General features: G+C 35.4%; 1 protein-coding gene across 7 annotated transcripts; it reads left to right on the top strand.

Moving 5' to 3' along the window:
- Positions 1–32,204: 32,204 nt before the first annotated feature.
- Positions 32,205–138,670, top strand: ABCC9 (ATP binding cassette subfamily C member 9). Of its 7 annotated transcripts, XM_033118185.1 has the most exons (42): positions 32,666–32,951; positions 33,293–33,407; positions 35,912–35,972; positions 36,385–36,546; positions 39,908–40,049; positions 44,729–44,850; positions 52,349–52,515; positions 53,540–53,782; positions 55,453–55,647; positions 57,606–57,758; positions 58,254–58,409; positions 60,304–60,438; positions 62,395–62,557; positions 64,988–65,028; positions 65,965–66,107; positions 73,118–73,226; positions 77,895–78,002; positions 83,958–84,030; positions 84,952–85,057; positions 87,632–87,670; positions 89,087–89,188; positions 90,890–90,974; positions 92,468–92,548; positions 93,483–93,620; positions 93,766–93,891; positions 97,000–97,096; positions 99,407–99,636; positions 100,335–100,483; positions 100,708–100,777; positions 102,819–102,976; positions 106,568–106,660; positions 111,136–111,238; positions 121,544–121,645; positions 122,267–122,387; positions 123,609–123,739; positions 124,476–124,554; positions 126,565–126,673; positions 128,055–128,158; positions 130,454–130,587; positions 131,699–131,761; positions 132,462–132,637; positions 136,271–136,399. In XM_033118185.1, the coding sequence occupies exons 4-41, from the start codon at positions 36,405–36,407 to the stop codon at positions 132,597–132,599; spliced, it is 4,650 nt and encodes a 1,549-aa protein (XP_032974076.1). In that variant the 5' UTR covers positions 32,666–32,951; positions 33,293–33,407; positions 35,912–35,972; positions 36,385–36,404; the 3' UTR covers positions 132,600–132,637; positions 136,271–136,399. The 7 variants fall into 7 exon arrangements, with proteins under 7 accessions (XP_032974074.1, XP_032974076.1, XP_032974079.1 ...); XM_033118183.1 differs by lacking the exons at positions 32,666–32,951; positions 132,462–132,637 and adding an exon at positions 32,205–32,275 and having other exon boundaries at positions 136,271–136,408; XM_033118188.1 differs by lacking the exon at positions 87,632–87,670.
- The last annotated feature ends 5,509 nt before the right edge of the window (positions 138,671–144,179 follow it).

Here is a 144,179-nt window from a genome sequence, read left to right as displayed (position 1 = left end):
AACAACTTTTCTTAATAGCTCTAGTACAGAATAAACTGAGGTGTCAAAAACTACTGGATGATAACTAGAGAGAACACTTGTCTTTCTATTATAGCCATTCAATGGATAAAATTGTGGGTATCTTACATCCCAACTGAAATAAATTTTTACTGATCCCAATCATCAAGCAAAGTACTAAAAGAGGGCAAGTACCGTAGAACTAACTTTGTCAATATATTAGAATAAGTTCTTGATTACTTTCCACAAACAAGAATTATCCACAGGCCCATTAAAATTCATATAAGATTTATGGCTCCTTTTAAACACTATCCGGTGGTATTGTACCCAAAATAAACATGCTTCACAAAAGGCAAAGGAAGAATTGGTTTAGCAAAAGAACTTTATGTAATTGCCCATAGATGTTGACTAACAGTCTAGAAAATTCTTTGTGGAATCAAATTTTTAAAATTACCAGGTCAGAACTGGAAAGAATCTCAAACATATTTAGTTTCTCTTTAGTCTACTCTTATTTGATGCGTAATTTCTCCTAATTACATTTCCTCATTTATCTGTTCAACAGGTATTTATTGGGAGCCTACTAATCTCTGCTAGGCACTGGGTATAGAGTGCTGAACAAAACACATAGTCTCTGACTTCATGGAGTTTCAACTTTACTGGGAGAGGCAGAACTAAGTTATCATTCAAATACCTACATAATACCAATTTGATAAGTTTCAATTGCTCTAGGTGCATGGAATTTATTATTTTTATAGATAGCCATTCTGTTTGTATAGTACTGACTTTGAGAAAAATTTTTTGAACGTATTTCTACATCAAATATTGGGGGGCCATCACTTTCACATGCTTCTAGGAACCATTCTAGCATCATGTTTGCACCATCTCCTCAGGTCTTTGCCAGAGTTTTAAATCCTGTATCTCAGGAGAGTGCCTCTCTTACTCAAATTTATGTCCTACTTGTATTGATCTAACACCCTCAGAATCCAGCTCCACATGAATTCTCCCAGTTTCTGCTGGTACGTGTTGACTAGATCTCACAGCTCCTTTGGGGTAAAGTCCCTTTTCTCCCTTATCAGGTCCAACATGTTCCAGCTGGGTTGCTATTATCCTAGTGGCCAGGAGGGGGAGTGGGGACAGATCCTGATTGTGGCTCATATTGGTTTGCAAGGAGGACCTCTGTGTAACCTTCAAGTAAGGAGGCAGTTCAGACGCTTAATGGACAGGAGTGGGCCCCTTCTGAGGCTCACAAGGCAAGGGAATATGGAGAGTCAAGAATTTCAGATGACCCTATCTAGCATATGTGTCAGGATCTCATTCTTTCCCATACAAGGCCTGATCTCGGCATAGCAGGCATAGCGGAAACTTGGAGTTCCACTAATCTTGTTAAGTGCTGGACTTGGGCCTCAGCTTTCATTGACACTAGCTGTACAAAATTAAGATCTTTTGTATACTACAGAGGAAGCCCTCTGGCTTACCTTGAATTTTAATTGCCAATTAATCGTTCTCAGCCTTTAATTTTTTTCACAAAGAGTCAACAGAGTTTAGCACTCAATTCTCCTGTCCTTATTACTTACCCTATATTTCTCAAATGCCAGAACCATCACACCTGCTAGCTTACTTACCATCACCAAAAATATGACTTCAGATTACCACCAATGAAAGTTTTAGCAGTAGCATGGATACAGTACGCAGGGACTATGTATGTTTCAACAACTACCAATGCTGGAGTCCTCATTACCAGCTGAGTGGCAGGTAATCCAATTTCAGAATCCTATCTTAGTGTTTGCTTTCTTGGACTCTACTTCTGGTACCAATGTTGCATGATTAGTTCCCTAGGAAGCTGACTCTTAGAGATTTGAGAGCAGGGAGTTTATTATGGAGTACTCTTAGGATCGATATTTATAGAATGGAAGAGAAAGAAAGGAGACCGGATTGCCTAAAGAGGCAATCAGACTGCGCCATAGTCTCAACAAAAGCCTCAACTGACCTTACGGGGAGCTCTGGAACTGGAGTGGTTCTTTAGAGTTGTCTCAAGGGCAAGGGGCTAGACTTTTGCACCCCTGAGTCAACCAGTCAGTGAATATGCACTACCCTGGGAAGGAACCATGACCTTGAGCAAGGTGAGACTCTTCAAAAGCATGCACCAAAGACATAGCTGGGGCTGTCTGCTGGGAACACCTCTAGCATTTAGGGGAATAAATCCTTCATTCATGAAGGATATGTGGGTGGTGCATCATATTCATTACTGAGAGCATAAGGGAACTTCTGGATGTGGCCCCTTTCTACCAGGAACATGAGCAAAGGCATGTGGAATGACTGGGCTCTCTCCAGTATTCTCTCTACTTAAACATACGCATATTCCACACCATTCTCCTGTGTACTAATTGCTTTATGATGCAAAAGTGCGTCTGTATCCATTGGATAGTCTCTTTTCAGAGTAACAGAGAGGACCTGTCTTAGCTCCATTTTTGATCTACCTGAGCTTCACACCATCTTAAGAACATTTAAAAACATTTCAGTACTGAGAAAAGAAGTAAGAATCTTTGAATTTGACTGCATTCTCTTTTCTCCTGTATCTTGGCTTCTTTCCTAGTTGATGGAATTCCTTATGCTATGTTGTCTGAAAACTCTTCACTGTGAGTTATAGATGTATAGTATATATGGCTCCATGGTCCAAGTCTACCAGACTTATAAATGGCACTTTGGAATTTAGAAATTCATTTTCACTTTAGCAAGCCTGACTCTCAAATCAAGACTCTCTACAGAGTAAAAAATAAAAAATCTAATTTAGCAATCAAATCTGAATTGGGACTTTATGATTCTCCTGATGCCCTGAAACCCATTGTTTTAAAGGATGGGAAGACACACAGAAAAAAAATCACAATGTAAATGAAATGAACATAATTATATTGAAAGTTTTGCAAATATTATAGTTGTTATAACAGTGGTGTTCCAAACTTTACACATATATTTAAATAATATATTTAAATTTAAAAAATTATTTTCATCTTACCCTTATTTTTGTATCCATTGCCATCCTCTATTCAAGTGGTAGAAAAAAACTTTCTATATGCACTGCCCTCAAGAGGTGGGAAGATACAGTGTATGACAAATAAGGCAATTAAAATGCTTTGTGGGATTTGTAAATCTATAGCAGAAACAAATAATCTTGAAAACAAAGCTTTTATTTGAAATAGTAAGGCTCTATTGACCAAAAAAAACAAACAAACAGAAAATGACTTATCTGAGCCTCTATAACTTGAAGCAGATTCAAAGAATATAGGATATGACACCAAAGTGTAAATTATACTACCCCCAAGAAGAAAATAAGAGCTTAATGAGATGAAAGAAGGAAATGGAGGTGATATGTTATTGAGAGCTTAGAACAGTTGGTTTCTAAGGAAAAATCCTTCCATACCTGCTTTTTGAAAAGCAGGGAATTGAAATTTCAGATATGTTTCAAAGTACTAGAGAACACATCATAACCAATTTTTGGACTCCTGATCGTGGCCTAGGAGACGACAAGTTTCATAGAGAAGTTCCATGTATAACACTGCCCCATAAGGTGGAGGGGTGACGAGGCTCATGAGCCTGAGGATGACCTTACAGAATCACAATCAGCTCAAGGGATAGACATTATTAATTCTATTCAATACTCAGTTCTCCTTTCCCCTCTGATATGTGCAAGAAACATTTCCCTGTCCTCTTTCAATCAGCTGGGACCCTTTTCCTAATTTGGCCAACAAAAGGAGATTAGAAGTGATGTGTCAATTTGAAGTCTAAGGCAGTAAAAAGAAAACACCGAAGTGATTCTCCAATGTCTTTCTTCCCCTACCATAGTGACAGAGGAGGCCAAATGGTCTGGGTGATGTAGCTACAAGAAGGTTGGTGGAACCTTCCTCAGCATGGCTGCTGAGTGACTGTGTGGAGCAGGGCTCCCCAGAAATACTATAGGAAAGGCCAGAGGCCCTCTTTTGATTGTAGAATAATACATAAGTAATTATTATGGAAGGAATACTTACGTAATTAATATTAATACATATGTAATATGTAATATAGTCTCTGGAAATTTAAGTTTGCTCTAAGGTGCCTTTGTATGCTGTGTCATTATAACCTTCTGAGGCAGAGATTATTGATTGCCTAACTAATAAGTATTGTTTCTCTTTCTGCCTTGACCTTATTCAGCACCATCAATGATGTAGAAGTGAAAATTTGTGACTTCTAGGTAATTTTTGTGAATGACCACAGGAGTGTACCCTTTGGTTTTTCTGCCACATCTTTTTTCCCTGCTGCCTAAAATGCAGAGGTATTGTATTTGTGAACAGAGTGGATGGGAGAGCGTGGTGCATCTCTGGAGTCTCCATGACTTCATGAAGCCCCTGAAATCCCAGGCTGCAGCCTCCAATCTTCATCTGAGCATAAGCTTGTGCTTTGCAGCTTCCATAGTAGGTGACTATTGTAAACAGCTGAACCCAATCCTAACTAACACACTTTCTTACTCTTGATTATATTTCAAGCAATTTGAAGAATCAGAAGCCACAGGAAACTAGCCCCAGAGGGCTAGGCAGAAGCAATATTCTGAAGCAGGACCTCAAAGATAGTGGAGAAGATTCTTTCTCCTGCTCATTGAAACAGACAGATTCTCTAAGATGTACATCATTATATTTTGCTATTCTATTCTTACAAATAGGAAAATTACCTCTTCTAAATCAGTTTCTTCCATCTTGAAAATGTATAAGATCTCCTTATACTAGCACTACATTGAGAACATTTTGTATTTAAAAATATGAAATGGATTATTAGTAAACCAAAATTCTCCAGGATTAATTAATATGATAGTTAAACTTGCAGTCAAGAAACCACATTTGATGAAGTATAAACTGTCTGTGTAATATTCAGGCACGGAGACATATGCCATTCCTAAATGTCTGCACTTTAGCAATTAAAAAAAAGCATTGTGTTGTTTAAATAAGGAATAATGTTATCTAATTCTTCTAGATACAAGGCTAGAACCCTCATTACTAGCCTGAAAGGTAGAAACCGTCATTATACTCGCATCTTGCCTTATCTTTTTGTGACTGACCTGATAATAAAATTTGTAACTCTAAACCAACTGCCATGCTTCTGCCAAAGGAGTCTTTGGAAATATTGAAGGGGAAGCTAAGAGTCATCTGTATCTATTGCTTCCATAATTTAGAGAAGCATCTAGACTGTATTTAAACACTATTTAAGCATTCAGAGAATTATCAGAATAGAAATGATCAGAGGTATTTTGTTCCCTCAAGGGTGTAAGAATCTAAAATGCTTTTTTCCATTTTTTTCTTCCCCAACCCCAAAACACACACATTAATGTGACGGGTTAAAACATTTTAACACATAGATGTTCTTACCTTTTCTTTTACTTTTACCCACTTAAGGGGTACTAACTCTGCCTGGCACGTTTCATCTCCTTCTTTACCTTCTGAGGACAGTTCTAATTTTCCCAGATGGGTTTTTCTGAGTTTTGCCTAAGACATCAGGAAGCAAGTGATAGGAGTAGGACAAATATTAGGAAAGAATGTAGAATGAAAAAAACAAAAATGGAAAAGAGAGGTGCCATGCACAAACTTGCTTTGTGAAATAGCAGTAAAGACATCGGGTGCTTTTCAGATTACTGTTTTGTAGTTTGGATTGTGTCATTTGAGCTACCACTCTGAGACTTTAACAAGGTCATAGACGTAAGCCCTCATAACTCTTAAGAGAAGCCCTTTCTAAACCGGACCCATATTTCTCAAGTGTTGAAAACCTGTGTTCTTTTTCATAAACATAAGCATTTGTTGACCACTTTACTTCCAGGAATTCAGACATGGCCTCCCAGGGCATAGGTGAATGTCACTGGGTTATCTCTGTCCTCCCACCAGCCAAGGTGATTTTGTCAAGGTTTACTTTCCGCAGACTGAATTATAAAAGCAATAGAATGCCTTTTCAAGTATATAGGTCTCTTTTAATAGATTGAGTATTATGTGACCTCCTATGCCAAAAAGTTGGGTATATCCTTCACTATCAATACTGTTACTTCAAATGGAAAGTCTTTACTCCAAATCTGAGGTGAGAGTTGTAGAGATTCTAGCCAACAACCTGCCAGTCAAAGAGCAAAGTATGACCAATTTGAGGATGGGGGTATGTAGATTTAGGGGAGTTGGGGAGGAGAGGTGAAAAGTAAAGACTTGAAGCAAATGGCTGACTGTTGAGATGAAAGTGCAGAACAGTCATTGGGTAGGTCTCAGTGGGTAAAGTAAGCTGTGTTAAAAGCTATCAGCAACGCTACAGGGTCATGGGATTTAAGCAGTTCAGTAGCTCTAGCCTGTGACATGCAGACAAATTCCTCAAAAGTCTGTGGGGCACAATATCCGACGGTCAGAGTCGCTGCTAAGTTGGAAACTGCTAAGGTGCTTCTTTCCAAGTGTATTGAATCATGTTTTTCTTTCTTTGAAAATGTAAAAATATTTTAAAGGAATTATTCCATTTTTTTTTATACTAGTTGAATAATGCTTTATGATGTTTCTAAAAATTCCGGTGCCACTATAAATAAAAGGCATTTTATTTACATTTTAAATTCAAAAATTTAAGATAGAGACAGAGTCTTTATATATATGTGTGTGTGCACTTATATACACACACATATATTTTACATTCTATGTATTCTCTTGGCAGTGGGTCAAAGGACATTTGTTAGGAGTCCATGCTATACTTGCTACTGGATATGTGGTGATGAATAGGACCCTATTTCTAACTGGCAAAAGTACCTTTAATGTGTAAATGCTATAAGAAGGCTGATAGGAAAAGAATTGATTCACTTGCAATATGGTGTTGGAGAAGAGCTCTAAGGATACTCTGGACCTCCAGACAGATGGACAGTAGGTCCTAGAGCAAACTAAGCCTGAAACATCACTGGAGGCAAAAATGACAAACCTGTAGCTGTTTGACCTTGGGCACATCAAAAGAAGGCACGGTTCATTGGAAAAGACAATAATACTGGGAAAAATAAAAGGGAGTAGGAAAAGAGGAAGACCAAATATGAGATGGATTGATTTCATAGTAGAAGCCATAGGCTGAATGTACAGGAGCTGAGCAGGGCTGTTGAGGACAGGACATTGAGGACTTCACTCATTCATAGGGTCACCAGGAGTCAGAGCAAACTCAATGGCATTAACACACACACAAGTCTTTCTGTAGTTATTTTTTCTATTTGTTCAGTTAGCAAAAATGATTCGATTGTCTCACAAATATTCAGTCTCCCAATTGAACCCTGCGGGGAGTGTGGTGGGCAACACTGAAGAACAACAGCTTTGAAAATTTGAGCTTCGCAATCATTACAGGAATATTAAAAATTTACAAAAATTTCAGAAACAGCCGAGAAGTGGTAGGATGTCTAACAGTCTGTGATGGTGAGCAACTTCCGCAACCAGACAGGAAAGCACCTTCTAAGTGAGCCTTCTAAGTGAGGTTAGATGGTAGAAGTTGGTGATGCTGCTTTGAATAGCTGAAATCTTTTTAAGAGAATTTTTTCCAAGACTAGGGCTTTTCAAGTCTATACATTAAACAATATCCTGGAAACTAGGACACTCTCAAGGACTTTGCTGCCAAGCTTTTCTAATTAGCAGGGATAAGTCAAGAGTAAGTAGGTCGAACACGTTTTGGCCAAGAGCAAAGCAATTATGGCGCGGTCTTAATAAGTAGGCCCTTGAAAACAAAACAAAAAAACTTTTAGAATGAATGACAGTTATGTAATGCAGAGAACATACTATGTTATATCCTGGTAAGAACATTTTTTAATAAGGAAATTCAGAATCAAAGACAAAAAATTTATGGGAAAAATATTGCAATACTGAAGATAGAAAAATAAAACATATACTAAGAGCCTGACCTTGTGCTTTACATACCATATGTTGTTGTTTTTGGCTTTACTATGATCCTAATGAGGTAGCGAGGGCCACTCATATTTTTCAAATTAGAAAACAGACTCAATATGAGCGAAGTTTATATACTAATACTTAATTATTCGATCGTCTCACTGTATTGGGGAATGCCATTGACTTTTTATCTGGAGATTTCGCAAGGCAGGAAGCCTACTGACAAGGAGGTTCACTGAAGCAAGAGGCCAGCAGGGCATGAGAATATTACAGTGTGCTTATGAAGAGCTGTGAGGGTCACCATATCCCTGTTCTTAGAGGGCATAGAAGCTAGTGCTCAAGATTCCGTGTGGAGAGGCCAAAGTTGAGCAGAGGGATCGAGCCACTTAGATTGTTGTTCAACAGCATGTATCCCCAGAAGGGTGTGTTCCACTGGTGAGGGTCTGTGGGAGATGCACATTGGCCACCTACATGAAGACCACCACATCAGTGGAGACAGACTGAATCTGATTGCAGACAGGGACCCCCTCCCACTTCTCGGAAAGCACCTGACGGTGACTTTGTCTTTGGCTAGAAGCTCCAATTCCAGGGCCCAGAACAAAAGATGACATCAGTGGTGGGAGCCTGTGAGGAGAAACAGGATTGGAGGCAAAGGTTGAAAATCAGTGATGTGGAGAAGAACATCATAAAATGATGACTTAAAGCGGGACAGTGCATGTTTTCATCAAAAGATTAGGGGACAAAACTCAGTGGGAGAAATTGAATTCATCAGGAATGCCTGAATCAGCATGGAGTAGTGGTTCACCGGCTACGAGCCAAACAACCACATTTGAATCCTGGCTACTCCGTTCACTCGCTACAAGACCTAGAGCAATTGTCCCTGCACCAGGGTTGTTTTGAGAAAATTAAATGGGTTACAGCAGTATCCTGAACATAAGAAACACTCAATACATATTAGATATAATGATGATGATGATGATGATGATGAAAAATTTACCACCCAGACACAAGTGGGCTCATAAACTGGACACCAGTTAGGGGAAAATACATTTCAAGTTTGTACATAACTAATTTCCAATAGTAGATATACACCTATTATATTTATGTAAAGCATGATATAAAGTTGATTATTAATAAAATGCCCTTTTACACAAGATATGGCTTATAAAATTATAAAATATTATGTTAATTAAAATTGAGTGTATAAAAATAATTATAAAGAGGTGTTTTTATTCAAACAAAATGGAACATTTGAAATTTTTAAATCAAATTGCAAAATATGGACTTAAAGTTACCATCTTGTGTTGAAACAAATGGTCGTCATACACACTGCCTTTTATGTAAGATGAAATGTTAACACTTTTGTGTGACACACAGACTTTAGATCTAGTGCCTGCCTGCTTGTCAAACCTCTTATTCTTGTCACAATATCCATCCTCTAGTCTTTACATGACGTCTTTCTTCTGCTCGTAGACATACTCCGCCCCCCACCCCAAAAAACACCCCTTTCCTGTAGGCAACTTCTATTTTCCTCAAATATAATTGTAACCCTTTCCTCCTCTGAGACACCTTCCATGAATTCATTCTTTCAACAGTTATTTTTTATTCATTTTCAGCATTCATTTTAACTAATCCCTTCAACAAGTATTTCCTGAACACATGATAGTTTTAGACATCATTTCCTGCCCTTGGAGTACAGGGATGAACAAGAGACACAAAGTCCCTCCTCTCAAAGAAGAGGTACACTAGTGGGAAGAGACAGAAAAAATAGGAAAACGAAAAAATGAATAACATTAACATTTTGATCAGTGATCAGGAAAGACCTCCTAATGACAACAGATGTCAGCTGCTAGGACATATACTACATAGTAGCAGAGACTTGTCTGTTTTGTTCATTGTGGTACCCTGGTGCCTCTGACAGTGCCAGAAACATAGCGGATCCTCATGAAACATTTTTTTTTTTTTTTGAAGCAAACAGAATGCAGTGGGTACTTTTGGAATGCAGGATAGAGTATTCCAGGCAGAGGAAAAAGCAAGTGCAAAGGCCTTACAGGAGGAAGTCGAGCTTGGCATGTTTGAGCAACACAAAGAAAGCCAGGGAGCCAGAGGAAGAACAGTAGGAAGTGGGGTCGTGGAGGGAGACAGGACTTCGTAGATCCTGGTCTGTGTGTAGTACATTAAGAAGCCATTGAAGGCAGATGTAAACGTGCACATACTTTCATCATAAATTATCAAAATGTTTTATAATTTTTTGATCTACCCTATTAATTTTTTTTCAGTTTGTCATTGTTTTCTGCTCCTATATGTATTATTTCTTTTATTCTACTTTCTTTGGGCTTGCTCTTTTTATTCACTTTTTGATTTTGATGCTTAGTGTATTCAATTTTTCTTAACTTTAAATTGTTTTACTAATATATGAACACAACGCTACAAAATTCATCTAAATATTACTTTATCCCTTAAGTTTTGTTATGAAATGTTTTCATCCCACGTAGCTGTTTTTATTTCAATTTGTATTTCTTCTTTGACAATTTAATTGAGAAGTGTGTTTTAAAATTCCCAAATACATGGGCTGTGTGTTATCTTGTTTTTAATTTTGTTATGGTAAGAAAATATAGGTCTGTAGGATATAAATTCTGTGATATTTTTTGAGACTTGCTTTGTAGCCTAATACGAGGTCTAATTTTGTAAAGGTTTCCAATGTGCTTCAAAATAATGGTTTTTAAAAATGATTAGATATAAGCCTCTATACCTCTATATTATATCAAGTATGTTAACCGTGTTATTCAAATCACCTATATCTGTAGTAATTTTCCATCTGTTTGTCTATCATTTACTGAAAGAACAGTTCTAAATTTTATGACCGTGATTGTAGACTTGTCACCTTCTCCCTGTAATTATGTCAGCTTTTGTTTTTCACATTATCTTAATTCATATACAGAGGGTGCCAAAAAATGTATACACCTTTTAAGAAAGTAAAGAACTATTAAAATTGTAATACTCAGTATAGATTGATAGCAAAAGAGGAATACAAGTCACGTTTGATTTCTGCAATTATAAGAGGTGCTCAGAGTGGTTACCATCAGCATCCAGACACTTCTGATTACGGCGAACTATTGCTTGAGCATAGATGACATCTGTTAAAATGTGTATACATTTTTTCGGCACCCCCGGTATATGTACAAATTTGCATGTACAAATTAGAAACTAATATATCTTCCTGACAAATTGTTCCTTTTCTAACAATCCTTTTAAAGTATAACAATGCTTTCTCCTATCTAAACATCTATTTTGTCTGACACTGATATGGCCGTATTAGCTGGCACCATATCCATCTGGTTTTCTACTTCCTGTAGTTCACTTTGTATCCTTTCTTCTCCCTTCCTTTTGGATAAATCATCTTTTGTTTTTTCAAAATTTCCCTTTATTCTCCATTTATTACTGTGTGGCAAGTATTCACTTTCTATTATTTGAGTAGATAACTTCACAGTGTTCACAGGTGCCATACAACGTGTAGAAATAACCAGTATTTTTATTCTCCTCTCAAACAATATCAAATTGGTAGAATGCATTAACTCTAATCTTCTCTGTATTCTACTTGCATGTCATTGTTTCTAAGATTCATCTTGATTTTAAGACTTCATCTCTCCAGCATTTTCGTTGTGGAGATGGTAAGTTTTAGAGTCTATGCCAATTCAATTGAGTCCATATATGTTTACCCTTTTTCTATTTTTTGTTTTACAGTTTCTTGCATTTCAGACCTTTCTCCTGAGGTCAATATTTTTCTTTAGTGAAAATCTATTAATTATGTTATAAAATCTCACAGTCATGTCTTAAAATGTCTATATTTTCTCTTTTCTCTTTCTTTATTTTCTCCCACTATCTGAAAATAGAGAGTGCCTCTGAAACCTTTTACACACCGAAATGGCATTATGCAAAGGAGCAATTATCTCAGGACACATCACACTAAATTCACTTTTCAACTTTTTTTTGTAAAAGGAAAACTCATCTTTGGATTTCTTTCCGTTAGTGGAAATAAGTACTAATTAGGTCTTTTGTAAACGTGAAGTTGCGTCAAGCTTTGTAAACGTGAAAAGCAAAGGATACTTGTATTTTAGTTTAATTTAGTTTACATTGACAGTCACTTTCCCCTTTGAAGACATTATGTCTGGCCTCTATGCTTGCTAGAGAGTACATGCTCCTGGTAGTCTAATTATTATTTCTTTGTAGCTAATCTTTCCTATCTGCTTAGTTTTAATATGTTCTCCCTGCTTTTGTGTTGCGCGATGTCTCTTTCAGGTGCATTTACATTTTGTTTATCTTATATAAGAATTGTGCTGTTTCCTCTCTTTCATGACTTCTGTAAACTACGCAGACATTATTGCTTCAGATATTGTCTCTCTGCAGTTCTCTATTCTCTTCTCAGGATCTGCTATGAGACCTATGGAGAAACTTCTCTCTGTATCTCTTACAGTTGCTGTCATACTTTGTTTTTTTGTCCTCTCCGTCTGTATCCTGGATAATTTACATATTCTTCAAGTTGTTTTTCTATGACACAAAGTCCTTAGTAGCATGAATACTTCTGTTATTGTGTCTGTAGACTTTGTTTCACATGGATTTTTTTTCCCCTTTTATGTTTTGTAATTTTTTTCTAGAAAGTTTGTCTTTGTTTATCTTTCTGAGAGAATCCCATGGGAGTATGTTGAGTCATGTTCCTTAGAATGAGACACTTACGAGGGGGATTTAGTGGCATTGCTTATTAAGGAAGTGTTCCAGGGACACTGGAAAGAGAGTGGGGGGCGGGAACAGGACAGAAAAGAGGAATCCGAACATGGGTATGATCTCAGGCAAAGTCCCACGGAAAATGATCTCAGGTTGATCCTGCAGGGGACTCTGGAGTTTAAGTTATGCTGCACAATATTGTAACTGAGGTTAGGGAGCTATGAAAAGTTGATAACACACAAGGGGGATGTGTCTTAGAGGGCAGTTTTCCAAAAAAGGAGGCCCAGTAGGTGCTAGATAGGAAAGCACACCAAGGAGGGAACCCTTCTCCCACCTTCACTCCCACCTGTACCCTAAGAAACAGTAAAAATGGATCTAGGGATCTGGGTGAAGCACAGCCACTGACATTATCCATTGCAATGTCTCTGCAGAGTGATTTCGCAGTTAGCTCTGCCAGGCACTTAAGAGTATAACTGGCTGAGGACCAATATTTACGTTTGCCTCTCAGTTTGGGGACTCTCTGATACCATGTGGGTCATCCAAAGTATAAGCCAAGGCAAGTTTGCATGTCAGCTCCCTGGGGTGCTGAGCCATTTTTTTCCCTTCTTAATTTCTCTTTACATGAAGGGAACAACTCCTCCAGGGAAGGCCTTTAAGCCAGGTTTCAGTTCCAAACCCTCACCTCCTGTCCTATACAAGGATTAAAATCCAGTCTAGGTATTAGCTGATCAAGTTATCTATCCCCATGCCTCCCATAGCACCTCTTGTGACCGCACACATGTTTGTGCACAAGTCTGGCTAAAGACTTTGGGTTGTGTCTGCAAAAGGGCTCTTCTTACTCCTGTTTTGGCTTTCTGCTTACTTACTCTTTCAATTTTCAATCTGCAGTCTCTTCTCTCTTTTAGATGAGTTTTGTGTGGGAAGAACTTCAAATTTGAACTGAAAGCAAGATTCTTGCCCTTCCATCCTTGGTTTGGACCCCAGTAGTCACCAGTGGACCCCAAATGGTTCCTAGTTACTAAGAACTCTGTGAGATCAAAGAGTTCCAGAAACTAAAGTGTGTAAAAGTTGATATCCTCAAGAGGGATAAACAGGAAGAAAATGTCACACTCTAACCAGAAGAGGAGGTGAGGATATTTGTGTGCTCTGTGGCCTACAGATATATTTCATTTCCGTAGCATGGAAAGAGCTGGTAGGAAATTCTCTCTTTTATACTCTTTTTAAAGACAATAATATGAGGTTTCTGAGATAGCTGGTGAAACAACTGAAATGCAGTTTTCCTTCTATCCCCCAAAGCTGAAAAATCCCCATATGAGTTCTGATTTTTTTCCTTTCATACTTTCCTCAAAGTACTGTCACAATACTGCCCCTGTTAAAATTGTCTTATAAGGTAACAGCCCAAATAAAGCTGTGCTAGACGCATTTATGCTTTCAGCAAAGAACACTTTTAACAAATGATTCAAATGCAAACTGTAGGACTGATACTGAACTCTTCAAGCTAGTGTTCCAAAGTATGAAGCATTATTTTGACTTTCGCAAATGCAAGTATCTGTATTGAAAACATTCTAGGTTGGTATTAGTGTAACACATAAGAAAATCAAATAGAAAATTCAAGGCTATTTATGAGGATGCTTGTATGCTGATTCTGCCCATTTTGGCCAAACAGACATGTCAAAATCACGGTCATGTGGGGCCTGCCATTCTGTCAAGAAGAGTTCTTTAACTCTTTATAAAGACAGACAAGGATTTGTTGAGAATAGCTCTATTCACACTGTAGGTGATAGTTGTATTTAGTTTCTTACAGAGATTATGCTATACACATCATCAACTATTCAGTTCCTTTCTGATGTTAGTTTCCCATTCCCTAGGAACTAGAGAAACACTCTTAAGCAAATGTAGCAAATATTTCAGCTTGTGTCCTAGGATAGAAGAATGTTTGCCTAAGTCTGGAGGCCTGGAGTGGGCAGCACAAGGGTCTGTTTTCCGACCAAGAAAGAATTCCTCCTAAGGTAAGAGAAGGTAGAAGTACAAAAGTGTGGTCAAGTCCAATATGTTTTTGTTAGAAGGGGGTGTATTTGCATTTGTCACTTAGATTATCAATCAGCTCCGCCATCATCAGCCTGAGATCAAAGGAACTGCAATGAAAAAGTATAAGCAAAATCTCAGAAAGCTGTTGTTCTACAACCTCCCAGAGAACCTGAGTCCTCCTGGAAGTGGTGGCATTATTGTCACAGGGACAGAAGGTTAGCAATGTTCACAACAGCTGCATTGTCTGTGTGGGTAATGATAAAGTGCTGGTTTCCTTGCCTTCGCTTCTCTGTGTATAGGACATCAAAACCCCTGACTAGAGATGAGAATCCTCAGTTTTGGGCTACTTGGCATTATCAGTCGTACTGCCTGTTGAGCAGTGTCTGGGCAGTTACATTGTCAATGTGTAACAATGACATAGTAACTGCCACTCTTAACTTAGGTGGAATTAGGTGCATCATCTCAGTGATCTGGACCAGGAGATAAGAAAAATGTGGTAGTCAACAGAATGTTATTAGAATTAGTGTGAGACACTGGCTACTCTTAAATTTATTTGGGAAGATCTGGGGGTTTTATCTTTTGAGGAATAAGCAGAAGTAAGGCAATAACTTGTCCATCATAAACACATGCTTCAAACAACTGAGCAGATGATTGTATACATGGACATAATCAGACGGCCAATGTAGAAATCAAATAGACTATGTAATTGGAAGCAGGAGATGGAGAAGCTGTATTCTCTCTGCCAAAACAAGACCAGGAACAGATTGTGGCACTGATCACAAACTGTTAATATCAAACATTAGAGTAAAGCTGAAGAACACTAAAGAATCATAGTGCCAAAATATAACATAGTAACATTCCTGATGTTTTAATGTCCACATAAAAAACAGACTTGCACTGTTAAACTTAATGGACCAAAAACCAGAAGAACTGTGGACTAAAATTAGAAATACTATTAGGGAAGAATACAAAAAGACAATTTGTATTGGGAAGTAAAAAGGAAAGAAAAATTGAGATAAATAACAGAAGAAACACTGAAAATTGTTAAAGACAGGTGAGAAGCAAAAGTAAAATATGATAAAAACAGAGTTAGAATCCTGAACGTAGTTTGTCAATGACTATCACATAGAAATAAAGCAAACTATTACAATAATCCACATGAGGAGATAGAAGAGAACAACAAAAAAGGACAAACGAGAGCTCCCCCAGAAGAATCAAGAAATAAAAGGGAAGTTCAAACCTAGACTAGGAAGGCTGAACAACCAATAAGGAAGCACATTATCTGACCAGGAGAAAATAAAGGGATGGTGGAAACAATACACTAAATATCTATACAGAAGAAACAAAAGGATGATAGATATCTTTGAAGAAGATTCCTGTAAGGAAGAACCTGTAATTCTAGAAAGTGAAGTGAAAACTGCCCTAAAAGTATTGGGAAAAAAATAAATCACTACAGTATAGATGGGGTACTAATAGAATTTCAAGCCATAGGGACTGAAGCTGTCAAAATCTAACAAGAATAGGTCAACAAATATGGAAAACAAAACAATGGTCTACAGACTGGAAAGCTTCAATATACATTAAATCTTCAAGAAAGAAGATTCCAAGGAGTGCAGTACATATAGGACCATTGCCCTAATATTCCTTTTAAGTATAGTGACACTCAAGGTGATACAACAAAGGCTTCTATCGTATATAGAGCAAGAAATGCCGGATGTTCAAGCTGCATTCAGAAAAGGAAGAGGCACTCGCGATCTAATTGCAAACATTCATTGGATACTGGATGGTCCAAAGAATTTCAGAAGACGGGTAGTCTATGTTTTATTGACTACAGTAAGGTCTTTGATTGCACTGATCATGAAAAGCTGTGAATTCCTCTGAAAGAAACGGTTGTGCCTCAGCACTTGATCGTCCTCATGCATAACCTGTATTGTGGACAGGAAGCCACTGTCAGGACAGAATATGGAGAGGCAGAATGATTTCCTATAGGCAAATATGTCACTCAATGTGCATTTTATCTCCTTATTGGTTTATCATGCAGAATCATACCTATCATACATATCATACCAAAAAAACCCCCCACAAAACTGGGCTAGATATAGAGGAAGGAAAAGTGAAAAGTTATTGATGGAAGAAATATCAATAATGTAAGTTATGCAGATGACACCATCTTGTTGGCAGAAAGTAGCAATAATTTGAAACAACTTCCGATGAAAGTGAAAGAAGAAAATGCCAAAGCAGGACTGCACTTGAACATCAAGAAGACAAAAATTATGACTACACCAGAAATATCCAAGTACAACATAGACAACGAAAACATCGAAATTGTTAAAGATTTTACTTACCTTGGTTCAGTCATTAATTCAAATGGAGAAGGCTGTGTCTCAGAAGGGCAGCAATGGAAAAATTAGGAAAGATGAAGAACAAAGATCTACCATTAGAGACCAAGGCTAAGATTATTCACATCGTCGTATTCCCAATTATTATGTACAGATGTGAAAGTTGGACAGTAAAGAAAGCTGATAGGGAAAAAAAATGATTTATTTGAAATATGGTGTTAGGAGAGAGCTCTGTGGATACCATGCACCACCAGAAAAACAAACAAGTGGGTTCTAGAGCAATTTAAGTCTGAAACATCACTGGAGGCAAAAATGACAAAACTGAAGCTGTCCTACTTTGGATACATCATGAGAAGGCAGGGTTCATTGGGAAAGACAATAATTCTGGGAGAAACAGAAGGCAGCAGGAAAAGAGGAAGACCAAATAAATAACTGAATTGAGTCCATAAAAGAAGCCATAGCCATGAGTGCACAGAGCAAGCAGGGCTGTTGTGGACACGGCATTGGGGACATCTTTCATTCAGGATGAAGTTGGAACCAGGAGTCAGAGATAACTCAACGGCATAATTACAGATAGCTTTTTTTTTTTTTCTTAATGGCTCTTTTTGTAATCTTGTTCTGAAATCTAAATTACTGTTACTCATGAAATGTAGTAACAGAAGAGATGTACAGTAACAGTACAGACAGAAGAGATGTTCTCTGTTCTGCCTTCTCTTCCTGAGTTGTTTGAACTCTGTTGCTCTTCTGTGTATCTGTGGCAGACGACGAAGTATGCTGCTCAAATCCCCCTTCAAAAGGGTCTGCTACCCGGCCAGGAGGACTGCAGTCTCTAGCAGTTGGCTTCCTTAGGACTTGCCTCAGTGTTGGAACAGAGATCAAGTTTTCAGCGTGCCCCCCAGCCAATGACTGGGCAAAGTGGTGCTACAGGTGGTACAAGGGCTTAGCTTTGAATCATCTTTGCTGGGGAGATCCTCACTGAGCCAGCAGAGTTTTTGTCAGGTCTCCGTTATAGTCTGACAGCTCTCCCTGCCCAATTCTACTTCCTTCTCTTTCCTTTTTAAGATATTATACTTGCCAATAAACCGTTTTCACTCCTAATTCATCTCAGTATCTGCTTTCTAGAGAGTCCACACTGTCCACATTCCATAATCTGTGCAACACGATATCCTTCTGCCCTAAGACCATTCTTCTTCATTATATATTATCAGACAGTTAAGTTGGTATGGTTAAAAGAAACCCGGTTTTAGATTCAGACTTATTTGGGGTTTGAATCTCAACTTTGCCTTATACTTAGCAAGTATGAACTTAATCAATTTGTTAATTTCTATGAGCTCTAATTTTCTCATTCTTCCAGTCTGGGTTTGAGCTAGAAACAGATCCCCCATTGGATGGAAACATGGATGCATGCAATTGCTGTGCTGGACAGAGGGCCCACCTCCTCCTTACTGTAGACTACATGGATTTAGTTATATTTACTCTGTATTTTCTTGTGTGAGAAGAATTTACCACTAAAATACGTAAAATGAATGAAACATTATTTTTTCTTCTTATTATTAAAATGAAATTACCTTCATTGTAAAATTTAGTTGCACACTTTTCCCTTTCCCCTTGGAAGTACCATGTTTAATCATATCTTCTGCCTCTCTTGAAGTAAATCTTTACTTTCTTGAAGTTTTGTATGCTTTCCTATACTTTGATTAAGTTTTACAGTTGTTATTGTTTTGGTTTTCCAAAGAGGACAGGTATTAGCTCTTGGTCTTTATAACTAACAAGTCAGTTTTCAGAAGTGAGTTAAGTCTATTGTGTTACTTACTGTATTTCAAAAGAGAGGTTTCATTTTATTTAACTTCCTCTTTGTCTTTTAAAATAGCTACTTGAAATATTTTCCCTGGTGTTTTTCCACAGAAACATAAAATTAGGAGAGGGACAGAAAGAAAAAGAGAATTATGGAAAATGTTTTAAGTGAAGTTCGTGTTTTGTTTTTTTTTTTAATGCTTTTTACTTTCTTTGCCAAGTTTAAACCCATGAAGTCTTAACTAGATGCTTAGTACAGGAAGGCCCCAAACAAATTAAGCCTGTTATATTTATATATATAATATTATATTTTGAGAAGTGATCCTTTCAATGAAATAAGCATTTATAATAAATAAACACCAAATAAGTACTAATCTCTTACAATTTTATTGTTTGCCAAAGATTTTCACTTTATCTTATTGTACTCTTGTGTAAAAATACCCAAGAGGCTGAAGCGTTCCTTTTATGCTCTTCAGAGTTTTCTTCATATAACACCAAGAAGACTGAAATAATGTGTGATGGACGGTTAAAGTGAAAGTCTTCCTTGTGACTGTAAGACGACAGAGCCTAGAGATTTCAGATACACACGGGACAGTTCTCCCCCACTTTCTGGGGAGGTGAGAGACTTGAGAGCAGTCACAAAACAGTTGAGTGAGCACAACTATAATAAATAAGAAATAAGCTTTTGGGGTCTCTGACAGAATAGCTAGCATTACCTTAGTTAAGACAATAAATTAACAAAATGTACAAAAGAAAAGTCATAATGCTGAAGGTTGTAGTGATTTAATAGTTCACATGTATTGCTTTTGCAAAGCAATATATATATATATATATATCCATATATATATATAAAACATATATTAGTAGATAGTATGAGAAATAAAGATGTTTTTACCACTTAAATCAGTAAGTCTATACTTAGTTATATATTAAAAATAATTCAATACAAGAAAGTAGGTGAGTACAAAAGATGTCTATACAGGCTTACATATTAAAAAACACGTGGAAACAACATAAATGTTTACCTGCTGACTGATTTCCTATTAATATTAGATTAAAATTTAAAATCTTTATTGTGGCCTCATAAGGTCTTACCTGTTCTGCCTCATCTTACCTCACTCTTCTTTGTACTTATCGTACTGTAGCCAGGGGCTTTCTATTGGTGCCTGAAAGACATGCAACCCTTTCTGCTGCAGGGCCTTTGTACATGTTCTTTTGACTTGGAACGTGATTATCTCCCCTAACCTCTCTTACCTTTCACCTGGCTTATTCCTCATCCTCCAAGTTGCAGCTTAAATGTCATTTCCATAGGAAAACTTCCCGACAATGTCTGGTCTGGCAGTAATATACTCTAATCACACACTGTATTTTCCTGTTGTAGTATGTATCACAATTTAATTTTAAAAAGTGTTTCTTGTTAGTTATTTAATGTGTTTCTTCTTACTAGACTTAAAGTTCTAAAAAGGCAGGAGGCGTGTCTACCTTGTTTAATGTGTTTTTCTCCTACCACATGTGAGACACATAGTAGACAGTCAATAAATATTTGTTGGAAGAGTAAGTTAATCCAAGTCTTAATATTCTTTGTTTCAAGAAACAAATGCTGTCTGAGGCTGGTGGAACCAAAAACATCGACGTATTGATTTTCAGGACTTCATTTTCACTAAGATCTAATGAACTGTACTTTCTTTGGCTTAAGACAGATATATTTTTTCCCAAATGTATCCCAGGAAAAGGAAGTATACTTGCTAAATGGTTCACATTTGCAAAAGAATAAAAAATTGTTATTACGTGACTGACCCAATGTAAGCTTTAGAGCTTATCTAAGTTTATTAAATGACCTCAGGATCTGTTTCCCAGATTAGCCTCTGTGATCTGCTATTCCAGGAACATCATGTTCTTTTTTTTTTTTTTTTTTAATTTTGACTCTAACCTTATGTCCTTTTATAGTATTTCCTAAGGAAGTTCATCTGTATTCCCATCCACAGTAGGAGCTTTTGAATATTCAGTGTTAAATGCATGTGTATGAGTCTGAATTTCCAGATTTATTAAATGCATAGCAATGGGAATATAGCTCTTATTTATGCTTTTTATTTTGTATAAATATTTTGAGTATCCTTCATTCCTAGAATCCATCTATGGAGAAACTGATCTTTGGTTTCTATTGCTTGGCTTCTATTAACCATAGTATAATTTGGAAGAAAGTTTATTGCTTTAACAATATACCTGACTCTCAAAATTGTATTGGGCTCACACCTACAAACATCCTTATAGTATTTCAAAGAACACAGCTCATTTCTCTTAACCTTTGTGTTTACTTGAATCTCTGTTCTCATTTTAAAAAAAACTTAAGGGCAGGAGAACATTAAGTTCTTCATAAAGCTTTCTATGGGTTAGTGGGAGCAAAGGCATGATTTAAGCGATGATAGAAGACTACTTGTTTGATTAGAGTCCAACTAGCCATTTTTCTTTTGTCCTCTAGGTAATCTATGCTTTGAACTTGAAGGGAGAAGAGAAGGAGTAGCAACTCCTAAAACTGCTGCCTTCTAAGCACTCTTGATTTGGGAAGGAGTGTGCTGGCTGGAACTTGATTTGGGGAGGACTATGCTAGCTAGAACTGGAGCTTATGTTACGTTGGGGAAACACTGCAAAAGCCACATCGAAAGGATTGTTAAAACTGCAATTATAGAAAAAAAGGGCCATAGCACTCAATTTAATATGTACTATGTGGCAGCTAGATCTACAGTTGGGTGATGCAGAAAATGAGGTCTTCAGGAAGAGGACGGGAGAGGATTCAGAGAGGGAAAAGCATAAAAAAGATCATTTGGGAACTAGGTGAGCAAAGGCAAGGATATTAAAATGGTTAGAGCAGGGGGTGTATTGGAATTGTAAGTAGTAGTTTGGCTAAAATATAAGGGTTGGTGAGAATGAGGCAAGCTTTGTGAGGACCTTAAATGACATAGTAAATCATGAAAGTTGTATGAATGTGGAAATGCTATGATTGGAGACGCATCTTAGGAAGATTAACATAATATGTATATGTAAAATGGTTTAGACAGAAAGAGACCAACTGAGAGGTTGATACAATAACTAATGATACTCTAAGAAAGAAGGCAGAGAGAAAAGAAAGAGGTACACGGAAGTCATTGCTAAGTATAACATAAATGATTTAATCACTGTATGAGGTTAGAGAAGGGAGAGTAAAAGGAAGTGAGCAATGAGTTCAAGATCACTTCAAAGTTTTAAATCTCAGTTACAAGTGGCATTAAATAGAGAATTAGGAGGTGGAACTAGTTTAGGAGTGGGGAAAGAATATACTATAGATAGTTTAAATTTTTATTATGACTACAGTGTACTCTAAAAAAAATATATATATATATATATGTCGGGAGTGCCAAAAAAAAATACACAGGTAGACACTTTGGTCAGCATTGCTCAAGCAGTAGTTTGCCATAATCAGAAGTGTCTGGACACTGATGCTAACCACTTTGAGCACCTCTTGTGATTGCAGAAGTCAAATGTGACTTGTATTCATCTTCTGTTATCAGTGTATATTGAGTATTACAATTTTAATACAGTTTTCCTTTCTTAAAATGTGTATACATTGTATATGTATATATAATGTGTATATATATATATACATTATATATATATCTATATCTATATCTATATATATCTATATATATATAGTTTCAGAGAAAGAGTTTAGATTTTACCAAAGTCCTAAAGATATGGAGAATATTTTCCTTATCAATATCAATATTCTGGGATTTCCCTACTGCCCTCCAAAATTATGTCTAAGCTTATTGTAATAACAAAGCAAATATATTTCAATTGCTTGTTCACTTATCTCCATGCTGTAGAGTTCTCTACTATTCCTCGAGGGCAGCAGGGAAAATCCTGGTTATTTTCCCAGTACCACCGGGTTGATGGTGGGAGTAGAGAGAAATGCAGTTATTATCTTTTCATTAGTTTCTTCAGCAACATAAAAGGAATTGTTAAATACCTAGTGGATAGAACAGTAGTAATATTGAATAAGATGCTTAGTCTGGTGCCTGGCATATAGTAATTACTCAATTTACTTGTTATTATTGTTACTTGTCATGAGTAGAGAAGTGAATTCTTGTGTTTTCCAGTCAGGCTCATAAAGATACGACAACTTTCTATTTATTCTTCCTTTCTGGTTCCTTCTCCAGACAAATTATCTGTATAATTGTATTGTTTCCCAATACTTTCAGTTGTTACCTAAAGGATGAGCAAGACTGCTTCAGCTCTTCGCTTCATAGAGTCTGGACAAAGAAAAGCTGAAACAATCTGCAGAAACAAGAAAGGCACTAACCATCTGGAGAGTTGAGATTTGACTATTTAAGCAGTCATTTCACTAGTCCATGGCTAACTTACTAAGAAAATAAAGATTAAAGTTAAATTATAATTACTTTAGCCCAAGAGCTGTATTTGGCACCATGACTCAGCACCATTATTTGTATTGAAAAGTATTTCTGAAAGTTATCCCAGTAAACAATCAGTTGTGAGGCCATTATACCACCATGTTTCTCAAGCGGGGATATATGTGCATTCGACACTTGCTTGACACAACAGAAATCATGAAGCATATTTCCAGTGCATTGATTTTACTTGAAGATCTGGGAAGGTATCCTTTTTCCCGTTGACATTAACTTGGATTTAGTCATTCAACAAGTATTTATTGCATTTAGACAGAATGTCAGATGCGGGGAAATACTGATTTAGAAAATGGATATGGCTTGTTAGTCAAGGTAATGGTGGTGGGGTTATATGGTAAAGTGCAATATTTATATGCATTTTTAAGTTGAAACATAAGACAACAAATTTTGATCTAGGTGGACTCCGTTGGATTAGACTGCCAGGCTCAGTCTAATAATGGAGCTGAAAAATTCCTATTGCCTAGTGATGTGGAGCAGTCATAGCCCAAAGCATTGCTGTTTTGTGCAGGTCTCAGTCTATGTAGTAATGCTACCTTCTAGAAATGCCTGGGGGGACTCACCTGGGTCTGGCGAACTTCCCACCGACATCCCCTCTTTCTAAACCAATGTTACAACTGGACCGACCACTGTGGTTCTTTTTATGGTTACAAGTTTCTCTTCAGCAATAACCACCAGGAAACGTTGAAGTTTATTACTTACAGGGCCCTGGAGCATACAGGGCACCAAGAATATACAGCAAGTTGGCGGGGGAGGAGGGAGCAAAGCCAAGGTTCTGCTTTTACTGGGGTCAAAGGTGGGGACCTATGGTTTCAAGAGCTTACTCTGTATTGATGAATTTAAAACACAACAGCAGGAATTAAAAGTGCCCAAAGAGAAGAAACAAGTAGCCCAAATGGCCAGCTATAGAAATCAACCAAGATCTAAAACACAGGAGTCTCAGTGGGGAAGATGGCCTGGCTCTTTATCTAGTCCTGTGGCTGGCAATGAGTTTATTAGATACAGCCTCTGGTTTTCAGGGGCTGCCTCTTTGAAGTGGATTCCTCTGAATTAAAGCTTAAGTCAGACACTTGCATTACAAAAAGAAAAGCCAACTGTCAGGGCTTACGCTCCAATTACTCATGTGTTTGTGGTGATGCTCGTGTAAACAAGCCTACTGCATTGCCAGTCCAATAAAAGTACAGCACATACAGTTACAGTAGTAGGCTCTACCACCTGGCTTGTGGAAGTGCACTCTATGATGTTCGCACAACGACAAAATCACCAAAGGATACATTTCTCAGAACACATCTCCTTCGTTAAGTTGTACTTGACTCTACCTAGATGAATCCAGAAAAGTGTTACAATTAGACATACTTAAATATGCTCTGTAAGATTTGGGCAAATCTGACATACTACAACATTAATGAAAAATTACTCTAGAATTCTATCTACTAATTTCTTAAACATTTAAACATATTAAAGATAAGGCCAGTTTTAATTAAAAAAATAACTAAGAATAGAATTCAATAGAAAGCAGTTATCTGACCTTTACCTCATGTTAATTAATATAATATAGGATGTCTGGATGTCTGTTTAAAGGGTTATATAAGAAATACTTATATTATTTCAAGTATTAATAAGTTTCTTTTTACATACATAAAGCAGTTTACTTTTTTGAGTCATGTGATTAGCACCTTTGAAATGTTTACAATATGAATCTAACGAGCTATTGTCAGAAATATTCCAAATGTAAATAATTTAATCAAATTTTTAAATACCCAAATTAGCAGGATCTAGTCATTTATTTTTACCATATATTAATATGAGAAATAAAAAATAGTTTTACTATTTTCAGTTTGAATAAATAAATATGTATAGTTTCCTGAAATATTTTATTTAACTAATAACAAAAGAGTGAATCACTAATTGTGAAGATGTTTAGCTTTGCCAACTATCATGTCTTTACTAAATTTGAAAAATGTTGGAGCCAGCCCAGTCCCCTTTATTTTACAGATAGACTTGAGATGCCTGTCCCATTCACTATCTGCATTATTGCTAATACTCGATATCATTTACATAATATTTTCTGGGTTTATTTTCTGTTTTACCAAATTAGTGTTGAATTTGTACCAAGAATTAAACAGCATATTTGCATTTACCTGACCAAATTCAAACAAACCAGTGTTCATGAAGTCAATAGCATTGAGATTCACTACCCAACCAATGAAAAGACTGTCATGGAAATGCTTTAGGTGAAAATCCTAGTGGATTGCTTCTTGGGGCCTCTCTTATGGTTCATAGACATGCATCTGAACTTTGGGCTCACTATGGCACCCGTCAAATTAGGAAGCCTCCAATTAGGTGGGCCTTAGTCTTCAAGGCTAGTATGCCATTAGGCCTAGGGAAGGCTACTTTGAGCCATGCAAGACAGTTCCTTGTTGTACCACAGGGACACACTTCTGCATGCTATTCCTTTCTGCCTTACTTAACCTATAGTAACACCATAGCAAAATCAAGAGTAAAAAATCACAATCACTGGAAAACTCAGCTTTTGTTCCACCATATCCATCGATTGTCTATTGTTTGCTACATAGTGCAATAAATATTGGAAGCTACAGAGTTAACGAAAACATAGTCCTAGGTTTCATAAAGCTCAAAACCTCATGAAAAGCAAGACACATAAATAAATATAATACAAGTATATTTTTAAAAATATATAACCAGCAATCATGGAGGATAAAGAATATGATCAACAAGCCATGTTCAATAGCAGGATGAGGAAGAGCATTTCAGGCAACTGAAAAAGCAAAAGCGTGGGCGAAGACCTCAAAGACATTAAAAAAGAATGGTTTATTTATGGGTAGAGGGTCTACAGTGTGATTAGAGCATAAAGGGTTTGGATGATATAAAAAAATATGACAAGGAAAGTTAGAGTGCAAACTGAAATATTGGGCTTTTATTGAGTAGGTCATTCTTGCTCGAAATTTAAAAGTGTTAAGAATTACCTAGGGTATTTGTAAAAATCTACTGATTTCTCGTTGGAGGGACCCTTCTGATTCAGTAGGTCTGGGCAGAGTTGGGCCCAGGAGTCTGCATTTGTAACAAAAACATAGGCAGATTCTGGTGCAGGTCATTGGTAGACCACACTTTGAGAGACTGGAGAGGAGTGACATGATCAGATCTGTATTTACAAGGATATGTCTAGAAATTGTGGCACAGAGGTGGAGGAGGATAGTTCATTCCCAGAAATACCAGTTTGGAGGTAGGTATCAAAATAGTCTTAGCAAGAGACAATTAGTGTGTGAAGAAAGGCAATAGCAGTAGGATGGGGAAGAAGAGAGAAGTGATAAGCAGCTTATGAGGTAAACCTGACAGTCCTTCTTGATCTATCGAATGTGTGTACTGGAGAGCTGATGCAGAGGTGTCAAAATTGTATGAGTATAGGGGCATGGCGGCATGGACAGACAGGAAATCAGAGGAAGGAGTGTGGGGTGGTGGGAACAGTAAGTTCAATGATAGACATAGTGAGTTTAAGGTATTTTAAGACCTTTTCTTCCCATCACAGGTAGTAGAATCCCTCTCTGGTTACCTTAAGCAAAATGAGGAATTAACAGGGATCCTGGGACAACTTAAGGAATCCGAGAAGTATGCTGTTGGTTTAAATTAAGGGACCCTCAAACCATCCAGACTCTTTTCTGTCTGTAGTCTCTTCTCTGCAGATCTTCTTCTCTTCTTTCTCTGTTTCAATCAATCAGATTCAGTTACCTAGGGAGAGACTGAGGTCACACAGCAGATAGTGACAAAACTTTCAGGAGAATCTATACTTTTTACCTGGCTAGGATCATGGCTAGAGCCATGAGGATGAATAAGATCTCTTCTAAAAGGTATAGAAGGTGGTAAAGGAAGAGAGCCTAGAGTGGAAACCAAATTTAGGGAGTAAGCAGTAAAAGAGGAGTCACTCACTGTAGGGGACTGAGGAAAGGTAAACTATTAGAAAGGAAAAGTTTGATGTGTTAAAACAAAGGAAACAAACTTTCAAAAAGGAAGACTTAATCAAGAGTGTCAAAGAAACAGAGAGAAGCTAGGCAGGAATAAGACTAAAAAAGGCTGCAGCATTTGGCAATTAAGGAAGTGCCTGGTGCAGTTATACTTCTGAAAGGATCTTCTGTGCCCTGTGCCACTGTGGCTGTGATAGTTTAGGTCCTCACCATCTGTCACCTGGAATACTATGAAAGTTTTCTCTGTTGCATCCCTGTTTCCACCCTCATCCCCACCAATCTATCTTCAACGTTGCCTACAGAGAGGTCTTTTTAACATAGGGATCTGATCATAGAACCTCATGTAGTTGCTTAGAAAGGTCCACATTGTTTAGCTTGAAATATAGCCTCATCCCAAGCCAGCCTCTAGCAATCTTTCCAGCTCAGTGTATCTTTATTATGCCACATTAAGCTGCTTCGAGTTCCCCAACCATAAGAGGTCTTATCAGCTTCTGTGCTTCTGCACATGCTGTTCGTACTGTTTGGGAGACTTTCTGAGCCTCCTTCTTCCCAACTTTAGCTGGTGATGAAAATATTCTACATCTTGGCTGTGGTGTTAGTCACACGGCTGTATATATTTGTCAAAATTCATAGAACTGTAAACTTTACATGTTAAAATTTGCAGTATGTAAATTTTACCTAAATAAATCCTACTTTTAACAAAGATATCTGGATAATCTCCAAATATTTGACACTAAAAGATTTATTTATAAACAATGAGTCAAAGAAGAAATTTGAAAGAAAATTAGACAATACAAAGTCAATGACACCAAAATTATTTTTTAAGCTAAATAAAATTGAATCTCTACCCATACTGATCAATAAAACACAGAGACAGTGCAAACTACCAATATCAATAATGAAAGAGGGGATATTAATAAAAATCCTATAGACATCAAAAGGATACTAAGGAAATATTATAAACAACTGTGTGACAACACACTTAAATATTAGGTTAAATTCCTTAAAAAGCACAGGTTATCTAAACTAACACGAGAAGAAATAGCAAACAAAATTTGTGTATCCCTATATCTAGCAAAGAAATTAAGTTCTTAAATAACAGCCATTTACAAAGAAAATTCCAAGTACACATGGTTCCAACTTTGAATTCTATCAAAAATTTGTGGGAAAATAATAATCTTACCATTTTCCCCACCAGAAAACAGAGGGGAAGGAATACTTCCAAATTTATTTTATGAGGCCAACAAAATCCTGATATCAAAACTGAATAAAGACATTGCCAAAACAAGCAAACAAACAACTTCCCCAATCCCTCCTCAAGCCTCAACTTCTATCTCATATACAAAGTTAAATCCAAAGTACATCCTAGACCCAAATACAAAAGCTGTGCCAATATTTCATATTTCTATCAGATGTAGAAAAAAATGGTTTTAGGTTTGTGCTATGGTCTGTTTGTGTTTGTGTGCCCCCCGAAATCCATAGGTTGAAATCCTAACCCCCAAAGGTACTGGTATTAGTCGGTGAGGCTTTTGGGAGGTGATTAGGTCATGGGAGTGGAGTCCTTATGAATGGGATTAGTGCCCTTATAAAAGACTGAAGAGAGATCCCTAGCCCATTCTGCCCTGTGAGGACACAAAAAGAAAGCTGTGACCCAGAAGAAGGCCCTTGCCTGACCATACTGGCAACCTGATCTCGAACTTTGAGCCTGTACAACTGTGAGAAATAAATTTCTATTGTCTATAAGATATCTAATCTGGTATTTTGTTACAGCAGCCAGAATAGACAAAGACAGGCAGACAAAGATTTCTTAGAGAAAGAAGTCAAAGCGTTAACTATTAAACAAAGAAACAAAAATTGATAATTAGACTTGATCAAAATGAAAACATTTTTTAAAAAAACACCCTTAAAAAATGAAAAAGCAAGCCATGAACTGGCTGAAAATATTCTCACTACATATAGCAGTCAAATGACATATCTGAAATATGTTTTTAAAAGTTACAACTCAATAATGAGATAAGCAACTCAAAACAAAATGGGCAAATATTTGAACAGGTACTTCACAAAAGAAGTACATTAGTTTTCCTTTGTGGCATAATATAGTAAAACAATACTAGGATTATTGAGAAAACTTAGTAAATGGCTGAATATAAAATAAATATATAACCTGCTAAAAAATATAAACAACTAGTGCATTCTTAATAGCAGTACAACATATGAAAACAAAAATATGAAATTCATATGATCAATCATTATACAAAATGTACAGACTTATAAAGATTTAACATTGAACTAAAAAGAAGACAAATAAATGAGAAGCCATGTTTCTGGATGGAAAGACAGTACACTAAAAATATAATATTTCTTTATAAATTACTTACTAGATTTAATAAAATTCCAAAAAATTTCCCAAAAGGGAATAGCTGAGAAAAGTTTGTAAAAAGCAAAAAGACGACTGACACTCCCAGAGTTAAAATATACTTTAAAGCTATAATAACTAAATACATTTGATCATAGTAATAACAACAAAAAATAAAAACAGATCAATTAAACAGAATAGGTAGCCCAGACACAAATCTTAGTATAAAATCGTTATATGTATATAAAAAAGGTGGTATTACACATCAGGGCAGAAGAAAAGGATTGTTCAATAAATGACGTTGGTGTAAGAAATAAAATATTAACTTAAGTTCTCATCCCATGGCATATACCAAAATCAGTTCCAGAATCAAATTTTAAAACCCTTTTAAACAAATATAAATGAAGGTTAATGTTTATTAACTGAAGCATTAGAATACAATGCAATTGTAAAAAGCACTACATTTGCCTTAGCAAGAAGCATCATCACCAAGGCAAAGACCCAAGAGGTCTGACTCATCACTGACCTCTGTGGCCAGCAGGAGATCTAGCACAGGATGTGTGCTTTAATAAATCTTTACACATTTGTAAAATGTCTGTAAACAATTGTTTATTTTTATTTTTTTGTAAAGGCAGAACCACAATCATTTTTTAAAATGGCAAACAAGAAAAATATTTGTCATGCATATGACACATGATTAATATCCTTCTCTTATTAAGATTTCAGGCTTCTTTTATAACAAGGGAAAGGGGAACTGGGAGGGGCAAGAGGTGACTGACTGTGGACCCCAGACACCCAGGTTCCAGCAGGGTCCTAGGAAGACTATGCTTGGTTTGTTGACCCTGGTTGATGTGAGTCCAGTCAGGAGGTTCCTGAAAATCTTCGATAAACAATACATACTTCCTTTGCCTCCTTGGGAGAGGCCCTTTCTGGTAAGGGGCTGTTTTTGTAAAACTCAAGCCAAAAGTAGAATTCCTCTAATTTTTAGCATGTCTGTATGCAAGAAGCCATGGGAACAAAGCAGGCTTGCCCAAGATGGAATCAGAGAGACCAAGCATTTCACTTTGTTACAGAAGTTCATATATAGTTTGGGGAAAGTTAATACAAACTTTTTAGGAAAGTAATTTTGCATTCTGTATTTACAGTCTTAAAAATATGTACTACTTTTGACTCTGTAATTACTTTTCAGAGAATGTATCTTAAAGAAATTATCTGCTACAAAAAACTTCATAAGAAGAGTTCATCATAGGATTAAGTATGGTTGTGAAAAACGTGGCAATTCTATGCCTAACAATGGGAAAATGAATTTAAAATTATGGTGTAGCCACACAATGGAATACTATGCAGCCATTTACATGATTTCTATAAGGATTTTAAAATACCATTGGGAAATAATTGTTTAAAAAAATTACTGAGGAGACACATTGTTTTGTGATTGCCAACAATATAAAATATGCATAGAAAAAAATAAACATAGCGTACTATTAGTTTTTACTGAAGGGGCAGGCATTCTCTCAGTCCTTTAAAAGGATTGTCTCATTTAGCCTCACATCAAAACTATGAAGCATTTTTTTTTTAAAATTTGTCCCATTGAATAGTTGAGGAAACACACAGAGGGATTAAACTACTCATCCCAAAAGTCTCTGAGCTAACAAGTGGGATAGCAGGATTTGACAGCAGGGTAGCTCCCGCATCCATGTTTTTAATTACTGCACTATATGGCTTGTTTTTGTTAAACTATAACAAAATATTTCCAGTAGTTTTATAGGTTTGGGAGCTCATTGGTCTCCCTTATACTTTCCCATTAACTTCCAAAGTTTGTACAATAAGCATGACTCTTTATCATTCTAAATGATCTTAATGGTAACATATTTTTGAAAATCCCAAAGTCAACTTGATTTTGTGTAGTCACACTCAGAGCCTATATTTGGGGCTTATTTGCACCCTCCACCCCACCATTTCCAGTTCTCTCTCCCGAGATTCCCTGAAGAGCCTCTAGTCCCCTTTCCAGCGTGTTCACGGGATCTCCCTTGGTTCCACCCTTAGTATCTCTGAATCCCATTTTTGAAGCATGCTCTTTTATCGCTGCGCCTGCCAAACAGCTCTAGGGTGCAGTTGCTAAGTTTTTAAAGGCCTCTGGGCGTCGTCGCGACCCTCTGGGTGTCGCCCCACGAGGCCCTGCAGACCCCTAGCGGCCACGGGTTCAAGCTTCAGTCGCTGGCCGAGGCCCCGCACCCATCCGGTTAGCAACAACCCAGAGTGAGGCGCCCATGGAGAAATCCCCCAGAGCGTGCAGGGCGGGAATTGGCCTCTGCCTACAGTGGGAGAGGCCGGGAGGCCGCCGGGGTTTAGGGTTCAGGTCCCCGAACCAGTCCTGGTTCCGGCAGTCCTGGAGCGGTGCCCTTTGGGGGTCGCGCGTGTAGCCACAGATGCACAAGCCCGCCTGCCGGACCATCCTTTATCAGATTAGGACACTTGCTGAAAACAGTGATTCAAGCTGACTGAGCATTGGCCCTTGAGACAAATCGAGTGTTAATTAAAGTTGTCTGAGACAATTTACAGCTTGCGCCCTGGGGGGAGTTATTGTGGGGTGAGTGTATTTTAAACACGTTATCTTCTTGAGAATACATGATCTCTTTGGTCGGGAGCAAGAGTGGAGGGAACTGTTTGTGCAGCCGTAGGAGCCAAGGTCCCACTTTGAGGAGCTGGGGTAAGGGTCGGGCTGCGGTAGCGCGGCCACGCGTCCCCAGGAGTAACCAAGTTCTCAGGCCGCTGGGGCACTTACTTATTCGGCTTGAGTCTGCCTTGCTCCTGCGAGACATTCATAGGCACGGTTACAGCCCGGCAGCCGGTTCCTCTGCCTGGAATGAGTCCTTCATTTCCCGGGTCCGTTCAGGGGAAAGGTGGTGAAATCCCCAAATCTGCTTCCTTATGTGGTTAATACAAGGTCTCAAGCAGAGCCCGGGGGGAAAAAAATTACAAGTGCAAGTGAGTGCTTTGCGTGTTTTAACGTTTAAAATCCCGACTCCGGTGAATCATTGAATCATGTATAGCAAGTATCTGTGTCTAACGAAGTTTCGGGGACGCATATTACTGGTGTTTATAAAACCTTTGCACCGCGCTCCCCAAGTTTGCCGCTCCGGTGCGGAAAGCTGGGCCGAGCGGGGGTGGGGAGGGTCTCCAGTCCCAGACGCTGCGCTCGGGGCTTCTGCCCAGTTTCCTGCCTCGGAGTCGCCGCGTCCGCCCCAGCCCAGAGCACCAGAGCAGTTTGTGCAATTTAGAAACTCGATAGGAGGCAGCAGCTGATGATCTCCCACTACCCCTAAAAATAATCCACTCCGGCGCCCTGCGTCCTTCGGCTAGGGGAGGAAATCTCTGCCTTCGGAGTAAGTCTTTTACATCAATGTCATATAAAATTTTTAAGAATAACTGTAAGCTGTCTATTTGGATCTAACGTTTCGGCACCCAAAAGGCGCCCGCTCACTCTCGCAGCGTTTTGCCTTCACGGTGGCTATTTCTAGGATTAAGGGACCGGGCCCCAGCCGGAGATGAGAGGGCGTGGGGATCAGATTTCCAGCTTTCCTTACAAAATTCTGCCGGCTTCTACTTAAACCAACTGTAGATAGTGCAAGGAGTTATTACCTTTTTTTTTTTTTTTTTAGATGTTTCCTGTATGGTTCGTAAAGTAGCTTTCTATATGCTTAATTTTTGTTACTCTGCTTTTTAGGAGTTCTGCTTCTCGGTTTGAAACGTACACTTAACACATTGTAGGAAGCCGGTGTTTTGAAGGTAGCACAAGTGCACCAGTAGGAATTGGAAGCAGCTTCAAGCGATTGCCCAAGGTATTTATTTGTTGCTTGGTTTGTTCAGTTTGGATTTAAAAACAAAACAAAAAAAAATCCCATTGGAGTGTCGGTCTAAGGAATCTTATCTGCTGAGTAGTTCCAACATTTGGTATGCGATAGAACTTCATTGGGAGCATTCAGATTAGGCACTGGATTAGAAGTCAGTGGTCATTTTTGCTAGTGATTTTCCTACTTGGATCTGTCATTTATAGATAGATAGGTAGATAGACAGATAGACAGGTAAATAGATAACCAGACAGACATCTTTCAGTTCATATTTTATGAACCATCGGCTAAATAACTTAACAAAGTTATTATATTTGTTTTCATAAGTGATCTGATCCTGAAAATGCCCTAGATAATGATAAAGTCCTAAGTAAATTCTTTAAAATGTCATGTTTCTTTATCATAACATAATTTGGTTAATCTCTGAATAACTGAAAAATGAGTTACTGTGTACATAAGAATGAAAGCTTTAATGTTACTTTTAGTATGTTTTCTTTAGGTGTTTCCAGCATGTTAAGTTCTCAGGGATTGCTACTGCATTAGAACTGACACTTTCTGCTGGATGAACAGGACAGAAGTACTAGTTTTCACTTACTTTACCTTATATTCACCAACTAAATCCAAGTTTTATAACTCCTGAGTGGAGTTCTTCATACAATGCATTTCAAAGAATAAGAATACTGAGAGTAGTAACCTTGCCATGAAATCCTAAGTTTGGTCACCAAAGTGTATTTTCTTTCTGTTTTCTGCTCTACAGACCATCCCTATGATAAAAAATTTGCTTTTGATGTTTGTCTTTAAAGTTTATTCAGTCAAGTTCTCCAATACTATTGGCTGTCATTAAGCACTTGAACATCTTTCCTTGGGTTTATGCTGGTGGGGAGAAAAATGTCATGTCTTCCTATCTGGTCCCTCTTCCTTTTCTCTCCTCCTTGATACTGGGGCCTCTGTCAGTGCTTAGCTGAGCTAGCCAGATCCAGAAGGGGCGGGGGCTGAAGGATGTCACGTGACAGAGTTTAGCTAGCAACAGCACAGCTTAACCTGGGGTCTGGGAGGGAAACAGTGAATGACAATTGGAGATTTAAGAATTAGTTAAAAATGCTGATTGAATAAAAATGCCTTAGGTAAACACAATAATTTTCAGCATATCCACAGTAAATTTACTTCTTTCTTTTATCCATGTTGGGTTATACTATGGGCTGGCTGTTAGAATGTGCCACCTACACACTGGATGTTGGAGAAGAAGGCTAAGGGTCAAGAGGAAGGGGATGAAAGACCAGGGAAAGGAAAAAGCAAAAGGAGAGATGTGGTGAGAGATAGGGAACAAGTTGGGTACCAGGGGGAAATGTGAGGTTAGAAATTATGGTAGAAGGAAGAAATCTTTCTAAAGTTTTTGCTTTACCAATTTGAAGTGTGCACCTTAGTGTGATTAGGTCATTGTATATGCTTCTGTTTTAGATCATATCCTTTACATTATACCAAGAACTACTGGGATAAGTGTAGTCTAACTGATGCAGTGTAAGACCACAGGGACTGTTTCTGTCATGTGCACTATTGGATTCCTCGTGTCTAGTACATGATCAGCATCAAGAAGTATTTTTACAGTAAATTAATTAATGGCCTAGCATCCCAGACATCAGGTACATGGCTGAAAATGTTCTTTGACTTTTTCAGGTTGTTGTGCTTCTCTGATATTTTCTTTCCACAGTCACGCACGTTTATCCAAATGATACTTATTTGGTAGGCTTCAGGATCGATTCAATACTAGGCAGGCAATGCTTAGAGCTAATGAAGTGTATGTTTTGCAAGTTCAGATTATATTTTTAGCATCTGACTCAATGATAATGATTAAATATCAAGGTTTGTAAGTGTGGCCAATTGGAATATTATAATTTTACACAAAATGATAATATTTTGTCCAAAATTACAAAACCAGCTAAAATAAATAAACCATTTACACATGTCTTTCAATTTAGAGTGGGCTTAAAGTTTATTTTTATCATCTCTACTAAGTAAAGGAAGTAGCCTTACAAATTCTATTACTAGCTACTGTTTTTTAGTTTCTGTTTTTTCTATCTTTACCAGAAATACATCTAACATATAATTATGAACTGATAACTTCCTTTTTACTGTTATTACAAAAAATATCAAGTCCTTTTTAATTCTTTTATCCAGCTTAGAATCTTAATAGTTGGTAAGGATTTTCCAACTATATAACCTCATCTTGAGTTTTTATTAAAAAATGACTTTTTAAAGATGAAAAACAGTCTCAACCAGAGAACATCAATGATTTATTTTAAAAAAGAGTTACCAGAAATAATATCTGAGAGGAACGTTGTATAAGCTTGTATAGACTATAAACACATAGGCTTTCTAATTAATTGTTCTATTTCTGTAATGCTTTATAAAACTTTTGCTTGAAAATTTGTTTTTTCCAATAATAGTTCACCTACTTTGGCCAATCTTTACTGTGTAACATTCTGTTTTCTTTCTAGGAAAAAATATTGTTCGTGATCATTGCTAAATCAATTATCAATGAAAGGGAAGAGAGAAAAGGTACTACTTTAGTTATTCAAATCTTTGCCAACTTTTAATAATCTAACTGAGAGTGTAGGGTGACATAAATATGGAAAAGAAACAAAGTCCAGTGAGGTTAAAATGTTAAGCTCCTTCTTATTTTAATAGGCATAGATTTTTTTATTTTTATTTTTTTAAATAGAAGACTGTGTGATACAGTGGGACAGACAGTTTATAGTCAGACAGACGTGGATGTGGATGCTGGCCACTCTACTGGTAGACAAGTTCCTGAATCAATCTAAATCTCAGTATCCTCCTCTGTGAATTGTGAACAACACCACCAACATTGCATGGTTGTTCTGAGGAATTAAAGTAACACCTTTTTAAGGCTATAATTTGATGAAAGAGAATTTAGTTCTAAAAGGCTGTTCCACTTGTCTCTTCATTTTAGAATAAACCATATAAGAAGAAATGAGCCTTTCATTCTGTGGTAACAACATTTCTTCATATGATATCTGCAATGGTGTATTACAAAATCCCTGCTTTGTGGATGCCCTCAACCTGGTTCCTCATGTCTTCCTGTTGTTTATCACTTTTCCAATATTGTTTATTGGTAAGTAATCTACTGCCCTATATTATATTGCCTAATGTTTGTGAAGCAGTCTTCTTTTTATATTGGTTATATTAGTTCCGGTGTACAATATAGGAATTTGACATTTTTATACCTTACAATCTGATCACTCTACTAATTCTAGTAATCATCTGTTACCGTGCAAACTTTCACAATATTATTGACTGTATTCTCCTTCCCCTTTTCACACATTCCCCCACTCTTTCCTTTTTGGTAACCATGCCTTTGGTCTCTATTTCTATGAGTCTTAAAACAGGCTTCTTAATGGCTGAAATTTGGTATAATGTTGACTAATTTTTCCAACATGAAAATTAATGTATAACTCTGTGAGAAAAGAACAAGCAAGTATTTTGTGTTTTCCAATTATTTATATTTTTGGCATATGGTATTCTGTAGGTAAAAATAGAAGTCACGTGATGTCTTAGATATGGACTTCCAGTATCAGCAGCAATTTTTTAAAAGAGGGAAAAGAAAATTACATGAGACAGATCTAAAGCGTTTGTTGAGCACTTGCTTTGTGCTACGTAAAGAGAATGGAAAATGGGTAAAACACAGTACTTGCCTGGACTATTCACTGGAATAGTCTAGCGAAACAGATGTGCCAAAGTTAAGAGAAATGACTGCAGTAGTCCCCCCTTATCCATGGTTTCATTTACCCGGTCAACTGCAGTCAGAAAATACTAAATGGAAAATTCCAGAAATAAACAATCCGTAAGTTTTAAATCACATGTTGTTCTAAGTAGCTTGATGAAATCTCATGCTGTCCTGCTTTGTCCCACTGGGGACGTGAATCATGTCTTTGTCCAGTGTTTCCACAATGTATATGCTACGCACCCATAGTTACTTAGGAGCCACCTTGGTTATCAGATTGACTGTCGTGGTATCACAGTGCTTGTGTTAAAGTCACCTTTATTTTACTTAGTATTGGACTCAAAGTGCAAGAGTAGTGGTGCTGGCAATTCAGACACGCTAAAGAGAAGTCATAAAGTGCTTCCTGTAAGTGGAACAGTGAATACAGTATGATGAGATATTTTGAGAGAGAGAAAGAGAGAAAAACCACATTCACATAACTTTTATTATAGTGTATTGTTAAAAATTGTTCTATTTTATTGTTAGTTATTGTTGTTAAACTCTTACTTTACCTAATTTATGTATTAAACTTTATCGCAGGTATGTATGTATGTATAGGAAGAAAATATAGTATATTTAGGGTTTGGTAATATCTGCAGTTTCAGGCATCCACTGGGGGTCTTGGAACGTATCCCCCGAGGATAAGGGAAGTCTACTGTATATTACATTGTAAGCCTAACTACAGATATAGGAAGAAGTTATCCTGGGAACTGACCTGCTAGAACTGTGGGGAAGATTGCATAGAGAATGATATGTGGGGGACTTTAAAGATACAGAGAATGCACCTTAAAGTATGAGTGATGGGGTGTGTTTCAGGTAGAAAGAATACATGTGCAAAATATTTGGAAAAGAGTTAAAAACACATTTTTCCCTATTATTTTACAGTTTACATATATACATATATAAAGAAGACAGAGACTGTTATAATAAACATTTATTGAACCTACCCCACTGATCTTATGGAATCTAACAATAAGAATATGAGCGAATTCCTCTGTACCATTTCATGATCCTGTTACTCTTCCTACATTCTACATTCCTATCCCTTCACAGTAACCACTATTTTAAATTTGGTGTTTAACATGATTAATAGTACGATTTTGTTCAGAAAAATAAATGAAAAAGTTATGTGATTTTCTCAAGGAGGCTAGCATAATTTAATGATCTGCTTTAAAGGAAGGTTTAAAGTTAATTTGTATGCTTTTATTTATTCATTTAACAAATATTAATTGAGTGGCTGGCATTCTAACAGTGATCACATAATTTCTGTTACATGTCATATCATATCATGCAGAGGCCAACATACTCCTGGCACATAGTTATTCATGTTAAACAAATGTAGACATTAAATATATTGGGATTACAGTGGCCATTTATGGAAACACTGGTCATATATGTGGTATTATTTGTAGGACATTAAGAATGCCCTTTGACCTAAAGTGGAACATCCATTTTTTAAATTGCAATTCAACAATTAGTAATTCATTTCTGACATCCAATTAACTTCTTGAGAGCAATGACCATGACATTCTGTCCTGTTTGCATCTCTAGCATCAAACACAAAGGTTGGGAAAAGGGTATTTGAGTCAAGTAGAATTGCAGTGAACATTGTCAAAGGGAAATGGAGAAAACTTCAGACTATTCATCTCTAGCATTGGCTTCTTGAGTTAATGAGAGTTCATAAATAAATCTCAAAGAAGTATCAGGTATAAGGAAAATTATAATGTTGCAAAAAAGACGCAGGGCTTGCCTGTAAAAGGTTATAGCATAAATTCTAGCACAATATGTTAAATATAACTAATGTTCCAAGAATGAAATTCCTTTGGGGACAACTAAGACATGAGTAATTTTCTTTTCAAAGAATGGTTCAGGGATCCCTTTTGTCCACACAGAAATTCCTTGCTACAATATTTCAGACACAAACCTACCTTCATTCTTGAAGCATGTGGGACTTCTCTATATTAAAAAAATGAGAAAAAAAGGGTGACAAAATGAAACAAAGTGGAGTCCTTTCCTAGTACACCGTGTATGAGTTGGCACTACTCTGACTGTCTTTTGAGGCAAAACCATCAAAATTTTACTAAAAGATAATCTTGAATTTTTTGCTTCAGTGATGAGCTAAAGGTGAACCTATAATGTTGTTGAACCTGCTTAAAAGGTCATCAATGAACAAAATTTTAGATTTCTCTGAGAAATCCTATCACTACCACTGTTGAATAGTACTGGCCCCTTCATAAGTTATCATTTTTGTTATATGATATGCACGTGATTAAGAGTTGACTCAACTAATGAGTCCTTTATTTCATCACCAAATATGCCTTTTTTTGTTACCTCCCCCACAGATCCCATGTTTTGAAAGATTTTAGACACCAAATTGCTTTTATTAATATCATCATTAATGTTTTCTTTTTGAATGAATCAGACATGTGTCAGGTAGAGCTCTGATTAGCATGAAATAATCATGTTGTCACTCAGAGTTGGTGTTATTCCTGAATAATGCAATACATGTTAATGAGTTAACCTAGGCAGTCTTGTAAAAATAAGTTGAAATTGTTATTTTTTTAACAATAAGAATAGACTAGGATTTCTACTGCTATCTTAGAAAGCACTAAGGTTTCATGAACCACCCCCCCAAAGTATTTCAGTGTAAATTATTTCCATGATTATAATTGATCCCTTTGTTCATCTCTTTACTTTTTTCTCTTTTTTTCAGGGTGGGGAAGTCAAAGCTCAAAAGTACAAATTCATCACAACACATGGCTTCACTTTCCTGGACATAACCTGAGATGGATTCTTACATTTGCTCTCCTATTTGTGCATGTTTGTGAAATAGCAGAAGGCATAGTTTTAGATTCGTAAGTGACTCAACTTGGTTAATTTGATGACACTATACATACTAGTGATTGTATTGACATGAGTAAGCTAAGAGCACACCAAATCAGGCTTAACATTCCGGTCACAACTTATTAGGAACAATAGCTGCCACCCATTTTATATGACGATCGTGTGTGTTGCCCATATTTTTGTGTTGCTACATAATTTCGCTGGTAACAGAAGTTTGGATATCTGTGACTTGTGCTCATTGATGTATTGTCTATTTCTTTGACCCTTCATCTGTGTAGCCCTGGCAGAAAGTTTTGTCCTTTAAAACTTTGATATTTACCCTATCTTTAAAATAGGTATGAATAGCAAGATTGTCCATATGGACACATAGCTCCAATAACTGCATATGTATATATAAATATATAACCAGTTCTCAGATGTTTTATTTATTCTGTAAAGAAACAAAAATAGATGAGGCGGGCATTAAAGAAGCCTGAGAACCAGTAAGAATATAGCTACAAATTGAGGCAGAGCACAAAATTATTTTAAAATCAGGGTTTGTTATAAAACCCTGACTTTTGACAGAATTTTGTCATTTTTATAAAATAAGTTTGCATTAGGCAGATAGAATATAATGAATTCTTTTCATAAACTTAAAAATAATGTAGGCAAAATATTTTCATCACATAGTAACAGAAAATAAACTCAAGTAATAGGAAAATTTTGATTATGAAATTATGCTAAATGGTACACCAGTCTTTGAAGAGTTGATATGAAAAGGCCTGTAAAGTTTTTAAAAAGCAAACTCCAAAAATTCTTTTCCTCTTATCTAATAAGAGCTTCCCTTGATATCTGTTTATGTTTTGCTCTTGCAATTAACAAGAAATGAAACTTCTAAGCTTTTATCATGGAACCAACTATTTTGTAATGTTTTATGGGAGTTCTTTGCATATACGAGTATGTGCACATCTTAGTTTCTGATAAAAAGAAAAATCAGAGACTCTAAGGTATGCCATGCCTCAAAGCATTTAGAAGCTTAATTGGCTATTATCTGATTGATACTTATTTAAAACTCTTTGGCATGTTTGTGTTATATTGTATTAGCATAGCTAATTGTAGTCATCATTTTTCGTTCCCTTAGTATATAGGTGGACTCCTTATGTTTCTGTGTGTATGTACAAAGTGGAAGATTGATCAGTCCAATACTTCCTAAAAATTTGTCATCATGTAGGCAAGGATGACTCTGCCTTTTTAGCCTCATGGTTGATGTGTAGTTTCAGTCAGAGACTTAGAATAGAGGCTGAACTAATAGTGATGAGGGCATGTGCTAATGGCAGAATCTTGCTTTGTTGTGATTGTCATACAAGAGACCCATGCTAAAAACAAGCTGAAGTACACCCATGATCTTGCATTACCCCCTCCCATTCTTTAGCTATAGACCTCTTCCCATTACCTTTTTTATCTACGCCTCTCAAAAGTCATCTTCCAGTTACTTCTGAACCCAAAGATTTAGTCTGATTTCTCAGTGCCTTGTCCTATTCTGGAAACTGCTTCTACAAGAATCTCAATGAATATTAATGACAACTTAGTGGATAACTTTTCCTTCTTAGCACAGTTATAACATTTGATGCTGCTGATCATTCATTCCTTCTTTCCTTTTTTTCTAACAAAAAATTTATGAACTACTTTTTACTTAAAATACCACTAGTGCTCATTATAATTAGCAAAACAATGCAAAGACCTTCCTAAATGAGTAATTGATTTTCTTTTATTGTAATACAAATACTAAAGTGATTAATTTTTCTTTTAAAACATCCTTATCTGTTTTGCACAGGTATTTGTAATGTGTTCTCTTTTTTATTTCTACCCAAATAATTAGTGATTCTGGTTTAGATACTCTAGTAGGAATCATTTTCAGTTAGCTCTTTAGTCTAATTTGATAGGTATGTTATTAGGGCATGTAATTTGTCGAATGAATACCTTTTGGAATTTATTAACATTTTCATTACAATAAAATATTTGATTGTTTTACAAGAATTTAATGAGTGCGAGAAAATACTATATATTCTTTGTAGGAGAAAAAAATTATTGAGTTTTCTGATTGGATTACTAAAGTTCTGTGTATTGATTATTTTTATATTACTTAATCTATCAAATTCTAAAACTGTGTATTAAAGTCTTCACTGTTATTATGTTTTCATTTAGGTTTTTGTTTTTTATCATTTTCTCTTTTCTGAAATTATTCTTTTGTCCTTCGTGATGTATGCTTTTTTGATTTTCTTCCTAACTTTCTGACTAAAGATTTTCTGTTATCATGGGATCTATATGCTTCTACCAGAGCATTGAGATCTGTGAATCACACTCTAAAAATAATAGAATGTAAGGGCAAGACTAGGGTTGGAGCAACCACTCAAAACATATACACCTTTGTCAGTGCTGCACTAACAATCTGATAGCAATCCTAATAAAACTACTGGCATGGTTAAAAAACACCTTAAAACCCCAATTAAAAAAATGCCCAGTAAATATAAAACCTTATGGTAGCTGCTGCTATCTTTATTCATCTTTTATTATTGCTTCTCTTAATGATGTATTTTTCATTCTTTTTCTAACTTCTTGAATTGACTACTTAAGTTATTTATTATAGTTATTTCTTATTGAATATGCTTAAGAACTTTCTTGCTGGTGTGGCTGTAAAATGTGGTGACAATATTTTACAGGCTTTCATAGGTAGTATGCTCATTTTAAAATTTGCTAAATATTAAGTAAGTGATTTTTTAAATCTTTCTTCAGTTCAATAATTAAGGAGTAGCAGAATCATTTTCTAGTTTCTGTACTTATGAAATATTTATTTCCTACTTTTTCTCTGATGATTTTGAACTACTTTTGGGAGATAGTGGGTGGTTTTTAAGCCAGCTTTTATGCTATCATAGTACTTTCATATTTTCATTACCATGTCTATGTTAATTATTCCAAATTTATCACTGATAATGTTAAAATCACTACATACACTAGCCTATTAGACACCTTTCTTTGCATGTTTATTAGACACTTTCACAATCCACACATTCCTACCTAATCATATTAGCTTCCTCTCCCCAATCTGCTCATCCTCTTAAAATCTTATTTGTCCATACCACCATCCACCCAGGCACTGTGGGAATCATTCTCTACATCTCCATCACTCTCATTCCTTAACACTACTGAAGTCCTGTCCATTTTGACAATATTTTTCAAATATATCATTTCCTCCATGTTTCTGCCGCCAAAGTTTAACTCAGGCTTTCATCATCTCTCACCTGCCTATACCAGCACTTTGCTAACTGCTTTCTTTCCTTCTATGTATCTCCCCTCACCTCAAACCCACACACTACCTGTCAACTCCATCATCCACATTACTACCGATTGGTCTATCTAAAACCCAAATCTGACCGTGCCACTTACCAGTTAAAGCATTTCAATTTCCTGCAAGATTAGATTCCAGCTCCTTATCATGGCATACAAAGCCTCTCATGGTACATCCTATCTCAGATTTCTATTTAAGGAACATTAAACTACTTGGAATTTTGAACATGTTACACAGTTTCATGCTTCTAAACATTTGCACATTCTGTTCCCTCTTTTTAAAGTGCTCTTCCACCACTTTCCTGACTAGTGGATTCCTTTCTATATTTCAGTTCCCCTTGTCAACCATACATCTTCTGAAATGACTTTCCCAATGTTCCTCTTTTCCTCACTCTCAAACTAGTTACATTCTTCTCTATACCACTTGTGTTCTAATATATTTAAGTAATTTGAGAAAATATGAAAGTTTAAATGTGTGACATTTATTAATGCAAATGGAGTTGAGGGTTGTCTACCATGCAAATCTGTTCTGTCATATTTCTGATACACCTGAAGTTTTCTATTGCTCTGAGAATGAAGCCTGATCTCCTCGTAATCATACTGAATTGTTTGCACTACCCTTGAACATATCTAGACCCTCTGCCTGGATCAGCCCCCTTTCTTCTTCCTCTGGGTAGCAGCTTCTCTTTCACCTGAGATGTCTCAGTTTAGAAGTCCATTCCTTCACAAAGCTTTCTGTCTCCGACACTAGCCCTGTATTTGCCCACAATCCCTTCACCTGTGTTATAATTTACTATTTATTATTCCTACCCTCAGTAAACTCTAGATTTTGTGACCACAGAAACTGTATCTTGTCTTGTTCACTGTTGCATCCCAGAATCTAATACAGTGCCTAGACCAGCAAACATGTACGTGTTCAATGAATTAATGAAAAAGGAGAAATCACTGAAAAGTTTAGGAAAGCTGTAAAAAAACCCCCATATTTCTCACATACGTTAGAGTTCATATTCAGTTGATTGTTTTTACTTGCTGTAGGTGTTAAATTATTTCAGCAGATCTGCCCTTCAGTATAGTAGTAGTTATATGTTCGCTTTTGTTGTAAGAATTTTAAGGTCTTGTTTAGCTTTGTTTACCTAGCCCTCCATGTAGGAGAGATGCTTTCAGCAGGATTATGTCTCCCAACAGTCTTCCTTTATATGTTCTCTTAGCAACTACTACTGCACTCTGTATTTTAAACATACTACTGCATTTTGTATTTTAAATATCTTACTGCTAAGAGAGAGGTTTAATGAAAAAATTGGAAACAAAATGAAAGACTACCTGGAATCATCAGCTGTAGACACTGATACTGTACCGCTCTCCATAGACGGCGGGATTCACGACATCTCCACCTCTTCATGCCGGCCGTGATGGGATTTGTGGCCACTACAACGTCAATAGTATATTATCATAATATCGAAACATCAAATTTTCCTAAATTACTCTTAGGTAAGTATGACCAAGTGTTTTTCTTTTTCCCCCAAAGAGCTATTTGTTTTCCTTTTCCTCATAGTAAATGCTATCAGAGTGGGTTGGGATTGAGAAGCACCGGGAAACAATGATTAATTCTCTAGTAGTCCCCCAGTAAATATGGAGATGAAGATAACCTGAGTTGCTCCCGGTTGTGAAGAGGACATCTGTTCTCCACTGAATGCCCCTCAGGATGTGTTGGTGTGTGGCGGGAAGAAAGTGCAGGGAATGTGCTGGTCTTCTGGCTTACAGAAGCTGCACTCTAAGAATCAGAGCTCTTGTGAGGAGATTTCTCAGTGTACAGCCCCACGACGAAGTCACCTTGTCTAGTTCCATGTATTTCTGCCTTTGGCTTGGAGTCCCGAGGCATTTTCTGAAGGTTCATGTCTGTCATTTGTACTGTGGGAGTGTCGCACCTTTCCTAGAATTGCTCCTGAGGCATGGTGGTGGTGGGGTGACTCCATGCAGCGGTGTATCTTTCATGGAATCCTGAAAACCATGTTGTCCTGAGCAGCAGTGCCCCAAAGCACTGCCATTCACATATGCATCAGGCCTAGCGTCATCTTTTTAGCCTCTCTTGCCTCCTGTAGAAATTGGAGGCTATCTAAAATGTTCCTAATTTAATTTTTGCCTTAGGCTGAAATAATATAACTCATCCCAATTACTTATATTTAATACTCTGACCCATCCTAACATTCCTTGGTGTACACTTTCATATAGAGAGCTGAGAGGAAGGTATAGAACATGGATCGTGGATGGGGCTTCAGGGGCCTGTGAATCTCCTAAAATTGAAGACAGAGTTGTGTGTGTTTGTGTGAATGGATGCTTATAATTTTTTAATGTTCATAGATTTCATTTGATTGATACATGGTGAAAATGACATCGACAAACTGATACAGAAATGAAGAAAAGTAATAATTAAACCACACATACATGATTTGCTTATCCAGATGACTTTAAAATTTAAAATGGATAAGAGGAAATTAATGATTATTTAATTTTATGTTGTACTGCATTATTTGATTGGGCAAAGGTAATCTAATAAAACAAGTAGACAGGGTTAAATGTTAATTTAAAAGTCTTGTCAAAATCTGAGTTATCTTAATAGAAAGCTGTTCAGTACAAAATGCCAGGCAGATATTATCATAGAAATCTTTTTATGAAGGAGCCAAAAAAAGCGCAAAATTTCCAACAGGCAACAACTATGACAGTATACATAGCACTGGGAATTCGATGTACTAGACAAGTTTATGAAAAACTGATGATGCTATAAAAGTATAAGATGTAATTAGAAAGGAAAGGTGCATTTTAATGTTATTTTGAAGGAAATGTGATTAGAATCTGGCTGTAATTTTTATGTAGATCAAGGCAGAGGGCACAATTCAATCATATTTCTGGAAGGACTTCTAGAGATTAAAGACAGTCTAACTTTCTCCTTGTTTTAGGAGAAAAATATTTGGATCTAGCAAAATCACACTCATTTTAATATCACAAAACTAGTAATTTTGTCTAAACATTATATTAGGAACATCACTGAACATACAGACAGTTGAAAGAATTACGTGAATACTCATGTATCTGCCGACTAGGTTCTTCAATTTACATTTTATTCTATTTATTTTTATCAATATCTACATCTTTTCATCCCTCTGTTCATCCATCAATCCATCTTATTTTTGATGCATTTTAAAGTAAGTTGCAGACATTAATATGCATCACCCCCTGATTATTTCAGCATGCATATCATTAACTAGAGTTAAATTCTTGTTTATGGTTCTTTTTGTGAGATAAAATTTACATGATGAAGTACAGAAATCTTATTTTGCTAAACGTATACACCTGTAGAGATCATTGTCGTCATCCATGGAAGTTTTCTTGTGCCCGTTACCCGTTAGTTAATCCTTATTTTCACATCCACAGAGACAAAAATATGAGGATATGAGGGAAACATATTTTGAGGGAAGGTAAATATTTATCTGACTTTTTCCCCCACCATGGATTGAATTTGCCTGATCTAGAACTTCATATAAATTCAATCATAAAAAATAAAAGAGTATAAACTCTTTTGTGTAAAACTTCTTTCTCTTAGCATGATTTTTTGAGGCTCATTTATAATGTAATATCAATCAGTATTTTGTTCTTGCAATTCTTGAGTATTCCCTTTTATAAATATACCACAGTTTTCTTGTTGATATACACCTGAACTCTTTCCAGGCTTTAGCAGCTTTATTATGCAAAAAAGCTGCTATAAACATTTATGTGCAAGTCTTTTTGTGGATATATGTTTTTATTTCTCTTGGGTAAATTCCTGGGAGTGGAATTGCTTGGTCATGGGGTAGGTAGGTAAATGTTTATATTTGTAAGAAACAACAGGATCTTTTCCCAAAAGGGTTTTTTACAGTCACACTAATGATGTGTGGGAATTCTAGTTGTGCATGTGCTCACCATAATTTGATGATCTTGATTTTCTAATTTAGCCATGCTGGTGGTTATGTACCGTGTACTGATAACACATTGTGGTTTTAATTTGTGTTTTCTTGATGACTAGTGATGTTGAGCATTTTTTGATGAGTTTATTGGCTATGTGTTATCTTTGTGAAGTGGCTATCCATCTTTTGCCCACTTTTTATTGAGTTCCATTTTTATTATTGAGTTGTAGGAGTTCTTTTACAGTCATCAGATACATGTTGTGAGAATATTTGCCTCCCAGTCTGCGGTATGCGTACTCATTTACTTAGCAGCGTATTTTCATGAGCAGCAGATTTTAATTTTGATGTAGTATAATTCATAATTTTTTCATGTGTAGTTATTGATTTTTGTGTCTTAAGAAATGTTTGCCTTCCCTCAAAATATGTTTCCCTCATATCCTCATATTTTCTTTTAGAAGCTTTATAGTATAAGTTTTTATTTGTAGAACTATGATCCATTTTAAATTAATTGTGTATATGGTATAAGGTTGGTGTCAAATGGATATCCCTGTGTTTGAGCACCATTTATGGAAAAGACTTTCCATTTCTTATTGGATTACTTAAGGACCTCTGTAAAAAATTAAATCAAACGACTGTTTAGGTCTAATCTATTTCTTGGCTGAATATTTTTAATTCCTTTAAACTATTTGTGGATTTTTTTGTACCATTACCTTTCTGTCTTGACTACTACAGTGTTTCCCCGAAAATAAGACCTAGCCAGACAATCAGCTCTAATGTATCTTTTGGAGCAAAAATTAATATAAGACCTAGTTTTATTTTACTAAAATATAAGACTGGGTATAATATAATACAGTGTAATATAATACAATATAATATAATATAATACCAGGTTTTATATTAATTTTTGCTCCAAAAGACGCATTAGAGCTGATTGTCCGGCTAGGTCTTATTTTCAGGGATACAGGGTATAGCTTTGAAAGTCTTGAAGTCATGTATTATAATCATACAACTTTACTGCTTTGGATATGAGAGTTCTTTTGCATTGCCATATACAGTTTAGAATCGGGTTGTCAGTTTCTACCAAAAAACCAACCAACCAACCAAACAAACAAACAAACAAAAAAGAATCCTGGTGGGATTATGATAGTGATTACACTGAATGTATGGAACAATTTAGGGGAGAATTGATATCTTAAAAATATTGAGTTTCACAATCCATTCTTCATTTATTTAGGTTTTCTTTCATTTTCTTTAGCAATGTTTTATAGTTTCAATGTAGAAGTCTTCCATGTCTTATTAAATTCATTACCAGCTTTTTTGTTTTACCACTGCTATTATAAATATAATTGTATTTTAAATTTCATTTTCCAGTTTTTTTCTGCCATTGTATAAAATACAGCTGATTTTGTATAATGACCCTATATCTTGCCACATTGGAAATTTATTTATTATTTCTAATTATTGCTTTGTCAGTTTTTGGTATTTTCTATGTAAACAAACACATCCTCTGAAAATAGAGATAGTTATACTTTTTCTTTTCAGACTTCATGCTTTCTTTTACTTTTTCTTGATATATTGAACTACGGTAAGGTAAGGACTCCAGTCAAATGTAGTATAGACATGGTGGGAGTCTTGACTAGTTTCTGATTTTAGGGGAAAAATAGTCTTTCATAATTAATTATAAAGTTAATTATAAGCTCCTCATATAAGACCTTTATCAGGTGAGTAAGTTTTATTCTATTCAAAGCTTTTCAGAGTTTTTAAAATCATTAATAAATATTGAATTATTAAAGATTTGTTCTGCATTTTTTGGAACAGTTATATTTCTGTTAATACATTTGTTTCTGTTGCTGTACATTGATTGATTTTTCAAATGCTAAAGTAACCATGCATTCTGGACTAAGCCACACGTGATCATGATATATTATCTATGCTATACATTATAAGAGTTTATTTGTTATGGTTTTTTATATCTATGCTTTAAGGGCTATTGGTCTGTTTTTCTCTCTCAATAGTTTTATCAGGTTTTGGATATACAGATGAACTAGAAAATATTCTCTATTTCTCTATTTTCTGAAAGACTTGATATGAGATTAATTTTATTTCTTCCATTAATGTCTGATAAAATTCACCATTGAAGTCATCTGGGTCTATAGTTTTAACTAAGGGAGGATTTTAAATTATAAATTTATTTCTTTATTAGATGTAGATTATTCAGAGTGCCTATTTTTTCTTAGGTCAGTTTTAGTAAATTACAGTTTTCAAGAAATTTTCCATTTCATCTAAGTTTTTTATTTATTGTCATAAAGTTGTTCAAGATACTGCCTGATTACACTTTTTAAGTACACAGGATAAGTAAGGATAACTCTTTTTAAATTTCTAATATTGGTAATTTGTATTCTTATTTTCTTAATCAGGCTAGCTACAGACTTATCAATTTTCTTGATCTTTTCCAAAAATATCAACCTTATTGGGTTTGTTCATTTTCTCAATTATTTGTTTTCTATTTTATTGATTTCTACTCTTATCCTATTGTTTTTATTTATTTTATTCATTGTTCTTCTTTCTCTAGCTTTTAAACTTAGATCATTGATTTTGGACTTGTCTTTTTTTCTAAAATAAATATCTAAAGCCTTACATTTTCATTTAAGTATTGTTTTATGGAATCCTTAAATTTTTACTATTGTAATATTTTCATTATAATTTAGTTGAAACATTTTCTAATTTCCCTAGTGGTTTCTTCTTTAACATGTGGTTAATTAGAAATGTATTGTTTAATTTCCAAGTATTTGGAGAGTTCTAGATATCTCATAGTATGGAAAGACCCAGAGGTTACCTCTGTGATCTGTGTTCCTGGTGTTCACCTCCTATATAATCCTCACCCATTAAGTGGGAGTGGGACCTATGACTTACTGCTAGCCAATAAGGTATGGCAAAGATAAGGATACCAAATCTGTTGAGACTGCAGCCCTAGTCCACACCTGGATTGCACCCTGAATCCATGGAAACCTATGATCCGTGGAAACTATGAGATAATAAATGTGTATTAAAAAGTTGCTATACCTTTCACAATTTGCTAAACAGCAATAGAAAATCAATACACTTATTGTTGATTTTTTTTCTATTTCCATACTTATTAAAATTTATTTTATTTTTAATTTTTTAAATTAAAGTTTATTGGGGTGACAATTTTTAGTAAAGTTACATAGGTTTCAGATGTACAATTCTGCAATACATCATCTGTATATCATATTGTGTGTTCACCACCCAGTGTTCTTGATTTTTAATTTAATTTCACCATTGTCAGAGAACATGCTCTATATGTTTTGTTATTTTAAATTTATTACTCATTGTTTCCTGAGGATATAGTCAGTACCAGTACCGTGTGCATTTAACAAAAATGTATATTCTGAAGATTTTGGGGTATATTTTTATAATATTAAATACCAACTTTATAAGTATCAATAGTTCAAGGTGGTTGATAGTGTTCAGATCTTCTAAGTCTTCGTTAGGCATATCTGTATTTTTATTGTTGTGTCTTTCTGAAAAATTGACACATTTGTCATTATTTAAAGTTTTAAAAGTTTCTAATAATGGTCTTTGTCTTGAAGTGCATTTTATCTGATATCGGTATAGCCACCTCAGGTTTCTAATGTTTACTGTGTTCATTATGTATCTTTTTCCATCCACTTATTTTCAATCTGCTGTTCCTTTATTTTTAAGGTGAATCTCCTTGGGTAGCATGTTGTAATTTGGTCTACTTTTATTTTTTTAAAAAAATCCATTCTGACAATCTCTATATTTTAAGCTAAAAAAGATAAACATTATGAGTTTATATGCCAATTCAGTTCTTTTTCACTAAGGAAATTGTGATCATCCTTAAACTTTCTTGCTTTGCTAAGTGTGTCCAAAAGGTATTTTCACATGTGTGTTTTGGCTTTTTTCTTCCGTATCCCATATTCATTTGTACTGACCTTTATTTAAAGTTCGAAGTATGCTGAATTCTTGACAACAGATGTTGAGGAAAGTCTCTGCTTCCATCTCATATTTGCTACAATATTCTGGCTGTGGTTGTGAGATGGTGTAGATCCCTCTCTTTTTGACCTGACGGCTTGCCGCCTGGGTTTGCCCTATAGGATCGTTGTTCTCTGTGCTCTGTGGATGTGTGTGGTATTTTAAAGGAGATAGGCCATTCACTACTTGAATGCTGATCCATAAAGCAAAACCTTATCACATAACTACATGGATGCCATGATAATTCAAGGGTAACACTGTTAGACATATCCCTGGAAGTTCCAACATACTTAATAGATAGGTTACACAGATACCAACTTGTGAATTTTTCAAGGAATATAATCAGGGCTTTTTAAAAAACAAGACCAGAAAAGAAAGCCAGTTTTAAAGTCTACAGAATTACAGATAAGTTCCAAAGAGTATTGGCTATCCTTACTTACATGTCTCCTTATATTTGCACACCTATTACATAAAATGAGAGTGAGAAAGCACTAACATTTTAAAGTCATTACTGGAGGGAAAACTTCATAAATTATATAAATGTCTAGCTACTGTGCTGTACACTAATATAAAACTAGTATAAAATAATATCGAATGTCAACTATAATTGGAAAAAATAGTCACAGGGATATAAAGTACAGCGTAGGAAATATAGTTAATATCGTAATAACTATGTACTGTGTCAGAGGGGTAATAGACTTATTGGGTGATCTCTTTGTGAGGCATATAGAAGTCTAATCATGTAATATGTATATACATGTTGTTTTGTACACCTAAAACTAATATAATGTGTCAACAGTAATTTAAAAATAAATTTTTAAAAACTAAAACTATTAATAAATCAGTACCATACTTTCAATTCAAAGCTCCAAAAGTACACTCAAGTATATATGTTATTTTCAAATTATCTGAAAATAGAATATTTAAAATTCTCTTTGTTATTAAAAAACATATTTATATTGAAATTTCAGTGAAGTTTTAAAAAATATCAGGGAAAGATTGCATCTTTTTCTTTTCACTTTTTCTTTTTCCAGCCCTATTCCTATATTGGGTAATGGCCTTTATTACGAAAACCATAAAATTGGTCAAGTACTGGCAGTCTGGTTGGGGAGTATCAGACCTGCGTTTCTGCATTACAGGCATAATGGTCATCTTGAATGGACTCCTGATGGCTGTGGAGATCAACGTCATCAGGGTCAGAGTAGGTATCTGATGTATTTTGTTTAGTTACTAGAATTCAAGACCCCAATATTAAAGATGGCAGTCAGCTAGAAATCAGTAGTATAAGAGGATGAACAAATGTATGTCATCTATGTGTATAACTATAAAGTTGAATTAATCACTAAGTTTCAGATCATTAATGTTCCAGAAATCTCAATATGACCCTGGAATCTATTTATTCATTCACAAATATTGATTGAGTGCCTGTTATGTGCCAAACATTATGCTTAGTTCATATTGTAGGTAAAGTTTTATTCATCAGGACGTTCCATTATTCGTGATTGATCCAAAGCAAATTTTGGTTAATCAAACTAATGTATTCTCAGAAATTTCTAACTGAAAAGAAGATAATCTAATCTAGGTTGTTGATTTCATTGATGAAAAAACTTCTGTAGGGTTAACTCTTGTTATATCCAAAGTAACATGGTTAAGACTCTTATCTGGTCTGTGATTACAAATCTATTGTGCTTTCTACCACATAATGATGTCAGTTATATTGTGTGACATATTAGTGACTGATTTTTCAATATTCATTTTCTATCAGAGCACTTTGAATTTGCTCTGAATGGCAAGATACTTGCTGCAGTAAATAGGAAAGAACAGTCAGTTGACATCAACCAGACCACTAAGTAACAGAGTGAGTCAACAGTGCTGTCGATAACATATTTTAAAAATCTAAAGAATATAAAAATCTTCATTTAGTTGACTCTATTAAAAGGTATCATGAAAAATTGATTTTTAGTAATAACTATCTTTTAAAGGGATAATCGATTTTTTAGAGTTGGCCCCAAGTGGATTAAATGTAAAATTCTGGAATTCAACTAGTTAATCTACTCACAACAAAAGGGAAATATTTTAAAGAATATTTCAAAAAGTGATGGAAAGTGGTATGAAAATATAAATTTATCCTCCTGAAATGAAAATATTGAAAAGAAAAATTTATTTTTCATATGTAGAAAAAGAATTGGGTTAATTGTTATTCTGTGGAATTCTTCTTGTCACAGAGATATGTGTTCTTCATGAATCCTCAGAAAGTAAAACCTCCTGAAGACCTCCAGGATCTGGGTGTGAGATTTCTTCAACCATTTGTGAATTTACTGTCAAAAGCAACCTACTGGTGGATGAATACCCTTATCATATCTGCTCATAAAAAGCCTATTGACCTGAAAGCAATCGGAAAATTACCAATAGCGATGAGGGCAGTAACAAATTACGTTTGCCTGAAAGATGCATATGAAGAACAAAAGGTAATTTAGTATCTGTAGTCGATAATTGTAGAGAATGGGCATATTAAACATAAAGGCACTAAGCTTAAATAATATCTGTAGTTAAGGAAAAGCATATTTTCTTCACCTGTCTTTCCCAGTAGTTTTGAGTCATGTTAATTGGGCTAATCTGAGAATAAACCAGAAATATGTGTTAGTTGCCCAGTTAATGCATGAGGAGGGATAGAGAGAGCACTGTCTTTCCTTTGAGGCCAAGTGGAAAGTAAAAGTTAACTTACTACACAAAATAATGATCATGTATGTCTAATCCTTGTTACTATACAAGATTAATAATTCATGGAATTTTTGTTGTCTTTTTTCAAGTATCTTGTCAATAGTTTTGTTGTTTAAAGAGAAAGTAGATCATATTCATTAATAAGTTACTTTTAAAGAACTAAAATTCTGGGTTCTAAATTCCAAACTTGGAAAAGTAAATTATATAAAGGGAAATCATCTACAAGTACTATTGTAATTAAAAATATGAGTATTCACAACAACATTGGAAGAGAGTAGGGTATGGTGAATCAGTTGTAGAGTTTTTGGCTGTTCTAAATTAAGATCAACAAAACGTTTATGGTAAATGATGAAAATGACCCCTGTTTTGTGTCAAAAATGTGTGTTATGAAATTAATATTACAGGAAATGGTTACTACAAATGAACCTGAGTCATCTCTCTGGTTTCACCTCTGGGAAAAGTATTGCATAATATTTTTTAAAACTTTTGTGCTCAATTAAAGGTTAACAATATAACCTAAGCATAACTTAAGTTTTTCAAGTGCTCTTTATAACACAGGTCAACTTGAATTTGGTGTGTTAATGTCTGTTATTAATAAACTTTAAAAAATTATCAAATTATTCATCTAACAGAAAGTTGAATCTGAAACACAATTGAACTCTATTGTATTAGGTTAGCTTCTTTGCCACAGTGAGAAAACTTTATTCACCTTCTCTCCAAGGTGTAATTATGATGATTGTTCAGGCCTTAAAATATTTTCAGCAAATGACTATAGATGTGTGAAGCCATTAGTTGGCTTAAGTATACATGCCATTCTTCATTTTGCATTTTTTAAGGAACAACTTGGAAGCACAAGTCTAACATAACTTTAAAAAGTATCTACCATTCACAGAGATAGAAAATACTTGGAGGAGAAACAGTTAGAAGTTGGAACGATGATCTTTTTTTGTTTAGCTTGTAATAATTTGGTAGGTGAATCTCTTGTGATCTAGTAATTCCAGAAATCCTGACTATTCTGTCAGTAACTGTGATCTTTGTACTTTACTATCTTCACTTCCATACAATGTTATTTGGTATATGCATAACAGATTTACATTTTCCAAATCAAAGGGAATTAAAATTAATTTGGCCTTAAACATTTTGGGTCATCCTTTGACAACTAAAAATAATACAAAGTCTTTGAAAAACTGGCCTGGTTACTCTTTATTCTATTTCATTAAAATGCGTTCAGTAGCTACTGTTTGCATAGGATGTAAGGATACAGAATCATACATTCCGTACTGAAAGGGACTCATGAAAGTTATTTATAAACTTTTAAAATATCATCAGAAATAGCAGGAAGTATTTCCATAGTGGCTAAGATTAATTGCTGCTCTAGACATTTTATTTTTGTTCATCTGGGTTTTTTTTCTTTCAGAAAAAAGCAGCAGATCATCCAAATCGGACTCCATCTATATGGCTAGCAATGTACAGAGCTTTTGGGCGACCGATTCTGCTTAGCAGCACATTCCGTTATCTTGCTGACTTACTGGGTTTTGCTGGACCTCTCTGTATTTCTGGAATAGTTCAGCGTGTCAATGAAACCCAGAATGGGACAAATAACGCAACAGTAGTAAGTTCGTGGTACTTATGAAAGGAGACATGTTACTGCCAGGTTTCATTGTAATTGTTACTTTTTATTATGAGGAGTTCAAACAGTCTTATTTATAAAGAATTGAATGCTTTGTAAAAAAAAAAAAAAAAGAAAACAATAATTTTCCTTATAGAGAAAATCATGTGTTTGTGTGTTTGTTGAATGGATCTGGCCAACGAAATTTTTCCTCAGATTCAGCGCCTATAACAATTTAGTAAGCATTTACAGTGTGCCAGAAACTATGCTTGGAAATTTCACACTGATTATTTTGTTTGATCTTTATAGCAATCTTTAAAGAATTTTCACGCGTGAGTATATGAGGAGTGGTGGCTGCGTCATTTTTTTAGAGGCCTAGGATCAATAACGTTAGCAGTGTGATTTGTAATAGGTTCATTTCCTTTTTCTTATGTAATAAAAGCCATCCTGATTCATAATGGTAAGGGCAAGTCATATTATGATATTTTTATTAGCTATTATTATTTTGGAGGCTATATAATATGTTTCCTGTTACAAATTTTTAATTTTCTACTTTTTTGTTCTTAAAATCTGCATCATGAACTTCCTAGTCTCTTTCTAAGATAGTAGGAGTTGATTTCCCTAGTTTCACAGTAGGAGTTGATAGTAAAAACTCTAGTCTAGATGCATCAGTTTTCCTTTTCTAGTCTCTCAGTCAGACTTACTATAATTTTTTCTTAACCTATTAAAATTTTATGGATCTTCAAAGCCTGCATTAAATGCTGCCTTCTTAGGGAAGCCCTTTCTGATTGTCCTAGTTGAAATTTGACTCTCCTTGATACATCCCTAACACATTGTTTACTTCATGTTGGCACTTATTATAAACACTATTTATAATGAAGCATATTGTTTGTGGATATGCTTATCTCTGTAGGTTGTAAACTCTTTAAACAGAATGACAGTGAATAGTTCATATTTGTCCCCACAGTGCTTAGTTGAGTTCTTTGCATATATTAGTACTTAGTTGTTATTGAAGTAGAGCAGATGTTTTCACCATTGAATATGCACTTTTGTGATGTTTTGCCCTAGTGGCCTAATTACATATAGATATTTAAATTTCATGTAGAATTCTTCTACCATCCCACTCCATTACACATATTAACCATGTGGTTTTTTGAGAAGGAACAGAATTTACACAGTTTATGTATCCCCATGAAAGAGGAAGGGCCTAGAAGTAGAATTTAATGAATCTAAACCATAAAATATGAGTGCCTAAATTGACATGATGTATTTATTTGAGTATTACTTTTCCCTCACTTCTAACAAGCAAGTTACCATATCCTATTGTTATAAATAAAAAGCGATTACTTTTGTATATCCTTATGATGACTGAGTCATATTCCTACTAAAGCATTGTTTTCATAAGTTGTGTTTTGTCACTGGAAGTGTCATGTGGGTGAAATCAATAGTCAAGTTATATATTTTATTTCATTAATATAAATTAAGATATATGAGAATCAGAAAAAGTCAACTGTGTAGAGTTATTTTAAATTAATAATGCTACAGAAATTGTATTTCTGTCCCACTGGTCTTGCTGACCAACTATCAGTTTCCACTTCTAAATTACAGTCTAAATTAACTTCTATCTTCATTTACTACTTTCTGTTTAACCAAGGTAGACTATATCTTTGCAGAAAATATACTCAAGTTTTTTTCTAAATTAAAATATACCTTTTATTTTTCTACATCTCCAGCTATCTTGATCAATTTGGGATTTTATGCATTGAACTGATGTGTATTTGTTTTTGTGGACATGGTGAGGAAAAGCCAAAATTGCCTTTGTGTGGCTCATTCCACTGCTGTATTATAAAGACATTGAATTTTTAGATTTAAAAATCATGTATCATGTAATAAATGCAAATTGTACAACAGGTAATTGAAAAGACTAGTTTTAATTTATGTCTTTTTACTTTTGGGACAAGATTTCAGGAACCCTCTCATCAAAGGAATTTCTTGAAAATGCTTATGTTCTAGCAGTTCTTCTTTTCTTGGCCCTTATTCTGCAAAGGACATTTTTGCAGGCTTCTTACTATGTAACAATAGAGACTGGCATTAACCTCCGTGGAGCTCTGCTGGTACGTACAAGCTTTGAATGACCTTTGTTTCTTTAAAATGCCATATGCCATGCAGAGATAATAGGAAGGGTAGTGAGTGGCTTCAGCTTTTTTTCATTTCATTTTATCTTTGATGTGACAACATCAACACTTCTAGGCCCTACTTAATAAAAGAAACACAGAGCTGATTAACAAAACCCATTGAATTCAAAATAACTTTTACAATAATATATTGAGAGATATTTTGAAATCTTGCTTTTACTTATTTCTACTTGTTCAAGAGCTTATGTTTAAGTTTAAATATACTCGTATGTTTTAATTATATCACTAACAAAAGTAAGTTTGTATTTAATTGAGGACTAAAAGTAACTACGCTAAAATGAAAATAATGGTTGACTGAAGATGGCATTATAGGATTTTTCCCCCTTTTGAAAAATATTATTTTCCAATGAAAATAAATATAGTATTGACTATTAAATTTAGAAATTCAAGTACATTTTTTATTTTATTTTGCAGGCCATGATCTACAATAAAATCCTTAGGCTCTCTACGTCGAATTTATCCATGGGTGAGATGACCCTGGGACAGATCAATAACTTGGTTGCCATTGAAACCAATCAACTCATGTGGTTCTTGTTCCTGTGTCCCAATCTATGGGCTATGCCTGTTCAGGTAGATCAATATAAGTAAGATTCTCATTTGCAGAGGAAATACAATGAGTATAAGATATTTATCTCAGTAAAGGGTAATCTTTTTGAATGTTCTAATGTTATTATTCCTTTCTTATAGAAAAGGAAGCTGAGACTAAGATATGCTATGACATAGGTGAAGAAAGCGGGGGTTGGAATTATATCGTTTGGGTTCAAATATCTGCTTTACCCCTTGTTTGCACAAATGTTTAATGTCTCAAAACATCAGTTTCCTTAACTGTAAAATGGGAACGATAATAACATCTGCCTCATAGAGTTGTTGGAATTGTCAAAACTAAATTAGTTAATACGCATAAAGCATTTAGCACAGTGCCTAGCATTTCATGGGCACTCAGGAATTGTTATTTGTTATTATTGCCAGAATTCTTGCAAGTCACAGAGCCAAGGCTTGACCGCTTTCATTTTGTTGAACTCTCTTATAGCATTTCTAAACTAGAGCAATTACTTTAATCCATCCCATAATTTCAATAGCTGGTATGTTATAAAATATCAAATTTATAAAGTGGTAGGAACACTGACAAGCTGGAGGACTATTTAGCTATTTCTTATGGAAAAGAGCATTTCAGTAAAGACATGTTTTTTTTTTTTCCCCCCTCCTCTTTGGGTGAAAATGGCAACAGAAATGTATTCAGGTTTTTCTTCTATGTGATGCTGAATATTCTTAATAATTTCACATTTTGCATCCTGTAGACAGCTTAAACTGTAGATATTACTTGATGCAGGATGTCATCTATGCCCCTGTGTACCATATTTATTAAAGTGCATAAAATAACAAAGATATGGTAGTTTTTTAATTTATTGTTTGCCTTTTTATTTTTTAATGGAAATCCAAATCCAATCAAAGTGTATATCATTCACAGTATTTGACACGAAGCAAGATTTAAAATATGCTTTTTCTCATCTTATCAAAATGTGCTTACACATAGCTCAATTAGGTAGCTTCTTACATGGTATAATTTAGTGTAGCAAAAATCCCAGGCTGTATCTGAATAACTGCATCATGGGTAACCTTAAGGAAATTTTCGTTTTGATTGGAATTTCCAAGGAACCTAATTGGTTAGGCAGTAAACATGTGTCATTGACTCTAGAAGGCCACAATAAACTATTATCATTGGCATATAGGCATAGGTTAAATGCTTTCACTGCATGGATACAGTTCATTAGTTGACATTTTGAGCTGTGACAAACTGAACTACTGGGGAAATTTTTCTCAGAAAAAAATAAAGGAAGAAGAAGAAAGTGACAAAGTAGAGAGGACAGGCCTAAGTGGGTCAGCATTGAGTTTGGGGAAGTAAATTTAAGAAGGGCAGTGAGCTAAGATGGGGCATCAACTTTAGCTTCTTCAGTTAGGCCTAGGCCTCTTTCATTAAGTGACTTCTGGGGTCATTGAGGAAATGAGTAGCTCAGATCATTCTTTTAGTCCACAACCATCCTATATTCACTTACATTATGATGCTGCCCCCTACTTTTGTTCCTCTCAGCCTTGAAAAGCTACTGCAACTTCAAGTGAATATGGACAATATTGTGGGTGACAACACTTTCAAGAAAAATTTCACACCCTTTAAAAAATTTGAAGACAGTTTTAGAAGGTCAAAAACATCATGGGACCACTGTACAACCTCATGCATAAAGTGGTTTGACGCGAGTTGTACAGATCCTCATACTAAAAATAAATTTCTACTACTTAGCTTTCCCTAAACAAATCATAGAGAAATCCACTGTCACAGTTGCATTAACTTTCAAGTAACCTAATATAATAAATAAGAAATACTCTATTTTCATTTAAAACATTTCCTTTCATATAGTAGTCCCCACACCCTCATTCATTTTCCCTTTTCTGTGTGTTTCCTTCCTAGATCATAATGGGAGTGATTCTGTTGTATAATTTACTTGGATCAAGTGCATTGGTTGGTGCAGCTGTCATCGTGCTGCTTGCGCCAATTCAGTACTTCATTGCTACAAAGTTGGCAGAGGCTCAGAAGAGCACTCTTGTAAGTAACATCTTTTGGAAACTCTATTAGGAAAATCTGGTAATGCTGTTTTATTTTTAAAATATAGAAAATGAATACATGCCACTCAGGATTATTTGGAAATCATTATATCTCATTCCAATTCTTAGGCAGTTAATACGTATTTTCTGTATTACAAAACAATTTTTAAAAGTGGATTTGAAATCTAAGACCTGATGATCTTAGACTCAAAATACCAGGATCACAGTTTCTGATGTTTTTAAGTGTCATGAGATGATGAGGCTTTGGATCTCCTTCTAGATCACTTGCCTAGAGAATCCTCTCAAGTGTACTTTGAGGCCATTGGATGTTGATTATCGACATGAGAGACATGGATCAAGGAACAAATAAAGGGTCAGGTTTGATGCTTCTGAAATTCAGTTTCCATAGGGTTGAATCAAAACACATGATGATCTGTGGAGTTACACTGAAATGTTTTAGTGGCAGCTGCTCTGGCTGTGTACCATGTTTCCCCGAAAATAAGACCTAGCCAGGCCATCAGCTCTAACTAACGCATCTTTTGGAGCAAAAATTATATTATATAAGACCGGGTTTTATATTATAGTAAAATAAGAATGGGTCTTATATTAATTTTTACTCCAAAAGATGCATTAGAGCTGATGGTCTGGCTAGGTCTTATTTTCGGGGAAACAGGGTATGTTCATGGTCAACTAGGCAAATAAGAATGTTGACTCTTTTTGGCTTCGATTTACCACAAAAATATTTTATTTGAGCAAGAATTGGCTTCTTTGAAAGAAATATTTGTAAATAATAAAATTGTTGACAGCATGTTTAGAAATAAAGTTTGATTAAATAGGAGCCAGTCTGTCTGTAAATCAGGCATAAAACATAGGGATGCTGCCACTGATGGAATTGTTTCCCAAGTTGGTGTTTCTACTGTGACAAACAAGTTGCATGTCACACAAGTGGTTTTTATCACTTGTATTTTTGCTGCTTCTGGTGAGGTTACTCATTATTTTTGTCTAAGCCTTCTACCCTCTTTACTCCAGGATACGAATAGAGAAAGATGTGAAAGTGGGCACAAAAGTGGAGACAATGACTAGCCCCAAACATCTGTCACTTAGTCGTTTATACTGTATTCATTCACTCATTAATAGTCAATTCATAGACATCTAAGACTCTGAAGAGAGAAAAATATGAATTAAAAAAACATGCTATTTGCTACTTTTGCTTCCTCCCAGCTACCTTTTGTCACTGTACAGCTCCTTTGATAGTTCACAGGTCATAAGGTGACTTACTAGTCATTCTAAGGTAATATATGGTGGAGAGGAAGCTGAAACAGTTGACTAAATTGAGGCTTTTGTAGCTGCTACAAATCTCTCTACAGTTCATCCAAGTTCTTGGTGATCAGTAATCTAATTTAGGCCTTAAACAAGATTTTATGAAGAAGTATGTAGAACTCTCTTGAAGTTAAAGATAATAGGCTTGGTTTTGATAACTATATTATGAAGACACAAGGTGAACACACACAATACTGTAACTTCAACATTCCCCGACAAGAACTAACTTTTCTTAAATTCATTGTTTCTTTTCTAAGTGTGAGTGAGAGTACTGAGAGGAGAATACAATGATTTAGCTATTAGAAGGAGCCATTAGAAGTTTCTTTATCTTTTCCCTAAATTTATGTATATGTTATTCAAAGAAATCAGGTCAAACTTATGAATCTGCTTTTATTTGAACCAAAGCAACAGAGATATAAACGTTTTTAGGTGGCAAGAAATTTGAGGTCATCTCACAGAACTCTTCATTTTAAACTTGGAGAATGAAGCACAGCGAGTTCCCAGGTACCTCAAAGCCATCATTAGTGGCAAAGCCAGGAGGAAATCAAGATCTCCTCCATCTCTGTCCATTGCATGGTCCTGTCACTCGTATTCACTTCAATGCAGCTTGCATTGTTTTTATTCACTTGTTTTATAGGATTATTCCACTGAAAGACTGAAGAAAACCAATGAAATATTGAAAGGCATCAAACTTCTGAAGTTGTATGCCTGGGAGCACATCTTTTGCAAAAGTGTAGAAGAAACAAGAATGAAAGAACTATCCAGTCTCAAAACCTTTGCCCTTTATACATCACTCTCCAGTAAGTTATTGTTGCTGTAAGGGCCACCCCAAAACATGTGGTCTGTTTAGTTAGGTTGTGATCATTGAGGCATTCTATTAATCAGAGGAAGCATGTTTATTTTTTACATATGTGCTGTCCATAGCGCTGGTCACATGATGCTATTTAAATTAAAGAGTAGAGTTAGCACAGTCAAGTAGACCTGAATTTGATTCCTTACAAGTTATGTGCCTTTGCCATGTTACTTTACATCTGAAACCCTGGGTTTCTTCATGTGTAAAATGGCGATGGTGTCAGTTACAATTGGGATGGATAGTGAGTTTTCAGTAAAAATTTGTGTATATAAATTCATTTGACTGTATTTACTATTGACCTTCTTATTCCCAAAGTTCCTTAAAACTTATCTGCAATTATCTTGTCTGTCTCTTTGGAGCTTATGATATTCTTATGATATTATGTTTTTCTTGAAGATTATACTCAAAATTCCATTTTTTTAAAATTGGGGAGAAAAAAATGTCAACATTTCCAGGTGAAAGGAGCCAAACTACATTTACATAAAACCTTTTTCAATACATTTTTAAGAACTTCTAAATACAGAATACTTTTATTCTCAATTTTGAAAAAGCAATTGTTATAAAAATATATATATTTTTTTTATTGAAGAGTGACACTGAGGACTCTCAAGAATAATGAGTTTATTATTGTGCCTAAGCCTTTTAACAACTTAAAATTTTGGAGTTTTACATATTGTTTCCTCTTGAACTCTAAACTACTGTAGTTTTTAGAAAGTATAAACACTTCTATTGTGAAATGGATTAAGAGAAAATATTTGGTTTATATAGCTCATTTATTCTAGCCCTAATGCTTTAAAAATGAAAGTGGAAGAAGATTTGTCTTCCAGCTGTGTACCACTGCCAGTATGGTGTCAAAAATGCTAGAAGATGGAATGATTGATTATCTAATTACATATATAATGGTACTCTAAGTTGGTGGCTCCCACAACACATTCCTTTCTTCAGTGTACTGAAATTCTCATAGGGATGGTGGATGCAGCCAGAAATAACAATCATGCCGCTGCTGCTGCTGCTGCTGCTACTAATAATAATAATAACAAAAATATATTGAGCTACTCAACCAATTATTGCCATACATGGCTTTACAAATATCATCTCATTTAATCCTCACAACACCCCAGTGATTTAGATTGTATTATTAACTCCATTTGAGAAATCTAAAGGTTGAGTTGGAGAGAACTTAAGTAACTTGAACTTCCCCCAAATGATCTAGCTACTAAATAGCAGAGGTGGGTCGTTAACCCAGTTGGTCTCCACACACGAGATTTGGAATGGTTTTTGAAAGTCAGATACAAAAGGACAGAGGACAGAAGAGGTCATTCTAGGGGAGGAAAATAAGAAGTCATGAAGGCGAAAATGCATCATCATGTATTTATGATAGGCAGCAGGATTTCTTGAGTCAGTGGTGGAAAGGACCAGTTAGACCACTTACACGTTTTATGATTTGGTTAAGTACAGTGTTCTTGGTGGTTAAGAGTCCAAACTAAGCCATGTCTGGACCTGAAAAAGCACAGCTGATTCTCTGTATACAGTGGTAGGATAGTTCTGGACAGTGGATCATTAGAGCTGCTGCTGATTTTTGGGTAAATGCTCTCCTGAGTGTCATGGAAACTAGGTTCTAGTTCTTACGTTGCCATCGCCTGACTTTGTTACAAATACTTCACTTAATCTTTTGGTCCTCAGTCCCTCAAATTTTATGGTTTATGAAAAATATGATTATATATCATCAACGTGTTTTTTCATTTTTACTATGATTTCCAAATGCTAGTATTTTAGTCTAAAATATGAGCTTTCCTTGTTTTAGTTATGCATATCATGCTTATCAAATGATAGTGTGATATATTCCTGAAGAGATATTTAAACTAGCAGAGGGTCTAGGATATGAAGTTATTCTATTAAGCAAAAGGTCTGTGAGTGAAAATTAATATCAATGCTGGAGAGAACTTGAAGTGCTGTCAAATTATTGTTTTTAAATCTGTGTAATGACCCAATTTTCATATACGTGTGTTAGTTTAGTAGACCAAACAAAATATAGGTTGTGAATACTCTCAAGAATGCAAATTTGTTAAATTCTGATAACTCACATCATTAAAGGATTATTTTATCAGAATTTTGCTGTTTGTAACATTTCACAAAAAATAATTTTTCAATAATAAAACAACATTTTCTGGTTAAGACTAATGTGTGGGAGCTCATACAACTGTGAACAAGGAAATACCAACTGGGAAATGTTTGTGGACTCCAGACAAGATGTTATTTAATGCACTTGGTCCTTCCTGACTTCAAGGAAAGTTAAAGTAATAATAGATGATTAATTAACGTTACTGAAAATGTTTCACAGTTCACTGAAATTAACGTATTTGATTTCTTTCCACAGTCTTCATGAATGCAGCAATTCCCATAGCAGCTGTTCTTGCTGTAAGAAACCTTTTCTTCCTTTTCGATATGGAATTAAGTCAGTGTTTAAAAATGATTTCTAACCAGAATGTGTGAGTGATAATAAGTATTACCCCACCTCTGCCAGTTTTCTTTTTTCAGTTTCCATTGAAATAATTCTAATCCAGTGTTTCTCAACCGTGGCACTATGGACATTTTGGCTGAGATAATTCTTTGTTGAAGGGCCTGTCCTGGATGTTAGAATGTTTAGCAGCATCCCTGCCTTCTACCTGTTAGATGCCATTAGCATGACCCACCAATCATGACAGTCAAAAATACCCCCTAGACATTGCCAAATGTGCCATGGGATCAAATTTAACAGTAGTTGTGAACTAACTGTCCTAATCTCCATGACCTGGTTCTGGATATTCTTACAATAGGATAGTGCTAATTCAACAGTCAGGAAATGTTAAGTAATTGTGTTACATTTCAAACTTAAATTGAAAACCCAAGAGCTAGTATTATATTGAGAAATTAAATAAGTCTGAATTGGACACCAATGTTGGCAATTTTGGTAAAGGTCAACAATAGGGACCTGAAAACAATGGAATGTTCTCTTTTTCTCTTAGAAAATTTAGTATTGGTTGGAAAGAGTCTGGCTCATTGTTAAAAACTCTGGATTCTCCTCACTGTTACTTCCCCTATTCAGTTATTTGACAGAAGTCAGTTTTCTAATCTGTAGATAGAATCTGTTTTGACCTTCTCACAAGTTTACTGCTAGAATGAATGTAAACCATTGAGCACTCTACCAAACTAGCAAGTATTATTTTTCTTAGGGAGTAATTTCGATGAAGTAATTATTTTTATAGTTCCAATGGACATATTGGCAGAGCAGAATATATTAGGTTTGTAAAATTGAATGTAAACATTTGTGAAACTTTTTTCACCTTTCTCTAAAGAAATCCTTTCTTTGCACAGACGTTTGTGACCCATGCATATGCCAGCGGGAACAATCTAAAACCTGCAGAGGCCTTTGCTTCACTGTCTCTCTTTCATATCCTGGTCACTCCACTGTTCCTGCTCTCCACAGTGGTCAGATTTGCAGTCAAAGCCATTATAAGGTATGAGCTGGAGTGTCTGGAATTCTTTGCTTGATTATGGAAATAATATATGCTCATGGGAGTAAATTTGAAAAAGTATAAAAAGAACATTAAACTCACTATCCAGAAGATGTGGTGTACATACACAATGGAATACTATTCTGCCATAAGAAAAGCTGAAATAGTGCCATTTGTGACAACATGGATGGATCTTGAGATATTATGCTAAGCGAAATAAGACAGAAAAAGTTGAGAACCATATGATCTCACTGATATGTGGGATATAAAACTGAAAGCAACAAAGGAACAAGACAAACAAATAAAGAAACAAAAACTCATAGAAATAGATAATAGTTTAGTGGTTATCAGAGGGTAAGGGGAGAGAGGGGGCGGTAGATGAGGGTACACGGGATCAAATAAATGGTGATGGAAGGAGAACTGACTCTTGGTGGTGAACATACAATATGATATATAGATGATAGATTACAGAATTATACATTTGAAACCTATATAACTTTACTAATCATTGTCACCCCAATAAACTTTAATTTAAAAAAAAAAGTCACTATCCAGAGTTAACCATGGTTAAAATTTTGGTATGCTACCTGTCAGTATTTCATTTATTTCATATAAAAATAGTTATTCTAAAACAAAAATTTTGAATTTATGTAGACTTAACTCTATGTTCTACTTACTGTTTTTATTATTTCTCCCCTCATTAAGATCATAATACATGATGTTTACTGGCTATGTGATATTCCATTGTTTGGAAGTATTATAATTTATTTAATAACTACCTGTTTATTGGACATTTAGAATGCTTTTATTTTCTCCCTAACACAAATAATATAAATAACACTGAGATAAACATCTTTGTTTATCTTTAAACTTTTCTCTGATTATTTTCTTAAGTCAGATTTCTAGAACTGGGAATATTAGTTCTAATACAGGTACATTAAGGTCCTTTAATACAGGTACACTTAAGGTCTAATTTAAGGTCCTTGATGAATATGACTATATTGTTTTCCACTGGAGTGGTAGGTAAAAAGGTGCACATATTTATCAGATTTTTTAAATGAATATGGTCATAATGTTTTCTAGTGAAGCTGGACCAGTTTATATTTTCACCAAAAGTGACAAGAATGTTCACATTGACATATCATATCATAATCTCACCCGCCCCCCAAAATTCCAGGCTCACAGTCTCTGCAAATGGAAAGACTTGATAAAACCACTCAGTTTTTTGTTCATTTTAAATGTGCTTCTACAGTATTTCTAACCAGTGTAAATTTTGTCTCAGATTCACAATTTGTCTCAGAATGCACAATGATAAAAATAGATGTGATATGATCATGACCATTTCCCCACCATTTTTACTTGTATTATATAATAAATATGTTACAACTATATTATAATTACACTGTATGTGCCATAGTCTACCATGTATGAATCTATATTAAACAAGGCAGTCTTAAAATAGTATTCTGCTTTTTGCTATAAGATCTTATAAACTTTATAAAACATCAGTATGTTTCATAAACAGTCGTCATATTTATATCTGGCTTTTGAAAGAAATGCCAAGATGTTGCAATACTGACGGAATATTGAAAAATTGAGGTCATAGATATACAAAGCATGGTGTTGTCGTTGATAGCAATGTAGAACATCTCTTGTAAGGTCTTTTAAAATGAGATATTTTTCCAAATGTCTGTGAATTACTAAGAAAACTAGTATTTAATATTCAAAATATAATTTTCAGTTTTAAGCAATAGTTTATATTGGCTTCAAAATGGCTCAATACAAGGTAACATTAAAATGCATAAACGTTATCTAATTATTATACAAGTTCTGATTGGTTATAATAATAGCATAACGTGATTTCAATCCTATTCTAGAAGATATGCCATTAATAACCATTTATGGAGCTGTCAGAGTTTAAAGCACAGGTCCTCAGGCTTTATCTGCCCTCATTTCTTTTCTTATTGTTCTGCCTTCTGAAACATTTGTACAGATCACTGACTGATTTTTGTAGCACCACTTCCAAATTAGGCAGTGCTCTGGAAGGGAAGCTACTTCAAACAGTAAAATTGATAAATGGCCAGAGTCTGCTATTTTGGTCCTTATTTTCATTTTCTCCATTTAATAGCTGTCCCTCTCATGGTTGCATTTTTAATTTGAATTTGACTTGGTGCTACAAGTGGAGAGGGAAAGGAGTTGATAACTTATACCAGATAACTGCTCTGAATCAGAAGGTTACCAAGCACCAAAAGGACATTAAGAGTTGATATGAAAAACAAAACCCAAAAAAATCTAGGCGTGTCCCCAAGTTCATAGTATACAATCCTGCTGTAGTAAATCCTAGTAAAGTTGAGGGTGGATAATATTCCCTGTATATTTCTGCATAGCACTCTCTCTTCTGTATGTCCCAGGGAAAAGGCATTTGCCAGTTTGATAAAGACCAGTCTGTTTTTAGGGCTCAGTTCCAGATTTCCCAAGCCATAGGCCAAGTGGAATCAGCTTACAGAAACTTGCTTCTCTAAAATGAGCTTCAGTGGTTGATTCGTGGGTCCTATAGAGATAAGCAGTCAATAGGGGAGGCCAGTGCTTTTTCCCACTGTGCTGGTTCTAGGAACCCATCTGAGCATTTTCCCCGTGTTGACTGGGCTCAGGATTTCCTCTGTTCCTGGGAACCCATGACCAATCTTTGATTCCAGTTGGCCCCCAGCGAGTTGAGCAGCCTGTTTATAATTGGAGACTTTGGTCAGCTTATTTTCAAACCTCCTCTAGAGGACTGTAGAAGTCATAAGTTCTTCATTGCATCCTTAAGAGCATCCAGAAATTTGGTGGGTTAGAATGGGGTGCAGCATAGTCCCAAACTTGTGTCATACATATGCGCATGTAAGAGACTTGTACGTGTGAACATCTCTACTATAGGAAATTCCCATGCCATTTAAAAGTCTTTGCTATGAGAAGTTTTATGTTCTTTGATAAATGTTTAGCTTGTTAGATGAAATTTTAATATTGGGGTCCCTCGATGTTCACTGTACAAATTGTCTTCATGGTGCTCAATGGATGGCACCCCATGTATATATAACCATTTGAAGAAAGGGGCAGTTACGATTCAGGTTACCTCCTCATATCCCCAGTACCCAATACCATTTGAGTTTTCTGGACATTTTATAATGTATTCCAGTCTAAATTTGCAAAACAGAATGAGAAATGAAGGAAAATAAGAAAAGTCACTATTATCTAAAAAAAAAAAGCAGATCCCTGAAAACAGACTGGTCTTTATCAAAGTGGCAAATGCATTTTCCCTGGGACACATTGTGCTGTGCAAAAACATACAGGGAATATTATCCATCCTCAACCTTGCTTTTCTGGAGGAGAATGTAAGTTGATGTTATATCCTTTAGAAATAATTTGAATTTAGACTTCTGGTATTTGATGTATAATGAAATATCTATGTCCAAAGATATTATTTTGCCAAGGGAAAAATGTGTAAAATAGATACCCTCCTTTGAGGGAAAATAACATCGTGTCCTTTCTCTCATGTACTTCCCAAAGGAATGTATGCTTGGCTAGTCCACCACAGGTACCTTCAATCAAATAAATTTTTACTGATATTTATCACAGAGCAGGCATGCACTTTGACCTGTTCCTTGTTTACAAAAATTTCATAGTTCCAACAAGCAAAACATGTAACTGCTAGCAACAACAAAAAGTTATTCCCAGTTAATATAATACCTATCCAGTGTGCTCAAGCTATGTCTAAACACCCAAAGTGAAACTTGAAAAGGGAGAAAATCACAGGTGTAATTAAACCTTTAAATGTGTTTGTGAATTATCTAAACATATGAGAAACTGGTAAAATAATTACGTATAGGTAGTGGAGAAAAGACAGCAAATTGGCTGGTATCAAATATACCTTGGTTGGCAACCAAATATACAAATTGGTTGCTTTCAAATCCTGGCACTGGTATAGAATACTCATTATTCAACCTCAAACACATTATTTAGTGTTTCTATAGCTCAACATCCTCACTTATCAAATGGGCATAATAATAGCTCCTGATTATCTCAGTTGAGAGAATTAAATGAGATAATACGTGAAAAGTGCCCAGCACTTTTATTTTAGGTTTTTAAATATTTTAGGTATTAAAAAAATCCCCATTTTTCTATCTCCATTCCCTACTTCAGAGAAATATCTTTTGTGGGTCTACATGCATTTATTAACAATGTAGGTACATTTTGAGGTGTAAGAGATTGCAAAGGTAAATGTAGAGTGAAATCCTTAGGGAGTCCATAGTCTAGTTGGAGAGACCAGGAAGGGAAATCGATTACAATATAGTGTGTTGTGCTATTATAGAGCCCTACACAGAATGTCATGGCCCATATATGAGGATCATTGAAGCTCATCAAGATAAAAGGCAGACAGTCTAGTCAGGGAAGATTGAAAAGAGGTGGTGGATTCTTCATAGAGCTTAAAGGATTAGTAGGACTTGGTTGTTTGAAGAAAAAGGGAAAACATGTCCTATGTGAGGGAGCAACAGATGCAAAGGGAAAAGGTAAGTAGGTAGGTGAGAAATCTTGGTACATTCAGGGGGCTAAAAGTACTTGAGTGTAGTTGAAGGAAGGTTCTGATGTGGAGTCAGGAGATGAAGCTGGAGAGTGAATTCTGTCAGCCTGTATATGATGCTAAAGATGCTGAAAGGAAAGGGGTGCCATTTGTTACTTTAAAGAGAAAATTGTTATATGAACAGATTTGGATTTCCACCTGGCAGCATGGTGGAATTACTTCACCCGTGATCAGCATTCGTGCATTTTTCCTAATTGTTTTGCCTCTGATCTCTGAAAGGACCTCATATGTACAGGAAATGCTATTTGTATTACCCATTTATCCATTCACCAGACATTTCTTGAGGAATTACTATGTTATATTTTTCACATTGGGCTAGATTCTGAAGATGACAATCTTTGCTCTTAAGGAGTTCACTGTCTAGTGGCAGAGATAAACAGTAACAAAACAATGACTAAATAGCAGTGCAGGGGACCCTCGGCCAGAGAGTCTGGAATGATGGGGTCACAGGTGGGGAAAGGAACGGGGAGGTTCAGAGAAGGGTTAATATTGGGGTCCCTCGATGCTCACTGTAATTGGAGTTCCAAAGTGGGATGTTAGAAAGAGGAAAGAAAGTTCTTCCCATGTCCCAGTTATGCTCAGAGACCATTGCTTCTTGATGTGCAACAAGAATGCAGCTCATTAATTCCATAAAAACTTCAGTAAGATTTGTGTGTGTGCTAGAAACGTGAAATGAAGAATTGAATCAACTAACTTAGATGTCTGAATCATTGGTTTATTCCTTCTTTGATTTAGACATTCATTGAGTAATATGTGCCAGGGGCTACTAGACTTTAAGAGTTACAAAGGCAAGTGAGCCTGGCCCTATACTTCCCTTTGTGTACAAAGACATAATGTGAGATTGTTTAAAAGATATTCCTTTGATTGGCAAATCTGTGCTTTTAAAAATCCAATCTCTTCCAAATATAAGAACAGAATGACAATTAAAAATCCATAAAAGAAGGTCTTATACTACTACTTTTAAGGTGTATCTTAAAAGTTCTCATCAGAAGAAAAAACAGTTTTGTGGCTATGTCTGGTGGTGGATGTTAACTAGACTTGTGTAATCATTTTGCAATATATACAAATATTGAGTCATTGTGTTGTAACTAATATGTTATATGCGTCAATTATACCTCAGTGAACTGAAACTAATATGTTATATGTCAGTTATACCTCAGTGAAAAAGAAGAAGGAATAACTACCATGTATTATGGATAAAATGCCATTTCATAAGCCATTTCTAATACTGTCTTTTAAGGCTCTATGGTTAGGCTTTGCTGACAAAGACCACGGAAGCTCTTCTTTTTTGGGATCTGAAATTCTTTCTAAATGTAAGAAGTTAATATATTGCCCCGATGAATTTTGTCTGCCTTTATTTTTTCAATGAAAGGAAGCAGTCTCTATGGCATGCATTCATGGACAACAGACTGAATTAAATTTACTTTTCAATTTAGCATCCTAGAATGCTAAAAGGAGCATGTTTTTTCTTTTGCAACTTCACAGAATCTTCTTTATTATTTCATTTACAGGAGGACATTTTCAAATCATATTGTTTTCTTTGATTTTTTTCTTTTTGCTTCTAATCCTGTGACAGTGGTTTGAAAAAGTTAGAATGGGAGGGAATAGGAGGTCCAAGGAGTTTTGTGTCCAGCTCAAGGAGACCATAGTGAAGAAAGTTTGCAAACCGCTCTTCTAGAGCAGGGCTTCTCAAATTGAAATATGCTTATGAAGCATCTCTGGATCTTGTTAAAATGCCTGTTTTGATTCAGTAGGTCTTGGGTGGGACCTGAGTTTCTCTTTTTCTAGTAAGCTCCCAGGTGGTGCTGCAGCTGGTCCTTGGCTAACACTTTCAGTACCAACTCTCTAGAGGGCCCTCTCCTTGCTAGGTTCACAAAATATGTGTAATATTTTGCTTAAGCAAGATAGCAAGTGGTCATGGACACCAGATCTCTGTGTTAATATTAAATGCTTTTAGACTTCACATCTCTGTACCTTATTTCCCCTCATTTGTAAAACTAGAATAATAAGAGTACTTCCCTCATCGGTATTATTATTTTGAACCACGCTGTCTCAAGTTCCTCTCCAACTCTACTGTCTTTGACAAGGAATATAATTGCAAAAGAAGAAGTGAAAAATAAATTTGGCTGGATTTAGGTTGACCAATTGGTTTTGGTTTCCCTGAGATTTTTCTAGTTTTAACATTGAAAACCCCAGGTCCTAGGAACCCATCATTCCTGGGCAATTTAAGACATTTGTTCTTCTGAGCTGAATTCCTACTTGGTCTTGAGACATGACTCTCAGAGACAGCTTTCTCAATATAATAATGAGGAGGGGAAAAACTTGTTTATTTAGGTAGATCATCATTGTTGTTGGTTTTATTTTGGGCCCTTATTTTGTGTCTGCTTTTTTGCAGTGTTCAAAAGCTGAATGAGTTTCTCTTGAGTGATGAGATTGGTGAGGACAGCTGGCGAACTGGTGAAAGTTCAGTTCCTTTTGAGTCCTGTAAGAAACATACTGGAGTAGTAAGTGCTTTTTCTTATTATGGAAACTGTGAATAAGGAATAGTCCCAAGAATGGATGGTTTAAAATGGCTGTAATAAGAAGAAATTATAAGCTTTATTTTAATTTATATGAAGAAAGATTTTCACCTGCTTCTACAATAAACCTCACAAATCTAAAATCAATAAACAAGTATGTAAGGCTTATCTTTATAAATCATCAAAGAATTATCCCAAGAGGGACAGCACATGTTCAATTCAAGCAGAAATTGAGAGGTTGTACCCTAAGCTTTATATAAAAATAATACAAAATTAACTTACAACTCCTGTACCATATTCTTATAATACCTTTTAGCTGTATTATACTTTTTAGTTCAAAAAGTGATTTCTGATGCATTATGTCTTTTGAATCATTTAATATATTATATCACATTATCTATATTTATTTTCCAGATGAATATATTGAGTTTATATGGTATGTGGCTTGAATAACATCAGAAGGTTAGTAAGTGGCAGAGCCAGAATTAAAACTTGAGTCTTATAACCCTTGAACTAGTTTATTCATCAATTACACAAATATTTACTCTGAATCTACATAAAGGTTAGATATACAGTCAGTATTGTTTTGTCGTGTATTACATGTAATATAATGGATTGTGTATTTGCCTGTGTTTCCAGACTTCTTGGCTACCCTGTACTTCATGCCAAGACCTAGGGATGTAGCAATGGTCCTTTTTGTCATAGTTTGCTTTCTTGAGGCAGAAGTCAGATGATAAACAAGTAAACAATGAGATAATTTTGCTGTGGGAAGAAAGTACAAGAAGGTATTAGAGAGTAACGGGGCTACTCAAAGACGGGTGGTCATTTCCCAGAAGGCCCCTTCGAAGAGTCAGCATTTGAGCTGAGACCTGGAGGAAGAGTAAGTACCTGTTCTGCGAAGATCTGGGAAAAGAACAATTTACGTAGAGAATGAGCAGATGCAAAGACCCTGATGTGGGAATTAATTTGGTGTATTCAAGAAGCAGAGGCGCACTATGGTTGAAGCCTGGTAAAGAAGAGAAAGGACAAGTAAGAATGAGGATTAAGGATTTTATAGGTTATAGAAAGAGTTTGGATTTTATTGGCATGCAATAGAAAACTATTGAACGGTTTCAGTATAGGCACTGATATAATTTTGTTTATATTTTTAAAAGATGACTTTGGCTACTGGGTGGAGAATAGTCAATGGGGACAATAGTAGAACAGATATATCAGTAAAGAAGTTGTTATAACAGATGTAAGAAATGATGGTGGCTAGAATTAGCAGCTGCAGTGGGCATTGTGAAGAAATGATCAAATTCAGTATATATTATTTAGGTTGAGCTGATGAAGACTTGCTAATAGATTGGATGGAGAGAATAGGGAGAAAAAGGACTCAAGGATGAATCTTAGGTTATTGGCTTGACTGTTGGGTAGATGGTACAGCCACTAACTAAAAAAGGAAAGCTGAGGAAAGGGTAGTTGGTGTTGAGGTGGAATCAAGAGGTGTATTTTGCACAAGATAATCTATCTATTTATCTATATCTATATCTATATCATCTTGATATATATATATATATATATATATATATATATATATATATATATATGTGCATATATGTGTATATATATACACATACATCCAAGAAAAGAAATCAGCATTGGAGATGTAAATTTAAGAATCATTAGCCATTCTCTAGATAATCAGCATGAATTGCAGTGGCTGTCTGGGCACTAAGTTCATTAGGCCTCTTGCTGAATGATTTTCCTACAGAGTTCTTATTTTAAGGGCTTTAGATTTGGGGGTATTTGTGAATCTCCTGGAATTGCATGTAAACTTTTGCTTGCATGTACAATTTTCTGATGAGCGGGTTTGTATCTTTATCGAATTCATGGCAGTGAGTCTATAGATCCAAGGAATCACTCACTGCTTTGTGACATGGAAAATATTTCTTGTGTCTCAACCACCTTTTCAACTACTAAAACTTTTGTTATCTCAAAAAAGAAAAAGAATCATTGGCCACTAGATAATATTTGAATCAATGGAACTAGACTTTTGAGAGGTGTGTCTGAAAAATTCTGAAGAAAGCCTTTAAAATTAATATGTATACTTCATAACAGTAAAATAGATGTTATTCTAGTATAAGTTATAAGTTAATATTAGTTACTCATGTTACTATTCAAGAAAAATGTGAATGTATTTACCATTTATGTAACCAAACAAAAATGCACATGCAATCTCCTGACTGGAATTGATTGAGGCTTGGAAAGCCTTTATCAGGAAGTCAATGTATATTATATTTTTATTTACATTATGTTTTAAAACACTGAAAATAGTTAAGACTAGCATTTGGCTATATTTACATCTGCTGTTTTCTTCTGCTGTTCAGGAGTTATTTTTTTACTCTCTGTTGTTATTTTATTAAGCAGGTGTGATTTTGTCTGAGAATGAAGTGCCACCCATACTTCTACAGTCTAGAGTAACTGCCTCAAAATGCTTATTTGCTATTGTGTGGACATGGACACAAAGACAAAAACACATATCGTGTCTACACTTTGGGGCAGCAGGAAAGTCAAGCATGTAATTAGAACCAGCCGTGTCACACTTTGAATGATAAGAGACTACCAAAGAACTTATTAGGTCATCTTTCAGAGATGTGGGGACGAGCAGAGTGAGATGACTTCAAGAAAGGCGATGTAGGATGTCAAGTTTGTCGAGTTAGGGAAATCTGAAGAATCTTTTGTATGAGATGAGGCAGAGAAGAAAAATTGAACTGAGAAAAGATTTTTGGAAAGAGGAAAGAATCCTCTTCAAATGCATCCAATATCTTTAGGGTTATTGAAACCAGACTGGACTTCTGATGTCTTTCAGGTCATTCATCACTGCTGATGGGCCAAACCACAAACGACAAACTTTTAAAAATGGAGTGAAAAAAGCTGTGTGTTTGAAAATAACACTAATGGAAACTCCTTCTTGAGAGCGTTTAAGATGCTATGTATTCTGTAAAAGCTTAGAGTTAAGTGGTTTTGGCTGTAGAATTTCCATGGAGAATTAGTGACATTCTAGAGCCAAAGTCTCTTCAAATTACATCTGTGGAACTCCAACTCAAATCTCTGTCAACACTTCTCCTCCTCCCACCCTCTCCTTCATTTTGTGAAGAATGTGAAGTCATTCCTTTTGGACCTCTGGGGGCAATACTACTATAGAATTACTCTAGAAGACAGTGAATATATGTATAGGTACAGACCTGTCTTGTGTGGAAAAATATACTTAGCTTAAAGATAGTGACTTTCTACAGCATCTCATGCAATGCACTTCCATGGTCATCTGTGAGGACTATGAGAAGGAAAACAAAACTAAAATAAAATTTCATAAACGCTCTCGCTCTCTTTTTTATTTTTTAAGTTAAAATGCATTAAGCATTTTCTGTGTGACAGAACCACTGCTCATTCTTCTCAGTGGCTTTTTAATCTATGGATTTATTTGCATATAGCCTAGAAATATACTATTTAATAGTTTGATGTTCTGTTGATACACCAATTGGTGGAAATTGGAAGAAAGAGCAGTATCTTGTTTGCATTAAATTACTGATAATTTGAGGACATTCCTAATTCCCATAGTAGAACTCAATGGATTTTTCAAAAAGCTAAACCTATAATTCCAGCCCCCCACCCCCCCCCCACAAAAAAGTTTCAAAATTCTAGAATCCTTTGCTTTTATAGGTAATTTAGCTGCTATAAAGTGTATTACAATTTAGCCTTTGGAATCTCCATAAGGTATTTAAGTAAGACATTTTATGTTGAAATACTTGCTCATTTTCTGGGACAAATTTCAAGCTTATGAATTTTTCTATATTAGTTTACAGAGCTGAATTTTCTACCTTCTCTTTAGCCATTTGTCTCTATCTATGTGAAATTAGTTTCAAAATTGGAGAATAAAAAATTTCTAGTTATGACCTAACAAATTCATTTTAAGTTTATGAAGACTGTCTAACCTCAGCTGGCATCTTCTTTATTATCCTTTAGTCCTTTGACTGGGAACAATGCTATGACATTTGAGAAAGACTGGATCATTTTACAATGCTTGTGGGTCTCTTTATGAAACAGTATACATGTTTGGGCTAAAGCAATTCTAGGCCTTTATGCTTTTGCTCCCTCCACCATGGATCAGGTGATGTGTAGCCCAATCTGATTTATGTGAGTGTATGGGATTCGAAATCCTCATGATTCATTGGGTGATGAAAAATGTACTGTTTATAAGCCCGATGGCCTAACAAGTAGATTCAGGTTTAACCTGAGGTAGTCTGCTTGCCTTTTGACATGACGTGCAGTTTTTTATTGTCTGCGTATATTCATCCAGACAGCTGGAGGAAAAATATCCAAAACCTAGTTTGGGACTTGGCATTTTAACTTCCATCATTTGAAATTATCACATCTTTGTATTTTTGTTTTTCTTAAAAGGCTTGTAAATTAGGTTGAAAATTATAGCTTAGCATTTTTTCATTGTCATTTGCCTTTTGGTGGGTAGAAGCTTTTGTAATAATTTAAATATGGAATTCACTTTACTTGTTTCTTTTTCCTGGAATTCAAGTGGAGAAGTAGCAATATGAGTTCAGTAAAACCTCAGTTTTTTCATAAAGCATCAACTTGTGTTCTTTTTCATTTGGAATGTAGCAGCCGAAAACTATAAACAGGAAACAGCCTGGAAGATATCACCTGGACAGCTATGAGCAATCAACACGACATCTCCGTCCTGTAGAGACAGAGGATATTGCAATAAAGGTTCTTTTACTTCCTGGAATCTCACATGAATAGAAATATTTATGTTACTATTTTATGGTGAAGTTCGGCAAATGTGTGCTAAACCATGTCTTTAAATTCTCTTTACAGTGATCATTAATCCTTATACATTAAAAAAATATTCTAATGGGTTTATAATTCTCAGTTCTTGCTCACCTCCCATCTACAGTTTTGCTCTAGCAGTATGTTTCCAATAGCTGGAGAATGAGCCTTTCTTCTGAATCTGTGTTAGAAACTCGTATCCAATATATTTCTTCTTGGACTCTTACATATATCTATCAAGTAAATTAATTTATGGAGAACACCAATACTATAAATCTAATTTTTAAGGAAATACATTAGATAATAATTGTCTTTAACCAGGAATGGTTTAGACCAGTGTTGCATGCATTCGTCCAGGTTCCCAATACTGCCTTTGCTCTAATTTCAATCTCAGCCCTTTGTACTCTCCTCGGACATGGGTGCTTACATAGAACAGGCCACCAGAGGAACCTAGGCTGAGGACTGATAGAAGTGATAAGCCCTGGGGAAGGGGAAGTGCCGTGCAGGGCCTGGAAAGGATGTCTGCAGCAGTAAAAGTCCTCTGGACTTTGGAGTCACCAGAGTCCAGGAAACTAGCTGCTTTGGCTGCTCCAGCCCGTCCAACTCCCTGTACTGCCCAGCCAATTGCAGAGTGAGGGAGGCTCAGTGGGGTGTGTAGTAGAGCCAAGGGCTACATTTAGTTCTTCTGTCTCTTCTCACTGCTTGGCACACTACCTGTCCCACAATGAGCACTTACAATTGGAGCCAATGTATTAGTGCATGGAGGAAGCTAATGGTAGCCCTACCTGTGCCATTAATTTGATGTGTGATTTTGGAACAAATAACTTTGCCTCTTTGAGCTGTGATTTGCCCATCTTGAGGTGGGGATGCCATTTTAGTGTGGTCGTTTTGAGAATAAAATATGTCACCTATGAATTTTAAATGGCTGTAGTGATTCTTAACCTTGGCTGTACATTAGAATCACCTAGGAAGATTTAAATGTGTATATATATATTACCTGCACACCATTTAAAAAATTAGTGCTAGTAGTTTCCTAGGCAATTATAAAGTACAAGTAGGGTGTGAACTACTATGCTATGAAAAAGTCAGTAATGAGAGATACTAGAAAGAGTCCTCTATGTTTCTAATTCTCATATATTCCCAGAATTTATTTATTCATTCTACTTTTGATGGGCTTTTGTTATTTTTCAGTTTGGGGCTATCATGAACAGTTGCTGAGATATAGGGTCTGTACATCCTCAACTTTCCAACATGATGTCAAACTGTTTACCAAAGTGTCTGTGTCACTTTACATTTTAACCAAAGTGATCAAGAAATCCAGTTGCTCCACATCTTCACCAATGCTTCCAATATATTGCCAAAGTGTGTGTTGTGTGTTGGGGGGAAGGGCAATTGTATCTTCCTGTGGTTTTTATTTGTATTTTTTTCCCATTTTCTAACAAGGTTGAACACCTTTATATATATATATATGTATGTCTGTCTGTCTCTCTCTCTATATATATATGTATATGTATATTTATATGTCTATATGTATATGTCTATATATGTCTATATATATGTCTAGACATATATATGACATTTGAGATTGGATTTCTTCTTTTGTGAATTGCCAGGTTATTTGTCCCTCTTATTTAAAAAAATTCTGGGTACTACTTCTTTGACAGTTATATATATTACAATTTTTTTCCCTCACTCCGTAGCTTGGCTTTTTACTCTCTTTATGGTATTGGAAGTTCTTAATTTTGATGTAGTCTAGTTTATATAACTTTTCCTTTATGGTTAATGCTTTTTTTCTTTTTTGGTCTCATTTAAATAAAGTTTTCCTGCTGGAGGTCATGAAGATATTCAGTATTAGCTCCTAAAATCTTAGAAGCTACCCTTTTCCTTTTTAGTTCTTTAATTGACCTTGAATTACTTTTTGTGTTTGATATGAAGTGAGGATGTCATTAGTATGGATCTCAGTAAATCAATATTTTAGTTATAAATTTAGCTGCAGTGAATTTATTGGTAGTAATTTTGCTACATTTAGTAGTAAGTCAGTAAAGTCTGATTTAGTTTTTTATGTGATTTCTAGTTGTCCCAGCCTTGCATATTTATCACTGTCCCCACTGACCTTTAGTTCCATCTCAGTAACATATCAGGTGTCTTTGTATTTCTGTATTGATTGCTGATCTTCATTTATTTTTCTCTGATTTATTTGTCTATCTAATGTTCCACTGTTATTAACATTATGAGTTTGTAATAAACATGAACATCTTTTAGGACAAGTTCTTACACCTTGCTATTTTCTGCTGTTCTTGGTCTTTTGGGAGAAGGAGGCTTAGGTGCTCTCGGGCTTCCATCTCTGTATTTGTACTCTTCTTTATACTTTGACTTGGCATTTCCTTACTCCTTTCTTTGTTGAGCTTTCTCACAAACTATATTTTATTTAACATTTTTACTTATTCTCAGCAGGAGAAAATGGACAATGGTCTGTGTAAGGCCGTACCTTTAAATTAAAAAACAATCTTTTTAATTGTGAAATTCACATAGCATAAAATTATCCACTTTAAAATGAACAATTCAGTGGTATTTAGTACATCCATAGTGTTGTGCAACCACCCCTTCTATCTTGCTGCAAAACATTTTTTATCATCCCAGAAGGAAACCCTGTATCCATTACATAGTCATCCCCGATTTCCCCCCTTTCTCCTGCCCTAGGCAATTACCAAGCTGCTTTCTGTCTCCATGGATTTACCTGCTCTGGATATTTCATAGCGATGGGATAATACAATAAGTGACATTTTGTTCCTGCCTTTACATTGTAATTCATTCTTTCTCTTTATTTCTGATCCTTACTCATATTCCCTCCATCCCTTTCACCATTTTGGTACCAGTTCTAGTGTGCTTGATATATGCACTTAAACATATGACTATTCCTGTAAAATATGTAATATTATTGAGCATCGATAGGAGCATCAATGTGCTTTCAGTTTACTGAAATGTATCGTGATGGTTTGCTCCTTCTATCTGGCACTACTGTATTCTGTTGTACCATGTTTCCCCCAAAATAAAACCTAGCCAGACCATCAGCTCTAATGTATCATTTGGAGCAAAAATGAATATAAGACCCAGTATTATATTATATTATATTCCCAGTCTTATATTAAATAAGACTGGGTCTTATATTACTTTTTGCTCCAAAAGACGCATTAGAGCAAGGTCCAGCTAGGTTTTATTTTCGGGGAAACACTGTATGCATCACTTACCCCCCTTATCAACGAACACTGGATATGCCTCCATCCTCCCCCTATCACAAACCATGCTAGGAGGATCATTTTTGTACTTGTCATTTAATGAACCTTTGAAAAGATTTATATTTTAGCTATATTCCCTCACCTTCATTGAAGTTTTGGGTACCCATTTTCTAGTCCATCTTTCTATGGTAGTTGGTGCCACACATGGAATGTGATTTATACTTCCAAGTGCAGAGCCTATCTGGTATCCCATCTACCATCACTTTCATCACTTAATCTGCCATCACTCCGTTTCTACAACCTCACTTGTGTTCATACTTGCCCACCACCTGGAACTGATGCTCTTCTGAAATCTTAAACTGTGTAATACCAGTCCGTCACTTACATCACATCCTACCCTCCAGCTCTCTCAGGCCTTCACCTCCACTGTTACTGTATTTTTACTCCATTGAAACCTCCAATTACTTGAGCCCCATCCTTTTCTCCTAGTCCGTTAGCACCTTTCTGTAAACAATCCAACTGCATGCCTTCTATACTCCTATAATCAGTCTGCTGAGGACTCTGGAGAAAATGATAACAATGGTACAAGCTGGTGGAGCCACAGAGTTATTATCTCCAACCTCAGCTGACCCTCAGTAGTTCTTGGCAACTCTTTTGCATGCTTATCATCAGCATTAGTTTCCATAACTTACAGTAGTTCTTCAATTGTCATCACTCTCTTTTCACCTCCTTCTATCTCTCCTTTCGCCTGCTCTTTCTGCAAGTAACCTTCACACCAATTCACCGAAAACATAAAGGTTGTCACGTAGGGCCTCTCTCAGTTCCACGCTGGCTGTCTTCCAAATCCATCTATATTTGCACTTCTTTTAGCCTCCTTGTTTACTGTCTTAGAGAAAAAGAGATCCTTAGTCTCTGAGGCCGTATAATTTCTTTGAGCATTAATTGACATGTAGCCACAGTATCTTAACCCCTATCCCAGCCACCTCTATTCGTTATTATTTCCACAGCATGATTCATGGTTTTCTGATCCTGCACTTATTCTTATTGTAGCTCTTTATCCGGCAATGCCTTCACTGAAATTCAATATTTTTCTCCAAAACTAGTTAAAAGGCCTCCTTTTCCTAAAAGTTTTGTTTTTTTTTTCACCCATTTCAGATATAAATGACTTTCTTTCTGAACTGCTCTTACACTTACTGTCTGTTCCCTCTGCTTATTACTTCGCCCACACTGTCTTGTAATGTACTTATGTCCATCATTTATTTATTCATGTGATTGCAAGCTCCATGGGAGCAGGGAGGGTGCATTATACCTTCTTTGTAGCCTACGTCAATCCCAGCACGGTGCCTCACACAGACTGGGTGCTCAGCAAGTATTTCTAATCCATAATTTGAATTCATAATTTGAATCCATAATTCAGCCAGCCGTTCCATGCTACCCTCTTTCCACGACTAATTTTATGCATATCGATGTGATGGATATTAAAAATGACACATATTTTATAAGCTAGAGAAAACATTTTATAAGCTATATACTGGGGAAAACACAATCCAGTCTTTTCAAGAGATATTTTAAAATATTTAAGTTGTTCATTTTATCAAGAGCTTTTTAGGGATATATTTAGTTATAACTCAGGCATCACAATTCTCTTCTGCAAAATTCCTAAGCAATAATGTGCTTAGAAATTTTATCATTTGTGGTTTTGAAACAAAATATTAATTTTTGAACAAGGTGTATCCTTACTTTAATTTCCTTTAATTTTTCTGGCACCTTCTCTCCTTTTATCTGTATTTACCCTCCCAATCTTTGGGTTGTGTTATAACTCTTTTATTTCCTAAATCTGCCAAGCCCACTTTCTTAGTAAATCTTTTATTACTAAATCTGCCAAGCCCACTTGAAGCCTTTTAAAACAAAAATATTGCTTTGGATGATTCTAAGATGTTGTGCTCTTTGCTGGTTGTTGAGGTTCATACCACCTAGCAATGTTGCCTCATTTCTGTGCTTCATTTCTTCTGCCTTTATTCTTTAAGTTCAATAAATAGCAATGAATCCATATAGTCAAGAAACTCATTTATTACAAAACCTTCCTCCTCAGCTAATAGAATCATTTGGTTGGAATAATTTGTAGTTATTTCTGTTCTTTACTTTGCATCACCAGGGTTCTAGGAATTGCCTAGCAGGGAGAAAATAATCAATGTAGGGGTTACACTGGAAAATATTTGGGATGATAGCTTTTTAAGAATGTTCACATGACTCTGGGTGGTGAACACACAATGTGATACATAGAGGATGTATTACAGAATTGTACATTTGAAACCTATATAACTTTACTAAACATTGTCACCCCAATAAACTTTAATTTAAAAAAGGAATGTTCACATGTAAATGGCCTGGTAATCCCAAATTTTCATAGAATATTGTAATTTTTAGCATTCTTCATAATATCACTAATTCAAAAACCCTCCTTTTATTCTCTTTTGTTTTTCATTTATACCTCTTAAATAGTTATAACTCTAAATTAGAATTTCACCAATGTGTGTTCTACCTCGTATTGAAAGTCTTTCAGTGCTTTACAAAGAAATTTTACTTTAATTGGAATTATTCTCTAACACAATATATTTACATAATTTTATAATTTAATTTTTGTATTATTATTTTCTAGGTCACAAATGGGTACTTTTCATGGGGCAGTGGTTTAGCTACATTATCGAATATAGATATTCGAATTCCAACAGGTGAGAATAATTTGTTACTGATTTTTGTAATTGTTAATTATCACAACCTTGGATTTCCAACATGATGGAACAACAAAAAAAGGCTTTTTGAAGACATAAACATTATTTCTAGTTATTTATTTGCACTGTGGAACTCATGAGTCACTATATCACTGTTGAAATGACTGAAAATGATAAGACTTTTCTTTCACTACTGCATGTGGACCTTTGAACGTGTTATTTGCTGTCCAAATTAACTGTCATCAGTTCATGTGTTGATTTGTACCATTTAAATAATGGGGTAGTTGATTTCTCATTTTGCTTGAGAAAGAATTTAAAGAGAGTAGAAGAGAAAATTATGTTTTTATCCCTGAGGAAGACTGATGAGGTTTTCAAGGTATTTAAGGCTGAAATACCTAGTGATTTTTATTTTAAATGTCTGGATAATTGAATAGAAATATTTTTTTGACCTCGCCTGATGGTCAGTGGCTTGGGATTTTTCTATTATACATGCAAATCAATGTAAGAGATTGGAGAAGTCATCATAGTAACAGCACAAATCACTTTTATCTCAATTATCAATTTTAGTCAAAACTCCCTTTTTCTCCCGAATATATTGAATAATAAAGTTAAAACTAATCTAGGTGATTTAGGCAATTCTTTCTTGCTCTGTTCACCAATGTCAGTTGGTCTCATAGTTTGAAAAAAAATAAGTAAAGGCTTACATCTTTTCATTTTTCTTTCCCTTTTTTAAAAAACCCAGCCAAACAAACACAAACAAAAACAACTTAAAGAAAGGCTGTTTAGAATACCTTATTGCTGGAGACCAGTTTTGGTGAAACCAGTTTTGTGAAACATCAGCTTTTTCTAAATGTGTTTTGTTTTTATTTTAGTAAGAGAATTTCATCTCATTCTGTTACTATCCTTTGTGCATTTCTCTAGGTCAGTTAACCATGATTGTGGGCCAGGTGGGATGCGGGAAGTCCTCTCTACTCCTTGCCATCCTCGGTGAGATGCAGACACTGGAAGGAAAAGTTCACTGGAGCAAGTATGTGTAATTTTAATCGATTTGTATTGCTCTGTCACACATGTGATGATCTTCCAAGGGAAGAAATTAGAGCAATAGATTCCCATGTTAAGAGTCTGAGGACCCGCTTAGAAATAAGCACAGTGTTTGTTTATTTATTTATTTATTTATTTATTTATTTATTTAAATTAGTGGAAACCTTAAATGTCATAAATTAAGAATTACAAAGCAATTTTGTATGGAGGTTTATAATAGTATAAACTAGTATGTTGCTGAGATAAAAGTAAGATTGAGATTATAAAGCTACATTTTTATGTTAAATGGATAACACTCAAAGAAATAATTTAAAAATTCATCTGGTAATAAAATAATTTATGGAAAATTTGCATTATGTAGAAAGCTCGAACGCAAACAGAGGCTTTGTGGTTCTATCAAATAATATCAAATAATCTTTTCTAGAATCTTTATAATGGGCTGAGAACTCAGCCAGTTCTCTTTATACCCAATTTCAACTAGACACTAGGAGTGTCTAGTTAGAAACATGGATAGGTCAGACTACTGTATTGTGTAATCCTAAATACATGGAAAAGGAGGTATCTAGCATGGAGCTTCTTCTGGATAATTGAATGGTTGACTTGGAGTCTTCAAAGCACATGGCAGTAATAAAGTGACTCAGAACCATAATATTATCTACCTAGTAGACTCCCCATAAGCAGTTTTAGAAAAAATTAGTTATAGCTCATCTAAGAAATTGGGCTGTCGACCTGTTATTCTCAACGAGGTGTAATTTGGGGGACGTGAGGCAATGTCGGGAGACGTTTCCGATTGTCACAAAGGGGAATTAGACTGCTACTGATCTAGTTACTAGAGGCCAGGGATAATGCTAAACAGCCTACAATGCACAGGACAGCCCCAACCCCCTCACGACAAGGAATTATCTGGCCCCAAATGTCAGTTGTGCCAAGGCTGGCAAACGTTGCTCTAGACCTACAGATGTTTAGTATCATTTCGTACCTACCATTGTGAATTCTATTGTGGCTTAGTCTGCTGTTTATACACACACAGGCATCTCTCAAGAATGAGTAAAGACTCTTTAAGGTCACTTTAAGAATGATTCTAATTTAAACTCCAATTAAGAGAAGGAAGTGCTTGGATGTGAAATTCAGACTGGAAATGATAGAACTATACATCCTATTTTTAGTATCGTTGGCAAAAGAACGAAGCTGAGAAATGTGGAGTGTACATTTTTTTCCTGTCGGGCAAATTTAACAGATAGAAGACATGAAACTATCCCATGACTATCCAGCAGAGAGCTTGATAAATAATTGTTACTTGCAGTTTGCTTCATGACACATTCCTGTTGATCACTGAGATCAAGCACCAGGCAGTGTTTGCACTGCCACTATCGCTTTCCAATTTGGATGACTGTAGGTTTTGAGAAGCAGGTCTTCCTGTATTAAATTATACTGTGTGACATGTACAGCCATAATTAGTTCTATCGTTTCAAAATGATGCAATTCAACTGAATTATTAAAGTGCAGAAAAATAAAATGAATAGGTCTCCAGGTGGTTTTTCCCATATATAAATATAACTAAATTTAATTAGTCAAACACCTCTTTTTACAAAAATCGTATCAATCAGTAATTTATTATACCCAAATGTTGCAGTTTGATCTATTGTGAATGTCTCTCTTTCTAACCAGTTCCTTAAGGACCAGGCTGTGTCTAAACCTTTCAAGTTTAGAGCCCCAAAAGTATTTCTTCCTCTCATACCTTAGGGTAGCTAATTAGGAATTTAAGTAAATTAAATTTGAATTTTAAAGGTAGGGAGGCCTTTGGAGGTATTGAAACCTTATACAGACTAGGAAACTATTGTAGAGAGATGACCTAGATTTATACAGCTAATTGGAGCAGAATTCGGGCTAGAACCCAGGTCATTGTATGAACTCAAATTTTGTATGCAAGAGAATAAACAAGATGGGCACTGGACTTATCAGGGAGATCACTTCATAGACTGTGTAGAGGCCCAACCACTGCGCTAAACAGTTGAATAATATTGCTGAAGTTATTCAGCAATAAATAATAAAGCTGAAAATGAATAATATTGAATGTCAACTATAATTACATATATATACATATATATGTGTATATATATATATATATATATATATATATATATATATGTATGTCATGGGATGTGGAGTACAGCATAGGGAATGTAGTCAATGATATTGTAACAGCTATATATGATGTCAGAGGGGTAGTAGATTTGGGAGTTATCACTTGTGAGGGGTGTAAATGTCTAACTATTACATTGAAACAAATAACACCTGAAACTAATAACCAAAAAAAAAAAAAAAGGAAGGAAGAGAACAAACAGTGCTATCTTTTGAAATCTTACTAAGTAATTGTGTCCTACACAATGAAGACATAAAAGAAGAATACATCTGATTCGTCTTTTAAATTAATATTAAAACCATTTGGGAAGTGTAGCTATTTAGTATGTCCAATGTTTATTTTATCTCTGACCTGATATGTGCAGTCATTTTATATTTACATTTCATAATTAATGAACATTGTTTGCCATACTTGCAGTGTAAATGAATCTGACCCTTCTTTTGAAGCAACCAGAAGGTATTATTTCTATTTTAATCTGCATTTAATAAGAATAACTTCCTTCTTCAGACTTTACTTGATACTCAGTCTCTTACTGCTAGTCATTTTGTTCATGCTAATGATGTATATAAAATTATTTATTAAAATGAGCTAGTATATTTCCAACTGCAGCGGTTCCCAACACTTGTAGGCTGCTAAAATAATTAAATTGCCAAGCAATATAGCCCATGTGTCAACTGTTTTCCTCTCAGTGAGTCACATATGTCTCAACTTTGGCTGAAACTCAATCTAGCAAACGGGGTTTGGGATTTCATAAAATAAAAATGGAAGAATTAATATGTATATTGTTTATGAGTTAAATGGTGATGGAATTTGTGAATAAGGTAGAGATGGAGAGCCAAGTGCTTCAAGTGTTTAAAAAAGAAAAAAATATTTAAAAGACTTGGGAGAAGGGGAAGCAGATGTCAGAAGTTGGGAACCACTGTTTTACTGCACATATGGTGATATAAGAGACTACTACCATACTATATATTAATCATGTTTTCTAAACTCCCAGACATAATGTTTCAGGATGATCACTGAGCATTTCTAACTATTCTTTTTCTTAAACTTATTCTCTTTTAACCTTAATTCTTTAATTAGAACTTAAAGGCAATGAACTAACTGGAAGTATGGTTTTTAAGCTGACCCCTTCCCTGTCCCAATCCCATCATTTTCTTTATCTTTATTTTAGCTCACATGCATTTTCCCAATCATTGCAAATTAAAATCTCATATATAGATACCTGGTAGAATTTGCAAGCCTAAATAAAAATAGGACAAGGGGTTATCATTTTAGTGACATAAGTACAAAACTAAAAACTACGTATTTCAATACGTAGTTTTTAGTTTTGTACTTATGTCAATGTTAAAATGGACTCCTCAAGATATTATTCTTTGTTTTGAAATATTTATATATATTATCTATTACCTTAAAATATGTTGATTTGGTTAAGCCACAACACATATTGTAATTATAGTATCAATTCACATCTTTTTTTAAGGTCTGCATAGAAAATTCATAGTTATGTAAAGTAAAATATCTGTGGCTATCAGAGTGAATTGTTATTCATCTTTATTTTAAAAATTATACTCATTTTAGAAAATAAACTTTCAGTTATAGTTTCTACCTTAAAACATTTCTTCAGTATAGCAAAGTCAAATTTTGCACATTGTTTGACATTTTGATTGCATTCTAATCTCTTTAACTTAGGTGGTATATTTAACCATTAATTAATAAGATTGCTGGTTGTTAAAATGTTCTCTTTTAGAAGTTTTCCATTTCTGTGTTTGAGACATTTTATCGACTTTATTTTACTTAATTATACTAAAATACACATACAGCATAGCACCCTTGCATAATTTTGATGTTTTGTTTTTCTGTGCCATTTTACAGTCGGAGCAGGTATTCTGTGGCTTATGCAGCTCAAAAGCCTTGGCTATTAAATGCTACAGTAGAAGAAAATATTACCTTTGGAAGTCCTTTCAACAAGCAGAGGTAATTTTGAATGTATAAAATTTAGAGCTAAAATGAGCAACTATTTCTAATCCTTTAGAATGCTCCATGGTGTCTGGAATCTTTACATTGGGAATTCTTTCTCTCCCTGCTTGCCCTACTTCCATGCTCATCTCCAGGTCTTTTGATTCAACTCTTTTAAGGGAAGCCTCATTGGAAGTTGCCCATTCTGTACACTTACTGAGAACAAGTTGTACACCAGAACTAAAGAGCCGAAAATGAAGTTTGCGTGTATGCGTGTGCGTGAGGTGGGGAGGGCTGTGGGTGGTGGTAGTGCTGAGATTACTGGTAAGCAGAAAGAAAACTCCCAGTGAGAAGCAGAAGGATGGTTAACTCTGGAAAGAAGAGGAAAACTGGGCTCTGAGGGGTCTAGTGACTCGGAGCAGCCAGAATATGCCATCTTTCACCCATCTTGTAAATATCACTGGAATGAATGTACAAAGGTGTGACCCTTTCTTTAAACCACCTTCATCAGAGTAGGTCTTAAGACCCTACACTGGGTCTTGAAAGTTAAGGAGAATTAGGTCAGAGGAGAGACATGAGGAAGGGGATAAGAACAGGAAACAGTGTGGGAGGAAGAACCTAAATGACAGGTTGTCATTTGGGCCTGGGAACAGACAAACCAGACAGAAAGGGATTTGGGGATGGAGGCCGTGGGAAACTAAATTGTAAAGGAAAGCTGAGACAAACTAGTAGAGGGCCTTAAACACTGATTAGACATAATTGTGTGTATTCAAGGGAAGCACGTTTTAGACAGAGGAATAATAAGGTAAATGTGATGTTCAACCGGGCAGTATAATGACAGATATATATTGGATCGATCTGAATTAGGAGCAAGGAGACATTTAGAAGTTTGTTGGAATCATTATCCAGGCATGCACTCTTTGTTGCCTACCTCTGAGGGGTGACTGTAGGAAAAGAAGAGGTGGTTGACAGAAAATCACTCTCGCATAATAATGGATGAATAAGAGCAGGGAGAAGAAGGGGAAGAATCAAGAATGCCCTGAATATTTTAAGACGAGGTGATTGAGAAAATGAAACCATCAATATTTTTCCCAGCACTTTCAATCTCTATACTGCCCTATACTACCAATCCATCTGAGGTCCAGTCTCAGCCTTAGATCAGCTTGAGTTCTGCCAGTCCTCGTCATCTTCCACTTCTCCCCTTAGCATGCCTGACAGTATGCAGAGACACCCACCTGCATACAACCTGCACATTAGTCCTGGCGAACCTCCGATTGTCCCTCATACATACCATGAACGCTTCCACTTTCGTGCAGCTTTTTAAAGCTGTGTTTCCCTCATTTTCTTCCTGGCAAATTATGACTCATCTTTCCGGATGTGGTTTACACATTGCTTCCTCTGCAAAGATGTTAGTCACTTCTCAGAGTGGTCAGTCCCTTTTTCCTACGCATTCTAGGAGCACTTTGTACCTACTTCTGCTACAGCACCTAACATTTTGATTGTATATTTCTGTATCAGTCTTGTGCTCCCTTTACCAGCTTTGTAAGAGTAGGAACCCGTACCTATTTTTCTCTGTATCCACAAACCTAATGTAGAGGCTAATATATACAATTGCTCAATAAATGTTGTACTTCAGCTTCCAAGATATTGTACCTGGGATGTAGTGTATGAGCAGGATATTAATAGTGTTCTAAAAACTGAAAATCATTTCTCCTAAAGGTATAAAGCTGTCACAGATGCCTGTTCTCTTCAGCCAGATATTGACTTACTACCATTTGGAGACCAAACTGAAATTGGAGAGAGGGTGAGCTATGGCTAGTTTAACTAAATGATGAACAACAATCTAGAAAAGTCTCCTGGTTGTCTTTACCCTTTAATGAAGCATAATAAAATCTGAGAGTTTAGGATGTGTGTGTTGTCCTAATGACAAGTTCCAGAAACAGGAACAGAGGAGCTCTTTGATGCCACTCTCCCTTAAGTGTTTGTTGAGTAATCACCATATACTTAACATTGTGCTGGCCACTCGAGAGTTCTCAAGGAAAATAAAGTAGTCACTGCCTTTGATCAAATATATTTTTGCTTGCTTAGAGTTTACTTTGAATTTATTTGGAAACTGAGATTGCCTCCGACAATTTCTTCCACTCTTGTCAACATCGATTTATTCTTGTTCAAGTGTTCTTGTTTTCTTTGTGTAAACATGGTTTTCATTGGTGTTCTACCATTGTGCCCAGCTGAAAAATATTTATACCTGTCTGTAACCTTTACAACAATGTTGCCAAAAATTTAATCCCTTATATGTGTCAAGTATTGGGCAAAAGGTTTTATATGTATTATCTACATTTCACAAGAAATCTGACATATGGGTTTATGGTTATCTGTATGTTGAAGGTGAGAAAATGAAGGCTGAGAGAGGTTAAGGGATTTGTCCAATCACAGTTTGTGGTACAGCTGGAGTTAGTCTGATTCTCTAGTCTGCATTCTTAATGACTATTCTTTATTGCTGCATAGTATACGAGTATATAGTGTTCAAGAGCATGAACTTCTCAGAATCTCAGTTTCTACATGTGTAAAATGAGTATAACAGTACCTACATGTTAGAATTGCTATGAGGATGAAAGAAATGAGGAATGTAAAACCATTCACACAAGTCTGACACATGCTAAGTGCTCAATAAATACAACAGGTTCTGGAATAATGTTGTTTCATTCAATGTCATTTTGTTATAATGTTGAGATACCATAGGAACTTAACTTTTGTTTGTATCAAGTATCCTGTGATAAAATTGATTTCGTAATATGTTGTTTCACTGCAGTTCCAAGAATGATGACGGTGACGTTAAATGAGGACTTACTGTACTAGTTTTAAAAATATAATTCACACTTGATTATAAAAGCATATTGCTGCATAGTTCTATTGAACAAAACTTGTAATAGCAAATTTAAGAGGTACGCGATAAGTACACCACAGACACAATTCACAAAACAAGAAGAAATTTGGAATTGCTTTCAGTCTTCAGCACTCACCAAGTGTTTTGATTATAAATGCTTTTGTACAACAGAGTTCTCTATCAGAGTGAAAGAAGGATTAATATTATCAGTCAAAAATTCCTTCATATAATTCAAGTATTGACCAATCGATAGTTTTCATTTTATCTTATCAATGTTACCACAGTTTAATTAGTAAATTACCATTATTTTAAAGATTTTTTAGAGAAGTTTGTATTTAAAGGTAATTTTTTTTACCCAGAGATCATTTACTAATGGAAAAGGTGAATATTTATGGATATTTCTTCTCTAGGGCATTAACCTGAGTGGGGGTCAGAGACAAAGAATCTGTGTGGCACGAGCTCTCTATCAAAATACCAACATTGTCTTCTTGGTAAGAATATGTCCTTTACTTTTATTTCTACTTCATTTTTCCTTCTGGACCAATGAATCTCTAAAGAGACAAGTCAAGTGACTCAAGGAAAGCTGGCTTAACTTGTGAAATGATAGAGAATATAGAGGAAACAAATCCTTACAGTATCCGATCAACATGTAAGGTTGAGAGTTGGGGGGTACAGATTGATGTCCAAGAGACTGAGATGCCCACATGGTTGTTATATGAGTTTCTTAACCCTGAGGATCATTAATGTGGGAGTGCGGATGGTGCTGGACAAGATTTTAGGTCTTTTCATTTATATTTGCTGGCAAAAAAAGTAGTTCTGGAAAATACACTCCCGGTGGACATAGGGAACATAGGGGTAGGTAAGCCTAGTACTCCATTCCATTGGTGAGGAATTCAGACTGTGGATAAGATTTGTCTGTGAAGCTTCCTAAAACTATATAAATCTCAGTGCCACCCTAGACCTATTGAATCATAATCTGTAAGGTCAGAGTCTAGAGTGCGTGTCTTAAAAAAGCTCCATCAGTGGTAGGAAATTCAGGAGCCTCCTATGTTGCCATCTCAGGCCAGAGTCTATGCCTGTTTTCTGTATCTAAAATTCAACCACTCCAATTATTATTTCATTCTTTATTTTAGTTTATTGTTAAAGGTTGTCAAGAAGTGTTGGTTTTTGAACTTGAATATTCTAGAGATAAGACCACTTTGAATATTATTTACTTTTTAAAAATTTTAAGGTGAAAGAGAAAATAAAAACATCATTTTAATTTAATTTTTCTGATAATTTAAAGTTATATGAAATCTGTTTTTTTATAAATTGGATTTGAGGGATAATTTTTCCTTTGTTATTTATATTCCTACTTTCTAGAGGAATTAAGTTACATAAAGAGTATAGAAAATTTTCACCTTCTCTCCATTTTATTGGTTGTAGGATGATCCATTCTCTGCCCTGGACATTCACTTGAGTGATCACTTAATGCAGGAAGGGATTTTGAAATTTCTCCAAGATGACAAGAGGACACTCGTGCTTGTGACTCACAAATTACAGTATCTAACGCATGCTGACTGGGTGAGAGTTTAGAAGAAGTTTTATTAATTTTTATATTATAGCCATATAAATAAATAACACTAAGAAATGCTTTATGAGTGAAAGGTAATTCATTTGGCCAAATAAGAGTGTTTGTCACAATTCTGCTAATATGTGCTTTCCTTAGATCATAGCCATGAAAGATGGAAGTGTACTAAGAGAAGGGACTTTGAAGGACATTCAAACCAAAGATGTTGAGCTCTACGAACACTGGAAAACACTTATGAATCGACAAGATCAAGAATTAGAAAAGGTAATTGCTCATTGTTTAGAGGAGTTCAGAGTCCAGTTAAGAAGAGTCAGAAATATACTATATAATTATAAAACAAAATTGTAAAGAAATATTTAAATTTAATATTTGATAATGGTCCTTATTTAAAATCCAAAGTAATTGTATGTTTATACATCCTTAACAAATAGTCTACTTTGAAACTATAAAGTTTCAGTGATGTCTTTTGGATGAAGTATTGTCAGATTTTTAGAAGATTTGAATTTGAATTTGAACTATATTGCAATTATATATATGCTTAAAACTTAAACAGACTACTTGCTGAAGCAAGGTGTATCCTTAGTCTTATTTTTCCGTTCTATATCTTATTTTTTCTTATCTGTACTGTGAAAATATTTTAATTCAACACCTACAAATGGAGGAGGCTCATGGGCAAAACAAAATCCAAGATAATTTTGAAAAAAGGAACATCTGTGGGTGAAGTTGTAAAACATGTATGGGATGGAGTTAAGGATGAAAGAAGGTGATCAGAAAGAAATATAATAAAATTTTACATTTGTTTACTTTTAAGACCCACAAAGCATTTTTTACACAATCTCATTTAATTCTCACAAAATCCCAGAAATCAGAGAGAGAGAGAGAGAGAGAGATAGAGAGAGAGGGAGAGAGAGAGCAAGAGCTGTTGGCTTGCTTTTATACTAATGCTACTAAGTATCACTATTAAGCAAGCCAGGAAGAAAGTCCATTAAGTTGTATTTAGATCACTAGAGGTAACATAGCTCTATAATTAACGATACATTACAGGGTTCTAAATCAGCTGAGGAGTGTGGACAGGGTAAATCCAGTTGTGAGGTGGAACAGTGGCCAGTAGAATCCAGAATGAACCATAAAGCTGCCCAGACTCCGCACCTGGGGGTGAAGGGAGGGTACTGCCACCTAGGGGAGGACGAGCATCTGAATTCATCTGAAACCAAGGAGAGTCACACTGTGGGGAGGAGACCACTAGAACACCTTGGGGAAGTGTTTGTAGCAACAACTTCTTTTTTAATTTATGTGGCAGGATCAGGTGTTTGCCTAGAGCACTGGTTCTCAACTTAGGTCAATTTTGCCATCTAGGGGACACTTGGCAAGATCTAGAGACATTTTTGAATGTCTTGACTAGGGGGTAGGTGGTACTGGCTTCTAATGAGTTGGAGACAGGGATGCTGTTATAAACATCCTACAGTGCATAGGACAGCCCGAACAACTTATCTGGCCCAAAGTGGCAATAGTGCCAAGACTGAGCAAGGCTGTCCAGAGCTGGAACAGATCAAGCAAGCCGAGAAAGAAGGTGAAGGAAACTAACGGACCCACAAAACATTCTGTCACAGAGCTTTAGACAGAACTGTTAGATGAAGGGTTAAGGGGTAAACAGAAAGGAATCTGTTAAAATGATAGTAATGAAAACTCTAAGATGGAGAAAGAGATAACCTTTCAGCTGATTTAAACATTATTAAAAATTGTACCTTGGATGGCATCAACCATTATCGTCATGTTATTAAGCAAAACAAACTCGCATCATTTGATATTTCCTTCCCCAGCCCCAAGTCCTCAACTTGATCTGACCCATAACAGGCATTCAGTAAATATTTATTGGATAAATGAAACTCAATCCATATTTACTTAATCCAAATGTCAACACGATTTAAAATATTTAACCTGAGGTGAGCCTAATATGAGTATTTACTTATAAGAAAAATTATTTTAAGGATTTTGTTTTTAAATGTCTACGAGCTGTTGCATCTTTTGCTCACACAGCATGGAGGTTGAGCAAGACCCACATCTTCTATTTTTCAATGTGCAGGTTCATGTTATTTCATTATACTATTCCCAAAGGTTCGGGTGCTCTTTAATTGTGTGTTTACTAAATCTCATGTACAAATGTTTTCATATCATTAGGCAAAATTAAAAGCTGATGTGAAGTTGTTTCTGAAAAAAAAATACTATTTTGGAGACACTTTCACTTTTACTCGTGTTTAACCCAAAATCTGGAAGCAATAGAGCCTTCTAGAATACAAAGTCTCCTGAATCACACATGTAATATGAGCCTAAATAAATAAATAAAACCCAAACCAAAATCACTGTCTAGAGACTGATCACTTCAAAGGTTTATTGGTTCATTGGTGTAACAAACTGCAATTTTTTTTTTTTTTTTGTACCAGCATATACAGGAAAGCCTCAAATTACCATAGATTCCAAAAGCTTGTGGGTCTGTTGTTTGGAACTCAGAATTCATTTCCCCACAGAAAAAGGATATGGTTAGTTCTCCAGAATGTCCCGCAGAAACTGATTTAACGTATAATGTAACATAATGCTGCTCCAGTTTGGAGGTGGGGGGTGGGGTGGTGGTGGTGGTGCAAGGGTGTTGGAAACAGAGTGGAGAAAACAAAATGCTTTTCTTTTCTTGAGCACAGGACAAGTCTGGAGCAACGCTTAAAAATTTGTAGTTTGTTTTTGGCACCTTTCCTTTGTCTTTCTGCATATATCTCCCTCCTAGGTCTTTTTCCTAAACTACGAGACACCTAAGTACCCTCATTTTCCATTTGCTCAAAATTACCTCTATTCTTTCGATTTCTGTTGAAGTCCCTTTCTTTTGTGCAGCCAGCTTAGTGAGATGCCAAAGAAACTCATTCTGATTTAATAATGCATAATAGTGGATAACTGTTATAGTGCTTCAACAAGTTTAGAACTATATGTATTTTAAAGGAATATATTTGTTAATATAAAGAAATCTTTAGTCGGAGAAATTACAAGGAGAAAGTGATGTAAAATGAAACAAGTGTCAGTGGTGGAACTCCACTTTATGGCAGGGGGAGTTGTGTTCCCCCCTCCCCCGAAGCTTCATCGTATAGTTAGTACTCTTTCAGGCTTCTTCCTGCTCTGCACCTCTTAGCTCTGAAGCACTTCCTACAAACCTCAGGCATGTGCCACAACCACTCCTATAACAGGAGTTGTGGATCTCTAGAGGGAGCAGAGAGCCCAGACTGGTAAAGGTAACTCACTATCCGTATGTGTGGGTAGGTCACTGACTGGTAAGTCAAAACCTTCCTGTGGCAATGAGCTCCTTGAATGATAGCACAATGTTTGCTGTAGGATATGGAAGCTGACCAAACAACTTTAGAGAGGAAAACTCTCCGAAGAGCCATGTATTCAAGAGAGGCCAAAGCCCAAATGGAAGATGAAGATGAAGGTAGATCTTTTTCTTATATCTATCTGAAACAGTCAAATGGGTAATAGGACGTGAGGGCTTTACCTTGGCAATTGATGCATAAATGTGCCACTGAGGAATAACAAGCCACTTTGCAGGGGTGAAAAGATCTAAATCGAATACATACTACTGAAAATGAAAGGAATAGGAGTGAAGGAAAGCTGTATCTAATCAATCAATAGGCATCTGAGGATTTTCCCATAGTGTGTCTTAGTATATTTGTACAATGTGTGAGAGAGTGGAAAGGAAAAAGCAGTAGGTTGTAAATGAATCTGGACCCTTGTTCAGATAAACTGGAAAGGTCTATTATAATGACCAAATCAAGTTATTAATAAGTGTCAGTCCTTCAGGAATAAACAATAGATGGGGAATCGGAGATAATACTGTTTTGAAATATACTTGAATCAATGGGGTTTCATGACAATATAGCAATGAAAAATAAGATAATTAGAAAGGCATTTGTTATGTTATGGCTTTTCCTGGGGGATAAGAGGGAGAAAAACATATAGAGGGAAAAAAAGATTCACTGGAAATTTGAGGAATGAGATGAAATAATAACATTGCCTTGGCATTAATAGTCAATAAGTTTGTGAGATAAATCACACTTAAGTCCACATTTAATCACAGAATAAATACACTACATTTCATTTTTCCTATATGGTTTTTGCTCTAAGGCTGCATTTTTACAAGCCAATTAAGAAACAGAAAATTATTTCAAGACAAAAAAAACACCAAAACATGCTGCCTTTATGTTTTAGATTATAGCTATTCAGTGTTTCAACAAATACGGAGTGAATGAATGAATGGATTTTGCACTTCAATTTGTTACATTTAAAAATGTCTTTAAAGAATGTTTGGTGACATCCGCCTCTAGAATTCTAAACCAATTATTTCTAATGCACACTGAAGTGGAGTCGTGCCCAACTATTCTCTCCAGTGCTCCAGTGGTGAGCATACCCCTTGAGATGTTGACTCTGCCCTAGGCTTGCTGTGTTAATCCATTTTCTCAGGTATAAAATAAGATAAAAATATTTTCCTTACAGAGGAATATGAAATAGTGTATATGCAATTGCCCAGTACGGTACATATGATCTATTAGGTTACTGTGCCTGGTCCTATCAGTATGTCTGTTCAAGCCACCAGGAACAGAAGAATAAAACGTAGTTGTACATATTGTTTCTACTGCTTCCCATTAGCCAGTTCAGTTCATCACATGGATAGATTAGGTCCTGGGAAAGGGCAAAATGTTGTCTTTAGCTGAGCACAAGGAAGTTTTCAATTAATATGGAAACAGAAAGTGGTATTGGGGAGACAGCTAGTAGTCTGCCAGTGTCCACCTCTTTGAACCCATTCTTTCCAAAAGAGAGGTTATATGTGTGTGACCTGTTCATTTACTGTATCCAGCTCAAATATTAGGATCCTTGGTTGTGCTTAGTCTATCCATCATATCCATATTTAGATCTCTGTGGTTCGATAACCTATAAACCAAAGACAAGTTGTCTGTCCTTTCTGCTCACACCTACTAACTGTGCAGTAGTGGTGTGTATACGGGGTAACTGAGATGAAAAGTGCCTTTGGAAAAGGAAAGAATGGGAAACACACAACAGTCACTGGGCTATCCAAATTAGCAAGTTTTGCTGGTCAGGAAAAGCCAAAATTTCCTGTCCTCGTAATGGAGTATGTTATTAGGACAGACGTCTTGGTGTTTCCAGATGGTTTAAACGTCTGAGCTGAGCTCCCTGCCCACTGTTTTCTGTGGCTCCTGGCTTTGCTCTCTGGAAGTTTTCTCCTTGCCCATGCTCTGCCACGACCACATTAAAAATGGGCCATAGAGAGCATGGATCATGCCAACTTAGGCTATGGAAAAATTTCAGAGCCTCTTTCTTCCTGGTGCAGTTTTACAAATTCAGAAATTTAGAGTTCAAAGAATTACATGTAAATATTTTTAGGCCAGGCATGTGGTTTTACTGGCAACACAATTCCTTCAGTAACCTAGTGAACTTCTAGTCTATGATTCCAGTCAATTTGATGTGTAATAAATCAGCAAATTATAGCATCCAGACATAGATTTTATGATTATTTTTTCACTAACTCATTCATTCATTCACTTATTCATTTTCATCTATTTTTTTAAAAACGAAGTTTTCTCTGCTGAGGGCATTCAAATTTTCTAAGACTCATACTTGTATTTCTATAAATTTGAGGGAGATTTTTGTATGCTTTTTTGTGGGATAATACAAATTCTATCTACCTGTTGCCCATCTGAAGCTTAAACAAGTGTTTTGTATGCAGAGGAAGAAGAGGAGGAAGATGACGATGACAATATGTCCACTGTAATGAGGCTGAGAACTAAAATGCCGTGGAAAACCTGTTGGCGGTACCTCACTTCTGGAGGGTTCTTTTTGCTCTTCCTGATGATTTTCTCAAAGCTTTTGAAGCATTCAGTCATCGTAGCTATAGATTACTGGCTGGCCACATGGACATCGGAGTACAGTATAAACAGTACTGGGAAAGCTGATCAGGTATGGTGAGTTCTGTTTTTAAATCATCCAGGAAATGTTCAGATTAACAGTGATACCCTTTTATCTAGTGACATACTAATAGCCCAAATGTTACAGGACTTTTGTAGTGATTCAGTAATCTAATTAGAATAGGACCTGAAACAGAATAAACTTTCAGAATGGAATCTATCATTATCACTTTAATTTTTTAAAGTTTATCATAGAAACATTTAAAGGTAATATTTGGATTTGGATTCAAGGGACTTATACACACATGACGTACACATGCGCGCACACGCATGTGTGTGTATGTGTATGTGTGTGTATAACATACACACGGGGACTGTTGTTGTTGTAGTGAAGGTCTTTGATGTTTAACTACCTATACCAGTGAATTAGCTATTCATTCTGAGATTATGGATAAAAAGAATGAACTCTACAATATAGAAAGCCAAGAATATTTCAAACCTGAAAACAGACTCTGAGCTTCATCTGTCCCTATGCAAACCTTGAAAGCAAGTGAAGGAGGTAAATGGGGACTTGGCCTTAGGATTATGGTAGGGTTTCTTCTCCAAGTCTCCAAAACCTGTACTCCTTCAACTGTAAGCGATGCCAGATATTGAAGTTGACAATATTGTCTGACTTTGATATTTCACGTTCTAGTAAGAAAAAACTCAAATGATTATTTCATCTGTGCTTTTGTGTTGGTTGCTTTTTAGACCTACTATGTGGCTGGATTTAGCATACTTTGTGGAGCAGGTATTTTCCTCTGCCTTGTTACATCCCTCACTGTAGAATGGATGGGTCTCACAGCTGCAAAAAATCTTCACCACAACCTCCTCAATAAGATAATTCTTGGACCAATAAGGTAAAAAACAAAAACAAAAAAGTTATCTCTTACTCCCACACACAAAATCATAAAAACATACACTTTTAAATTGAAGCGAAATGTGAAATTTTAAAGAATTTATTAAGTCCTTGAGCAAATGAATAGGGACCTTCTTGTTTTCATGACTCCCAGATGTCCATTAATACTGCTCAGGTTACAGATAGTTTAGTGTTATCATACATTCCAATCTGTTTATTGCCTAGATTCTTTGATACCACACCCCTGGGACTGATTCTCAACCGCTTTTCAGCTGATACAAATATCATTGATCAGGTAAGTGCCTAAGTTACTTCCAAGTTCAAAAATAAATTTCCTAGTTAAGCTAAATAATGTTTTGAGGTAAACCATGATTCCTGTTAACAATAGAGGATTTCTAAAACTTAAATGAAAGCCTATTTGCATTCTTAATAATATTATATGCCTAAATGATTTCTAGAATAAAATCTTTAAGGAAATAATTCAAAATAATTTATGCATGTAGAAGTGAATGCTTAGAGACTTAACATGAATAAAGAACAATAGCAAAGAATAAACTGACGTTTAAATTTTTTTAAGAGAAAGGAATGATTTTGTTCAGTGTTGTACCTTTATTCACAGTAAAGTTTTTAAAAGTTTAACATTTATCCAGAGTGTCTCCCAGAGTAAAGGACGGAATGCCAAGCTTAAATGTGCTTTACTTTTATTCAATTGGCTCTTGAATGAGAAAAACTAGATGGTGTGATATTTTAGGAATATTCAAAGGATGCCCATTTTAGTCTTAGATCCTTAGGCCTCTAGAAGTTTGTCCTGAAATTAAAGACCTCAGGCTCTGAAATTGAATCACTCTGAGAACAGACCCCTTAGGATGAGAGAGAAAGGAATCCACTGAATCCAGTCTTGCCTTTTCTGATTTTCTAGAGTGGCCTTAGGACCACCTAAATTACCCTCAATTTAGAAAAAGAGTGCTTGATGCATGCAGCTGACTAAAACGTATGCCGAAAAGTATTGATGTTTTTATGGCATTGATGCATCTAAAACACTTCAAAAGGAATACATATTGAAAAAGGAGAGACAAACAGTCCTTATTTGGAAGATGATACGATTCCACCTAGAGATTTCAAAACAATTAGTACAATAAAAAAATCAATTAATTCAGTGAAGTCAATAGTTCTGCATAAGACATATGATATAAAAGTAATAACTTTCTGTACAGCAATTAAAAAATTAAGTGAAAAATAAATTCCGCTTGTAACAACAAAAACTGTAAAAGTAGAAATAAATCTAATGTTAAGAGATGCAACAATCCTGGAAATCATAAAAATCCTGTATATACAGAGAGAATTTCCCTATCAGACACCTACAAAATACTATAAAATTGAAACACTCTGGTGATTATAGAAAACTAGTAGATGAAAAGAACAAACTGGAGAATTAAAAAACACCAGCATATATAGAGATTTAATATAGGATAAATGTGGTACCTTGAATCAGTAAGAAAAGGATTATTTTTTTCAATAAAGGATGGTGGGTTAACTAGCTATCTATAAAATACAAAGCAAATATATATGGAATAAAGATGGCCATATAAAAACATAAAACTATAAAGTAAATTATAGGAGATTAGTTTTGGAATTTTGTGGTTAGAAAGTTTTTTTTAAGTAAAACACAAAACTCAGAAACGGTCATGGAAAACACCAACAGAAATGACTGCATAAAATTTTAAACTTCCATTTGTGTAAAGGCATCAATGACAAATTTAAAATATAATAGGTTAGCTGGGAGAAAAACTAGCAACATATGTAAAGAAAGAGGATAAACATCCATAATATATAAAGAGAAACTAAAAATCAATAAGGAAGATAAATAATCCAATCAAAACATGCGAAAGATCTGAGCAAGCAATTACAGAAAATTAATATAAATGTCTTACAGTAGAGGAATAGCTAAATATGTTTGATACTGTGCAGCCATTAAAAAGAAAAGGATTTGTATATAGTGGCATAGGAAGATTTATAATCTGTCTTGTTCAGTAAAATAAAACAAGCACATGGACAAATAAGATTTATAGCATAGTGCCATTTATATAAAATCCTTAAGATAAATAGGTAGGTAGATAACTGATGATAAGTAGATCAGTAGACAGTTGGATAAATATACTAACCTACAGGAAGTGAATGAAGTGGAAGGACTGAAGAATTGCTTACAATAAAAAGGTTTAGAGATGACTTGTGTAACTATATAACTTAACATTAATATAAAAAGAGTATTTTGTTGCATCGTAACCAATGTTTTATTCGAGTTAAAACACTTTCCTTTCAAACTACCTTCTTGATAGCACATCCCTCCGACTTTGGAATCTCTCACTCGCTCAACACTGCTCTGCCTGTCTGCCATCGGCATGATTTCTTATGCCACCCCTGTGTTCCTGGTCGCTCTTGTGCCTCTTGGGGTTGCCTTTTATTTTATCCAGAAGTACTTCCGAGTGGCCTCTAAGTAAGTAAGACATTGTTCTATTTATCTTTAAAAGCCTATACACTTGATTTACTGTGATCCAGATTTGCTGTAGTGTTTTTCAAGATAAGGTATGGAATTTGGAAATGCAACCTATTTTTAACGTGATGAAACCTATCCTGATATTATGTTTCATTTGGAGATCTATTATAAATGTTCCTGTAATTGGTTGTCCGAGCCTTGCATAGCCCTCCCTGGACATATATTAACACATGGATTGACCTATTGAGTTGTGAGTCCACAGACTGTGCCAAAGTTTTCATTCCATGGTCCTTGCTCTGAACATGGCATTGACAGAAAATATACGAAATTAAATACAGTCCCAAAGGATAAGTTATTTAATATCATTATATTCAACATGTGGAAGAAAACAAGGCAAAATATTTTTAAATGCTTAAAATATATCCTCAAAAAAGAAAAAAGCACACTAGAAGTAAAAAAAGGTTAAAAAGATAAATCAGAATGGTGACTATAAAAGCAGATAATCTTGACTGTCTGAAGGGAGTGTTGTAACTTTAAGAGATTGGAAACTTTCAGATTGGAACATTAAACATGCAATTGAGTATCCAGCCAAATCACTAAAAGATAGCCATGAATTTTAAATTCTTCTATTAATATAGTATTTGTCATTTGCTGAGATGTTGAACATTTAAATGAAGCCAGTCATTTTGAAATTTCCAGTTTAACTTTGAAGCCCTGCTATAAATTGTTCAGTAAATGTTAAATCATTACAATAATCACATTATTTCAACAATCACTAATAAGCATTTTCTGTGTTGCAAATAATTTGGTATGCCATGTGGCAGATAAAGAAATCAGCATGACATCAACATGATAAAAACCTGTTGTCAAGAAACAGACTCTTGGAAAGATAAAACATATATAAAGTAACTCTCACATGTGAATTAAGTGCTGGAATAGGAAGGCAGATATTGAGTTTATTCAATAAACTAAAAATATTTAATAGGACGTGAGTGCAGGGAAGATGAAGAAAACTCAGGGAAGGTAACAAGAAAAAGCAAGATTATAGTTGGGAGCCTCTGAATATATCATACAACATTTCTTAATTTAAAAAGTATAGTTGTTTCTCCCTCACGGCTATGAATTAGGTAGGGTCCTTCAAATGTTAGGGATCTAGATTAAATCTTGAGTGCTTTTTCATCCCCAGCCTCATCCCCTTTTCTTATACCAAACTTGGACCAAAAGGGAGAGAGTAGCTATCACATTCATTCTTTCAATTTTTCTGGTGTTATTGTTGATGATGCTTGCTAGAGGGACAAAAAAGTTTAATTACTTCATTTCTGCTGGCTGTTTCCAAATCTACCCTTGCCTTCTCACCACTAAATTAAACAGTCATGTCTTATTTCATTCAATCACATACTTATTTGGGCCTATTTTTGCCTTTTAGCAATACAAATTGAGTGCAAAGGGTAGGCAAATGGTCCTAGTACATTATTTTGAATTATGAATTCTGTTCATTGTAAGTTAGGTTAACCTGTTAACACTGGTAATAAGCAACTAAAATACAGAAGTGTATGACCATTTTTGAAGAATTAACATTGATAATAGATTATAAGCCAGTCTTATTTGAAATCTCACAAATAAAAAAAAAAACTCTTCTAAATGTTGAGGCTCTGAAGGACTCAGCCATTTTGGAAAGCTCAGGCAAATTAACTGACTATTTTATAAACACCAAAGAACATTCAAACAGGGTGAAATGCTACAGGAAATGCCACGATATTTTGAATATTTGAAATCAAAGATCTAATGTGTAGTTAGCTCTTGTACGTAAGTGTTTTCCTACTTACAAGAATACAAGATCAAGCTGTACCCTCACCTTTTTGGTTTCCCAAAATACAGTTCTATAAACAAAGGTATCTCCTCCCTAATTTTTCTCCTTCACTACAAACCTCAATGTAGTGACCACCTGTTGCTTGTGTCAAAGTTACAAATAGCCACTTAGTTTTGTTTAAAAATAGCAGACTAGTCACATTCCTTCATATTCATTCTCCTCCACTCTCTCATCCCTTCCCCTCATCTGCAGTTCCTGAAATGACCAAATCCATTTTAAAAATTCAAAAAAGACTTTGCATTTGTTTGTGAGACTACACAGGCAGCCCAGAATGGCCTAAATTGATTGTTGAAGATTATATGGAACCGTGGAATCAGTTCATTTGAAGCGAATGTCAGTGTCGCTACTCTAATTCCCTCCACCTCAAAGACCTACAGAAAGGCAGAAAATAAGCCTGAAAAGATAAAAAAAAAAAAAGAAAAAAAAGTAGTGTTTTGAAAACCGTGGTATAACTTTAAGCTGATCTTCTAGAAATGCTAGCCTATGTGGTTTTAAGAAAAGTTGTCAGGAGTATGCATCTTTATGAAAAGGGAGAGATTCAGGCATTGGTCCACCAAACATTCATTAAACATTTTTAAGAAAGGAAAAAAAACTGTATTAAAATTGTAATGAAATGAATGACGCTAGCATTCATTTGATTCAGGCCATCTTTTGAGCGAACGTCATACTACACATTGCTACATACTTCAATTCAACTTCGAAAAGTAATACATAGATAACATCTCTTAAAATGTGTATACATTTTTTTGGCACCCCTGGTATATATTCCTTGGAGGACCTGTGAATAGAAGTTCCATGAAGTCAAGGATACAATCTCATTATGGCCAAAGCCAAACTTACTGTCTTTTTCTCCAAATACCTTTATTCTGGTCCCCCACCCTGGTAATAGCCCTGTCATTTTCCAAGTCTGCAAGCCATATTTGACTCTTCTCTCTTATTCACCTTCACAACTATTTTACTGTAGCAGTTTAGAAGGCTATTTCTAGTAAACTGTCTTATAGTCCTCCCCTTATTTTAAATCTCACCAGCATCACACTAATTCAGAACTTTAAAAATGTCTCTTACATAGACTATCCTAACCCACTCTTTCATTCTTTCATCCTTTACACTGTCTCACAAGCAATGTTGCTTAAGCACAGCTCTGATCATTTTATTTCTAGTCTTCAGTGATTTTTTCCCTGCTAACCCAGGATCCTCTACCACTGAGTCCCACCTCTCCTTTATGTAGCTTTTTCCCCTACAACACCCCTGAAGGATTCTGGGAACCAGCTAGATGGAACTTGCCAGATTCTTTGGTCTCCTGTGCTTGCTCTTGTTGTTCCCTTAGCTGGAATGCACTACTTCTTGTCTGTTTGGTTGAAGCCTGCCTTATGTTTAAGGTTTGGCCTAAATTCCACATGCTCAAAAAATATATACGAGTATATTACCCATCTCCTACACATGAATTATTGCCCATTTTTTTGTGTCGTCATAACAGTTTACTTTAGCTGTTATACAAAGCTGGTATTTTTGTACAACACGTTATATTCAGCCTGGACCTATATTCATTATGTGCCATCTTTCTATTCCTCTTTAGACTGTAAGTTGTTGAAGTTTTTGTTAATTGGGTGCGAGAGGAATATAGTTACAATGACAAATAATAACCTTAATTTAGAACGAACATGGTGGTCTTTGAGCCTGAAGGCATCTGAAGTTTATTTTTGCACTTCTCTGTGTTCTAGGGACCTCCAGGAGCTTGACGATAGTACCCAGCTCCCTCTGCTTTGCCACTTCTCAGAAACAGCTGAAGGACTCACCACCATTCGGGCATTTAGGTGAGTAAACATGTTTTCATTTTGTCGATTAGGCAATTATATTATCAACAAATATTTATCTACAAATAATCATAATCGCTACCATTTTTTTGGATACACACTGTGTCTGTGGCAGTATTCTAAATTAGAAGTAAGAAAATTAGGCAATAAATGAGCAGTGTTAGAGTTTAATCACCTGACATTTTAACAAGAATAAAGAAAGAATGAAGCACCACATTGGAAAGATACTAGCTGTGTGATTTAGACCAGACTTTTAAATTCCCTAGGCTCATTTTCCTCACCTTCGAAATGGCAAAATCGATTTTGGTTTTTAGGGTCATTGAACTAATTGCTATAATGTATATAATGCATTAATCACAGTGACTAGCAAAGAGGCACCCAAAAAAACAAGTTAAAAAATGTATTAATAATAAAAAAATATTATTATGCCAAAGTTATTTTAGGACTTAATCATTTTTTTTAATGTTGGTAAACAGAATAATATCCCAAGCTTTTGATCAAAAAATTTTAATACTCAAAATTTTTTTTTAACACTCAAAGAATTTTTTTAACACTCAAAAAATTACCTGGTCCTGTTATCCCTGTTTAAGTAAATCAGAAAAGAAGTTTGCCTCACTGAATATTTCATTTAATCTAGAAAATTCACATCTTAATTAAAGTATTATATCTTTCTTTAACCCCAAATGCAAATGTGTATTGATTTTAATCAGGGATTTTTATAACCTAAGAAATATGTATATTATTGTATACATAATTGAGTCAAAAAATATAATATAAAGATAGAACCATCCACAACACGTATCCCAGAATTTTTATACCAATCTAGATAGGTTTCATCATGAAGCATTCATGTATTCTGCAGTGGTATGTTTTCCCATCAGAGTGTGCAATGTCTTTTATTAGATGTGACTAAACTATTGATTGATATTGAATGTAGATATTAAGACAAAATTTATATTTAATAGTCGCCAGCATAAGTATACCACATTAAAGATTACGTTTTTCACCAAACAAGTCTTTTCAAGCGAGTCTAGTTAAGTATTGAACTTATGCAAGGCACTCCTCTTGCTGTGTCTGTATAAAGACTGCAAAGACATGGCCCTTCATTTCCACCCGAGATAAATGCCACAAAGAAAATGGACAGTATAACATGGTAGGTGGGGGGAAGCAGTGGATTCAGGCCAGCTGGTCGGTGGATCAGCAGGAAGTTGATGGGTTCAACATATCGCAGCCTCTATTTTCTCCCTGAAGAACAAGGTGAGGTTATTTGCTGACAGTAATGAGGACTAGAACCAGGTAAAGCATCTTGGAGAAAATTCAGAAGGTGTGGAATGAAAGAGGAACTTAACCAAGAGTCAAGGTTTAGATTTCTCATTTGCTGTCTTCAATAAACACATGAGCAGAATTTAGCATGACTATTTCTAATTTTACATCAGGAAAATTCTGGTGTTAACCTTCAAGGCTTGAATTATAATTGAAAGAAACAAAAGACAACCCAACTTTTATGTAAAAGTACCTGAGTCCTGCTCAGTCAGATTTAGATCTCCTAGGGTTCATTTTTAAAGTAAATATTAAATACCACCACAATCAGCATTTTTAAACCAGAGGAAATTTTAAAATGTGTGGATGATCCTGCAACCATGTATAAAATTCTAGAATCATTACATTTGGTACTTGTAGTGGAGAATCAAACGTATTTTTTTCCATCCACTTCTTCCTTTCTTTCAGGCTACCCTGAGTCCCCAGAGTCTTTAGCTCTTTTGGAATGTTAGTATTTACTGATTAAGCTGCTTTTCCTCCCCTGCATTCAGAGTTCGTGGTGTACTCACATGCGGCCGTCAACTCCCTCAAGTAGTTTACCATGAAAGTATCACAGTTAAATTAGACTGAGATTTCAGTGACCTTTCCTATTATTTTTCGTCTGACAGAATAAAGGTCTAAGAATGCTCAGAAGATGAGCTGGATGTGGATAAAAAGATACAGACTGAGTGTGTCAAAGTTTCCATTAGGAAAACAGAAGGTTTCTTGCCAAATAGAAACACACAGAAAGAATGTTCACTGCATTTCCACCCCTCCCCTCTCATTGCTGTTTCAGATGGTTGCCAACTCCATTTACAAACTCTGTAAGAGTGTATCTGAAACAATATCCTAAAACTAAAGGAAGCCTAAGAAGAGTCCCAGACAAAACACTTTGTCAGAATGAAGTGTTTGATGTTCATCTCAAATGTAGCTACTGGCTTTGGTCCAACTGGCGCTACCTCCAGTCTCTCCACTACCACAGTTCTTCTAGGGAGAGGACCCTATCTCGAGCTGCTGAACATTTTGAGTTTTCTCGTTTCTGTGTCTTTGCTCATGTCGTTTCCCCTACTTCCAATGCTTTGTCCTCCCTTGTTCACCTGAAAAAATTCAGCTCATCCTTTAAAACCTCACTCGGACCGTCCTCCAAGTCCTCTTGTGAAACCTTGCTTAATTTTTCTTTTCTCACCTCCCTCCACCCCATCCCCTGCCATCGAGATCCTCTGGTCAGTATAAATCATCCCCTTCCTTTATGTTTCTGTAGCATTTTGTACATAGGGCCGTTATAACCATCTTCTGTGTTGTACCATCCTTACTTGTTAATACCTTATTTACTTCCTTCACAAACAGTGGGCTTCTCAAGGGCAGAGGTTATGTACTGTTCATATGAGTATTCTAATGTCTCACTTAGAGTTGGTGCCTGCTACATGTTTCTGAATGACTGGGTGAAAATCTGCCTAACATTGCAAGTAGAGAAAGAATGGCCCTTATGTCGATGTATCTCTTTATAGTTCATATCCACTATCTCAGTAAATCCTATGACCCTGTGAACCATCCTACCTTTTAAGTATTCACTGCATTTATCTCTAAAAGGGTCATCACAAGTGTAGGCACATTCATAGGACTTCTCAGACTTGTCCCAGGGTGTCATCGTTGATCACAGGTCCTCCTGTGCCATGCATTCAGGTCAAGGCAACATAACTCAAAGTGAGGTCATTATTTGGCTCTGATTGCTGACTCCTTTGATTATTTTAGATCAGATGTTACTGTCTGACTCAGCTATCTGATTTATCTGGTTGGGCATATTGGAGTGATCAGATCGATTGGACAGATATCAAGTATCTGCTTTATACTGGCCTGTATGGATGGTTTCACGGGCCAAGTGAACACCCCACCCAGACTTCTTCATTCTTTGACATAGAGATGGTTTAGTATAAAGTTTTATAAATTGATTTGAACATTTTGGGGGACTTGGGATCGTCTTTTATCAGACAGGAATCAGTGCTGGGCTGCCAGAGGAAATTTGGCTATTCCTTACAAACATGACACGTGGACAGGTCTGTGTGAGACCAGCCATGGCTGCAGAGTTAGAAACCACATTTTGATTTGGCATTTCCTCCAACCTTCAAACAGTTATTTTGATTATATTCTCAAGCTTTCCATTGTTTCTGTTATTCAGGGAGAATAGCTAAAAATTGAAAAGAGACTATTTTTGTGATTTAGAAAAGATTTATCACCAGGTAGCCTGAGTTACTATAAGAGTAGCTCATGTCCTCAAATGGATAAGGTTTTTATTAGAAGTTTCCTTTATAACACAGGTTACAAAATATTTGATCAGATTATGTTGTTCACCAAGAATGACCTTAATTTGGTCAGGCATTAAAATCCCTAAACTCTATGTATCGTATAACCCTGTACGTATTAGGTTGGTGCAAAAGTGATTGCAGTTTAAAAGGTTAAAAACATTTGCAAAAACTGCAATAACTTTCGCACCAACCTAATGCTATAGACTAAGGGTTCCTTTCAAAAATTCATCCTTACAAGTAGTTTAGAACTTTGACATACAAGATATCATATTTTACTTGCATAATTCTTTTAAGGACATCAGCCATCTCCAAGGACCCCCATCTTCTATTTCATGTCACCCCAGTTTCCTTTTCTGGTTTCCAGAAATATCAGGCAAAAAGAAAATTTTTAAAGTATATATTTGCTACAAATGCATAGTTTCCTGTCTTCCTTGGTTCTCATCAAGCACCTCCCTCCCAACTCTAACTGCGCCATCTGGAAAAGTAAAATAAATGCCATAAAACGTAGTAGGGTATTTTGTATTTTTGTACAACTTATTCTGGTTTGTGTAAGGCCCTTGCAACATAGGTCATACCTTGTTTCTATGGCTACAATAATTATGTGGAAATTTAAGAAATGATCATTAATAATACTTTGTCATCAGAAAGATTGCTTTTCATAGGAAAGGTCTGAGAAATGAAGGAAACACTGGACCCCACCATCTCTACTGAGAGTACCGCTGGCCTTTATTTTGAAGTAGGAGTGATTTACCAGTCATTTTATCCCATCAGTTTGTCATTCTGTTGAGTAAATAGTGCAGTAGTAAGTGTGACTGTTTTTTTATTATTTCTCGCATTGTGTGGCTAACATTATAATATTTTTGTTTTCTGTAGGCATGAAACCAGATTTAAGCAACGTATGCTGGAATTGACAGACACAAACAACATTGCCTACTTATTTCTCTCAGCTGCCAACAGATGGCTAGAGGTCAGAACGGTACGTTCATTTCATGATTTCGAAATGTAAACCAAACAGGGAAGAGGCCTGATGCAAAGAGGGAGACAGTTGTAAAAATTAGTCTTCCACTGAGGCTCAGCATTAACTTCACATTTTCTGGACTTTAAAAATAGCGCAGGTTTGTTTATGTTACAGAGGAAATTTGTCATAATGTTTTAGCTAATGGCAAGACAAATAGCCCAAAAAGCAAAAATTCATTTTGTGTTCATTAGTCTCTAGATTACATAAGTTAATGGAATGGCAAATATTTGTGTAACTTTACGTTTTCTTGAAAAGAGCAAATTTGACAAGTGAACAGATGTACTCATTTCCTCCACTGAGCTGACAGCCCTGGAAGAAATGGTGACTTTCTATGTTTTAAGCCAGTGGAGGATCATGTTAACACAAAATGTAAAACACTGCCATTAATCATCTGTCCTGTGTGATTAATCACTGCCTTCTTCTGTCCTGTGTGAAGTAGGAGAATGGGCGTAAGCCCTGGCATTTACACACTTGGTCTAGCAAGTTAATTAAATTATTTGAGTTTCTCATCTATAAAACAGAAGTAAGACTATGTGCCTCATGTGGATATTAGGATACAAATAATAATAAAAGTCTCCTAGCAAATGCACTCAACAAACGTCCTTTAAATGGATGGATGGATGGATGGATGGATGGATGAATAAGTGAATGAAAACATCACCTGCCCTGATAAGTGGTTCATAAGCCAATCAGCTAGAGTATGAAGTAGGAGATAGATGAGACACAAGTTCCAGCAGGGAAGGGCATATACAGTTGACCCTTGAACAACACAGGTTTGAACTGTGTGGGTTAACTTATGTGTGTATTTTTCTCAATAAATACTATAAGTGCATTTCCTCTTTCTTATGATTTTCTTAATAACATTTCCTTTTCTCTTATTTATTGTAATAATACATATAACATACAAAATATGTGTTAATTGACTGTTTATATTTTCAGTAAGACTTCCTCCAGTCAACAGGAGGCTATTAATAGTTAAGCTTTGGGGGGAGTCAAAAGTTATATGTAGATTTTCAACTGTGTGGAGGGTTGACTCCCCTAATCCCTACAATGTTCAAGGATCAACTGTAGTTGGCATACTGGTCTGTATAATCTGCAGTGTGAGGAAGCTAATTTGGTGGTAATGATGAATTGTCTGTAATGTTTTCTGTTTTTTAAATATTCATTTGTAAAAGGGAAAAGGACATTTATTTGTACTATTGTAATAATCTCACTTCCAGTGATTAAATATCCCTACCATTGGCAGGCTTTCTTTAAAAACTCAACAAACCAGAGACGACACATGAAGGAGCCCAAGTTAAAATCTGAATTGTTGATGGATAGATACAGATTGAGATTGAATTCTGCTCCCTCCCATGAGATTTAATTGTCATGATTTCTCACTAGTTTACAGAGATTATCTACCACTATATTAGTTATTATATATAAGCTATTCAGAATGTAACACAATCATATTTCACAAATTTTGGATAGAAGCATTGCTTGTTGATGAGAAATTCTTTCCAGGTAACTGTAGGGGCTGGGCAAAATGTCTTCTGAATTACCTATAGGTAACATAAAGGCTGATGAAGTATTGCTTAAGATTTATAACAAAACCCAAATATTATTCCTGATACCAGCCAGATCCTAAATCTTTGTTTAAAGCTTCTGTTTGTTTATTTGCTTAAACCTTTTTTCTCTAAGGAAAAAAAGTCATATCTGAATAACAGAATTAATGATGAAATAGCTTAATGAAAGAATGTCCCAAAATCATAAGGGAAAAATGTCAGTAGTTATTTTTGTATATGATTTTCCAAAACTTGAAAATCAAGTATGTTTTTTAGGGGGCAAGTATATTTACTTTGGACTTGAGGTGAACATCTCATTTGACTCCTGTTTTTGCTCTTTAGCACTTCCTACTGTCAGGTTAATAGACAAGTATTTAACAAGATTCTTCAAGCAAACCATATGTTCTGTTCTCATAGCCAGAACACGAGATATTAGAACCTTCAGACTGCCAAGAAAGGGAAGGTCAGGAAAAATTAGAAAGGAACAGCAGCCAGATTCAGAATGAGTTAGTTTAGTTTGACTCACAACCCACTACTTTAACCCCCAAATGAAAGGCAGACAGACATACCCGAATATTAAAAGACTTCTAGTTCTACTTGGAGAAACCTAAAGAAAATACTGATATTTTCAACAAGAAGTGTACAATCTGCCATTCATTCTGTTACCTATAATACCTTTGTTTTGTCTTGTCTTTATTTTCTTTGTATTGTAATTTTCCCAAGATTTGCTATCTTGTCTCATTACCAGAACTCTCTCTTAAACCGATAATAAAAAAAAGTGATGAAATCCTTTGCTTCTATTTCTGATGAGTAAAGGTAAATCTTGGTAAGAAACTTGTTGATTTATTGCAAACTTTTAGGCATATCTGCTAACAGAAGTCAAGATCCAAAGTTCTTTGTGTAGGATTTGTCTCCATCAATTCCATTTATGTGACAGTAAATTTATGTGGGTATGCGTACACACACACACTCACCCACACACACGCACACATCTCTAAACAAACCCAGGAATACAACTTAAAAACAGTCAGATTCACTCTCTTTCTGTACACTGAGAATTTTTATTAGAGCAAGAATAATTGGAATATTAGAGTATTAAAATGCTTGTTTTAATATTTATATATAAATGCTATAACCTAAGAACATCTGCCACAGTAGGAGTATTAAATAAATTTAGTAGATGACTGCTATTAGGAAATAACCTTTCTCCTAACTGCACACATATAAATGATCTCATTGCTAGTGTGCTCCTGTGGACGTGTTCACATCACTGGAGACACAATTTCAGTTTGAAATAAATGAATCTTGTATCAGAAATATGAATGTTGAGATACAGGACCTTAGAGACTAGGGTGTGAACTGCTTTCTGAATCCAACAGCTGGACATATTCTGCCTTGTAAGTCATTTCAAAAAAATAAGTAATGAAAACTTTTATTTGGCCCAGTGATTCTGCATTGATCTTATCCACAGCATTAACGCAACCCCCTTTGCCACATTACTCAGTAAATTAACAAAAATACCTGCTTATAGAAAACATTCTTGTGCTTCCAGAGCGGAAACACAACCAAAATGGTACAAGGAGGGTTGAGGTATTGGGCACGATTCAGAAGAGGCAAACAGGATTTCTTGACACAGGTCTACAAATTTGATCACCTCTAATTCACGATCGCCTCTAACTCATAATCACCTTAATGGAGAGAAAGAGAAGAAATGCACCATAGCTTTATGCGGCTATTTTTCTCTTCCCTTTCTCTCTATCTCCAATTCTAACTTTCCAAAGCAATGCTATTGAATTCTATGGGCAGAAAAATCTCAAGGAGAAGGAAAGGAGGTTAAAGCAGAGTAGAAACAGCTTTTGTTGAATTTGGGGAGATCCCTGAGCCCCTTCCGAGTTTTATTTATTACCTAATTTATTTATTTTTTACTATATGGCTTTCACTTATTTTCTGGTGCTGTTTAGTATGAGTTCAGACAGTCACAAGTTATTCCCTTTCTCTGGGTAAACAGTTTTTCCTGTGGAAGATTTAGCCCTGCCCTTCTTATTCATTTTGAATTGGGAAAAAATATAAAGGTCAAACACACTCAAATCAAAAACGGACAAGAGTCTAAAAGAATAAAATAATTTGGTGGGTGGAAAAGTAGCTAGTCTTGTGACCACCCAGGTTGCTTTGGCAACAGAAGGGATTGTTTTTCCTCTGGGTGCCAAGTGGAGTGGGCCCCATTTGTGTGCAGTGTGTCACTGTGTTCTAACCTTTGAATGCTGCTTACGTTGTTTTGTTCAGCACAGCGTTTTCTCTTCATCCCTCTGCACTAAACAGTTCCAGTTCTCTGGCATCGATGTTTCCATTTGCAAAGATTGTGTAACTCTATCTAAAGGCTGTCTTTCCAAGGCTTTGTCTTGCTGTGTGGTGAGAGGATAAAAGAAAATTCACATCAGGAAGCCAAAAAAAAAAGGTCTCCAGAATCAACAGGCTAAAGTGAAAATGGTCGTGAGGGCGCGGTTGCACGAGAGTATATTTTCTGAAACAGCACCGAGCTTTTTTCTGTGTTCCTAACGCCATGATAAACAGGTGTGCCCTGACCTTGTAATTTGGAGGCCCTAATATATTCTCCCAGACACTCAGTGGTCTCATCGACTTCTGATGGCTACATGAAGAAAGAGGTTGTGTTGCTCTTAACTAATTGCAAGTCTGTTTTAGAGAAAATAAAAAATTTCACTAGCATTTCATATACAGATAGATGTCATGGAATCACTAGAAATATGGCAAGAGGCTTTGCTTTTGACATAGGAATCAAAGGCTTTCCTTCTGGAGGGGAGAATTGAATTCACAAACTTGATGGAAGTTAGAATTTATCACTATGCAGATGAAAATTCCTGTGGTTAGGCCCTCATTGAGTGGGTAATTCACATGTACAGTAGCTTCTATTCTCTAAACTGAATTTTATTCCATTGTACTCTTTTGACCATAGGTGTTTTTTCATTGAATTGATAGGTTAGGACGGGTAAGGCCTTCGCCCTCAAATAAGTGCTGCTGGTGATCCTTAAGTATTTGCATTCCTATGGGTGCGTTATTCAGACCATCTGCTTCTTCTTTATCAGTTTATTGCCTTTAAGCCCTTTTGCAGAGAATAGGAAAGAAGATGTAACTGTAGGGTTACTTTGTAATTCATTAAACTTATTAAGTTTAATGGTAAAGGAAATGGAAAATGGGGAGCTAACACATCCTCTTACATTATCTGTCAATTTCATACTTCTGCACTCCTGTACTATTTGAAGAGAAGTGATTGGAATTTAGTGATTTTGCTATGAACTGTCTTGATAAACATTGGGCACAAAGGATCTTCGTCATTTCTGTAGCTCAAGGTAAAATTCTGATCAAATGCCTCCAAAATTTTTCCATTGCCTTAGAAAAAGCATTTTTGAGCAGTGGTAGTAACCCAGCTCTCTAGAGCTAGAATGTATCTAATTGGTATAACTAAAAGACAACATGAATAACACTTTCTAAAAAGAGGATAAAGAATATTTTTATGAAAAATAAAATAACTTTGTTACAGATACTAAACTGTAGACTTATTGGCTTTTAAACTCTCATATCTGTATGAATTTAGCAGATGGTAGATTTTGAAAATGGGTCTTTCCTCTGAAAATTTTTTCAGAAAGCTATGCCTTATTGTTGAAGTGTCAAAAATATTATCTCTATACATTACATAAAATTTTAGCATATTTTATTGACTGGACTAATAATTGAATAATGTCTGATGATCACATGGAAAACTTTACAAGTAGTTTTGAACACATTAACCTTGTGAAAGAGATCTAGAAAGTACATGTTGACTCTAATTTTTGATCAACCTTTTCCCTTTCCTCCCTGCATCTGTTTTCACTTCTCTTACTGGCTCTATTGCCAGGATTAGGCTACCTACCTGTTACCAGAATTACCATTTTAATTCCATAGAAAATAGTTAACATTATCATCTGATTAAATCTATCATTTACTTCTATATAATGGGTAAATCCAGGACATAAAGATTCCATAGTAAACTAAATTTAACAGGGAGAGAAAGAGATTGAGTGCCTGATGTTTTGCATTTCCTTGATAATATTTATATTAGGCCTACAGTCTAATTTTCATTTATTTAGACTCAGTGATTAGTTTGTTGCTTCAGGTATCTAAATGTGTCCTTGTTCTATTCTAGTCCTATTTAAATCTGCTATTTTTACACGGAATATGGCATTTTATGAATTTTTCCTGCACTACTGAAATTATAAAAAAATAATAATACTTGGAACTGAATGATGAAGTTCATAGCTTAGGTAAGAGTGCTTCTCACTTTAGAAAAGCATTAAATATATGGTGATGGAAAGAAAACTGACTCTGGGTGGCGAACACACAATGTGATAATATAGATGATGTATTGCAGAATTGTACACCTGAAATCTATGTAACTTTATTAACAATGATCACCCAAATAAACTTTAATTAAAAAAAGAAAAGAAAAAAGTAAAGCAAAGAACCTGTAGCATTTATAGTAAAGCTTTCTAGGAGACAATCATATTACAGTTCAAAGTGGGGCATTAAAAGATTGTGAAACTTTGTGTGGAATTTCCAACCTTATCAAAAATTCTTACAATGTTTTTACATGTTCAACTCTTAAAGTCTGGAAAAGGGATTGGTGGAGAATTAAATGATTCATGAGAATCCTAAAGAAATTCAGAAGTCTTGATTTAGAAGATATCTGGCTCATATAAATATTCAGTGATTGTTTTATGAAGGGATGAATTTATCCAGTCATTTATTCCACACAGAACTACTGAACCTTTGCAATGTACTCATCATGATTCCTGTTGCTGGAGATAATAGTGGTAAACATTCAGACAGACTCTGCATCATGAAATTTAAATTCTAATGAGAATAGATAGACAATGAACTTGTAGAAAAATAAGCACATACCATCATTTTAGATAGCTCTAAATGTGTGGAAGAAAACAAAACAAGACAATGGGATAGTGAACAGCTTCAGGGCTGGGGGTGGGACCAAGAAAGGAAGGCTTCTCCAAAGAGCTGACATTTGAGTTGATCCTCAAATGATGAGAAGGAACCTGGTGTCAGAAACCTGTGGTACAAACATTTCAGGCAGAGTCTTCGGCAGAAACAAAGGTGGTGTGTTCCTGATGTTAAAATACAAAATTTAACCAAGTAAATTTGAAGATCTAATGGCTGTATTATGCGATTCATACATCAGACAGCATCCCTTCTAGCTCTATGAGTTGTACAAAATAGAAGGCTTTTGTAGGAAGAAGGACAGGGCAAGGGAGAGCTACTAATAAGAGAAAAGAAAGGATTCTTTATGCGCCTGAGTCATCTTTAATTTTGAGGGAAAGGGAATAAGGAATGGGAATGGTGTCTATCATGCAAATTGCCTCTTCTTTTTTTGGGGGGGACGGGGGTTGAAGGAGTGGGATGAGGAGGGTCCACATGACAGATTATGTTACTGGTGCTCGACCAGAAAATGTCAGACTGGTTGATTAAGATTTTGTTTCTGACAGAGGTTGAAACTGCCATTAGATCAGGTAGTAAATCTAGATTTGGTATCTGGTATCATGAGCTTTTAACACTGAGAAGAAGAAGAACAGCATGGTTGGAGCAGAGTGAAAAAAAGAAAAGGATTCTCAGATAAGGTCAAAGTAGGTAGGGTCTAGAATCCAGACTTTACATCATATAAGGCCTTGTAATTCATCAGTGTCTGAATTTATGCTAAGTGAAATAGAAAGGCATTGATAATTCTAAACAGGGAAGTTTTATGAACTGACTTATACTTTTAAAAGAATGTATGAATGAATGAATGGATGGATGATGAATGAATGAATGAATAGATGATGGATTGCTGGATGGGTGGATAAATGGATGGATGAATAAATGAATGAGGCTCTTCTTCCCAATGAGGTCAGCTGGGAGGAAATGGAGAGTAGAAATTAATAAAAGAAGTGCCTTCCTTCATATGCTTAATGTATACATTGCCCACAGAAATTTCTCAGAAGTCAAACGGCATATTTCCTTATTTAAGGCAGAAGTACTTTGCTGGAATTATCTTCTAGTGCTAACTTAGTTTCTGGGACTTATCAGAGAAACTCTTTATGAGTCTTCTTAGAAAAGATAGTATGGAAATAACAAATTTATAACATAACTTTGAAAGGGCTAACTTTATACAAGAGGGCTAGAAGGAAAAATTCATATTGCTGTGAACATTTTAAAAGAATTTTAGGAGCATGTTGGAATTTATAACATAAAAGAGCAGCCCAAACTGGTTAGATTCTGTATCCATGTGGTTGTTGCTTCAAATAAAAAGAAAAAGAGGAAGAGCTGTCTGATTGGGATGTGACAAGTTGTTAGCAAATTGTTACATGAGACAATCAAAGGAATATTTACTACTTCTGTGAAATTTATTACTTTAAGGGATTAACTCTGCATGATTTCTTTCTTTATTCTTTGTAAATTTTATTGGAATTATTATGGAATTAAGTTTTAGTGTCTGCTTTAACCTTTGATGTTTTATGACACACACAAACTTTTAAGCTTGCTTCAAACATTTGGAAATCATCCAGGGGAAAGAAGACATCCTGACACATAAAATTGGGGAAATCTAACTGGTATTTAATCTGTTTTATTCCTTTCAAAATCCCTGTGAATCAGGCATGATTTCTATTTTCCAGAGAAGAAACTGAGTCTCACAGGGTTTAAATTATTTGTCTAAGCCCACTAGTTGATAATTGGCAAAGCTAGCATTTAAACCCAGATCTCTGATTCCAAGGCTGGGATCATTGATTGCTCTCCAAAGTTTGATCTTTGCAGGTATTTTAAAGAGGCAGAAATGTGCACATGTGAGCTGATTTGGGAATCATGACTTCAGCATGTTAAACACTCCATTACCGTTATTAAAATCTCACCACCTACTTACTAGTTTGGTTTACTTTGAGGGATCAGAGATGTATCTAGCTAGAAAAGGCCATTTCCAGTGAGATCAGACTTGACGTAATTCTAGAAAGTGCTCATGCCCGAAATTCCACCTGCCTCTGGGACCTGTGACATATCAGCATGATAGGTTTTAAGATTTCTTTTTTGAGTGATAAGTCATAAGAATACCTAAGAATGCTGGGAAATTGGGAAGGAAAAGGGTGTTAGAAAATGGACAGATGTGGCCTGTCTTTCATTTGAGTTTAAAGCAGGACTTAATGAATTTTTAAAATTTTGCAAAAGAGTTTATCTGTGAGTCATAGACAATTCAGATACTCTAATATAAGCCCACAGTTCTAATTTATGAGGAAATATAACCTTTATTCTTATTTACGGGGAATCTGGAGATTTAATGTCCCAGATTCTAAGCCCAAATAGTTGACAAAAAGTTCAGATAAAAATTCCAACAAGTTAACTGCAACAAATTTCTGCAGAGGCCTTAGTACACAAGGGAGCTCATCACAACCCTAACATAAACACACATGAAACTTAAGGTAGAAAATCAAGTCCAAAAATAATTGCTTGTCTGGCAATGCAAGAAAATAGAAGGAGGGAGGGGGAGGAAACCCCTATGTCTGATATTCTAGTTGTGCCACAAATTTCAGCTTAATTTCTGGCAAGGTATTTAACTTCTCTGAACCCATATCTGCATGAATATAATGAAGACATTGCATCACTCCCATTTCAGCCCAAGTATTTGTTTTAAACGATAAAAAAAAAAAACATGTTTATTATCATGTATATCTCATACATGGGAGATACCCAGGGAAATAAGTCACCCAAGGAGGTGGCTTAGAATTTGGGCTGAAATACTATCTTAACCTGAAACAAACAACAGACAAACAAACAAAATGAAGGGTGTGAATGAAGCCAGTTATGGGAAGGTGACCAGGAAAAAGTAAGTTAAAAATGAGTAAGGTTTATTATGTAATGTTAAGTAAGTACCTTTTCCTTTTTTTTTTTTTTTTTTTAATTTATTGGGGTGACAATTGTTAGTAAAACTACATAGATTTCAGGTGTACAATTCTGTATTACATCATCTATAAATCCCATTGTGTGTTCACCACCCAGAGTCAGTTCTCCTTCCATCACCATATATTTGATCCCCTTTACCCTCATCTCCCACCCCCCACCCCCTTACCCTCTGGTAACCACTAAACTATGGTCTGTGTCTATGAGTTCTTGTTTCTCATTTGTTTGTCTTGTTCTTTTGTTGTTTTTGGTTTATATACCACATATCCGTGAAATCATATGGTTCTCTGCTTTTTCTGTCTGAAAGTCAGTACCTTTTTCATTGATAAGAATTTCTGATGTTTCAGGCATCCTTCTCTTCCTTGAACAAACAGGAAGCTACACTTACAAATGGAGATTTATTTTATAAATATATAATACTCTTACAATAGAGTAATTTCTCTGTTTTCCCAGCTTTTCCTATGTCTGCTGTTTCTAAAAATTATCTGCTCAGAGTAATCCTTATGCCAAAGAGGCATACTTTGGTATGGCATATTCTGTTCTCTTACACCTTTATCTGCTTCAGCCTGAATATTTTGAGTTGCAAGTTTTCATAACTTAGGTATCCTTCCTCTTAACAGGACACACAAGGAATGACGTGTATTCTCTTAGCAATCACCTCAGTTGATTGGGACCTTTGGTTTAAGAACTTGGGAAAAATATTTTAACATTTTTTCTTGTTTCTTTTTAGGATTATCTGGGAGCTTGCATTGTCCTCACTGCGTCTATTGCATCCATTAGTGGGTCTTCCAATTCTGGATTGGTGGGCTTAGGTCTTCTGTATGCACTTACGGTAGGTATGGATGAAAATCTATTTTTGTGCAATGTTGGAGAAGGTACTTTCCAAATTTATTATAAACTTCTTATTCACGGATGTTAGGGAATAAGTTTGAAATTCATTACAAGATGGTATCTTGCAAATATTAATAGATTTGGGCCCAAAACCACTGTTAGGACAGCCTGGATTCATGTCTGATATTGTGAACTAATTTTTACAAACTATTCAATTTTTAGAAACCCCATGGTCAGAGTGCCCCCAAGGCTCCTTGGGATCCTTGTTCTGAGTTTCTCACAACCCATTTGGGCACAATAAAGTGAAGGTGAATATAAATGAGATAAATGCTAACAGAGGTACATACCACTATCAATTGTGTAGGCAAATCAGGACTTCACAAAACAGTGACATTTGAGGAACCTCGAAGAAGAGCAGACACCTTCCTTGCCCACTTTATCCCATGGCATCTCTCTGGTCTCTGATATCCTGCGGCATTTATGAATTGTACCATAGGACGTACACAAACTGCCCAAGTCATTCTATCTCCAAATATCCAGTGATTGCAAAAATGTATACTTCATTTTAAATGTTTTTTGTTTTTGTTTTTGTTTTGTTTTGTGTTTTTGCTATCTGGCACAGATAACCAATTATTTGAATTGGGTTGTGAGGAACTTGGCTGACTTGGAGGTCCAGATGGGGGCAGTGAAGAAAGTGAACAGTTTCTTGACTATGGAGTCTGAGAACTATGAAGGCACCATGGGTACTGTTCGGAATATTTTGTTTCACTTAAATATGTATTTTTGTTTAAATATTAGTTGTGTGTCAGACATATTGTCATTTTTGCTTTTGTTTTCCACTTCAACATCCATAGAATACCCTCTTATTTTGACTTTACTTGATTAGGTACACCTGAGATGATAAGACTTTTTAGGCCTGAAAAGTCTTGGATACAACCAGAGTCCAAAAAGATATTATTTAGTCAGATAAAAAGAATTATAAAAATATTTGGACTTTATTACATTAATTACCAGCCCAAACTAGAAACAATTGTATTTTCTTTCCCAAGACCTTATTAACTTAGATGTCAAGAAACTTGGATCTTAAAATACTGACTGAGATTCTCAGCTTTGCTGGAATTAAATTGCCAGGAAATTCAATACTGAGGACAGAATAATCTTTCTTTAATTCAAATCTCATCCTTAAAATGCATTCCTTTTCCTAAATCCTCCAATAGCTATCCACATCTTCAAAGGCAATCCATATAATTTAGCTAAGACCACTAGACCCTTCATTGGTGAACTCTTGCCTACCTACCTCATCTCTCATCATCCACTCGTACACCGTTTACTCTGGACATGCCAACAGGCTGTGTGCCTTCTTTTTAATTTTTTCTCCTCTCTATAAATACTTGAAACAAATTTCCCCATCCCTTATCCTTTATGATTCATCTCAGACACCATCTCCTCTTGAAACCCTCCTGGACGGGTTACCACCTTCTATGCTCCCAGAACACTTTGGGCTGGCCTCCTTCATGTGACTCTCTGTGCAGGACCATAGATGCTGACTTGCTTATGTGCTTCCCCCAGGACACCTTGAGGCATGTCTTTCATCTCCATATTTCCAACACCTTGCACAACACCTTTCACTTTTTAAGTACTCAAATGTTTGATGACCAACTGACTGAACAAATGAATCAACTCACAAATGAACTATCTTGAATAGACTGGAGTGATGGAATGCTGAAAAGACAGAATACTGTTTAAGGCTCCAAAAAAACAAACAAAAAACCCCCCACTATATTAAAAGTTGTTAGTCAAGAGGCCTTTACTCTAAATGTAATTTTAACTTTGAAAAAACAAACAAACAGAATTTCAATCAGTATTGCTTTAAATTTAGAAAATAATTTGTATGTTTGTGTGTATAAATGTATACAAGTATATGTGTGTTCGCCCCAATCCCCTGCTCTATCCCCACCCCCCAGATCCTTCTCAAGTTCCAGAACATTGGCCACAGGAAGGGGAGATCAAGATTCATGATCTGTGTGTCAGATATGAAAATAATCTGAAGCCTGTTCTTAAACACGTCAAAGCTTACATCAAACCTGGGCAAAAGGTATGGAATTCACTGCCATTTCATTTATTTCATACAAATCTTCTTATGGGACCACTCTATTACCACCTAACCTCTTCAGACATCCCAGCCAAATATTTTCACAGGATTCGTATATTATTCCCTACCCTTTACAGGTCAAATTATCTACATAAAAGAAAAAAGAGAGAGAGATAGGAACAGAATAAAATACATTTTCTCTAAGTCATAGTGGCATTCATTAGTGTCCAAAGAAAATCAGGGAAGTCAACAATAGATGTGTTTTTCAAAATTTCTGGCTCTGGCTCATAGCCATACTAGACATCCCCTTGAGAACATTTGCATTTGGACAGCCATTGTCCCCAAATGATTTATTTTAGTTATTTTAAAAAGAGCAAGTGTGCAGAAAAAAATAGACGCATTCTACTTTTTCTTATAAAATCATCACTTCCAAGATAAAGTGAAATATTTACTAGTTCAATAATATACTAAATGTAAAAGTTAAGCCACAAATGAAAAACAACACCATCATAGAAATAAAAACAGTTAGAATCACTGAAGATAGGTAAGGACCCTATGTTTTTATCTTAATAACGATTATTCATAAGGGAGATCTGAAAAGAGAATGATGATATTAACGTCAGTATTTAAATAGAATTTTGGTTTCACTATGGTGTCTTGTCTAAGTTAAAAGTATGTTTGCTCATTTTCTATTATTTGTCTGAGTCCTCTTCTCTCTGAGTGACACTTGCATTTTTAGGTGGGCATATGTGGTCGCACTGGCAGTGGGAAGTCATCATTATCTCTGGCTTTCTTCAGAATGGTTGATATATTTGATGGTAAGTTACTAACTAAATTTTTTCATTGATCATGTGAAGTTTTCCCCTTAAAAAAAAAAGGCAACATCAACTTACCTAGTCCTGCAGAAATAAAAAGGAAATATTTATAAAGACTTCGTGTCCTACAGCCCATGGGTTGAGACAGGTATACCATACAAACAGTCCAGAATTAAAGAAAAAGAACACAGAATTCGGAGAAATAAAATTATTAGCCCAAAACTCAGTTCTAGAGATTGTTGTTAAAGAATTCCAGTAAACTGGTAAGATGAAAACAAGGCCACCCATTTTTAATTGCAGTAGATGGTGGTGGCAATTCAGGAGGAAGAAGAGAGAAGAAGACTATCCTATTTACCACAGACTAAAAATGTATCTCTTTCTATCCAAGGAAAAAAATACAAGGAGATATGTCATTTGCATTTTTAATTTTGGTGCATGACTCTAACCATCATCTTTTTTTTTTTAAGTTTATCGGGGTGATAATTTTTAGTAAAGTTAGATTTCAGGTGTACAATTTTGTAATACATCATCTATATATATCATATTGTGTGTTCACCACCCAGAGTCAGTCATCTTCTTAAAAACGTTGTTTAATGATGTTGAACATTTTATGAGGAGTCAATCTTTGCTGTAAAATGCCAAGCACATATTGACAATATACAAAAATATTCATTGACAAAATTATGAATAATGATACATAGGAATAATTTAATCTCTGCTTTAAAAATATCACATTATTTAGTCTATCAAGTGGCCTATAAATAGGCCAGCACATAAGCCATCTTGAATAAAAGAGGATCCATCAATGTGCTTGACCATCAGCTCAGAGAAGTGCTTACTATTATCTGTAATGATTATGATGATGATAGTACTTGACATTTTTATTGTACTTGACAGTTTATATTATTTAATTTAATTTATACAACAGCTCTATGAGGTAAGAGGTCAGTTTATGAATACAAAGTTGAACTGTGGTAATTGTACTCTCTTTCGGGTTTAGATTCAGGAACAGGGTAGTTAACTGCCACTGGGTTATCAGCTTGCCCTTTCTAAGACTAGTAATAATACACAGATGCTTTAAGGATTTTTCAGTAGGGATTTGCATTATAAGCTAATTGCATGATTCAAAGACAATTGATAGACACTTCTCTTAAAAAAACAGCAAAACTATCATTATGACTGAACATATTGGATTAGCCTGATCCTCAGGAATCCAGAAACATGATTTCATATCCCACATGCACTCTATGACTTATTCTCTTATTAATAGTGTTAGGCTATTAAGATTTTAATAGATTGAGTAGATTCCTGAAAGAAAGTTTAAGCTAATCACTTTTCCTGTTCTTGAATCTAGTCAGCTAGAAAAAAGGACTCCAGTTGCCATTCTTCACCTGACATGCTCATCTCATAGGGCCATATTGATTTGCAAAAAGTGATATGATAAAATAAATCTATCAAGTTGAGGCAAGGACATCATGATTGCACAAGTCTATGTATACTATGAAGAAATTCATTAAAATTTGGCATCTATAGAATTTACTTTCTTATTTGTACTCTGTACTCTTCAATCAATACAAGAGAGAATAAGACAAAAAAATCCCTGTCTTCAAGGAGCTTATATCCTAGGTGGCAGAGAAAGAGAGACAAAAAAAAAAAGATCAGTAAATGTATATAGAATGTCCTGTGAAGGAAAATAAAGCAGGGAACCAGAATAAAGGAATATTGGGAGGAGGACGACCCACTAAGGGGTAAAAAAGGACTTTGGGTCTGTATGAACCACATAAACTGAATAAAACCAGAAAATTAATGTAGGCGGAAATACTTAAGAAAGAGGAAATATCACTGAAGTGTATATTTTTCTTAGAGACATATAATGACTTTTTAATTCCTAAATACAAAGCCTCGTTTTCTGAATTTAAACCCTGAACTAGGAAAGTACTTTCAATTAGTAAACAAATATTATTTTACTTGTGATTTTGCTACATGCCTGTCATTTTTGTTTCTCTTTAACAGGAAAGATTGTCATTGATGGGATCGACATTTCAAAACTACCACTGCACACACTACGTTCTAGACTTTCAATCATTCTCCAAGATCCAATACTATTCAGCGGTTCTATTAGGTAAGTGACGCATTCAACAGAAACCTGTAAGTGACGCGTTCAACAGAAACCTGAGTGCTGCAGGATTTACCCTTTGTCTCATAGGATGTTTTGCTCAGAATTGCTTTACAGGTAGGTGTGAAATGACATTATCAAGATGATAAGATCAAATATTCTGTCCAAAAATTTGGATTGGGGAACCCTAGAATTGCTAAATTAACCTATAGAGGCCAATCCTTTATGTCCCCAGGAACTCTTTGATTTTACAAAAGTCACTTTTCCTCTGTACTTGGGGCAGTGATTCTTGGCAGATGTTTCCTAGGTGTTCCACCCTACAGATATCCTTTTATCTAAAAAAGCTTTTTTATCTAAAAAAGCTTAACTCTTTTATGTCTGGCCTGCCCTTAGCAGATATTGAATCTGGTTAGTACCCTTCCCTCACAACTTTTCTTTCAGCTAAAATTGCTTTTAAGAAGCTGCTTCAGCTTTCTTTATGTGTGGTTTATGGTTACCCATGGAGGGGGAAAAAATGGTGGAGGTATCTACTCTCTGCTAGGTGTTTTAAATATATTCTCATTAAATCCTCAGACTATTACTCTATCCTAGAAATTATTATCCCCATTTTACAGATGAGGATTTTGAACCTCAGAGAATCTGTAACTTGCCCAAGTTCATACACTTACTGATAGAACTTTGATTCCAAGTAAAGCTTGTTGGACTCTAAAGTCCGTAGTGGTGTCATCCACCCGATCGTATGTCTCATTTCATCCATCCTTTGTTCTCTTTTGCTCCTCTCCTCCATCCACTTAATTACAAAGAAGTATTTGGCACCTCCTTTTACTAATCACTTCTTGTCTTGAAGAGAAAATATATGTCAGATTGTGCAATATTCAGCTGTAACATTAATTAAAAGTTCTGGGTATATCTAGTTATTAACAATACCATAGTAAATTTATATCTCTAAATATAATAAATATACTACTTCTATTGCGGTTGGTACAGCATAGCTCATCTAAACTAGCTTTATATGCTCCTGTATAGACTTAAGTATTTAACATCAGTTCTGTAGGAATATTTTGTTAGACATTATTCAAGTTATATTAAACGTAATATTAAAGTGGATGAATCCAAATGATGAATTTTATTATATCTTATCATGTATATAAACTTCCTAATTATATAATCAAAAAACATTTTTCATAACATTAAGATCATTCATTCAATCATCAAACATAAGCTGAATGCCGGCTCTATCCTAAGCACTGTTTTGGTACTGAAGATACAGCAGGAACCAAAACAAATGGGATTTACATTTTAAGGAAAGGGCAGCAATACACAAACATATGTAAAAATTTCTTTATTTTTACTTATTAACTAATTAACTGATTTTTCTCCCCTATAGATTTAATTTAGATCCAGAGTGCAAATGCACAGATGACAGACTCTGGGAAGCTCTAGAAATTGCTCAGCTGAAGAATATGGTCAAATCTCTACCAGGAGGTCTAGGTAAATTTCCTAAATTATACATTTACTTTTTACATTTACAATTAATTCTACATATCTCTGGCTATGTTTTATGCGAGAATCACATAATTCTAGTGTTAAATCCCCTGATATTTATAATAATCTTCTAAAGGTCATTAGGGCAATTCAGAATTTACTGATTTTGCATGAGGTACAAGAGGATGAACTTTATAACATTCTGTTCCATGTGTGCACTCCAGAATATTCCAGTTAATACATTTATTGCCTTTTCACCATTGGTGGGCACAGGTCACTTTACTATTTCCTTGTGGTCATTCTCCTCACGTGATCAACACGATTACTTACCCTCAGTACATAGATAAAAGGACTGAAGAGACTGTTAGGTTCAAAGAGTACTCGGTGCCATCTAGGAGCAGGCATTTTCTTCACATTGGCCACCATTTTCTTTGCTGTGCAGACGGCATATTCCTTTTATTTATATAACATAATTTTTTGAATTCTTTTCTATTATCTTGTCACAGTATCAGTTTTGGTAACTTGCGTAAGGAATGAAACATGGACTCCGACAATCTCTGATGTAAATTCGGCCCCAGAGGTAGTACAATTTCTGTCAAATAACTGATGACAGAACAAAAGAACAACATGGATAACGAACAAACATGATTAATGAAACAACAGAGTTCATGATATAGTCTTTAATTTATAAAAATGAACATCTATGGTTTTGGACTTGTGCTTCCTTAACATTTGAACCTATTTAACAAAGCAATCAGAAAGATAAAGGTTGGCTAATATTCTAGTGTTAATACAAACTATGTAGTTACCAAATTGTGTTTTGGCATTTTTTGTTGTTGTTGTTTTTTAAATCAACCTACAAAATAAAACCATGTTTATTTGTTAATTTATTTGGGAAGGAGGACCTTGTCAAAAACAATACCTTTTACGATTTTAAGATCCAAAGAGAAGGTATTTTGCAAACAAAAATTGAGACAGCATGTTTTTAAGAATATTTTCATTGACCTACCAGTGTCAGACTGTGGGAATAATTCCAGGGGTCTGGATGAACTTTTCCATGATAATTTTGATGTCTCATCTGGAAAACCCAGCAAGTTTACTTGAGTAATTGATAATGCTTATAGACCTTTCCCCTTGGTATTTAGAGACCATTTCCCTTGCCATTAATAGTCAGAAATACAGGCAATTATTATGCAAAAGTAATTGCGGTTTAAAAATTTAAAAATAATTGCAAAACCCGCAATTATTTTTGCACCAATGTAATATATCTTTATTGTCCTCTTCTCTGACATGAGAGCTGCATGCACCTGGTGTGAATCATGTGTATAGGGTTATGGTACAGTGTTAGCAATAGGGGATTGTATTTACACTATAGAATTGAATGCTGTTTATGCTCATTGCCTTAACGAAGAGTATATCAATTGCTTGAAAAAGACCTGGTTTAGGCCAACTCTGGTGAAGAACATTCATCATCTCTAGCATCCTCCTTATTTTTTATGTAAATTAAAATTTAGAGAATAAATGCATAGCCTCCAAGCATGAGAAATTATAAGAATTTGATAAATGAGACTATAATCAATAGAAATTACCCCCACCCACACACAACTCTACTAAAAAATGTTTGAATTCTAATAAAAGAGACATTTTGGAAACAGAATTTACCTTAAACTCACAATGGTACATTTTTTGAAATGTGGATAGAAACAAAAAAAAAGGAAAAATGATGAGGATATAACATTCATTTATCCAAGAAACAATGTTTTATTCAGTTACTATGTCAGATGCCATGGTAAGTGTTGAGGACACATTGATGAACAAAAGCAAACCCAGTCTTTACCTACTTGGAGCCTACAGTTCAATGACAGTATAATGGAAAAAGAAATGAGTATTGGAGTTGAGAATATTGTTTCTTGCCGAAGTCTAATTTATCTGTGTGATCTTGGGCAATCCACTTTATCTCTCTAGGCCTTAGATAATTATATGAAATAATCTCCTTGGATAATTATATTACATAATTAAACAATCTCCAAGATCTTCCAATCTTCAAAATGTTTAACAGTATTTTATGTTCTACTCTACGGAGGTAACCTACCGACTGCTGTCAAAACTACGATGGCCCAGGGTCATAGTCATTTTTCCAAAGTAAAACTCCTCTTCACGTTTCACACAGGAAATCCTTGCATCCATACAGAATGACATCCAGCATGCTCTTTAAAACTTGATGTGCTTTTCACTACTTTGCCCAAGGAAAATGGTAGCAGTGTTTCGTTAGTGAAATCCTTGTTTCTTCCTGTGTCTCAGATGCAGTTGTCACAGAAGGTGGGGAGAATTTTAGTGTTGGACAAAGGCAGCTGTTTTGCCTGGCGAGGGCCTTTGTCCGCAAGAGCAGCATTCTCATCATGGATGAAGCCACAGCTTCCATTGACATGGCCACAGTGAGTGCACTAAGCGTTTTAAATTGATGAGTTGGAGAAATGCATGTGAAAACTACCATGTATTTTTTCTTGTTTGGGTTCTGAGTTCTCAGTACAATTATTTTGAGTGTCATCTCATTCATCTGGTTGATCAACTGATGATAGCACATTGAGAATTACAATAAAGGAGATGGGCCACTAGTTTTAAAAGTGTTCCCATTGCCAATAAACATAAAATAAATTTGCCATTACTTTTTGTTAAATTCTCGAAACAGTAAAATTCCAGGGCTCAATTGTTTAGGATACTGTACTGTATTCAAGTATTCAAATATTATCATGGAAATTCTAAAATGAAGTATGCAGGTCTTTATTTAGTAGAATCTATTGATAACCAAAACCAAGCATTACTTTTTAAAGCAGTTTGAAGAAGGATTCATTAGAATTAATAATGGCTAGAATTAATAATGGTCTTCTCAATATGTTTATGGTAACAAACCAGAAATTTTGTCTTTTGGAAGAAATTATTTAAAAACATCAAATACGTCCAAGAAAGATCTTTCTAGAATGCTATGATTGAGAGGAGAAAAGTCATATTAAACCACAAACTGTATGACCCAGCAATGAATGTTGTTCTTATAAAAGTTAATTTGATATTAAAAGATTGGCATCAGAAAAGACAAAAATAAAAAATATCCACAATCTTATGTTATTTTCTTGCTGTACCCTTTAGAATGGGTAAAATTACCCATAAAAGTGAGACAGTTTCAAAATTAAGAGTAATTATATATGGAGATAGTAATTTGACATCATTTCTTCCTACTAAGACTGATCAATTAAAGTACCTGTAGAAAGTTACAGTATATTGTTCTCAAAGTTAACATAATTTAAAGCAATAAAACAGTTTCTAATCAAGCCATTTCACTAAATAAGCACAACTACATACAAATTAGTATTAATTACTCAGGCTTTACACTGTTGAGGGTTAACCCAGCAAGAGCTTGCTGCTGGGGCCTGCTCCCTGTTGTACCTTCTGTGGAAGACTTAGTGGGAGTTCTCAGAAGGGCTTGGGCCCACTGGAGCATTGTTCTTGGGGACAAAAGAGATAATTCAGACTGCATTTATTTTTTGGCAGGAAAACATTTTGCAGAAAGTGGTAATGACAGCTTTTGCAGACCGCACCGTTGTTACAATAGCTGTAAGTATGGGAGATGGAGTTCATTTATTCCTCTTTGGTTTTTGTTCCAAGATTCAATAATCTTTATTTTTCAACAATTTCAATATGCTTTTGCTGAATCACATATTTCTCTGCTAATGTTTCTGTATCTTTGGGGAAAAAAAAAAAAGGAAAAGGAAAAAAAGAAACAACCTGCTGTGCTCTGAAAGCCTTTACACTGTTTTGTTCTAGACTGTCTGCTCTACCCATAGCCCCTAAGTTACAATGATAGGACTTATAAGTTTCCAGCAGGTCATGGCCTGTGTTTTTTTTACCAGATACAGACGGTAGCTCATGTGGGATAATTCTCTTTTCAATAATCTGATGATCTGATGAGCAGTTTCAGAAGCAAAATTCTAAAATTTGACTGCCAGTTCTTCTACTATTTACACTTAATTTCTATGTTTCTATTCACTTAACTGTTTTAAAAAAGAAGGCAGTGAGATACCTCCCAGCTGAGGCAACTGCTTTTCTCTGAGCTCCAAATTGAGAATCGCTTAAATCTTTGTAATTCACGTTACAGCTTACTTACACTAGGCCATGGTTTTCTCTCTTCCTCTTTGCAGATGGGTAGATTCTTGCTCACATTTAGCCTCCTTGTTTAACAAAAACTGTTTTGCACCTGGACAATTTCCCTTTTGCTGATTCTCTTCTTTTCCTTCCGTTTTTCTTTTCTCTCCAGCACCGTGTCTCTTCCATTTTGGATGCAGGCCTTGTTTTAGTCTTTTCTGAGGGTATTTTAGTGGAATGTGATACTGTTCCAAACTTGCTCGCCCACAAGAATGGCCTCTTTTCCACTTTGGTGATGACCAACAAGTAGACCACCATGAAGTACTGTGCCGAGAATCCCATTCTCTGGTAGCTATCTTAGCGGCGTCCCCTCAGTAAGGCAAAGCTAATACAAGGATTCCAGGGGAGGGAGGTGGTAAGGGAACTAACTTACAGGTATTATCACACAAATCAGCCCAACCAGGCGCTTCAGTTCTGTTCAACTCGGAATGAAGCACAAGCTTATGTTCTCAAGTGTATGCATGCAAGAGAGTGTTTACGGAAACCAGAAACTGAGAACTAGATTTACCTCTGTGCTAAGGACCAGTTTCACTATTGCTTGGGGAGGTTTTGTTAAGTGTCCTTAAAGATACCATGCATGTTCTCCACCTGTCCTGAAGAATGCATTAATTTAAATAATTCCTTAAGTTCAACTGTTGACTAATGGGAGTTATGTATGGAGTGCTTGCTTAAGCTTCCACTTTATTGAATGACGCATGGGAAAAAGAGCACCCTTTGAAATATGACTTTTTCAAGGCTGCAGGAAATGATGCCCCATCAGGGCCCACCTGCTGTAAACTGGGCCTAAGAAAAGAAAACCTACTTTCTCTCACTTTACTAGTGAACTTGGTGATTCCTTCTGCCCAGAAGGAGTCACCTGATTAATTCATTCACACTAAAATATGAATGATCAAGTGTGAATGATTTAATGGGTGAGAGAATTGCCTAACTTGAAAACTGGTTCTATAATTTTTTCAAGAATTTTCTCACTGGAGAGACAGGAAGATATTTAGGGGGAGAAAGAACTTCCTGTTCCCCTTAAGTGCACAAGTAACAATGGGGAAAAATAAACCCTTGCTTACTCAAAAGACAGGTTTCCTCTATTCTGCATGAAGCATGGAGAGTATTGTTGAGTGGTCTCATTTAGTCTACACCTGGAAGATTACTTGAGCATTTTTTGTATTTTTCACTAAGAAATTATGTTATCTTACTTCATTGCTGTTCTCCTACATTCACTGAATACTTTTATATATATTTATATGTCTTTCACCTATTCTTCATTTCAAGACTACTAGTGTGGGTGGAGGTGGGCACCAGGATACCTAGAATTATCCCCACTAGATACACAGAAAGCTGTGGGAGAGAACAAATTACTGTGGAACTGACTCTTCTTAACAGGTGCATAGGAGAGAATGCACCACCAACTTGTGGTAGACCCCTTGTAAAATGACATTCAGCTCTATTAAGAATAACTATTTTTCCTTTCCTGCTAAAAGTTGTTCTGTTAATTTTGTTAACTGCCAAGTGAAAATTGTGGACCAACTTAAGAAAACTTTCTCTGGCTTCTAAAAAGAAGCTTTCATGCACCAAAATTGCACATGGCATTTATGAAAGTAATTTATTCTTTATTCTTAATTGGATTAATTTCTCTGGAGAATTTTGAAAATTTTACCAACGCTATTGCAATTGATACCATACTTTGTCAAGCAAAAAATAATTTGGATTAATGGAATAAACACCAGCTTTATTTATGTTCATTGGCCAAGTTTTTCCAATGTTTTCATTTTTTAAAATAAACATTATTTTAAAATATCAAGGCAATATTTATAATATTCTATTTATGGATTTCGTAGCCAAATTCTTTTTTTAGCATCTATGATATGGTTATTGAAGAACCAATTATTTTTTGGAAGGAAAATGCACAGCAGATATCAAAGAGCACATTAAGTTTATTTTTTTCTAAATGTGTGAGTTTGCAAGTAGCTCTGGTCCATTCTCAAAGCTAGACATTATCTTCCAACTTGTGCTAATTCCTAAATATATATATCATTAGTTACCCATATTCAGTGAATGATAGATTTGTCTGTGGATGCTGAAAATAGTGGTGCATATTCTAAGCTGTCATCTTTATCACACTCCATATGCGTGTTTCTTTCCCCCTCTAGTTATGAGTCCCAACTATGACTGCTTGCTTTTCTGAAAGCATGAACATGGAGACTACCTCATCTAGATGGCCCTGGGCAGAAGATAAGCCTTTGCCCCTCGAGGCGGTTTTAGGTTAGACTTTGGGTTGTTAGAAGGCACTTTGGAAGCCTGTGTATCAGCTAAACAGACGTTATTTCTAGGTTTAGTATTCCTGTCAGCATGCTAATGTTTTGACCTGCGTGGTCCAGGTCCAATATGGTAGCACCAGCCACATGTGGCTATTGTGCTCTTGAAATATAGGTAGTCCAAACTGAGAGATGGTGCAAGAGTGAAATATTCAATGGATTTCAAAGACTTCGTACTAACAGAGGAACGTAAAAGACCTCATTAGAAATTTTTATATCGGTCACCTATTGAAATAACATTTTGGATATATTAGGTCAAAATACGTTATTCAAATGGATTTCACCCATTTATTTGTGCTTTTAAAAATGTGGCTCCTAAGAAATTTAAAACTCCATATTTCTCACATTTGTAGCTCACATTATATTTCTATATAGATAAGCACTTAGCAAGAGTAGTGAAAAGGCCCACTGCACAGATTTTTTTCCCCTTGTAAATCCTAACAATAAAAAAAGTAATATTAATAGTAGCTGGAATTTATTATTTGCTTGCATGTGTCAGCAAAGGTGCTGAAAATTTTTTCCGTGGATTATCTCATTTGATCCTCACCACTGTTCACAGAGGCAGGTACTATTATTACCGTTATTGTACAGATGTGAAACTTGAGGCATAAAAAAGTCAAGTTTGTTGCTTAAGATCACACAACCAACAGGTGGTGAAACCAAAATATGAGCCGAGTCTAATTTTAGAACCTGCACTTTTAACCATAACACTAACAATGGCAGATGAACAATCCTCTAAATTACCAGATACTCATTATGAAACATTTCGGTGGCAGGTTAGAAATAGCTCACATTTTGAAGTTAATTTAATAAGCCTGGTTTTGATGCTGGTTCTGTTATTTATTATCTATATGATCGCCTGATTTTGCTTTATCTCTATGAAGCCTGATTTTGCTTTATCTCCCCTATAAAATAGAGAGAGATAACACCCACATTTGAGAAACGTTCTGATGATTAACAAGTGTGTGCGTGGAGCACTTAATGTGTAGTATATGCTCAATAAGTGGTGGCTTTTATTATTATTAATTACTAACACCAAAGCTTCTCTCCAGAGGGTGCCATGTGGAAAGAGAGAACGAGTGAGTGGTAGTGATCTCTGAAAACTAAGAGACGGGATGTCTGAACCCCTGGATAATCTACTCTAACACTGCATACCCGAAAAGACTTCCGCATATTGTCTTCCCAGAATTGACTACCTTCCAGGGTTATTCAAATTATGTTTAGCCCATGGAATTAGTTTATTCTACACAAGAGATAATTTTAGTCTATACTAAGCTTTAACCCAACTGGTTCACAATGGCTCTTCTTATTTAATTATTTGACAAAATATTTATTAGCCTACTTACACTTCCATGAAATTGATGAAACTACTATGTTAGCTACATTCAATTTAATACAGCCCATACAAGACCCAACCATATTGGCCAGTATATTTTAAATGTAGATAAATGATATGTTAAATAAGAAAGAAATAGAGGGACTGTACTTCTTGCACCTCCTAGCACCCCAAGGTAAATAAATGTCCCTGAGTAATTGGTGAAATGCTCATGTCCATTGCTTTGGCTTGTACCTTAACATTTGTAACAAATACATGTATTCTTTTTACTTACAGCATCGGGTTCACACTATTCTGACAGCAGACCTAGTTATTGTGATGAAGCGAGGAAATATTTTAGAATATGACACTCCAGAAAGCCTCTTGGCACAGGAAGATGGTGTATTTGCTTCTTTTGTTCGTGCAGACATGTGAAGGGATGTCTTAAAATGATACAAGTATTTAAAATAATGGAGTCATAACCTACTTAATGGATCATCAGCTTGACCTTCATAAAGTGCCATCTTAAACTTTTACCCATTTTTAATAAAGCTTGTTTGTTACATTGTAGAACTTTGTAATTAGTAACAATGTCACTTTACCAGTGAATATTGTATTTCCTATTTCTTCTTCCTAGTTTTTGTTTTGTTTTCCAAGATATTACTGCCTAATATATTCATTGCTAATGTTTTTCTAATGATTAAGCTACTCTACCTTTAAGAATAGCATGTTGTATTAAATCATGTAAGCTATTTTAAGTATTAAGTCAACAGGTATGTTTTCTCATAATTTTAAGTCTGGTAAATATCTGTCAGGCTTAGAAGTTACAATGAGTATTCAGTATTATTACACTTATTTGTAAGAATATATTTTCCTTTTTCTTGTTGTTTCCAGATGTCACTGGATGAGAATGAAAGGACAAGTTTTCTAATCAGTTAGAAAATGAAACACTCAAATTCATTGTCTACTCTATGGGAATATTTTCTGTATTCACTGACATTAGTAATACTGATGTTTCCTTTAGCAGTCTCTCTCTCTTTTTTCTTTCATCTAAATTGTTTCCTATCACCAAGAAATTATCACATTTATAGTAGCTCCGTAAAGCCAAAGCCTTAACTAGGAAGATCATGAAAAGAGTTTGAATATTTGAAAAATGATTCTCAAGTTTCCATTTTAACCTGTCTGGTAAGAAGATAGCTGTGCCTTTTCTAGACTGAAGTTCAAAGAGTAATTATGTCCAATCCTTCAGTGGCAGGCTAGCTAAAGCTTTCTATGATTTAATTCATCATTAGATATAGTTAGGATCCTAAGCCCTAAAATTCCACATTATTCAAGATTCAGGAGCATAGGCAACTGGTCTTATTTGCACAGGACATATGTATGTGCCTTTTTTCTAGGGGAAGAGTGTACTTCTTTTAGCAATGTATGCCCAGTAGTGTCACACATGTATCCATTTGCTCCTGCTGTAATTTAATGTGCATATAAAAAGTGCATCAAAAATGTTATTCTAATTGTAATGTGCATGGTAAGAGTACATCAAATATTGATGGGATGTGAGTGTTATGTTTTCGTAAATGTAAATTGATAAATTCAAAAATACTAAAAGTTACCTTCACTGTCATGCTAGCAGCCAAAGCTTTTGACTACTAATTCTGTGCCCATCTAGTACAAATATCATTGATTTTTATATGAGGATCTGCATGCATTGTAAAATTTGAAGAATTATGATTGGTGGAAAAAGAATTTATACTCCCTTCCTATAGTTCTTGTGTTCAGTTTATTGTATAGTATATTCACTCTTGGAAAATCTACAATACTTATCCAGAATATATGACTGGGTCTTCACCTGAATATAGAGTCCTGATGTTTACTTAAAATAAATTCCACAAGGACGGACAAAAATGCTTTTTTGTTATTTAGCTTAAATTTTCACCCATTGTTGTATATGTAAAAATTCTTTGGGAGGGAAATCTTATTTTTTTTTTGAAAGCTAAGCAAACAGAATCAATAACTATTAATTTGATCTTGAAAATATTTTCTAAAAATTCCACCAATCTCCACAAAGTATTTCTGGCATCAAATGTCTTGTAAGTCTGAATTTGCATGATGCTTGTTATCAAGTTGTATCTCATTCTCAGAGACAAATGAGGATTTACCTATAGAAATAATCCCTCACAATATTTGTAAATTATACCACTATACAGGCAATGACAGTAGAAGCATATCTAATTACACTAAACTGAGAATCATGTTTATCATTCTTTCATTCTAGTGGTCACTGATTCCCTCATAACTTTTCGTCACTTAAGTTGAGTAAGTGTGTAATTGTTTACAAAACTAAATTGACCGAATAAAGTCGGGGATGATTTTTTTAATTCTTTAATTATTTACTATGTTATATGTATGATCTATTGAATATAGAAATGACTTATCCTGAAATATATTTTTACTGAAAAGATATATATCTATAAAAAAACCAGCCTCAGCAAATCAAATTTTACAGTCTCAAATTTTACATTTAATTAACCAAGTCAATTTTACAAATTCTAATTCCTTAACATTTGTTAAAAGCATTGTTAAAAGCATGAAAACTTATATGAAAATAACAAGGTTACTGATTATCACTGAGAAAGAAAAAATATTTCTCTTAAAGGATTGTGCATCCTCACCTTTTATGCTACTACTGATAGTCCATTTAAAAGTGAGAGGCAAGTAGAGGTTGGCTATAAAAGGACAACAGGAGGGATTCTTCTGGTGATGAGATTATTTTTATGTCTTGGTGTATCGATGTCAATATCCTAATTGTGGTATTGTACTACAGTTTTGCAAGCTGTTACCATTGGCGGGAAACTGGGTAAAGAGTGCATCAAATCTCTCTATTTTGTTTCTGACAACTGCATATCAATCTACAATTATCTAAAATAAAAAAGTTTAAATTTAAAAAAAAAGTCAACTTAGCTCTAGAATAGATATCAGAAGACCCTTCAAAATAAGTAATACTTGAGATCCGGGACCATGTCACATTTGTCTTTGCATCCTTGGCCTGTAATACAAATGCCAGGCCCTATTAAATACAATTGATTGATTTATTGATTAGTTTCACCACTAGCCATGTACCTAGAACTATAGGTTATTCTTTTCACTTCCTGTGTTATGTTTATTCTACTGTGAAAATATATTGGTTTGGTATTACATAGTAAGTTACTCTTTTGTTTGCTTGATTAAACAAAGTGATTATTCTTTCACTTATAATATCATTGGGTATCAACGAGGACTGATCAATAGGTGTAAACCCATATCAGTTGCTGAGACAATGCATACCCTGCTTTGACAGTTTTGTTTCCCATTTGCCACAGTCATGCACTTCATTCGTTTCATGTATAGGTTCCAGGGAAGTTTTCATTAAGTGGAACAGCTATATCAATAAATTTTACTACATTTCTAATTAAATAGCTGGATGTCTGGACTTTTTTGCAAGGTTTATTGATCAATTCTTATGGCTGTCTTCCAATCTATCTTTTATCACTTACTTTGGAGTACATTTTTCGGAGTTCTGTAATTTATATGTAGTACAGTGATAATCTCATTATTGACCCACTAACCAAAGTTCAAGGCAGTCTTCTAGTCTCAGCCTCGAAATAAAAGAAACAGTAAGGAAGAGGATGTACCTACCCTGTCACTTTAGTTTAACTTTTTCTTTAGTAAATACACATCATTTACAACAGGTTTTCTCAAGCATTAGTAACAGTCACTGGGCTCAAACTTTCCAGTGAAAGGGCTTTATCTGTATCTCTGGGCAAGTGCTTCCAGAAGAGATTCAGTTAGCCAGGTTTAGAAATCCTTGATATACCTAAGTCACTGCCCTGGTTTCTCTTTATTATCATGGAGCCATAACATGGAGCCATAACTCAGCCATAAAGAAGAATGAAATCTTACCATTTGCTACGATATGGATGGACCTAGAGAACATTATGCTAAGTGAAATAAGTCAGACAGAGAAAGACAAATACCATATGATCTCACTTATATGTGGAATCTAAAGAATAGAATAAATGAATGAACTAATCAGAAACAGTCTCAGAGACATAGAGGAAAAACTGCTAGATGGGAGTGGGGTGAGGGAGAAGGAGACGGTGAGGGGATCAGAAAGCACAATCAGTAACCACAAGATGGCCACGGGGTTACGAAAGACAGTTTGGGGAATATAATCAATAATGTTGTAAAAGTTTTGTAGGGTATCCGATGGACACTAGTCTTATTAGGGAGACCACCTCAGGGATGGTGTAGATGCCTGATCACCGCACTATACACCTGAAGCTGAAGCTGAATAATAATGAATGTCAACTATAATTTTATATATATAAATGGTCACAAGAAGCGGACCGAGTACAGCATAAGGAATAGAGACAGTGGAAATGTAATGGCTGTATGCAATGTCAGAGGGGTAGTAGATTAGGGAGGGGAGTTATCACTTCGTGAGGGGTATAAATGATAAATGTCTAACTATTACATTGTTTTCTGCACCTGAAAATAATAAAAAAAAAATTCTGAAGGTGATGTTCATATGCTTCTTCTCTCTCCTGACGTTACCTTATTCTGCATTGCTAAACAAGCCCCTCCGAGTCATTGAATAAACTGCCTGAGTTCCAGCATAGAGGAAATGAAATTGAGTGAACTGAATCTTAGCTGAGAAGATACAAACAAGGACGCTGAATGCTATTTTGTTTCGTAGTTTCATAAGAAACATGTGCTCCAAGAGGAAATGTTTTCACAAAGTTACAAAGCTTTTTTCCCCCACATCTGAATTAGCTATTGAATCATCTGCACGTTATTCTGTTCAATTTGAATTCATATTTCCAAATGTTCGTAGTATATAAACGTGACCAGTTTGGGTAGGTTTCACTATTGATGTTTCACAATATGGAAAGAAGTTAAATTTTCTGTGATCATTCCCCTTTCCACCTTCACATTTTGTTTTTTGCAGGTGTTGTCATCATCGTTGGTATATGAAGGTTGATATATTCATTCTACACATCTGCTACATAGGATTTAAATTATGTCCTTTTATATGGGCAGTAGCAAATTTCCCTTGGCTATTCACACCGTGGTCACCAATGCCCTCTTTCTAAATTGACAAAGATCAAAGGATCCATAGTTGGCTAAGTTAATTGGCTTTAAGAAGAATTCCCTCTGTGACCTCAGTGTCACCAACCATCACAGACCATCTCCAATTATACACTTCATACTAGTGGAAAAGAGCTTTGTTATCAGACCGTTATTTTTATCATTTAATCTGCACACTGCATTAAAAAGTAACTTGTTCGTACATAGCAACAGTGCAACACTACTTAATGCTGTTCGCATTTTTCTCTTAGAAAGGGCTAAAGTATGTGTTATTTATACACAAGATCAGTTATTATTAAGTGAAAGGCTATTGACCTTTAAAATTATTAGAGCCAAGTGGATTTAGACCAGCTCTTACATATCTAGGTATTTTGTTCTTTGACTCTTTGGGGCTTTATTCCAACACTAGTTAAGTGAACAGCAATTTAAAAAAAATTCTTAATCTCTTTCTTTCTGATAACCAAAATGTTTATCAGTCTTTTGAATGTAGACATAAACAGAATCCTCAGCTGAATCCATGAACGTATACTGCTAACCTTCTTCCTATCCTCCAATCCCTCAGTACATCTGTGCCCCCAACACACACACACACACACACACACACACACACGCATGTACACATTCACATTTTATCTTATCTTTCTGACTTAGAGAAAAGTATAATGTTATGAATCTTTACATCACATGTTAATATAATATACAGATAAGTCAAATACAAGTGCTCAGAATGGATGACATAAAGAGAAAGATTCTTACAATCACAATAATCTGTAAGTGTACCTTCTAGACCTTAGGAAGAAATTTCAGTTCTAGATAGATCATAAAATGTATTTCCAGTGATATAAGGTTCAGTCCACTTTTTCTGTCAGTGTCTTCAATAACAATTACAACACATTGCTGGGTCGCAGTGAGCAGGCTCTTTTTAAGTTCAACAAAGGGATGATAACGGTTGTCATGAAACATAGTGAACTGAGCATCTATGAAAGGCGACTGTTGCCCTACTAAGGGACGCTGCATGACAATTACCTTTGGTTATTTTATCTTGATTGATAATTTGATTATCTCAACAAAGGTATTCACCTTTGAGTAATAAAGTGTGATACAAGGAGATAGGGTAGTATGAAGCTTTAAGTATATTAAAATAACATAAAATCTGAAATAATTATCTTTATTGCTTATTTTACAGGTAAGAAAATTGAGGTTAGGATTTATATAAATTACCCACAAATCATTGATTTAAAGTCTGTCTGACTCGAGAGATGGAACTTCAAATACCAGGGATGGGAGAATGGAGAGATGGGTGTGATATTGAAAGGATACATCTGTACAGGAATCTAGAAAAAGCGGAATTATCTGTTCTGAGGAAAAGTGAGAACTGGACTGGGTGTAGGGGCTTGTCCAGGGACAATCTGCTCCCTCAATTCCATCTCTCTGTCTCAAGCTTCTCAGCTTCCTTCTGCCCTCCTCTGTCCACTTCTTTCTCATCTTGCGTGCCGCTTTTATGAACCACTCCTATCTCAGATGAAATCTGCTAGTGCCTGGGCCCACAATTATCTCCACTTCTCAGATTGTCTATTTCAAAGCTTCAAGCAAGGAATGTCATGTGTCCAGCTCATCTTTTTGTCTTATATGTGACTGGGCCACTTTACATTGCTTCATTTTGGGTCAGAGATCAACCTCTGGCCTAAAAAGCTGTGGCCGGATAGTATGTGCCAATTGGAAGTAATCTCTTATCTGAGGAAAATTTAACACAGTCTGGAGAATGACACAAAAGTAAGAATACAAACCCAAATCACAGCTAGTAGTTCCAAAAAGAGTGATGAGACTGGGTGGTTACTGGTTATTTTCCTTTGGGGGCGGGGAGGAATCAGAGGGAGGTAGAGCAATCTTCAGTCACATGAGCACTAAATCGGGCTGGTTGACGAAACCCCTTGGACATTCTTCACATGTTCCCACACTCTACCTTTGCTCCAGAGAGAGGAAAAGCCCGAAGAAAGATGTAATTTTCTTTTAAATAACATGTAATTTAATCTTGTTTAAAGAAAATTACATAAGTAATAAGTAATTATCCCCAAATCTTGACTTTTTAAGCCCAACTTTCATTTCCCTGCATGACACACAGTCTGTGAGACACTTTCTCATGACCCCTCCATTTAAAACAAGCAGTAACACCCACCTAGAATTGAACTATCCCACCCATTTTAGGATCCCTAACACATACAACAATTACAAGCATTCATTAAGTAGAGGCAGTGATTTCTGCCAGTGATCTATCACTCTCAGAGTTACAAGTGCCAAGCAGTTGCCCAGGCACTGAATTTGCTGTGTTCTTGGCAAAAGGCAGTGATTTGGGGTGACAAGATTGCACCTGAAAATGAGAGCTTCTCCTTTGTTCCCATTTGACTGAAATTCTAGCATTTACTAAATGCAATAAAATATTATATTGGAAACACAAGGCATCTAGGCTTCTGGCCAAAAATGTAGGAGAAAATTAGCAAGCTTAATATTTCATAGGAAATTCTTAGCTTACATAATATTTTAATAAAGTTTAGTTCCATGTGCCAATAAAGCATAGAGTTGACAGTGATTTATGACTTAAATATATAATCTCTAATGTCTAGCACTATCTTGTATCAAACAACATGAAAGAAGCAAAATCACTGGGGAACAGGAGAAAGGAGTAATGGGAAATCAATTCAGATATCAGTAGAATGCATATTTCAGAAACCATCTCACTAAAACTTTGATGAAAGGATAATTACAGCTATTATATATTGAGAAGATATGATATGAGCATTTAATCTTGACAAAATTCTGGGTAAGGTAAAATTAAGGTAAGCATTAGTATCCCCATTTTATCATTTATGTTCAGATAGGCTAATTCACTCAAGTTTTAAGGGAACTGGGAAGCAAACTCAGGCAACCCGCTTCGAGACTTATAGCCATGTGTGATACTAGACTAATGATACATTAGTGAGTACATTAACTTCTTTGGGGAATAAATGATTTATATGATATGTGATATGTAATAAAGAATAATTATGTGAGCCTAAGAAGGCTGATATGAAAAAAAAATGATTTG

Source organism: Rhinolophus ferrumequinum, chromosome 10 (genome assembly GCF_004115265.2).
Source record: "Rhinolophus ferrumequinum isolate MPI-CBG mRhiFer1 chromosome 10, mRhiFer1_v1.p, whole genome shotgun sequence".
Lineage (NCBI taxonomy): Eukaryota > Metazoa > Chordata > Mammalia > Chiroptera > Rhinolophidae > Rhinolophus > Rhinolophus ferrumequinum.
This window is presented reverse-complemented; position numbering and strand designations above follow the sequence as displayed.

Coding starts and splice junctions, on each gene's coding strand:
- ABCC9 (XM_033118184.1), top strand. CDS start 36,405: ATGAGCCTTTCATTCTGTGGTAACAACATTTCTTCATATGATATCTGC. Junction 40,050..44,728: donor GAAGGCATAGTTTTAGATTC/GTAAGTGACTCA, acceptor CGCTCTCCATAG/ACGGCGGGATTCACGACATC. Junction 124,555..126,564: donor AATGGTTGATATATTTGATG/GTAAGTTACTAA, acceptor TCTCTTTAACAG/GAAAGATTGTCATTGATGGG.